Genomic DNA, 133,490 nt, shown 5'->3' with positions numbered 1-133,490 from the left:
CCTCTTGTGAGAGATCCATTCTTCTCCCCTGCAGGGGCAGTGAGGGAGGAGAAGGGGCTCCACCTGGCCACCCAGCCTGCAGCAGGGCCAGCTCCTCACTGGACAGCAGCAGCCGTGGCCGCCGGGGAACCTCCCTGTGCCACAGACCGCACACGCTGCCGACAGAGGAGCAGGAGGCAGGCATATCTGGGGTCTGTTGTGCTCCTGTCACCGAGCCCCTGGGATCAGCCACCACTTCCTAGCCTCTCCTCTGGGTCAGGCACACTGCTGGCTGCTTCACAGAAGCCCCGCCCAGTTTTATAGCAACATAGGTGGCCATATCCCTTTAACCCACTTCAGAGAGAAGCTGCTGGGCCAGTAGGAGTTGAAGCCAGGACTCAAAGCCAGGTCTGCCCTTTTCTGAAGCTCTCCTTTATCTTTATCTGATAGACCTTTCTAGGACTGTATGGTGTTGGTTTTGTGTGTGTGTGTGTGTGTGTGTGTGTGTGTGTGTGTGTTGGGGGGGATGCTGTGAGGGCTGCTTACAAGTCTGCCTGAGCCGAGACAGAAGCAGCAAAGCCAGAGGCTCCCATGTGAGCAGAAGATGGAACAGCTCCCCCTTTTTCTCGTTGGATCTTTCTCATGTGCTACTTCCCCAACCTCTTAGAGACCAGCTGAGAAGAATATGACCACCTCCTGGGGCCCCGGCAAGACGCTCCAGTCTTCTCAGGAGGAAAGGGCTGCTAGTCGGTAGTGTGGGAGCACCCAGAGCTGCCCCCGGGTCTCTGGCAGCCTCTGCCTGTGGATCTCTCAGGTGCACGTTCCTCTGGAGAGTTCAGGGGTCCTGTGATGGACTGTGCCCTGTGGTGGCAGTTCCCAGGGAACCCATAGCCATTTACCAGTATATTCCTTATTGGTGGATGGTTCCTGCGAGAAGCCACTAGCAAATATTCACATGTGGTATGATGTGATGCCCCAATCCAGAGCAGGCCTTTGATCTTCAAGCAGCTGGCTCCGGGGCTGGGCCTGGGGACTCTTCCCGCTGGGGCAGCAGCATAATCTGAGCAGCTACGGGTGCTCCTAGCCGGTTCCTCCTTTGTGGAAGGGAGATAGCATTGCACCTGGGGGAGGAATTAAGTAGAGGACCTGGAGCTATGCTGGCCCGGGGAAGGGTGGGGGCAGGATCTGCTGCTGTCATTGTGAAAGGGGCCAAGAGTGGTATCCTGTTCATTTGGGGCCCTGTGCCCACACGGAACGTGGCAGGGTGTGTGTCCACAGGCTCCTTCATACCCGTGTGGGTAATACCAGGTGCCACTTGACCTCGACCTGTTGGCAGATGGCTTCTCCCACAGAAACTGGAGTTACCCTCACCCAGGACAGTTTGCCAGGGGACACCCGGTGGTGTCAAGGACATGTGGTCGTCACAATGGGAAGAGCCTCTGGTGTACTCTATTTCATAGGTAGCCACACCCAGGCCAAGGTCATCCTCAAACACCAAGTCATGAAAGCCCTGTTGTGGGGACATTTCCTTTCTTTTGGCTTACTGAAGAGCCTTACAACTTCTAACCCAGGAGGGACCGGTTTTTCGAGATAAACAGGACCTTCGAGAACTTGAAATTTGGTGAGCGCTTCTGGAAGCAGAGTGCTCCGTCCTGGGCCCAGCACGAACTTGGGAGGAGATGTGGCCTGTGCTGCACCCAGGCCTGGAGAGGGGACTGCTACGTGTCCAGGCCAGTGCCCCTGTGATGCCCCCCGTGGCTACACCCTGCTCCGGGAGGCTGGGAGGCAGGTGGAAGTGCCACATGTTGTGTCATTGGTCCTTGCTGACGCCAGGCTCAGCCACATGTCTCATCATCTCCCTCATTTGCTGGCCTCCCTGGCCCGGTCCCAGAGCAGGTCTGCCGGGTACTGTGAACATTCCAGCCGGACCACTCTCTGAGAGGGTGTCCCCGGCCCCATCCCTCCATGCCAGGACTACCCTAGTCGTGACAACCACACATGTCCCCAGATACCACCCAGTGTCCCCTGGGGGTTGGGGAAGGAGGATGGTCCCAGCAAGAACCACTGGGTCGCGCCTAGAGTAAGCTATCCTTGCTGAGTTCCCAGTTGGTGGAAGCCACGTGAGCACCGCTCCCGGGGCTGGGCGAGGTCTGGGCGAGGTCGGGGCTAGCGGGGAGCTGCGGAGGCTGCGCTCCACTGCTGCTGGTGGGAACGGGCCTGCTCTCAGGCCCCAGATGGGTGAGGAACATGGCCAGCGCCTCGGAGGGGAGCCCGGGGGACCTGGGCAGTCCCTGACCTGTGCAGACTCTAGCTTCTGCTGTGTGGGAACCTCCTCGTCCTGTGAGGTGACTGGGGTGCTGGCCATCTCCCAGAAGAACAGGCGTGCAGGTTGGAAGCTCGTCTGAGGCAGGGGCAGAAGGTGGGCCTCCTGGCTCTTTGTTCCGGGGGCCACTGCGAGAGAAGGGGAGACCCCCTTCTTTTTTTTTTTTTTTAAAGATTTTATTTATTTATTCATAGACACAGAGAAAGAGAGGCAGAGGGAGAAGCAGGCTCCATGCAGGGAGCCCGATGCGGGACTCAATCCCGGGTCTCCAGGATCACACCCCAGGCTGCAGGCGGCGCCAAACCGCTGCGCCACCAGGGCTGCCACAGGAGACCCCCTTCTTAAAGGTTGGCTTGCTAGGTGCACTGGTACCCCAGGGACCGTACCCCGTGGAGGGGACAGTGGCAGCGAGTGGCCGAGGGCTCTGGCCCCCCTCACCTGACCTGGACACCAGATCCCCTGCTGCCTTCCAGCTCGGGCTCAGCCTTGGGGGGTGGAGCAGGGGAGCAGATGACAGCTCGTTCACAGAAGCATCACCGCAGGCTGTTGGGTATTGTATCAGGAGGACTTTCTCGTCTGAGGGGCAGAGGCCAGGGTGCCCTGCTGGCCGCACCCCAGCCCTGGGCCCCGCAGCTCCGTCTCCCCCGCCGGCCTGTTTCTTTGGTGAACATGTTCACGGGATGCAGAATCCAAGAAATACAAGCTGCCGCACCCGAGGAAACCAGGCTTCCTCTGCTCCGGGCCCCTGCCCCCTCGGTGTCTCCCACAGCTGACCTGGGCTGCCTGATGTGCCCCGAGCCCCCGGAGGGAGCTTGCGCCGCGCTGGCTGCCCTGTCCCCTGGCGGGGAACGAGCCTGCTGACGCTGTCCTTGGACGTGTGGTTTTGCACACACAGCTACTACGGGCAAATTCTTAGAAGCAGAGCTACTGCATCAGAAAGGATGTGCGTTTGAAAATTAGGAAGCAGCTGCCAAATTGCCGTCCTTCGAAGTCGGCTCTCAGCTCCTGCTGGGGAGCGTGTGACCCTGCCTTCTCCCTGCGGCTGGGCGGCCGGGGGGGCGCTGGAGGTGGGCACCTGCTGCCCTCCAGCTGCTGGCGAGGGTGGGCGTCTTTTCTCAGGAAGGCCACGCTCCCACCCTGCACCTCTCTGTGTCTCCCGCGTCTGGCACATATTTCTCCCGGTTGTGTCGTCTTTTTAAATAAAACCATTTGTGGTTTGTCTTGCCTTCTGGACACTTCGTTTCTCCTGGGCCCTGCTGTCCTCACAGGGAGTCACCTGAGGACATAAGGGTGGTGGCCTTGCTCTGTGAGCAGGGGGTCTGGATTCCACTGGAAGTGAGCCTACCTGGGCTGAGAGGTTTAGAGCCCCGTAGTGCACGGTGTGACTGTTCCCCGTGCTGAGGCTCCTCATTCCCCTAAGCCCCCTGGCCCTGAGCAGCCCTGCCTGGGGAGAGCCGGAGAGGGGCATCCCCTGAGCGTAGGGACTGCACATGGCCTTCATCTGGTCCCCCCAGGGCTCACTGCCTGGTGGGCCAGCTGGGCTTCACTCTGCACACAGTGGCCAAGGGAGATAGCTTCCTCTCTAACCCTCGTTTCCTTGTCTGCAAAGGGGAGAGGACCCCTCAATGGTAGAACTTGCCGGAATGGAGCCATGGTTGCTCCTCTTCCGGTCCCTCTTCCTCCTGCTTGGGAAGGAATTCTCAGTCCTCAAAGTGGCTGGCTGCTGGCCTCCTGGAGCTCAGCCTTGGTGTGCATGTGGCCCAGCCTCACTCTCAGGACTGTCTTCTGAATGGGCATCTCTGGCCTGGACAGAAATTCGTATGGGCATGCCGCCCCAGGAGTGGTCACGGTGGTTGGGGTTTGTTCCTGGGGCAGACCAGTAGGTCGACGTGGAGCTGGCCTGGAAGGGGAAGGTGGGAAAAGGGGTCTCACCCCCAGAGAAGTGAGGGACACAGCCATCACTCACTTCTGGACTCAGTGACAAATGGGCTGAACCAGTCTGGGGACCTCTGTGGGGCATTCAGGGTACATGCAAGGGGGGTGGTGGCCAAGAAGGGGATGGCTGTTCCCACAGGTTTACCCCAGCCAGAGGGCCTCAGCCCCACTTTGCTCACCAAGCAGGAGGCCCACTCTGTGGCCCTGTGGGGAGGACGGAGGCCGGGGGAGCTCAGAGGAACGCCAGGCCCAGTGGAGGGAGGACCCTGGGGGCCGGTGGCCACAGACAGGCCTTTGGGCAGGAGCCCCTTTTCCTGCCCCCACGTGACCCTGAGGTGTTGATGCCCCTCGTTCAGCCATCACATGTCCATGTGCACGAGGCGGTAGTGCAAGCACGCAGTTTGTGAGGCCATGCACTGGGAGCCCCAGCTAAGATGTGCGAGCCTGCTAACATGGTACAAGCCGTGGGACACACCGTGGTGGCTGGTGGCTGTGTTCTTTTGCCTCCGAGTTGAGTCCAGCTGGCTTGGCTTTGGCTGTGTCCGCTCTGGGCCTGGACCACGTCAGGCCCGGCCTCTGTGTCCCATGATTGCAGGTGAGGGTCAAAGACTGAACTGGCTCCTGCCTGCCCTTCAGCCACCGGCCCCGGAACCCATCAGAGAGGCCGTTTGGGGACTTGGATCGGCCTCAGTATATCCTGGTGTGGCCACACCTGGAGAGGGCCGAGTGGTATATACCCAGGTTTGTTCCTTTCTGGGTGAGGTGAAGCTAGTACTTTTCTCAGGAGTCTTGTGGACGGGACCCTCTGGGGACCCCCTATGAGTGGGGTCATACAGGAGGTGTCCTCCTGTGTCTGGCTTCTCTCGCTGAGAGCAGTGTCCTCAGGCATCAGAACGTCCTTTCTTTTTAAGGTTGAGTAACATCCAGTGCGTGGGTGGCCCCCACTGTTTGTCCTTCATCTGTGGACAGACACTGGGGAGTCTTTTTCTGAGTGGCTACTAGGAGTAGTGCTAGTCAGGGCGTTAGAGTACTAGTTCCGGCGTGCGTCTGCCTTCCTCCCTCCTGGGTGTGTGCCTACAAGTGGAATTCATGGGGCACGTGGCTGTGTGTGTGTGAGAGAGGCTTCTCCGGAAGCTCGTGGAGATGGGAGCGGGGAGTCCGTGCTTCCTGGGGACAGAGTCTCAGTTTGGGAAAGATGAGAAAGTTCTGGAGACAGATGCTGGGGGTGGTTACAGGACAGTGTGATCGTGCTGCTGAGCTGTGCACTTACAGTGGTTACAGTGTCTTTTGCCACAATTTTTTTAAAGGCCAGTATTGATGTCTCCAGGGTGTTACACCTTGGAATTCATAAACTAACAATTTTTGACCAGCCTTTGTTTTTTAACTTGATGTTTTCCTGTCACGGACCCAGGCTCCAGCCAGAGTAGCCCAGCGACGGTGACTGTGGGTGCACAGGGGGTCTGGGCCAGAGAGCAGGTGCACTGGGGGAAGCTGCAGTCCTCTGAGCCCCCTCTGTGCCAGGCTCTGTCCCTGCAAAGTCTTACATCAGCCTCCAGAGGCTCTGTGGTGCCTCTGGGGAGGTAGGGCTGGCAAATGTTTCATGTTGGCTTCTGGAAGCAGCTGCTGGCAGTGGGCCTGGTGTCCGGCCTCATGGCGAAGAGCATCCTCCTCTCAGAGGTGGCTACTCCCTCCCCCTTGCGCGCAGCCCTTTCTTGCCTCCATGTGTTCCTCCTTCTAGAACATTCTTCCCTCCCTCCCCTCTTCTTACTCCTCTTCAGAGAAGCCTTCCAAGCTGGGATGAATTCAGTGGGAGGTGGGTGTGAGCTCTGCAAACTGGCCAGGAGCAGAGTGGAGCTGCTGAGTCCCACCCCGCTTGTGCACACACAAGTGCCTGTAGGTTGAGGACTGTGGTCCAGTTCTTGCATTAGGACCCAGAGGCTGCCCTATTCAGGGAGGAATCCATGCTGCGATGGTAGCTCTTGTCCAGCCCCCACCTCAGGGCTGGACATGGTCTGGGGGCAGCTTGTGGCCTCCGAGGATCTGAAGCAGGAAGGCAGCACGATGGGGTGCATGGGTTGGAGGGGTGGTCCCAGCATGAGCCCCGTGGCCCAGGAATAGATGAGAGACTTGCACTAACCAGGACAAAGCCAGGAGGTCTGGCAGATGGTCCCTCAGAGGAGTCCCGGTCCTCCCCGTCCCATCCCCCTGGGGCCTCTCTGGCCTGTGGGGAGCACCCTGGGCTCCTGGGAGGAAGGCCCTACACATGGTAGAAGGACTCGGCCGTCACCACGGGGTTTCCTGTGGTCACCAGGCAGTGGAGGGAGCTGCTCCTCACTGGTGCTGACCTCTTCCGTCCTTCCTGCTCCAGGCTGACCTTGGCCTGCTGACCTTGGCCGGCGGGCTGTGCCTGCCCTGCGGCGCCATGGACCAGGAGTATGAGCGGCGCCTCCTGCGGCAGATTGTTGTTCAGAATGAGAACACGATGCCCTGCGTGAGTAACTGGCACCACAGCCCCACTGGTGCAGTCCTGGCTCCACGCGGTTGGGGGCTAGAGGGGTGCAGTGAGCCACTGGGCTTCAGCCTGCAGGGAATGGGGTGCTGGGCAGGTGAGAGGCACAGCCACACACCAGGGAGTCCCCGGGCTGCCAGTGTGCCTCCTGCTGCTGGAGCCCTCATGGACCATCGGCTTCCCCTCTGTTCCTGTGGGGCCATGCTCGGGACTGCCTAAGGGGCCAGGGGACATGAGCTGCCCTCCCAGTCTCCAGAGAAGGAGGTGAAGGGCCCAGGGGCTCAGAGCTGTGGGGCTCGCCTGACCGGGCAGAGGTGTGATGGTGGCCTGAGGTGGCCCTGTCCTTATCTGCAGGAACCCAGCAGAGTTTGGAGGTGCCTCTTTCCTGTGCCCCACACCTCTCAGCCATGCCACCTGTGTCCTGGGCTCCTGACCTGCCCCAGGCTGTACCTGCTGCTCCCCTCAGCACTCTCTAAGCTCGGCGCCTGGCAGTCAGGCTCCACCCGAGGTATCCCAGGGCCATGCTCCTTCTGGGGGCCCCGTGGGGGCATCCTTTGCCTCTCTCAGCTCCTGATGTGGCCAGCAGTCCTTGGCTTCAGAGCCATCACTCCCATCTCTGCCTTATCATCATGTCCCCTTCTCTGTGTGTTGGCGTCTCTGACTCTTAGGACACAAGGTGTGGATTTGGGGCCCATCCCACTCCAGGATGGTCTTTTTTTTTTTAAGATTTTATTTATTTGTTCATGAGAGACCCAGAGAGAGGCAGACACACAAGCAGAGGGAGAAGCAGAATCCTTGTAGGGAGCCCGATGCAGGACTGGATCCCAGGACCCCGGGGTCAAGCCCTGGGCCCAGGGCAGTCGCTCAACCATTGAGCCACCCAGACGCCCCCAGGATGGTCTTGTTTTAACTGAATTACACCTGCAATAAAGTCACTTCCCAGGTGCTGGGGGATAGAACTTCATGTCCTTCTGGGAGACACAGTTGAACCCACGGCAGATCCCTTATAGAAAAAGGACCTTCCAGGGGTGCCTGGGTGGTTCAGTCAGCTTAGCATCTGCCTTTGGCTCCGGTCAGGATCTCAGGGTCCTGGGATTGAGTCCTGTGTCAGGGCTCCCTGCTCAGTGGAGAGTTGTGCCCCCCCCCCCCCACCGCCCACCGTGCTCACTTGCTTTCAAATAAGTAAGTAAAGTATAAGAAAAGAGAGAAAGGACATTCCTGCAACAGTTGAGAGGGGTGGGCTGCTTGGCTGGGAGCTATACTCCCGTGCCCACTTCCTGGTTCTGCTGAGTCGAGGTTCTGTGGAGGGACCGTCCTTGTTTGATGGAGATGGGGCAGCAGCTCTCAGTGCCCAGGGAGTCAGGGGACTTAGGTCTGTACTTTCCCCTCTCCAGCTGTTTGTGATGGCTGGGAAATAAAAGCCCTGTCATGCCAAACCGAGCGCATGGCTCACCTACCATTTCACCTCTCCTCCTGGACCTCAAAATCAATCCCCTGGTTTGGTGGCCAGAGACTGAGTGCAAGGAGCCAGGCTAGGCCCAGCCTCCGGGTCTGAGAGGAGAGGCTGACCTTGGCACTTCATGCTGGGGGGCTCTGAGGCACCAGCCCTGTCGTCATTGCAGGTTGCGGAGATGCGGCGAACCCTGACGCCTGCCAACTCTCCCGTGTCCTCCCCCAGCAAGCATGGAGACCGCTTCATCCCCTCCAGAGCTGGTGCCAACTGGAGCGTGAATTTCCACAGGATCAATGTGAGGGGCTGCCCAGAGGGCAGGGGGTCTGGGGGGGGAGCTGGGCAGTTGCTCCAGCTGGCCCTGCCTCCTTTCCCTCCCTCCCACAGGAGAATGAGAAGTCCCCCAGCCAAAATCGGAAAGCCAAGGATGCCACGTCAGACAACGGCAAAGGTCAGGAGTCCGGTCCCCCTGCCCCAGCCACCCCCCCCAAGCCTCTCCCTGGCCTCATGGAGCCCCTGTCCGCAGACGGCCTGGCCTACTCTGCCTTGCTGAAGAACGAGCTGCTGGGAGCCGGCATCGAGAAGGTGCAGGACCCGCAGACAGAGGACCGCCGGCTGCAGCCTTCCACGCCCGAGAAGAAGGGTCTGTTTACGGTGAGCCTGCTGCCTCCTGGCTGGCAGCCTGCACTGCTCCAGGCCACCCGGCTTGGCCTCCCCACTTGTTTCTCCCGAGCTCCCCTTGGGAGCCGCTTAACCCCATGCCTCCAGCCAAGAGTTTGCTCTACTACTGCCACGAAGGCAGCCCTGGGGCAGGTCTCACGTGCATGGTCCTGAGCCTTGGGGCAGCCCCAGGGCGGTGTCAGAGCCTGTTTGGGTCTCCTGAGAGATGGCTGGGGGGCTGGTGGCTGGGGGGGTGGAGAGGTGGACACTGGCAAGTCACAGTCCAGAGGCCTCGGGCATGAGGCCTGGTTTGCTTCTCTGGATCCCCGGAGCCCAGGCCATGCCTCTGGCCAGTGCTTCCCCCGGGGTCAGTGTGCACCCCACACTCCTGCCCAGCCGCCAGCTGGGCAGGGGCACCAGGGCTCTGAGTGGGAGGTCCCTGAGCTCAGACTGAGGCTCCACTCAGCTGTTGTCTGCCCTCCCCTGCCCCCAGTATTCCCTCAGCACCAAGCGCTCCAGCCCTGACGATGGCAACGATGTGTCTCCCTACTCCTTGTCCCCAGTCAGCAACAAAAGGTGAGTCTGGGCCTGCATGGGCCAGGATGGGACGGGGCGGGCGGCCAAGTGGTGCTTGGGAGCCAAGATTGGTTCTAGAACTGGGCTCAGGGTACAGCGGTGGCCCGGGGCACCTCCCACATTGAGGATGCAGCACAGACTCCGTGGCATTGCACCCAGAAGGGAGTCAGGGAGGGCTCCCCAGAGGATGTGCCAGGCAGAAGGGCATGATGTGGCTGTCAGAGCTCCAGGTGGCCAAACATCTGATGGTGGAGAGGTTGGTGGCCACTGGGTCATACGTAGCCTGGGATCGCGTGGGCGGCCGGAGTCAGGGCCCGGTGAGTAGGAGACCCTGAGAGGGAGCCTACGGCTTCTAGGGCTGCAGAATGGGGAGGAGACCGTGGTTGCCTTAGGTTACACCAGCACAGACCCACGAGGGGGGCCTCTATCTCTCTGTAGTCAGAAGCTACTGCGGTCGCCACGGAAACCTACACGCAAGATCTCCAAGATCCCCTTCAAGGTCCTGGATGCCCCGGAGCTGCAGGACGACTTCTACCTGAACCTGGTGGACTGGTCATCCCTCAATGTGCTCAGCGTGGGGCTGGGGACCTGCGTGTACCTGTGGAGCGCTTGCACCAGCCAGGTGGCCCTGCTTAGGGAGCATGTGCTGGGGGGGCAGTGGGGGTCTCAGTCGGCCTCCGCCTGTGTCAGCGGGAGAGGTGCAGCCTGGGGACAGCCGAGGGGGCCATGTCCCTGGTGGCGGTCCACCCACCTACCCTGGCAGCGGGTCTCTCCGAGTGGCAGCTGGGGTTTAGGGCCGCTGCTCTTTGGAGTGGGCTGTTGTCAGGAGTAAAACTGAATGCAAGTGGGTTCCAAGGAGGCAAGTGAAGCCGCCCCAGAGAGAGGACCACCCTTCCTCTGCCCACAGCAGCTGGTGCCCTGCACCCATGACATGGTGCTTTGTCACCCGGGCGCCCCTCCTCTAGGTCTGTGCTGCTGTGTGTCCCCTCCCAGCGTGCAGCCTCCTGAGCACTCCGGCTGTGTTACCCTGCGTCTCAGCGCTGACACCAGGGCCCACAGGCCTGAGCAAATGTTTGGGGGATGGACGGGGGGGGGGGTTGGTTGAACAGATGGTGAGGGGGTTCCCGGAGGCCCAGTGGGCAGTATGTCCACTCACACTGACCATGTCCCCTTTGCCTAGGTGACCCGGCTCTGTGACCTCTCAGTGGAAGGGGACTCAGTGACGTCTGTGGGCTGGTCTGAACGGGTCAGTACACAGGCCCCGTCCCCCGGCTGGGCAGGGCTGGCACAGGGGAGATCTGACCTGGTCTCACTGGTAGGGGCCCTTCACAGTGCTGGGAGGGCTTCAGAGACCCACAGGAGTCAGAACCCAGGCTGGAGGTCACTCGTTTAAGCTCCAGGAGTGGCATCGGCACCCCTGCCTGTCCCCAGCCTGAGAAAGATGGTTACAGTTGTAGGGCTCCTCCGCAGAGACCCTGGGTCACACTCAATCCCCTGCAGGTGGCTCCCCCTTGCCTCCACAGCTGGTGCGGCAGCCGCACATTGAAGCGCAGATAATTAGTGTGTCTGTTAGCTGGATTTTATTTTTTTTAATTTTTATTTATTTATGATAGTCACACACAGAGAGAGAGAGACAGAGACACAGGCAGAGGGAGAAGCGGGCTCCATGCACCGGGAGCCCAACGTGGGATTCGATCCGGGGTCTCCAGGATCGCGCCCTGGGCCAAAGGCAGGCGCCAAACCGCTGCGCCACCCAGGGATCCCCTGTTAGCTGGATTTTAACAAACCTGTGTGTTGGTGTGACCATCTTCCTAGAGGTTTCCAAGGAGAGGTAGCCTTTTGGCCCAAAGAAACTTGCAAAGATATGGCCTCAAGGCCCTGCAGCAAGGAGGGTGAGGGAGAGGTCCCCATGCGGGGCCTGATGTCTGCTCCCTCCCCATGTGATTGGTCTTAGGGGAACCTGGTGGCTGTGGGCACACACAAGGGTTTTGTGCAGATCTGGGATGCAGCCGCAGGGAAGAAGCTGTCCATGCTGGAAGGCCACACGGCACGCGTTGGTGAGGAGCCGCTCAGTTCCCAGGGGACAGGTGTGATTCTGGTGGGCAAAGCCTCAGCCTCCCTTGCCCTCTGTCTGGCCTCTAGGGGCACTGGCCTGGAACGCTGACCAGCTCTCATCTGGGAGCCGGGACCGCATGATTCTGCAGAGGGACATCCGGACCCCGCCCCTGCAGTCAGAGCGGCGACTGCAGGGCCACCGCCAGGAGGTGTGCGGACTCAAGTGGTCCACGGACCACCAGCTCCTCGCCTCAGGGGGCAACGACAACAAGGTAGGCACCGCGGGCCCCCTGCCATCCTGGCCTGCGGCCTGTCCCTTCCACCACAGGTGTTTCGGGGTGCAGGGGTGCTGAGACAAGCTCAGAGGTCTCACTGCCACTGCCTCCGCAGCTGCTGGTCTGGAACCACTCCAGCCTGAGCCCCGTGCAGCAGTACACGGAGCATCTGGCGGCTGTGAAGGCCATCGCCTGGTCCCCACACCAGCATGGGCTGCTGGCATCTGGAGGCGGCACAGCTGACCGCTGCATCCGCTTCTGGAACACACTCACAGGGCAGCCGCTGCAGTGCATCGACACAGGCTCCCAGGTGTGCAACCTCGCCTGGTCAAAGCACGCCAACGAGCTGGTGAGTGTGGGGCTGGGTAGGGCCTGCGGGCAGGAGCATGCATGCGTCCCACCTCGGTAGAAAGCCGTCAGGGTCCCTCAGTGAAGAGGCAGGGGCAAAGGACCCTGGGTGTGCAGGCGTGGGGGCTGCGTGGGAGCCCTGGCCCAGTCAAGGCTTCCCCTAGGGTCCTGAGGTTTGGCCGGGCGCCTGCCCCCCATGTCTTGGAAGACTGGAATGTCTGGATGTGCCCATTCCGGACGCAGGCCCTCCCGCCCAGCGCGCACTGGAGAGGTTCACAGAGCTCTCAGGCGCTGTGTGGCTCTGGTCAAATCCAGCCTGTCAGCCAGAGTGCAGGGAGCAAGGGCTGTCCCTTGTGGCCTCTCGCTTGGTGAGCCTGACACGCAGGCTCCGGCAGCCTCGCTGCCTGGTGGGAGCGTCACACTGCTTGCATCTGAGCCCCGGGGCCACCGAAGGGGGGCCTGGGTTCTGACAGTGCCTTCTCTGCCCCCAGGTGAGCACGCACGGCTATTCGCAGAACCAGATCCTGGTCTGGAAGTACCCCTCCCTGACCCAGGTGGCAAAGCTGACCGGACACTCGTACAGGGTCCTGTACCTGGTGAGTCTGCCCTGACCGGGTTCTGGAAGAACAGCACTGCCCCATGTGCCTGAGAGGCATTGTGCAGCCCTGCCTCAGCATCCCCCGGCCTGGGCGGCCTCCAGGACTGCAGTAGGGGACATCTGTAAAGGCCAGGTTGTCCCACCACCTGGAATCTGTTTTCCACACCCCTGCCTTCCTCCACTCATCTGTGTGTGTGCACACGCACGGAAGGAGTCTCTGTGGATAACCCGGGTCCGAGTGCTCAGCTGCTCTCTGGACATTTCACCAGACCACCGTTTGATCGGGCTTGGAGAAAGGACCACTCTCTCCAGATGTGCCCCGTTGTTTTTTTCTTCTCAGAAGAAAATGTTTTGTGTTTAAACCAATATATCGTTTGTCTGATTGTACAGAACAGACTGTGTCTCCTTGCAGTGGGTGGGGGATGGCCTTGCATTTTTACCAGGATGCTCCAACCTCGCTCTGTCATGCAGCCTCGGTGGGGCCCACCCCCTTGAGCCCTGCACCCCTCTGCTCCATTCCGGTAGCTTTGTCCAAGGAGGGGTGTCTGCAGGACAAAAGGATGAGGAAGGGTCTGTCTCCTTCCACAGGCCATGTCCCCCGATGGAGAGGCCATAGTCACTGGTGCTGGGGACGAAACACTGAGGTTCTGGAACGTCTTTAGCAAAACCCGTTCGACAAAGGTAAAGTGGGTCGGTATCAGTGCCAGATGTTCCCCCACGCGCGTCCCCTCAGCCTCAGTCCTAGGGGCTCCCCCTCGCCCCGCCGCCTGACCAGCCCTGTTTACCCTGTCAGCTGCACTCTCCCTGGGGTCCCCTCTCTCTCTGCTCCCCATCGCCGAGCAGCCCCAGCCACGTGGTACCAGGTGCTCGGGAGTCCTGGGAACCTGGGGGTCCTGGGAACGGTGCCCGCAGGCCCCTGTGCCCGAAGCCCCGCATGCCCTCCAGGCAGAGGTTTTTCCCACCCCCCTGCTGCCTGGCGCCTGGCCCGGGTGGCCTGGCTGAGTGGCCCGCGATTACAGGGAGGCCACCCAAGGGCCACAGGCTCAGCGGTGCCTCCTTTGTGCCCCGCAGGAATCCGTGTCAGTGCTCAACCTCTTCACCAGGATCCGGTAAACCCTCGGGCCTCCGTCCGAGTCGGAAGAGTACCACCTCTCGTCGGCGTGCATGGACCCTCCCCTCCCCAGCTCACGGTCCCCAGAGGGGGCGGGCGGGGAGTCGGGCCTGGAGAGACCCCGAAGATTCTCATTAAAGCCTGATTGCGAACCCTGGCAGCCGGTGTTTGGGGCGGGGACGTGGCCGGGCACCAGCAGGAGGGGGCCCGGCTCCCTCCATCCTGGGTGGCCCCAGCAGGGACCATCTGTTTGGCTGCTGTGCTCGGAGCACGATGGACACTTCCTGGGACCCAGCCTGCTTCCATCTGCGTCCGCCGCTGCATCGTCGGGGCTGCATGCTCTTCCCAGAAGCACGTGCTCACTGCCACTGCCGACGCCACCACCACCACCACCACTCATGCCTACAGGACAGACCCCTGGGGCTGGGCAGACTGCCGAGGTCAGCACATGGATCGAAGGGACAGAGCCACCTGATAGGTTTCTCTGCGGCTGGTCCTGCTGTCCTTGCCCCGGCAGCCACGCCGCTGACTCTTCCAGAGGCACCACGTCAGGAGCAGGCCCTGGGCAGTCTCCGTGCCGAAGGACGTCATCTTGAGATGGACTTGTCTGAGGAAAACGAGTCAGGTCCATCGGCTATCTTGTGTTTACCCTGACCCTGCACTGTCCTTGTTACTAACGGGGGTCACAGCCCTGTTTTGTCCCCAAGCAGGACTCGGGTTCTCGCGGCTTGCTGGGCAGCCAGTCAGGGTAACCCAAGGGCAGACTCGACCCTAAGAGGGTTCCTGTGGGCATCTGGCCCTCCTCCCTAGCCCCTTGCCACACCCTAGGCCCCCTGGTTGGGTCCTGCCATTGGTGCCATTGGCCTTGGGGCAGGCAGGGGAGGAGGCACCCATAGGTCCTTCCAGATACTTCCTGAGCTTCCCCCAGCCTGCCTCATGGCCATCTGCTCTGTCCAGCTGCCCCATGGGCCCATCCACTCCTGCCTTATCTCCAGACCAGGAGAAATGGAGGAAGGGAGAGCCTGGGCGTGGCCAAGGTTGTGAGCATCCCCCCCCCCCCACGCCTCAGATCAAGGGGTGCTGATGGAGCAGACGGGGTGGAGCAGGCCTGGGCGAGGTGGGTCCTGCAGAGCCAGGGAGGCCTGCACGGAGCCCCTCCAGGTCCCCGTGGCCATGTGTGTGCACGTGTATATATGTACTTGTGATTTTTCTTTGGGTTTGTTTGTTTGTTTGTTTGTAGATCAGTCCCAGAAAATTTAAGCCTGGTGGGGTAGGAGCGGTGGCTCACCCACTACCCACTGGGGGGTCGGGAGGGACAGCGCTCACAGCTCCCGATCAGCCAAACCTGCCTGAACTTGGGGAAGGGACCCCTCCTCCCCAGCCCTGATCTGCCTGCCGCAGGGACGACAAGGGACAGTGTACATAGATGTGTGTATTTTGATTGGTCGTTCTTTGAGTGTTTTTTTTTTTTTAAGAAAACAATCCTGACTCTGCCACGCCCTCACCTCGTGCAGTTGCCAGAGCCCTGGAGCTGGCCGTGCTCATGACTGTGTGCCCCCCAGCCTGTGGACTGGGCCTGGGCCTTGGGATAGAGAGAGGGGCGCAAAGTGTGTCTGCAGCCGCAAGTGTGTGTGGGGCTAAGTGCAGGGGCTGGGGACGGAGGGGCGCCTGGTGCAGAGCTAGCCTTGTTCTTGTGAAGTGCAGCATCGTTGTCATTAAACCAGTCGTGGGTTCATGCACTGCTAGGGCTGGCTGTCCATCTGTCTTGTCTGTCTGGTCCTCGGCCGGGGTGTCTAGATGTCACAGATGGCGCAGGTGGCTTACCCTGGGTGAGCCGGCAATGGAGAAGACTCACCTGTAGTCTGTAAGAGGTGCTGGTGACCCCGAATTCAGGGTCCCCGGGGGCTGAGGACGTGGGTGTGGCCCAGCCAGGGTGCAGCCCCGCCGTGGGGAAGAGGCACTCAGCCCTGGTTACCATCTGGAAGGAGAATGGGCCAGAGTAGTGGTCTGTGTGTGCAGGGGCTGGTCACGGTGGGGTCGAGGGAGGGCTGGGGCGAAGGAGCAGATGAGGACGGGGTGAGGGGGCCGCACAGCAGCTCTCAGGTGAGACAGGTGCTCTGACCATCTCCACCCTACACAGGGAAACGGAGGCCAGTGTGGGATCTCCCTGGCCCAGCATCTCCCACAGGGGTGGAGGCTGAGAGCAACGAGCAAGGTTGGTTTCTGTTGATCTGTGAATGTAGCTTTTGCAGTGAAGGGAATGGGATTTAGTAGTAGTAGGGGGTGAGGCACAGGCCATGGGGGGGGGGCACGGAGCGGCCGGTGCGGGGGCTGACGAGAGGATCATAGAAGAGGGATTTGGATGTGGTCAAGGGGAGGGAGCAGCAGGTTTTGTGTCTCTGGAGGAAAGCCAGCCCAGGCCAGAGGGGAGGTGACTCCGGGCAGGACCTGGCAGGTCAGGGAGCCCCGGGGGGTCTTGGGAAGAGGGATGAGCCCCCTACAGTGAGCAGCTGCCCACATGTGGCACAGCACCCAGAGGCCCTTCCCTCTAGGTGAGGAGCCCTGTCCGGGCAGTGGGGACCAGGCCATGGGGAGGGTGTGGGCTTCCACCCCTCGGACAGCAGGGCCGGCGTGGGGCCGGCAGGAGGCGCTGCGCAGGCAGCCAGGAGCGGGTGGGAGGGGGCAGGCAGGTCTTGCGGTTCTCGTTCTATTTTTCATTACTGTGGTAAATATGCATAACATACAGTTTACCATCTGAAAGTGTGTAATTCCGTGGTTTTTACTACATTCATGAAGTTGTGCTGCCCCCATCTCTAGCTCCAAAACATTCCACCACCCCAGAAGCATCCCCGTCCCCGCCCCTAGCCCCCTTTCCATCCGTGGAGGAGCCCATCCTGGACGTGTCACATAAATGGACTCATACACCGTGTGGCCTCATGTCTGGTTCCCTCCCCGAGCGTCGTGGGCTCAGGGTCCGTCCCTCGGGCAGTGCGTGTGGGTGGACACATGGTCTGTGTCGTCATGCAATTGAGGACTGTGCATGGGGCTGCTGTGCGTGCCTGCCCGGGGATCTTGCTGAGTGTCGCAGAAGCAGATGAGGGACAGGGCCCGAGGAAGGGGGGCGGAAGCTGGGGTCCCAGTGGGAGCTCTGGAAGGGTGCGCCTGGGGCATAGCCCGGAGCCGAGGAGGTGGGAGCCCAAGGTCTCGCACAGGGAGCCGGGGCCTCAGGGCCAGCAGCTCGCTCCTGGACAGACCCCCCCACCCCACCAGGCACGCGCCTCCTCTCACCTGGCCCTCCCGGCCCAGCCCCCTCCACTGGGGGAGGGAGGAGCAGACTGGATGGGGGCCAGTGCTGGCCAGTAGCGTTGCCAGGACACCGAGGGTGGCCTTTATCACTGTCAACAATGGCCCTACAGGCCTTGCAGGCTTGAGCCCCTGGGGACCCAGAGGCAGACATGCAGACCCTACGGCGGGAGGCAGCCCGGCCCTACGTCCCCCGGGGGACCCTCGAAGCCGACTTCCCAGCACTGCTGTCCAGGTGAGTGCCCACACGGCCCCATGCGCCACCGCTGTGTGTCAGGCCTGATGTTCTTGAGTGTCACTGACTCCAGTCAAGGCCCGTCGGTGCTGAGCCCTTGCCCTGTCCCAGCCTGGCCGCTCCCCGGGGGTACAGGCAGGGCCGGCAGAATGGACTGGCTCTCCGGGAGCCTCCTGCAGCGGCCTGCACACACCGCCAGGCTGGGGGCTGAAGCCAGAGAGGTGTCTCTCCTGGTTCTGGAAGCCAGCAGTCCGAGACCAGCTGGTCCGCAGGCCAGTTCCTCCAGGGCCTAGTGCAGCAGCTCCACTGTGCCTCCCTGGCAGTCCTTGGTGCCCCCTGGGGATGCATCCCCCCCAGTCTCTGCCCTGGCAACACAGTCCTCAGTGTCCAAGCTCCCCTGTCCAAGGACACCAGGCCCTGCACACAGGTGGGGCCGGCCCCAGGTGCCCGCAGCTTAGCAATGGTGTCTGCTGGGACCCTGCTTCCCAGCGGGGTGGCTCTGAGACACCAGCCGGACGTGGACTTGGGGGGCCCTTCCCACCCAGGGGAGGGGGTAGTGCCCCTGGGCCGCCCCACTACTGCGCGCCTGTGCAGACGGGGGCGCCCACTCGAGAGCAGGCACAGAACTTGCCGGAAGCCCAGGCGCGGGGGCCGCGGCAAGGGGTAGGGTTAGCGAGGGCAGGCTGTTCCGTCACCTCTTTCCAGTGGCAGGAAGGCTCTGGGTTGTGGGCCAGGGTGGCATTCGCTTGAGGTTCTCCCCAGCTCCAACGTGCTCTTCATCTGTTACATCGACATTTGACAGAGACCTGCTGGCTGTCACTGCACCTCAGTTGTGAAGTGTTGAGCTCACGGGGCAGGGTTCCCAAGGCGACCCCGAAGCTGCCCTTTGAGCAGCAAACCCTGTCTCCTGTCAGGTCCCCAAACCCACCAGGCTTGTCCCACCCGCGAGCAGACGGGTGGGTTTCTAGTCCGTGATGTGACCCTGTCCCGAGGGGCGAGAACAGGATGCAGGGAGAAGCCCGGGGCCAAGGCCCGGCTCGTCCTCGCCCTGGGCCTGGGCGGCGGTGCTGCCAGACGAGATTCCCTGCAGCCTCAGCAGCTTTGAAGGGGTCTTTCGCTTTGTGGTTTTTTTTTTTTCCACTTTTTGGGTTTCGTCTGCTTTTGTTTTTAATGTTACCACATTGAAATTCGATGTTTAGTTATTTTATTTTTAAGTCATTTTTACACCCAACACAGGGCTTGACCTCACAACCCCCGAGATGAGGAGTCACAAGCTCCCCACCCCAACTGCACCAGCAGGGGGGTCCCTCAACCTTTACAGTCCAGCTCTGGCCTGTGTCCCCGTTCCTTACACCGTTCCCTGTGCCCCAGGGCCTCTGTACATCCCCCTCGTCAGGGAAGCCATCCTAATGCTCAGCCTCAGACAGGCTCTGGCAGCAGAGGCCGCCTGGCACAGGGGCTCCCCCTGCCATCCCGTGTCCCCGGGATGGGGTGGGGAGGACAGGCCAAAAACACTAAAATAGGAAAAGGTTTAGGGAGGGTCCTGGAGGGCTGGAGAGGAGAGGGGGCTGCAGGGCTCAGCACCGCCCCCCAGCCCGGTGTGCGTGCCTACAATGCAGGGCAGGGCCACAGGCTCAGCCTCTATCTCCTGCCCCCTGCCTTCACCCCCTAGTGAGGACTACCTGTCCCTGGAGGGGCCCCGCTGGGCACCGGCCATCAAGCAGGCAACACGCTGGAAGTACACACCCCTGGGACGTGACGCGGCCGGCCAGCTGTGGTACACCGGCCTAACCAACTCGGACTCCCGCGAGGCCTGGTACACGCTCCCGCGGGCCCCGGACAGCCCATACCGGGAGGCCTATGCCCGCTGGCACGGATGTCACAGCCACCGGGAGCGAAGCATGCCCTCGGGTGAGTGCTCAGCCCTGCCTGCCCCCAGCCCCAGGCCAGGCCCGGGGGAGGGGGGGACGGGGCAAGGGCCAGAGACGACCTCCCGCCCCCTCCCCCCACAGCCTATACCCAGTGCCTCCGGGAGACCGCGTGGCATGACCCCATCATCCCTGCCCAGTACAGGGCCCCCAGCACGCAGTGGGGGAGCATGCTCTGGAAAGACAGGCCCATCCGGGGCAAGGAATACGGTGAGGAGGGGGTGGAGGCAGCCGGAGGGAGCTGGGCCACCTGGGCTGGGGTTCACACGGCCCAGGGGACAGGAGGTGACCTGGGTCCTGGCCCCACAGTGCTCAACAGACACCGGTACGGGGTGGAGCCACCAGGGCCGGCCTCTGACTATGTGCCGTACCTGTCGGTGCCTCAGCGCCCGCGCTACACCACCCAGAACTACCGGCAGTGGGACCTGGAGCCTTACTGCCCCTCCACCAACCAGCGGCCCCCGCCCATCTACACACCCATCCACTGATAAAGTTCATGCTGCCTGATGCCACCCTCTACAGGGACCCCAGCGCCTCTAGCCCTCCCCAGCCCGCTCCTGTGCATCTGCCCCCTGGACTGGGGTGGTGGGGAGGACGGGGCGGGGGGGGGGGTCCAGTGGCAGCCAGATAAATGGAGCTACTAACCAAGACCCTGGTGACCAAGACTCTGGGACCCACCAGCTGCCCTCTCCCCACTCTGGGCTCCAGGCAGACAGCTGAGGCCACAGTCCTCACCCACGGGTGGCTCTTTATTCGTGGTCAGCAGCGGCCTGGGCACAGGGCAGGGGACCTGCTCCTCCCACCTCTGCCCGAGGCTCCAGTCCAGCTCTGTGACCACGCCGTTATCGAGGGACCTGGCAGCATGTGGGACACCCCACGGTGAGGGGTGAACTGGGCACAGCCCCGGGTCCCAGAGGGCCGAGCTCAGTGGGATCCTGACCACCTGCCCTGGTGCCCTTAGGCCCAGGCAAGGATGGAGGAGCAGGGATGGCAGCCGGGGTGGCACGGGGCTGCTCCTGGCCTCAGCTGGGCACCGTGCATGTGCACAGGACAGGGACACCGTGGGGTGTCAGGGCTGGGCTCCAGGGTCCCCTGCAAGAGAAAGGAGTGGGGGGGGGTCAGGGAGGGCAGGGCCCGCCCCTGGCCCAGCCCTGCAGCCCGTGGCCAGTGGGGGCACGGCGGGGAGGACTCACAGCTCCGCAGGCGGATGGGCCAGATGAGGAGACTGCACAGACAGAGGGTGGCGGCCACGCCCACACCGCCGGTGGCGGCCACCATCACCCAGCGGTAGAAGCCCATGCAGGCCCTGCAGCAAATCTCCAAGCTAGGGGGAGGGGGAGGGGAAGGCAGACGCAGGTGAGTCGCCAGCTGTCCGGCCTCCTGCCCAGTCCTCCCAGCGTGCGCCTCCTGCAGGTCTAGCCCCATCATCGCCCGCCTAGACCACCAGTCCCCTCCTCTGGGTTCTCCCCACAGTGGCCACCAGAGGGCTCCCACCCCCCTCAGCCCCCCTCCCCCAGGCCTTGCACACCTGCCCTGTCCCCTTTAGCCACGGGGGCCTCCCTGCCAATGCCAAGCCCAGTCCTGCCCCGGGACCTTTGCACTGGTGGCTGCTGCGTGTTTGCCTGGAACTCCCTGACCGGTCTCAGGTCCAATGTCACCTCCTCAAGGAAGCCCTCCCTGACCTCTTGCCCCAGGCAGGCCTCCATAAGTGATGTTTTCTACACCCCCGTGCCACCGGTCTAGATAACAGTTATATGCTTATTAAAGCGGCTGGCGTTGCCCCAGGTCTGTGAGGACTGAGGGATGAGTTTCTGTTCCCAGATCCTAGGCTCCTACGAGGCTCCAACTCAGTAGTCTAGAACCATCTGGGTCTGGAACCCTAGGTTCTGAGGGTCTGAACACAGGCTCTGGCTTTGCCCAGCCCTGCCCACCCCCACTCCCCCAGTGCGGGCGTACGCTGTGTCCCAGGCACACGACAGACACAGCGCTTGCCGAGCAGCCCGGCCAGGTGCCACAGGTAAGGAGCGAGCAGGTCTTTCGTCGGGGCCGAACCCGCAGACCTGGAGGGGGCCGGCGCCAGCGCGCGCAGCACACTCTTACTAAGTGAGCAGATGAGCGGATGGCACTCACGAGCAGGGATACAGGCTCTGGATGGCCATGACCGCCAGCCCGTTGGCCACTTTATCCGAGAAGCTCATGGCGCCGTACACGAAGGCTCCGCTGTGCTGGGGTACACGAGCAGGGAGGTCAGCCGCCCGGCCCCGGCCCCGGCCCCCAGCCCCCCGCCCACACCATCAGCCTCACCGTGTGGGGGCCGATGAGGTCGGCCGTCATGGCCAGTGAGGTGACGAGGATGGTGGCGCAGCCCGTGCCGAGCAGCACCGCCGCTGCGTACACGGCCATGCCCAGCCTGTCCGCCAGCGCCACCCAGGCCGCGAAAGCCAGGATCACCAGGAGGCCCGTAAAGTAGGTCAGCTGCGGGGGAGCGGCCGGCGTCAGAGCCCGTCACCGCGGGGCGCCAGCCCGCCCTGTCTGCGAGCACCCCTGGCTCGGAGGGCGTGAGGCCGGGGTGCCAAGCGCCACGGAGCCGGCTGCAGCCACACGCAGATCGATACAAATCTCAACACGGCGCAACGTCGAGGTCCCGAACCGCGCTGGCCGGGCTCAGGTCCCCCCGCCCCACCAGCGGCGCCCCGCGTGGCGCGGGGTGCTCGAGCTCCCTCGGGGTGCCGGCGCTCGGCTGTGGGGTCCTCCCGGCCCCCCGCCCGCAGCCCTGCCCACTCACGTTCCTCCCGATGCACTTGTTGACGGGCTTCATGAGGAAGGACGAGCAGAAGCCACTGAGGTACATCACCAGCGGGATGGTGGCGATGAACTTCTGCGGGGGCAGAGCGAGCGTGGGCTCATCAGCGAGGGCCCCGCCGCCCTGTGCGCCCAGGGCCCCCCCGCCCCGCCCCGCCCCGCCCCGCCCAGCTCACCTTGGGCAGGCTGAGCGAGTAGGTGAGGTACATGGCTATGTACGTCTGCGACAGGTTCACGATGAGCCTCGTGCTCATGTACAGCAGGCCCACCTGCGGGCGGGCGGGCGAGGGCTCGGGTCGGGCCGCCTCTGTCCCCGGCGGGCGGGGACGTGGGGCCTCCGGGAGCACCGTGGCGGTGGAGGACGGTGGAGGACGGCGGAGGGACGGTGGGCCCCCGTGCCCCCCCCCCCCAGCACACCTGATAGAAGGCCGGCTCCCGCAGCCAGTGTCTCCAGAGCAGCAGGGGCCGGGCAGTAGTGGGCGCCAGCAGCGGGCGGTTCTCGTCCGGCTCCTCCACCTGAGGCCGGCGCCCCTCCCTGGTGCCCAGGTGGAACAGCAGCGAGAAGACGGCTCCAACTCCTATCACCAACAGGGAGAGGTTCTGGAGGCCAGGCGGGACAGGGGTCAGCGGCAGCGCTCTCAGCCCGGGCCCCAGGTTCGGGGCCACCGGGGCGTCCCTCCCGGGCCCGGCTCACCTGGAACACCTGCACGTCCTGGATCCCCAGCTGGTCACTGGCATCCCGGGCCATCTCCACGTTCGGAGAGCCCTGCAGGTGGAGCAGGAACCAGGCGGCAGCGTACACGGTGATGTTGGCCACCACGGTGAAGGCATACCTGCGCAGGCGGGCGAGGCTTCAGCACGTGGCCGGGAAGGCCTTGGCCCCACACCATCTGATGACGGACATCGGACGCACGACTCTGCTGTGCGTCCCGCTGCCCAGGCCGGGACTGATGCGGCCAAGACCTGAGATGCTCAGAAGGGGACTGGGATGGGTTCCCAGATCCTGGGCCTGGACGGGGCCGGGGCTCCATGGTCTCGGAGCATGTGGGGCCCCTCCTGCCTATAGCCATAGAGCAGCATCCCTCCGAGGGCTGGGGGTGTGGGGGCAGAGCCCCCGGAGTTCACACCAGGACTCAGTTTCCCTTTCTGAAAGTAAGAACAAGAATACCCCAGGGATCAGAGTGAAGAGGCCGCAAGGCTGGTAGGAAAGCGCCTGCAGGTAGGAGGCGCCCCAGAGCCCGGTCTCAGCACCACCCGTCCTGCCGGCTGGGGCCCTCGGGGCCTGAGCATTGGGCAACCCCGAATGCGGAACTCAACGGCGGGGTTGGGAGGAAGCCAGGCTGGCAGCGCTGGGGGCCAAACGGGCCGAGGTGGCAGAGCGAGGCCCTCAAAGATGCTACCACATAGCAGGTGCCCTCGAGGCGGCCAGCCCTTCCCTGAGCTCCAGCCACACCGGCCGCCGCCCCCGGTGCCGGCCCTCTCCCTGCAACTCCATCCTTGCCAGCCTCTCCTGCTGCGGCCCTCCCCCAGGGACATGCCCTGCCCACACCCTCGCGGGGGCATGTGACCCTCTAGGAAGATTAAAGATAATGCAGGTTAATGGCCTGGATCTGTGCCTGCACACAGCAAGCGCTTCATAAATGCTCCTGTTAGCACCGTATCCAGGAGAACCTCCATTAGTGCCCCAAGCAAGTCGACAGATGAGCAGCTGTATGCACGTGTGGCAGCCAGGATGCCAAGATGGCCCTGTCCCACCCCACCTAGTCCCTCCCCTTGGGGAGGGGGCCTGTGAATATGGGACGTCGCTCCCACGATGAAGCAGTGTTTGGTGACAAAGGTAAAGGGAAGTTATCCTGGGTGAGCCAGACCTAATCAGGAGATCCTCAGAAGACCCTAAGCCTCGGCGGAGGCCCCAGCCCCAGCCAGTGCCCTGATGGAAGCCTCCGGACAGACCACCAGCCCAGCTAAGTGGGGAGGCGCCTCGGTCGAGCGTCCACCGGTGATATCGGCTCAGCTCAAGTCGCAAGGACAGGGTCGAGGCTGTGAGATTCCCTCCCTCTCCCCCTCCCCCCACACTCTCTAATAAATCAACCTTAAAGAAAGAAAACACGGCTAAGCGGCCCGGCCTGGCGCGTACCTGAGGGCCGTGAGCTCCACCTTCTCGTGGTCATTGGTGGCGAGCTCCGGGATGAGGCTGAGGTGGGCGATCTGCGTGGCGGCCCAGCCGAACTGGAAGATGACAATGAAAGGCCCGTAGTAGAGGAGGGCGGCCCACTCGGGGGTGGCTGGCCCGCAGCCCAGGCACGGGCTGAAGATGAAGGGGAAGGACAGCAGGACACAGACGGTGCCTGTGGATGAGCAGAGAGCGGGCAGGTCACCCTGCAGGGCCCGGCCTCCACCTGCTACGTGCCCCCCAGTGTCTGCCGGGGAAACCGAGGCATACAACGGTGTCCTGGTCCCTAGGTGCGCTGCCGCCAAAGGACAGGGCTGGGACGTACACTGAGTGATAGGGAAGGACAAAACGGGGCTTCCCCTGCCAGCCTCGGGCCCCCCAGCAGGAAGGAAACAGGAGGGTGACAGGTGGGGAAACGGAGCAGAGTGCCCACGGCCACGTACCAGGTAGAAAGGGCACACGGGGTCCCCGGAGGCTGCACACACCCTCTTCGCCCACAAGCCCCCCCCACCCCCGGCCCCACGGGGCCTTTCCCCAGGTCCCGCCCAGCATCCCACCGCGTTCCCAGCAGTCAGGCGGCCAGGTGCAGCCGGGCGGGGTGACGCCTAACCCTGCCCTCCCTGCGCCCCAGGGTCGCCATCAGCTCATAAGGAGGTCTCTTCCCCGGAAAACCCAGGACCTCGGAAGCCCAAGTCCACAGGCGCAGCCAACAGGCCCTGCGGGACCCGCCCACCCCGCCACCCCCCCAGCCCCCACGCCAGGCTCTGTCCTGCCCCAGGGCCTTTGCACAGCTGTGCCCTTCATTCCCCTCACATCCTAGGGAGGCTGAGTCTTCCCGTCTCGGGACTCAACTCCAATGCCACCTCCTCAAAGCTGGCCCCCACCAATGCGGTCACCAGCTGTCCCCTCCCCGCCAATCCCTCTAGACGCTGCTCGCTTCTCTCGTGGCTTAGCGCACACAGGGGCGCTTTTGTCTCTGCTTGTTTCCTGCCCGCCTCCCCCACGGGGCCGGGCTCCGGGAGTGTGGGCACTAGGTCTCCGGGTCCCTGCTGGGGCGCAGGCCACCGGCACGGAGCCTGGCGTGTATCTCCGGGATGAGTAAGTAGGTACTTAGAGCACCCAGAGGTGGCCTCCCATCCTCCCCGCTCCGGGCCCGCCCCTCCCCACCCAGCACCCTCTCCCCATCCCCTGCCCGCCCTGCCAGCTGGCTCTGACCTCACACCCCGGGCTTGGGGCCGCCTCCGCGCCCGGGAGGAGGAAATGAAAGCAAAAGCACCCTTCCTTGCTATTTCCTTGGAAGTGGGGCCCGGGAGGGGCACCCTGAGCTCACGCGGTGGGGGGCGGGCACAGACTGCGTAGACTCTGGTCAGAAGAATGTGCTGCCCTGGCTGGAATCCGCCCCAGCACTGGCCGGGCCGGGTTAACCATTGCCGGGACGAGGCTGGGGGCGGGGGGGTGTGTGTGTGTGTGTGTGCAGGAACCCCGAGTTGACTCCGGAGGTAGGAGCTCTGCGGCCTCCAGGCCACGGTGTCACAGCCGTCGCAGCCGCCCCCGCCACCCCCACTCCTATTCATCCTTCACAGCAACACCTCTCCCTTAGGAAACTGTCCACCCACATGCCCCAGCCGGGACCCCACGGGAGAAGCCACGTGTGGCTCTGAGGGTTCCCTCTGGGCTAGAGCGGGGGTGCCCAGGGAGCTGGCGGAGGGGAAGAGAACCCGCCACCCAGAGGCTCAGGGGCCAAAAGAAAGAAGCGGGCACGGTTCCGAGGTGACTTTCACTCAAGCCACCTTATCAGGCATCAGGAGGGGCTGCCCCAGCTTCCTCTCCCCACAGATCCTCCCAGGGCTCCCACATGCTCCCCCTGAGGCGGAGAAGGGGCACAAGTGGGGGCCCTGGAGCCCGCTGGGGGACCCTATCCCCCGGGCCCGTTTTACATGAACACAAAGCCTTCGCTTCTTTACTTACAAAGGTGCCTAACCTCTGCCGCTGCTGGGGGCTCCGATGCCTCCTGGGGAGTCGGGGGGTCCGTCACTGAACCCCACGCCCCCCACAAAGGAGCCCACAATCAGGCCTGGAGCACACACGACACCCGCTGCCAGGGCTGCCCTCCCACAGCGGGCTCTGCACCTTGACCGCCCCCCCCCCCCCAGCAGAGACCCCCCCCTCACCATCCGCCCGCCGCCCAAGTTCACCGACCGGGAACGAAACCTCGCTGGAGGGGCGCCCGGGGGCTCGGCGGTGGAGCGTCTGCCTTGGGCCCAGGGCGAGACCCCGGGGTCCCGGGATCGAGTCCCGCATGGGGCTCCCAGCAGGGAGCCTGCTTCTCCCATGGCCTGTGTCCCGCCTCTCTCTGTGTCTCTCATGAATAAATAAATAAAATCTTTAAAAAAAAAAAACAAACATCACTGGAGACTCTGGGCTCAGCTCCGCAGACAATCCCAACATCAGCCCAAAGGGGGGCACCTTTTTCGGTGGAGGAGATCACCCGTCTGAGTCCCCCGCCTCCCCTGCTTCCCTCCTGGTGCTACAGCCGCAAGCGCCCTGCGCAGCCTGGTGTCCTTCGTGCTGCAACCCCCGAGATCTGAGGTGCACTGCACCCCGCAGAAGTAGCGCTCACGAGGCCCCGGGGCGATCACCGCCCGGTCACCGCTCCAAGGCCAGGGAGCCACCAGCCAGCCCCTCCGGACTCTGGAAGCTGCCCCCCAGGATTCACAGGACCGGGCAGGCATCCTGTCCCTGCCCCCTGATGCCCAGCGGCCCCAAACGCCGGGACACCGGGAAAGAACAGCAGAGAACGCGGCTGGGGCTAATCTCAAGGCCCAGCATCCCGGCGGCAGAGGGGGGACGCGGGGGCCAGGCCTTATCAAGGGTGCACCCCAGGCAGGACAGCCGGCTGCTGGGGACCTGCCGCCTCCCTCGCCACCAGAGGTGGCCTGACCGCTCCCCTGGACCACCGTGCACCCCGCGGCCAGACCGACCCCCACGTCTCTGGTCTCCCCTGGCCCCCAAGTCTTGGCTCCCCAGGGCAGCACCCCTAAACCTCCCTGCGATGGGGCAGAGGACATGGGCAGCAGTGCTCTAGACAAACAGACAGACTGATGGACGGGGCTCTAGGCAGCCTGCCCCTCATGCAGACGGAGTTGCCCTGAGCAGTCACCCGACAGACAGATGGAAGAGTCAAGCTGGGCCAGGCAGACCGACGGAGGGGGCTCTAGGCAGTCAGGCCGCATCCAGAGAGGGCTCAGGGTGCCCACCGGGGTCAGACAGAAAGACAAAGGGAAGTGCCAATGGAGGGTCACATGAGCGGTCAGGTGGCAGACAGAAGGAGCACAGAGCAGTTAGGCAGACAGAGGGAGGAGGTCACGGATGGGGCAAGAGGGCTACTGAGCAGCTGGACGGAGGAGGCTCCGGCCCTGGGGCAGGCGGAGGGGGTAGCCAGAGAGGGACGCTCAGGCCCTGGGACAGGTGGAGGGAGGAGGCTCAGGCCCTGGGGCAGACAGAGGGGGGAGGCTCAGGCCCTGGGGCCCTGGGGCAGACAGAGGGGGATGCTCAGGCCCTGAGGCAGACGGAGGGGGGACGCTCAGGCCCTGGGGTAGGCTGGCAGGCAGAGGGGGCAGGCGGGGGGGGGGGGGGCGCGAGGCTCAGGCCCCGGGGCAGGCGGAGGGGGGAGGCTCAGGACCTGGGATGGGCGGAGGGGGGAGGCTCAGGCCCCGGGGCAGGCGGAAGGTGGAGGCTCAGGCCCTGGGGTAGGCAGGCGGGGGAGGCAGTCGGAGGGGGGAGGCGCAGGCCCCGGGGCGGGAGGCTCGGCCGCGACTTACCAACCAGGTGCCAGGCCTTTCGGGGCCCGCAGCGCACGCAGCGGCCGGCGGCGCGGTCGGCCTCGTAGCCCACGAGGGGCGTGCACAGCCCGTCGGCCACCTGGCCGAGCAGCAGCAGCAGGCCGGCGCCGCGCGAGCTGTAGGCGCGCACCGAGTGCAGGTAGAGCAGCAGGTAGGTGAACCACATGGACGCGCACAGGTCATTGAGGAAGTGGCCCACCGCGTAGCTCAGCCGCGCGGCCAGCGACAGTGGCCGCGGGGGCGCCGCCGCTCCGGCCGCCGGGGGCCCCGGGCCCATGGCCGCGCTCCGCACCCGGGCCCGGCGGTCTGGCGAGCGGCAGACGCGACCCCCGGGGCGCACGGTCCCCGCCCGGCTCTCCCCGCGCCGCCGCCGCCGCCGCCCAAGCCCGCCCCTCCGAGCGCGCCTGCGGCCGCGGGCCGCGAACCCCGCATTAAGGCCCGGGCGGGGCGGGACGGGGCGGGGCGGGGGGTGCTGGCGGCCGCCTCCGCCAATCGGGGCTGCGCGCCGGAGCCCAGCAGCCAATCACCGGAGAGGGGGCGTGGCCTCGGGGGCCGGCGCGGCCTCCACGCCCTGCGCCGACGGGGCGGGGCGGTCCTAGCGCCCGACGGTTCACCGTGGGGCTCGCGGGCCCCCAGGGGCGGGGGACGGCGCAGGGGGTGCCCACACCCACACTCCGGCCTTCGGGCCCGCGCCGCGCTAGCCCGCCCGCTGCTTCACGAGGCCTAATGAGTGGGGCCGGGGGCGGGGGGGACGGGATGGGCCGGGGGCGTGGAGGGTGGGCGGGGGGCTGCCCCTCCTCGGTCCAGTGACTTCCCGGAGAGGCCCAGTCGGACGCGGAGAGGGCGCATTAGTTCTAATTAATTAGTTTATTAAGGATAATAATGGGGGTAATCATCATAATAACACCAGCCGGCGTTTAATGAGCGCTGACTGTGAGCCAGATGCCCCACGTGTCTTCTCCCCAGGCCCGGAGGGAAGCGGGCGCCGGGGCGCGGGGAGGGCGCGCGGGGCTCAGTGAGTCAGGTGCACGCGGCGCCCCCCAGGCCTGCGCTCCGAGCTCCTCCCCACGCCTCCAACGGTCCTCCCGGCAAGTTCCTCCCAGCGGTGCACCCAGTCGTCACCCCACCGCACCCCCGGGCCTCCTCCAGCAGCGGTTTGACACCTGCACCCCGGAGCCAGACGCTTGGGGCCAAACCCAGGCCCGCCCCACCCGCTGTTCCAGCTCGGACACGCCCTGCAACTCTGCGGGGTCTCGTCTCCCCAGGTCTGGGCTGGGCGTCATGCACACAAGTCCTGCAGGGGCGCCTGGCTGGCTCGGCCCATACAGGGTACGACCCTTGATCTCAGCCCCACGTTGGCCTAGAGATTACTTCTTAAAAAAATAAAATCTCTCTCTCTTTTTTTTTTAAGTGACATAATTGTTAGCTCTTAATAGTCTTAGGCAGAAAGGTTTCTCACCCACCCCCCCTCTCCCCGGTCACCTCTACAGTACTCTGGGCCGCCCGTCCCCATCATAACCCTGACATCTGCTCTCTTCTGGCCACCCCAGCTGTAGCTGTGTCCCCCACTGAACTATGACCCCCGTGAAGGCAGGGGCCGGAGCCCTGTCGGTCACTGTGCTGTCTCCAGCGACGCCTGGCACATAGTAGGAGCTCAAGAAACGTCTGTCGAATGACCGTATGCTGGACACAGAGGCAGAGATTCCGAAGTTCAGAAACAGACAGGAACCTGCTGACCAACCAGGGGCCCAGGCAGCCCACGAAGGGGGGGTGTCCCAGTCCAGACCCCCACACTGACACAGACCACCCACCACAGTACCCACTGTTTTATGAAAAGGAGCACCCAAAATGGGTGTGGATGGGGTAATAGGGACTCGAGATAACCTAGTGGTGGGGGGGCAGTGGGGAGATAAGGGGTCACCAATTTGGAGGAGATAAACCGATAAGGAGAGACAAGAATCTCAATTCTTTCCTCCCCGGGGGCCATGCTCCCGCCCGGTTCTCCAGGGGAATGAGAGATGACTTAAAGACATTCTAAAAAAAAAAAAAAAAAAGACATTCTCAGCCTCAGCTTTACACTACTTTTAAAAAATACTTGCCTACACTTCTTTAAAATGTTTTTAAAAAGTTATTTGTTGGGGGCAGCCCTGGTGGCCCAGCGGTTTAGCGCTGCCTTCAGCCCAGGGCCTGATCCTAGAGACCTGGGATCGAGTCCCACGTCGGGCTCCCTGCACGGAGCCTGCTTCTCCCTCTGCCTGTGTCTCTGCCTCTCGCTCTCTCTGTCTGTCTCTCATGAATAAATAAATAAAATCTTAAATATAAATAAAAAGTTATTTGTTGATTTAAGGCCCTTCCACCCCCAACGTGGGGCTCAAACTCACGACCCTGAGATCAAGAGTCACAGGAGATCCAGAGTCACACGCTCTGCATCTGAGCCAGCCAGGCGCCCCTCACCTAAGCTTTGTATTTACAGTTTCTCATCTCCTTTCATCCCACATCCCTGGGGGATCCTACACTCCTTCTTACCCATTTTACAGAGAGAACAGGCTCTTACAGAAGTCCCTGGCCAGAGGGCACGCGGCTAACAAGAGGCAGATTCAGGACCCAAGCTCGGCTCCCCGCGTGATCCGCAGCTCAGCGTCTTTGAGTTCTTTATTTGCTGGTGGGGCCCCACCTGGAGAGAAAGGTGCCTGGAGTCCGCTCTGACCGGCCTCCCCTGCGGGTCAGGAACGCACAGGGCGCAGCCCGCACCCCCTGGGGCAGGTGCAGCACGAGAGGAGCAGAGCAGGGGGCGTTTGGCAGAAGCACCAACACATCTCTGGGTTTTCCTCCCAGGGGAGCCGCAGGCTATTCCACGGCCTGGACCTTGGCGGGGACGGGGAGGGGGTGTGGGGGCAGCAAGAACAAGGCAGACCCTAGCTGTGTCCTTCGTTCCCTCCAACCTTCCTTCCCGGATTCATTCATCTGCTGGATCTGGCCTCACCCTGAGCCCCAAAGACTGAGGCCCCCAGTGGCAGCCCGAGTCTGGGCGTTCCTCCGGGGCACTGGGGAGCCACAGCGGGGTTTTGAGAGGACCTGGGGGGGGAGGGGGGTCCCATATAGAGTCTGGGTGGCGACGAGGGCGTCTGCTCCTAAACAGGCCTTTGGCTGCTGGGGTTGAGGCAGGGGTGAGGCTTGCGGGGAAGATCAGAGAAGGTCCTGCCTCAAGGAGGATGTGAGAAAGCAGGCCCTCGGGACAGGACGGAGACAGGCTCAGGGTCCAGAGAGATCCGGACGGGCTCGGACGTGCCCAGAGCGTCCAGCGCCGCCCCCCCGCCCCTGCTGGAGATCCGATGTCCTCCTGGCCACGGTCCAGCTGCAGGTAGGGAGGGGGGTTTGCTTTGATCCTCTCCCAGACCAGCCCCCACCCCGTGACTAGGAGCGGGGGTAGGGGAGGACAGGGGGTGGGTGGGAAGGGAATGGGTGGAAGTTTCTAGAAGCTGCCTGGGACCTTGGCCAACTTCCATAAGATCCCAGGGTGGCTGTGGGGGTGGGGCCACAGCCAAAATCAAACCCAGTCTCAGGGAAGCTCCCAAGCCTCAGTTTTCCTTTCTGTAACGTGGGCACGACTGTAGCACTGCGGGATAGGGTCACGGGGTTGGCGTTCAGCCTGGAGATCGGGGCTCGTCAGCCCGGGCACAACGACACATGGCTCCAGATCATCCTGTGGGGCTGCGGGGGGCTGTCCTGTGCATCCCGGCATCGCTGGCCCCCACCCAGTAGCGGCCAGGGGCACCCCCCACCGCAGGTCGTCAGAGCCAAAGATGTTTCTAGGCATTGTGCAGGGTGCCCTGAGTCACCCTGGGTGGCAACCACCGTACTAGAAAATTCTCCGTGGGCGGGGGTGGGGGGGTCTGCAGCTGCACGGACACAGGCAGAGGGAGGAGCAGGCTCCATGCAGGGAGCCCGACGCGGGACTCGATCTCGGGGGATCAGGCCCTGGGCCCAAGGCAGGTGCCCAACCGGTGAGCCATCCGGGCGTCCCAACCTGTTACACTTAATAGAACATTTCCTACCCACACCCGTGCACACGTGTGCGCACACTGCTGGAGCCACAGAAACAAAGCACCGCAAACCCGGGCCTTACACAACAGAAAGGTACTGGGCCGGGGGCCAGGGCCTGGAGATGCACCTGCAGGGCTTGGGCAGAGCTGGTTCCCTCTGCGGCCCCAGGGACACTGTCCCCGGCTCTCCCCGCTTCCCGGGGTCTGCTCGCTGGCCGTCCAGGGTGCTCCACGGCCTGTCCAAGCGGCGCCCGGACCTCCCTGCCTTCATGGTCACTTGGCTTCTCCCCGTGTGTCGGTGTCCATCCTTCCCTTGTGACCGGGTCCACTCGGGACCCTGCAGAGTGACGTCATCTTAACTCACCACATCTGCAATTGCCCTATTTCCAAACAAGGGTGTATTTCCGGATCCTGGGGGTTGGGACTTCCAGATGGAAGTCCGGGGTGGGGGGTAGGGAGGTGGCAGGGGAGAGGACGCAACGGGAAACACAAGTCACGCACACACACACGTGTTTCTCTACAGATGAGAGGCCATCCTTTGTGTTTGTGCTCAGACTGTCCTCGTGCTGTAAACACCAGCCCTGGGTTGTGGTGTCCCCCACTGAAATGTTTAATGCTTATTTGCCAACACGGGGTAGGATCCGGGTGCGAGGACGTCTGGGGGGTTCCGTGGTGGAGCGTCTGCCTTGGGCCCAGGGCGTGATCCCCGGGTCCTGGGATTGAGTCTTGCATCGGTCTCCCCGCAGGGAGCCTGCTTCTCCCCCTGCCTGTGTCTCTCCCTCTCTCTGTGTCTCTCATGAATAAGTAAAATATTTTTTAAAAGAAAAAAATGAATCAGGGTGTAGTTAGCGCTGCGAGGGTCACCTGGGCCAGCCTCGGGATTTTTGAGGGACACCTTTAGCACGAAGGGCTGCTGTGATGGGCGATGGAGGGCTGAGGTCCCAGCCGCCAGAAAGAAGGGGTGGGAGGCGGGGGACCCTCGGAAGGTCAGGGAGGTGGCCCTGAGCCCTTAGTGTGTGACTCGAGCTGTTTACCGAAGCAGCCTGCACCTCGGTCCAGCGCTCCCAGAGCGGGACAGTGACTGTGTCAGGACGTCGAGGGGTTAAGGAGCTTAATTCATGTTCTGCCTTAGAACTGGGCCTGGTGCTCAGCCTCCAGGCCCAGTGGACTGAACGTGTTCGCTGGTTTCCCGTTGCGTCCTCTCCCCTGCCACCTCCCTACCCCCCACCCCGGACTTCCATCTGGAAGTCCCAACCCCCAGGATCCGGAAATACACCCTTGTTTGGAAATAGGGCGATTGCAGATGTGGTGAGTTAAGATGACGTCACTCTGCAGGGTCCCGAGTGGACCCGGTCACAAGGGAAGGATGGACACCGACACACGGGGAGAAGCCAAGTGACCATGAAGGCAGGGAGGTCCGGGCGCCGCTTGGACAGGCCGTGGAGCACCCTGGACGGCCAGCGAGCAGACCCCGGGAAGCGGGGAGAGCCGGGGACAGTGTCCCTGGGGCCGCAGAGGGAACCAGCTCTGCCCAAGCCCTGCAGGTGCATCTCCAGGCCCTGGCCCCCGGCCCAGTACCTTTCTGTTGTGTAAGGCCCGGGTTTGCGGTGCTTTGTTTCTGTGGCTCCAGCAGTGTGCGCACACGTGTGCACGGGTGTGGGTAGGAAATGTTCTATTAAGTGTAACAGGTTGGGACGCCCGGATGGCTCACCGGTTGGGCACCTGCCTTGGGCCCAGGGCCTGATCCCCCGAGATCGAGTCCCGCGTCGGGCTCCCTGCATGGAGCCTGCTCCTCCCTCTGCCTGTGTCTCTGCCTCTCTCTCTCTCTCTCTCTCTCTCTCTCATGAATAAATAAATCTTAAAAAAAAAAAAGAAAAGAAAGAAACTAACACGAAATTTATGACTTTAGACAGCTGTGGTTCCTGCTTTTAAGGAGAGCTAGGTGGGTTGGGTTTTTTTTTTTTTAAGACTTTATTTATTTATTTTAGAGAAAGAGCGCAAGTGGGGAGAGAGAGTATCCCAAGTGACTCAATGCTGACTGCACAGCCCTTCATGGGGCTCAATCTCGTGACCCTGAGATCATGACCTGAGATCATGGCCTGACCTAAACCAAGAGTGGGTGGCTGACCCAGCTGAACCACCCAGGCGCCCCTACCGAGGCCTAAGTACTGAGAGAACTTTCTGTAGCTAAGAAAAAACAAGGGGCGCCTCGCTGCTTCAGTTATTGGACACACGACTCTTGATCTTGGGGTCATGAGTTCGAGCGTGAAGCCTACTGAAAAAAAAGAAAGAAAAAATGATTTATAATTTCAGGGCAGAAAGGACCTGCTGTCAAATAAATCACGAAGGATGTAAAGTCAAATTATAGTACGAACACTGCTGCTTGTGTGTCGCTTGTTTGGGGGTGTGGGTGTGTATGGGCTGCATGAATTGGACGGAATCCAATGCAGTTTGGACTGGAAACCCTTATTTTTTCTAGAGAATATCCATGCAGCAAGATCTTTTTCTTGATCCCCAGGTGCTGCAAATTGCTTTCAAAATCAACCTCAGGGGCGCCTGGGTGGCTCAGTCCGTTAGGCGTGGGACTCCTGGTTTTGGCTCAGGTCATGATCCGGGGCTGCCTGGATGGAGGAGCCCCTCTTCTGGCGGCAGGCTCTGCGCGGAGTCCACTGGAAATCATCTCCCTCTCCCTCTGCTCCCTCCCTGCTTGCTCTCTCTCTAAAATAAATAAATATTCTTAAAAAAAAAGGGGGGGGGAATCCCTGGGTGACTCAGCAGTTTAGCCCCTGCCTTCCGCCCAGGGCATGATCCTGGAGTCGCAGGATCGAGTCCCGCGTGGGGGTCCCTGCATGGGGCCTGCTTCTCCCTCTGCTGTGCCTCTGCCTCTCTCTGTCTTTCATAAATAAACAAACAAACAAATAAACAAACAAATAAATAAATAAAATCTTTAAAAAAGAAAACCAACCTCAAAAGATATCATTTCTTTCTGACCTGCAGGATGACCCTGAATTCCTTGGGTGGTACCTTGGGGGGCGGGAAGGACAGTTTCTAAGGCAACCCCTTGTCAATCAAGCCAAAGAGGCGGGGTTCCCCATCTTCCTGCCTGGACTTCTCACCTAGGTTTTTGTTTAACGCAGCAGAGGGAGGCGAGGGCGTGTGTCCCAAGAAGCAGTAGAGCAGGGTCTGGAATCTGGATCCGTCAAAATTCCAGGGCACGCTCATCCCACTCAGCCCCGGGCTGCCTCTTAGGGAAGCAGGTTGTGCGGGGCTTTAATTCACATACCATACAATGCACCCATTTAAAGTGTGCCATTCTGAGGTTTTTAGTATATTTAGAGTTATGCAACCATCCCCGCGGTCTAATTTTAGAACATTTTGATCACTCAAAAAGGAACTCCATGCCCATTAGCAGCTCCTACCCCATTGCCTGTTCCCGCGAATTCCCCAGCCCCAGGCATCCACTAACTTTCTGTCTCTGCGGATTTATTTGCCTGTTCTGGACATTTTGTATGAATGGAGCCACACACTTGTGGTCTTTTGTGACTGGCGTCTTTCACTGAGCATCATGTTTTCAAAGTTCACCCCCGTTGTAGCATGAATCAGCAATTTATTCCTTTTTTTTTTTTTTTTAAGTTTATCTTCCTGATCTCTACATCTAACGTGGGGCTTGAACTCATGACCCGGAGATCAAGAGTCACAGGCTCCTCTGACTGAGCCAGCCAGGCGCCCCTATCCCCTTATTTGTTTCTTTTTATGGCCGCTGATATTCTATTAGATGAATGGACCACATTTTGTTTGTTAATCAACTGATGGGCATTGGAGTTATTTCTACTTTCCGGCCATTCTGAATCATGCTGCTGTGAACATTTGTGGACAAGTTCCTGCGTAGACATGTGTTCTCCATTCTCTTGAATTCACCTCTAGGAAGGGGGTTTCTGGATCACCTGGTAACTTCATGTTTAATGTTTTGAGGAACTGCTAGGCTGTTTTCCAAAGCACTTGCCTCTGAGAAATTCACTGTATTTCACACATTTGCTTATTCGTCAAATTCAGATTGAGCAGCTCCTAGGGGCACTGTTCTAGGTGCTGGAAGTGTTAAAAACCACTCGCCCATAAAAGAGCCACTTGGGACAAGTCACCAAATTGGTGCTTAATGCCTAAGCCAACTACAACTTCAGCCTCCCCCAGAAATGTTAGGTCTTACTGGGTCAGCCAGGAACTTTCCCTCCTCACCCCAAAGGAAAATGAGAGAATCTGCATAGTAAGACCTCCAGCTCTTGCCCTGCTAAGGGAAAGTCACCTTGCAAGGAGGAACAATTCTTTTCTCTTGCTAAGAACATCTTCTCCCCTTTTTCCTTCCTCTATAACTTCCCTTTAAAATTTTTATTTATTGGGATCCCTGGGTGGCGCAGCGGTTTGGCGCCTGCCTTTGGCCCAGGGCCCGATCCTGGAGACCCGGGATCGAATCCCACATCAGACTCCTGGTGCATGGAGCCTGCTTCTCCCTCTGCCTGTATCTCTGCCTCTCTCTCTCTCTCTCTCTCTCTGTGTGTGACTATCATAAATAAATAAAAATTAAAAAAAAAATTAAAATTTTTATTTATTTATTTATTTGTTTGTTTATTTATTCATTCATTCATTCATTCATGAAGATACAGAGAGAGAGAGAGAGAGAGACCGGGACACAGGCAGAGGGGGAAGCAGGCTCCATGCAGGGAGCCCGATTCGGGACTCGATCCCAGGACCCCAGGATCATGACCTGAGCCAACGACTAAGCAGCCCAGGCGTCCCTAACCTTCCATTTTGTTCACCTCTTTGGAGCGCCCTTGTACTTGCTAGGTGGGATACTGCTCCACCCATGAATCCCTCAACAAAGCCACTTAGATTTTCAAATTTATTCCGTTAAAATTTTGTTCTTTGGGGGGCGCCTGGCTGGCTCAGTCATAGAGCATGTGACTCTTGATTTCTGGGTGGGCCCACGTTGGGGGTAGAGCTTACTTAAATAAAACTGAAAACAAAACTGTTATGTAGCAGAGGAAACAAACACATGGGGAACAAATAAGACAAGGTGTATGGGGGAAACCTCATTGAGAAGCTGACATTTCAGCAAAAGGAGATCAAGCCATGAGCCGGGCGGATAATCTGGAGGAAAGGGCACACCAGGTGCAAAAGCCTGGAGGCGGGAGTGAGAGAAAGGGACCTATTTGTAGGTGAGGGACATCAGGAGGTGGAGAAGGCAGAGGAGGGCAGGGCGGTGATGTGGGAAAGTTGTCTGGGGACTAACGGGACATCGTGAGCATCCAGCGGCCACAGCTGTCATCCTGGGAGTCGGGGAAGTCCCAGCCCAGGCCACAGGACCACGCTGCCGCCTGGGGCTCCCCTAGATCCCAGAGCAGAGCCTCCGGCCCCTCCATCTCCACGGGGCCCCAGCCCCGGACCTCAGCTTCGGGCATCCCAGCCTCCTGGTCCTGCACATCGTGCAAGGTCCCCATTGCACGGGAGGGAAAGCGGAGCCTCCGGGGGAAGAGCAGCCCCCGCCCGCGCACTGCGGGGCTGGGCACAGCGGGACGCCGGGGGCCCTAACTCCAGGGACTAGTGGGTAACTTCCCCGCCGGGTTTGCAAGATACCAAGCCCACCTCGTCCTGGGGCTGGGGGTGGGGGAGACCGCCACGCTGCGGGGAAGGACCTTAACCCCCTTCCCTAGCAACCGGCCGCCGTCTCCATGGCAACCAGGGCGGGGCGCGATCTCGCCGGGCAGGTCCCGGGATCCCGCTGGGGCGGGGAGTCTCGCCTTCGCCCGGAGAGGAGGAGTCCGCGCCGCGCCTACTGGCCCTTTAAGGGGCTCCGCCCGGCGCGGCCCCAAGGCGCCCCGATTGGCCCCGAGAGCGGCCGAGCGCAGCCGAACTTGACGCACCCGCCCGCGGCCTTCCCCGTCCACCTCCCACGCGGCCCAGCGGCTGCCCCAGCCAATCGCCGGCCGGCGCGCCAACCCTCATCTGCATGGCCACGCCCCAGGGAAAGCCTGCACCCAATCGGACGGCTCGCGGAGGCCGTATTAGCATGCCGGGGGCGGGGCGAGCGGCAGGGGCGGGCTCGGGGCGGTTGGTTGGAGCGTCGCAGCAGCCGAGAGGTCCGGGAAAGTTTCTTTGGAGGTGAAAACAGCCGCGGAACTCGGGGCCCTGCGAGGGGGCGGGGGCGCGGGGGTCCCGGGACCGGGGAGGGGCCCCTCCCGGACCGGCGGAGAGTGGGCCCGGCCCTTCCGGGGGGCGATCGCCCAACAAAGGATCCCTGGGGCGCCCGCCCTCGAGGGCCTCCCCGCCCCTGGATCCGGCCCCCCCAAACACCCCGGGCCCGGCATTCCGGGATCCCCCGCCGGCCCGGCCCGTCGGCGGCTCGGGCGCCGCTCACCCGGCCACGCGTCTGCCTTCCAGGTGGGGCCGGGAGCGGCCATGTCCCACGGCTCCAAGCAGCCCGGCGCGGCCGCCGCGTGAGTGCGACTCCCCTCCCCCAGCCCACTCGGGTCTGCAGCCCCGCCCCCGCCCTCCCTGTCGGAGCTCGTCGCCCCTCGCCCCCGGGTCTTGACTCTCCCCACTGCCGGGCAGGACCTCCCGCACGCCCCCAGCTCCCCGCCCCGGCTCCTCCCGGGGGTCTCTCCCGCCCCCCACCCCCGTGCTTCCGTCCCGGCCCGCGGATAGTGACCCCCGCAGAGCCCTGCTCCCGGGCCCCAGGCCCCTCTGTGCCAGCTCCGCGGTCGGGATGGACGTGAGGGCGGCGGTGACCCTGGCGTCCCGTGGCTCCAGGCCGGCGGGCGGCAAGGCTCCGGGACCGCACGGGGGCTTCGTGGTGGCCGTCAAGCAGGAGCGCGGCGAGGGCCCCCGGGCCGGCGAGAAGGGGTCCCACGAGGAGGAGGTGAGTCCCTGCGCCGCGGTGGGGGCTGCCCTGGGGCTCGCCCCTCGCCTGGAAGCTCCACCCCGGGCTAGATTTGAATTAGCTGCGGCCCCGCCCGCAGTCCTGATTTTCCTCCCGAAGCTGAGGCCCCGCCCCGTGCCGCATGCCACGCCCCCGGAGGTCCGCGGCCGCGGCGCCCAGGCCCCGCCCACCGCCAAAGGTCCGGTGGGAGGCACCTTCCCGTCGTCCCGCGGGGCTTTCCTCCGGCGAGAAGCCACGCCCACGCCAGATGCCACGCCCACTCGCCGTCGCTGGGCCCAACCCGGCTCCTTATGCCCCCGCGCCCTGGACCTCCGATCCGTCCCCCACGCGGCCAGCGTTCCCCGAAACCCGCCCTCTCCCAGTTCTGGCCCTTGATCAAGCCATACCTGCAGGTTTCCAGGATAGGCCCCGCCCAGCCCTCTAGCCCCGCCCCAACCCTCCAGGCCCCTCCCAACGGCGCGGAGTGGGTACTGTTCTGCAGCCCGTGAAGAAGCGCGGCTGGCCCAAGGGCAAGAAGCGGAAGAAGATCCTGCCAAATGGGCCCAAGGCACCGGTCACCGGCTACGTGCGCTTCCTGAACGAGCGGCGCGAGCAGATTCGCACGCGCCACCCGGATCTGCCCTTTCCCGAGATCACCAAGATGCTGGGTGCCGAGTGGAGCAAGCTGCAGCCGGCGGAGAAGCAGGTGGGGGACCACTGACCTTGCCCCACCCACTCGGACACTGCCCTGCGGCCACATCCCCCAAAGGGCTTCCGCGGGGAGCACTGACCACCCTTGAGCCCTCCCCAGCAGGCGGAAGGAGGGGAGGGTCGCAATAAGCAAGAATCCACAGAAAGCTTGATGACCAATACGGATAGGACTGAAGAAGTAGGAGTGGGGGCCGGATTTTTATGTGATACCTCTTGGTTTTCAAATCCTGGTAATTAAAGTTGCAAAAATATCGAGGAAACAAAACACACCACCAGTTTGCACCCTCTAAGTGGGATTTCACCAAGCAAAATGGGTGTGGGAGCCCAGTCCAGCCTGGAGATGGGAGCCTGCCCTCAGACAACTGGGAGAGGCTTTTAAAGGCAAGAGTTTGGGGGAGGAAGGTGCCCTGCACAGCAGGCCGAGGAGCCGGGTTCACCTCCAAGGAGGGAGCTGTGGGAAGGTGCGGTGTTGGCCTTGGAGGCCGGCCGCCCCTGCCCCTGGGCTGGGACAAGCCTTCTGCTGCCCCCACCAGCGGTACCTGGATGAGGCCGAGCGGGAGAAGCAGCAGTACATGAAGGAGCTGCGCGCCTACCAGCAGTCGGAAGCCTACAAGATGTGCACGGAGAAGATCCAGGAAAAGAAGATCAAGAAAGGTGGGAAGGGCCCCAGCCCCCAGGCAGCTGGGTGCGGGCTCTGAGACAGGTGACCCAGGCAGACCGACCCGCCCTCCTCCATGGGACTCAGTCCCATGAAGACGAGACAGCTGTGGGTGAACAGGGCTGAGCAGTGCCAACGGGGGGGCACACAGACACTGGGGGTCCTCACAGGAGCCTGCCCCAGGACAAGTAGGGCTAACTTGGGGGGGGGTCCCAGGCAGGGGGGACGGGACTTGCATTGCAAAGCAATGTGTGGGCCCCTGCCAGGCTGATCCTGCCCTCCTCCCTCCCCCACCAGAGGACTCGGGCTCTGGGCTCATGAATACGCTCTTGAATGGACACAAGGTAAGTACCCCTCCTCCCAGGACCATGCCTGGGCGAGAAAGGTCTGGAGGTCTTTAGACCCCTGGGTGAGCCAGAGCCAGCTCTCATGGGAGGAAGCAGTGCCGGGCCTCCAAGTGTGCCAGCCGACGTGGGGCAGCCACATCGTGGGAATGTTGTTAAAAGGACGTCGATGCAGACGGCCAGAGGAATCCCTCTCAAGCTTGAGGGACACGTCCCAGAGGGGTTGTAGCTGTCCCACCCCCCCATCATCACCTTGTCCTGTCGTCCCAGGGTGGGGACTGTGATGGCTTCTCCACCTTCGACGTCCCCATCTTCACTGAAGAGTTCTTGGACCAAAACAAAGGTGAGCGCTGACCAGGGGTTCTTGGGGAGGGTGCGCGGGTCAAAAGGGTGCCAAGGCCGCAGGGGGCGGGGGTGGTGGTGGTGGGGAGCATTTAGCACTCCCAACAAGCTGCGGCGCCCACCTCCCCCGCCCCGCGTGGGGCTGCAGGCAGAGCAGGACGGCCGGCCTGGCAGGGAGGCCCAGCTAAGGCAAAGGCCCCTCGCAGGGCAGGGAGGGCAGGGAGGAAGCGCAGGCTCTGACCCCGCTCCCCCACGCCGCAGCGCGGGAGGCAGAGCTGCGGCGCCTGCGCAAGATGAACGTGGCCTTCGAGGAGCAGAACGCCGTGCTGCAGAGGCACACGCAGAGCATGAGCAGCGCGCGGGAGCGCCTGGAGCAGGAGCTGGCGCTGGAGGAGCGGCGGACGCTGGCGCTGCAGCAGCAGCTCCAGGCCGTGCGCCAGGCGCTCACCGCCAGCTTCGCCTCGCTGCCGGTGCCGGGTGCGGAGGCCCCGCCCCGCCCCGCCCCTCCGCGCCCGGGCCCCGCCCACGCCCCGCCCCCTCCGCGCCAGGGCCCTGCCCGCCCCGCCCCGCCGGCTCCACCTCCTGGCCCCCGCCCCCGGCCGTGCGACTCCAGCTCCGAAGGACCGTCCCCGTCGTGGGCAGAGCACGCGCCCGCCCTCGCTGACCCCTGCCCCGCCCCCCTCCTCCTTGGCCTTCCGCGCTGCGGCCGCAGCTGACACCGGCTACTTCCTCCTCCCGGGTTTGGATCCCCCGGAACCCCCCCCCCCCCGGGGGCTGCCCCTCACCACTTAGCACCCTCTGCCCCCTGCCGCACAGCTGACCTTGGTTTTTCCGGGTCTAGACGTCCTGATCTCCCACCTGACCCCACCGACGCGCCGCGCCTCTGGCCCCCGGCCCCGGGACCCTGCCCCTGCAGACCCCCACCCCCTGACCTCTGCTCCTGTGGAACCCCGGCTGCGTCGGCCCCCCTCCTCCGCTGGGCTCCGGTGACCAGTCCCTGCCCTCTCCAGGCACGGGCGAGACGCCCACTCTCGGCACCCTGGACTTCTACATGGCTCGGCTGCACGGCGCCATCGAGCGCGACCCCGCCCAGCACGAGAAGCTCATCGTCCGCATCAAGGAGATCCTGGCCCAGGTCGCCAGGTGTGTGCCGGGGGCGGTGGGGCCGCCCTGCGCGGGCGGTGGGGGGCTGCCTGGGGCCCCGCGGACTTGAGGCCGCCGCCACCTGGGACCTGCCAGGTGGGGCCTGTTTGACGCCCGCGGCCGGTGGCCGGACCACTGGGTGGCGCTGATCAGATCTGGTACTTTGCTGCCGGTGCCGTGTGCTAGTCCCCCTTGGCCAGTGGGATCCCCTGGGAGGCTAGAACGTCCCCACAGCTGCTCAGTGGGTTTGTCTGGGTGGCTTCCAGCTGCCCGAGACCCAGGGCGATAAATGACCCGGGTTCCCCATCACCCGTCTTCTCTCCTGTGACAGTGAGCATCTATGAGGGTGTCTGCAGCCCCACGGATCCAGAGAAGACCAAGCTTTGGTCATGGCCCCTTCTCTACCCCCATGGAGGAGGATTGGGGGTCCACCTTTTGGGGCCATGCCCAATCCTGCACCTTGGGGGCTCCAGCCCCCCTACAATTAAATTTCTACAGCATCCCTCTAGCTTTCAATTTCCCCAGCTTCCTGAACCCAGAAAAATCACCTGCTGTACACGATATACCTAGAACCCATAGCCCCGAGGCCCGGCAAGGCCTGCTCGCCTTGCACATGACACTACAGGAACGGGGGAGCACCACGGGGCTGCGTAACCCGGGACACAAGGGCACCTGCGGCAGCTGGCTCGCCCAGTGTGGGGAGGGTTACACCTGCTGCACCGGATCTCCAGGACCGGGCCAGGGACAGGGTAGAGAAAGCCCACCCCTGACACGCTGGGACCCCCAGCAGGTGCTCACCACAGGTGCCCCCACACAGGCAGGCACACTGCAGGGACATGCTCTCGTACCTGGGGCGGGGCCCTCTGCTTGTGACCTCAGATTCCTGCACCCCAGAATTGAGGGGGCTGGTACTGACCACCCCTCCCTCATTCAGCCGAGGGACCTTTGTGGAGGCAGCCTCTGCCTTTGCTCAATCTGGACTTTTTAAATAAAAAAAGTGGAATTTGAATTCCAAGCTTGTGAATGTTTTTTTCTGGGGGGGTGGGGGTGGGCCAGAAGATGTGCCAAGGGCTCCCAAGACACCCCTGCTGGGTGTCCCAGGCTTGCCCACCCCTAGAGCCTGGCAGCCACTAACCCCCTTTCTGTCTGGATGAACCTGTCCTGGATGTTTCACGGAAATGGACTCACACACGTGTGGCCTCCACTACGGGCTCAGGGTCCATCCCCAGGGCGGCACCTGTCGGTACCTCGCTCTTTTTCGTGGCTGAATAATATTCCAGCGTGTGGATGGACCACATTCTGTTGATCCCTTCACCCGCTGATGAGTGCCGCGAGTCGGGCTGTGTGAACACGCGTGGCCAGGCGTTTGAACACCTGCTTCCAATTCGGCAGGCTCCCTCCCAGGCGTGGGATTCTGTGCTTGACTTACTGAGGAAGCCTCGCTGCGACTTTTTGTTTAATGCGCTATTGAAGACATCCCAAAATTTTTGGAGAACAACTTGACAAACGCCCGTATCATGGGTTGAATCTTGTCCCCTCAAAAGACGCTGAAGCCCTAAACCCCAGCTCTCAGAATGTGACCTTATTTGGAAATAGGGTCGTTGCAGATATAATTAGTCAGGATGAGGTCATCTTGCAGTAGGGTGGGCCCCTGATCCAATATGACTGGTGTCCTTATAAGAAGATGAAGATGTGGACAGCCACGTGACCAGAGAGCAGAAATGGGAATAACGCAAGCTGCCAGAGAGCGCCGAGGAGCGCCAGGCTGGGCAGGGCTCTACCGAGGGCTCGAGGGCTCGGCGGGAGCGGGGCCTTGCTGAGGCTGACGTCACACTTCGGGCCCCTGGAACCGAGAGACAGCAAATCCCTGTGGTTTTAAGCCCCCCCCCCAGCCCAGAGAGACTCACAGCCAGACGTCACCACCTCCCCGACCCGAGGTCCCTTGTCTGCCCCACACACCGCCCCCGCCAACGGCACAGGTACCCCCATCCCGAATTTGGAGTATAGAGCAGGCGGGTCTTTATATACTTTGAGCACACAAGTATGTCTTCCTCGAAGAGTACCGCTTTGATGGGGTTTGGTTTTTTTCGTTCAGTTTTCAAAGGTTTGAAAGTGTACAAGTCTGTGGTTTCTAGCGTATTTACAAAGTTGTGCAATCATCGGCACAGTCGAATTCCAGAACATTTCTGTCGCCCCAAGGAGAAACCTCGTACCCCTCTCAGCCACCGCCCCCGCCACCTCCATCAGCCCCTCGGGGACACGAGCCCCCCTGCCTGTCCCGGGACGAGCCCGGCCTGGACGTGTCACACGCGTCGGCTCACACGCGGGGGGGGGGGGGGCCTCCTGTGTCTGGTCCCCCACCCCCACCCCTCGGCCCCGCCAAGCGTCATGTTTTCAAGGCTCGTCCATGGTAACACACGGCGTGTTTTAAACTTGACATTACATTTTCTTACATTGTCCAAAGCCTTCTGGGACTTGCCTTTTTCCATCAACGCTTGGTTTCTGAGATTCCCCCAGGGCGGGAGGCCCCTCTTCGGGCCACTCGGTGGCATTCCAGGGCCGCTGACTGTAAAAGCCAAGATTCTCATTGTTGGACACCTCGGTGTTGCGTCCCAGGGGATTCCGACAGGTGCCTCCCGGGGGCCAGAGCCTCCTTCCCTCCTGTGACCTGGGAGTCCATGCCTTTCCTCACCGCAGATCGCCGGGGTGCCTGCTGTCTCCGGGCACCAGGCCCCAGGATGTGGCAGCGGGGAGAAGAGTCCAGAGCCCCTGCCCTCCTGGGGCTGACACTGCGGTTGTGGGGACAGCCGGGATACAGGACGATTAAGTAGAACAGTTGATATCTATCAGGTAGGGCTCAATACCAGGGAGAAAACCCTAGGAAAAGGGATTGAGAGGTGGAAGGAGCGGACAACATTTGAGCAAGTAGCTGAGGTGAGGCAGGGACCCGAGCGCATGACTGGGAGATGGCCTTCCAGGCAGAAGGAACAGCACGTGCAAAGGCCCTGGGGCAGGACCCAACCTGGCATTAGAGGAAAGGCAATGAGGCCGGTATGGCCGGAGCAGCGTGTGCCAGGGGAAGATGGGGAGGAAGGGAGGGCAGGGAGGGCGCGGGGCTGGTCGTGCAGAGCCTGGCGGGCCTCAGGGGGAACGGAGCCCCCGAGGGCTGCGGAGGGCAGGGACAGGGTGTAGCTGAGGTGATCCCTGGTCCCTGTCCTGCCCCTTCTAGGGTCCTTCCAAGGAGTACATGGGCGCGCCTCGCACACGGGGCGCGCTGGGCACGCTCACTGCCCTGGTCCTCACTGGGGACCCCCATTTCCGCCCCGTGTGCTGCTCAGGCCCCGCGTCCTGCCCGGCGTCCCCCGGGAGCGCGCAGCTGGCCTAGCAGGGCCCGCGCACCTGGGCCAGACCCCCCTCCGCCGCCCGCGGTGTCGCCTTCCCGGGAGGCTCGGGTTCCCGGATCCCCTTACCCAGCGGCTCGGCTGTCGCGCCCTGGGCCGGGGGAGGGGAGGCTGCAGGAAGCGGCGGATCCGGCGGCGGCGGCGGTGGCGGTGGCCGCGGTGGCCCAGCTCCTCCCGCCATGGAGAGCGCAGCGGCCCACGAGCCCCGGGGCGCCGAGGCCCCGCGCCCGTCCGCGCCCCCGCCCTCGCCCGCGCCCTCGCCCGCGCCCCCGCCCGCGCCCGCGGAGCCCCCCGCCGCGCCCCGCGCGCGTCCGCGCCTGGTCTTCCGCACGCAGCTGGCGCACGGCAGCCCCACGGGCAAGATCGAGGGCTTCACCAACGTCCGCGAGCTCTACGCCAAGATCGCCGAGGCCTTCGGGATCGCGCCCACAGAGGTGAGGACCCCCGAGCCCCCCCCCGCGCTCCCCGCGCCAGAGCCCCCCCCCCACGCCGTCTGAGCGGGGAGAGGGGTGGAGCCCGGGGCGCGGGGCTGGGGGCGCGGACCTCCCCTCCCGGGTGGACGGGCTCCCATCAGCGGGTCTCAGAGACACGCCGCTCACATCCTGGGGGCCCCTACCCCAGACACCCTCTTGGCTCGCCCTGCGCAGAGGGCCTGCGTCGGGGTCAGCGGGTCCCTAGCCTCCCCGGAGCCCCTGCGCTGGGCCAGCTAAGAGCGGACCCCGCCGGCGGGGAGGCGCCTCTGCGGTTCCGGGGCGCGGCGGGGGCCGGGGTTCCAGGTGCCAAGTCGCCGGGGTGGGTAGGGGCCCGGCTGCAGGGCGGTGCGGCTCGTGGCCCCCAGGGGGCGCCAGCAGATCCAGAATCCACCCAAAAAGTCGGTCTGGGGGGTCAGGGCGCCAATGTATCAAAACTGAAAATCTACGGGTGACGGGGTGGGGGGGGGCTCTCTTCCTGCCCACAGCCCCCTTATCACCCTGCTCCCCATGCTCAGGGTCTCAGACTCCTTCTTGCCCCTCCACCCCATTCGGAGAGCCCCACACCCCGCCTTGGACTGGGATCCCCGCGGGCTGGGTGACCAGGCCAGTTTCATGCCCCTTTCTGCCTCAGTTTCCCTCCCAGGCTCCTGAGCCCATCACCCTGGTTGTTCTGCACAGACAGAGGGCGATGAGCGCTGTCATTAACTCTGGGCTCCCCCTCCCCTTGGGACAGATCTTATTCTGTACCCTAAACAGCCACAAAGTGGACATGCAGAAACTCCTGGGCGGCCAGATCGGGTTGGAGGACTTCATCTTTGCGCACGTGCGCGGAGAGACCAAGGAGGTAGAGGTCACCAAGACCGAGGACGCCCTGGGACTGACCATCACGGACAACGGGGCCGGTTACGCCTTCATCAAGGTGCCCACGGAGGGCGGGCGGCCTCCTGGGGGCTCAGGGCCCTGGGATGAGCCGCTACCTGGGCTCTGGGAAGCTGGGGGCGGGGGTGGCTGGGGTGGCCCCCTGAGTGACTCTGGGTCCCTGCAGAGGATCAAGGAGGGCAGCATTATCAACCGGATCCAGGCTGTGTGCGTGGGCGACAGCATTGAGGCCATCAACGATCACTCCATCGTCGGCTGCCGCCACTACGAGGTGGCCAAGATGCTCCGGGAGCTGCCCAAGTCCCAGCCCTTCACCCTGCGCCTGGTGCAGCCCAAGAGAGCCTTCGGTGAGGGCGCCTGGGGCCCAGGGGGCAGGTGGGGTGCTGGCGAGGAGCCCTTCCAGAAGTGGGTTCTCTGGATACCCAGCACAGTGGACGATGGGGGGACGGGACGGGATGGAAGGTTCTAGATGTCTCTGGTGGCATGACAGAGAGCCTTCTGGCACCGTGTCAGGAAGAGGTCGGTAGTCTCTAGATTGTTATGGTCAGTCCAGCATGGGGGTGGCGGGTGAGGAGGTGTCTGGACCTGTTTGGTAACCTGGCTAGGAGGTTTTAAAGTACTGTGTGGTCAGGCTACGGTCCTGAGAATGTTTTCCCAAGTGAGTTCTAGAATGGTGCCTTTTTTTTTAATATTTTAATTATTTATTTGAGAGAGAGAGAGAGAGAGAGAGAAAGCGAGCACAAGGAGGGGGAGCAGTGGGCAGAGGGAGAAGCAGGCTCCCTTTGGCCCAGGGAGCCCTATGTGAGGCTCACTCCTGGGACCCCGAGATCATGACCTGAGCTGAAGGCAGATGCTTAACTGACTGGGTCCCCCCACAGGCGCCCCAGCAGGTAATTTTTTTTTAATTTTTTTTAAATTATTATTTTTTTTAATAGCAAGACTTTGTCAAGGAAGGAACCAGCGTGTTGCTTCCCATTCCAGCCCCACTTTCCTATTTCTTTACGGACTGGCCTTTGAGTAGCACCATTCTCCAGCAAGAGGTTCTAGAAGCGCCCTCTGATGCATCTGGAGGGTGGTCCCAGGGAGAATGGGACAGGATGGGGTTCCAGATCTGCCCTGTAGCACAGCAGGGGACCCTGAGAGCCAGGCCCCAACGTTAGGAGGACTGAGTTCTACACAAAGTCTTCTCTAGGTTGACCCTCTGGCTACGGGAGGGTCTCAAGCATTCCTTCTAGAGAGAGTTGTTTTATTTTATTTTTTAATTTATTTTATTATTTTATTTATTTATTTATTTATTTATTTATTTATTTATTTATTTTGAGAGAGTTGTTTTAAAAAGAGAAGGGATGGGGCGCCTGTCTGGCTCAGTGAGTGGAGCATGTGATGCTTTTTTTCTTTTTAGATTTTTAAAAAAGATTTTATTTATTTATTCATGAGACACACACACAGAGGCAGAGGGAGAAGCAGGCTCCCTGCTGGGAGCCTGATGCGGGACTCGATCCCAGGACCCCAGGACCCCAGGGTCACGCCCTGAGCCGAAGGCAGACACTCAACCCATGAGCCACTGCGCGGGCCAGAGCATGTGCCTCTTGATCTCACCGTTGTGAATTCGAGCCCCATGCTGGGCGTAGAGATTACTTAAAAAACGTAAAAAAATAAGAAGAGGAGGGAGATTCAGGGGAAGAAAGGATTCTCAAGGGAGGTCTCTGGAGATTCACCCGTGGACCTAAGGAGGGCTTTGAAGGCTTAGAACGTTCTAGAAAGGCTCGAGGGCTTACACAGATGCGGGTCTGCCCAGAACGCACGCCCCTCCCCACTCTGTCCCCTGCAGATATGATCGGCCAGAGGAGCAGGAGCAGCAAATGCCCCGTGGAAGCAAAAGTGACCAGTGGGAGGGAGACCCTGCGTCTTCGTTCTGGGGGGGCTGCCACCGTGGAGGAAGTGGTGAGTGAAGGGGAAGGGAGTCTCCTGGGGCTCTTGCACCGAGCACTCGGCTGAGGCCCTGGGACCTCGGGTAAGACCTTCTCCTTCTTCCCGCCTGTTCCCCTCCCTGCCAAGCGGGTCCTCCTTGCGAGGCGGGGGCCCTGAGCTCCGCCTCTGCTCACACCCAAAGGGCGGGGCCTCGGAGGGGGCGGGGCCTGCGGGGCGGGGCCTCGGAGGGGCGGGGCCGCGTGGCGGAGCGGGAGGGAGCCAGTTTCTGACCCATGGGGTGCTCCTCCCCCAGCCCAGCGAATTTGAGGAGGAGGCGTCCCGGAGGGTGGACGACCTGCTGGAGAGTTACATGGGCATTCGGGACCCAGAGCTGGGTAAGGGGCCAGGGTAAGCCGGGCGGACCCTGGGGGGAGGACAGCCCACGGGGAGGGCGCCGAGGCCCACGGGGAGGCCGGGCCCGGGGAGCACCCTCACCCGCCTTCCTCCTGCTCGGCCTGCAGCGTCCACCATGGTGGACACCTCCAAGAAGACAGTGAGCGTCCAGGAGTTTGCGCACCGTTTAGACTCCGTCTTGGGCGAGTTCGCCTTCCCGGACGAGTTTGTGGTGGAGGTGTGGGCCGCCATCGGCGAGGCCAGGGAGGCCTGCGGCTAGTCTGCCCCGGCGCTGAGCGCGGCCCCAGCCCGGAGCCCAGCCCCCTGCCCCAAACCTCCCGGCCGGGTCCCGAAGCCCGGCTCTGCACCACAGCCCGGGCCCCATCTGAGACCCAGCCCCGCTGCAGAGCCCAGGCCAGCCCTGGGGCTGAGTTTGCCTCTAGAACCCACAGCAGTGTCGACACCAGTCCCAGCTCTGAGGCCAAGCCCTGCTCTAGACTCCAGGCCAGCCCTGAGGCCGAGTTCATCTCTAGAACCCAAACCACTCCTGAGACCCAACCCAGCTCAGAGACTCAGCCCCCTTCCAGGGCCCAGGCTAGCTCCGAGACCAAGTTCGTCTCTAGAACCCCTTCCAATTCTCAGACCAAGCCCAGCTCTGAGGTCAAGTCTTGCTCTAGAACCACGCTCAGTTCTGAGACCAAGCCCTGTTCTAGACCCCAGGCCAACCCCGAGACTAAGGTCATTGCTAGAATGCAGTTCAGTTCTGAGAACCAACCCAGCTCCAAAACCCAGCCCTTTCCTAGAACCCAAGACAGCTCTGAAGCTAAACCAAGCTCTGAAATCAAGTTAAGGTCTGGATCCCAGATAAGTGTTAAGACACAGCCCAGCTCTAAGACCAATCCCAGTTCTGGAACCCAGCCCAGATCTATGACCAAGACCCGCCGCCCAACTCAGTCTGACACTGGAACTCAAGACAATCCCGTGACTCAGCTGTACGAAGACACCCGGTCTAGCTCAGGAACTCCCATTAGTTCTAGAGCCCAAGTCAGACTCAAGAAACAGCCCAGCAACAGTAGCCACACCAGCTCAGGATTGGAAGATGGCTCCCAAACCCAACGCTGCTCACGAGCCCAGATGCATGCTACAGCTCAGTCCAGACCCAGACCCCAGCCCTGCTCTAAAACCCAACTGCACTCAACTACCCACCCCCATCCTGGGGCCTGGTCCAGTTCCAGCGATGAGTCCAGCTCAGAGAATGAGTCTGGTTTTAGACCCCACCCTAGTGCTACAACCGGGCCCATCTCCAGAAGTCAGACAAGCTCTGAAGCCCCATCCACCTCTGAGGCCAGCCCGGCCTCCGGAGCTCAGCTTGATGCCGAGCCTGGTTCTCACTGTAGAACACAGACCCGCTCTAGAATACCAGCTAACTCTGGGACCCAGACCAACGTTAAGGCCTGGGCACTTTCCAGAGCTCAGTCCAGCTCAGGGACGCCACGCAGCTCCAGAACGCAGTTCAATTCTGAAGCACAGACTGGGTCTGAAATCCCTTCCAGCTCCCAAACACAGTCGGTTGTTGGGACCTCACTGAGTTCCGGAATCCAGTTAAACTCTGGAATCCACTCTAGCCCCGAGACCCAGATCAATGCAGCAGCAGATTTATGCTCCACAAATCTGCCTCACTCTGAAGGCAGGCCCAGCTCCAGGACCCAGACTGGCCCAGGAACTCAGTCAACTCCTGGAAGTCAGATCATCTTGGAAACCCTGTCAACTTCTAGATACCAGCTCCAGGCCGCAACCCAGGGCAGCTCTGGAGTCGAGCCAGACTTTGGGAAGCAGACCAGCTCTGGAACTCAGCTCATCTCTAGAGCCCAGCCGAGCTCTGGGGCCCAGATAAGTTCAAGAATTCAGCCCAGCTCCAGTACCCAGCCCAGCCTCAGGATTCACTTTGGCCCTGAGACCTGGCCCAACTTGGAAACCCAGAGCAATTCCAGAACCCAGACTATTTCAGAAGCCCAACCCAGCTCTAGAACCCTGATCAGTTCTGGAACCCAGCTCAGCTCTGAGACCCAGCCCAGTGCAAGAATTCAGCCCAGCCCTGGAGCTCAACTTAGCTCCGGAACCCAGCCCAGTTCCAGGATTCAGCTCAGCCCTGAGACTCAGCCCAACTCTGGAACCCAGAGCAGTTCAAGAACTCAGGCCAGCTCCGGAAGTTACCCTAGTTCTAGAACCCAGACTGTTTCTGGAACCCAGTCCAGCTCTGGGACCCAGACCAGTTCCAGGATTCAGCTCAGCCCTGAGACTCAGCCCAACTCTGGAACCCAGAGCAGTTCAAGAACTCAGGCCAGCTCCGGAACTTACCTTAGTTCTAGAACCCAGACTGTTTCTGGAACCCAGTCCAGCTCCGGGACCCAGACCAGTTCCAGGATTCAGCTCAGCCCTGAGACTCAGCCCAACTCTGGAACCCAGAGCAGTTCAAGAACTCAGGCCAGCTCCGGAACTTACCTTAGTTCTAGAACCCAGACTGTTTCTGGAACCCAGTCCAGCTCTGGGACCCAGACCAGTTCTGGAACCCAGCTCAGCTCCAAGGCCCAGCCCAGCTCTGGGACCAAGAACAGTGCAAGAATTCAATTCAGCTCTGGAAGTCATGTTAGTTCCAGGATCCAGCCTCTTTCTGGAACCCAACCAAGCTCTGGGGCCCAGAGCAGTATAAATATTCCACCTAGCTCTGGAGCCCAGCTTAGCTCTAGAGCCCAGTTTACCTCTGAGACCTGGCTCAGCTCTGAAACCCAGCCCAGCTCTAGAACCCTGATCAGTTCTGGAACCCAGCTCAGCTCTGAAATCCAGCCTACCTCAGAGACCCAGCCCAGCTCCAGGATTCAGCTCAGTCCTGAGAACCATCCCACCTCTGAAACCCAGAGCAGTTCAAGAACTCAGCCCAGCTCTGGAACTTACCTTACTTCCAGGTCCCAGCCTGTTTCTGGAACCCAATTCAGCTCTAGAACCCAGACCAACTCAAAGATCCAGCTCAGCTCTACCAATAGACGCCACCTACAGACCCCTGGCCTTGACCCTAGAACCCAGGCTGATCTCACTCCCCCCATCCAAAATCAGCCCTCAGGCCCACAACCCAGAGCCCTGACTCTGGCCCCGAGCACAGTCTCTCAGCCTCAGCCGCAGCCCCATGATCTGGTACATGGAACACAGGCCAATACCGGCCTGGGCAGAAGCCCACCAACTTCCCACCTGGCCCCACAGCCACAGAGCCCCTCAGCACCCCAGAAACCAGCGCTCTTCCCCAAGCCCAAGCTAGGACCCCAGAAGCCCACCCCACCCACCATATCTGTCATCTCTAGTTCTGCCCCCAGGGCAGCCGTCCTGCATTCCCAGCCCCCTGAATCTCTAGCCCAGAGACTTGTCCCCTCCCCTACACTCAAGGAGTCGAGGTCTGCTCCTTGGGGGTCCGAGCCCCTGCCCCACCAAGGGGAGCTGTAGCTTGAGGGTAACATAATGTTGGCTTCCGTGGTTCCCCCATCCTGTCTCCTGCCCCTCCCTCCCAGCCTGGGTCCCCTGGAGGCAGCAGGTGACCTCATTACCCAGCAGGTGGGAAGGGGGGGAGTGGGGAGAGTGGAAACAGGGGCTTTAGTTTCACTCGGCCTGGCTCTTGAGAGGTGTAAGCAGATCCCAGGTCTGTGGAGTGGAAAGCCAGGCGTATGGCAGAGGGGGGCATGTGGGCCGGAGGTGGAGATGTGGGGGGCAGGAGACAATTTTGTCCTCATGTACCTCGAGGGCTGGCGGGGAATAAAGGCATCTCCCACCCCTGCAGCTGGGCACGTCGTTTTTGGGGGACGTTCATGGGAAGGTGGGGGAAGGGGCAGGTGTGAGGGTCCAGGGGGCTCACGTGACCACACGCGGCTCTGTGCCCAGCGCTTTACTGAGCGCGCGTGTGCCCGTGTGCCTGCGCGCACCTGATGCTGTGTAAGGCTCGTCGTCCGGCCGGTCGGGCCGTGTTCACAGCTGCTGTGGGCCAGGAGCTGTGTGTTCCAGGCCCCGCGGGTCTGAAGTGTTGAGCGAACAAGCAGGTAAAGACACGAGCCCCGTATGGAGGGGGAGGCAGGTGCTCCCTCCAGGATCCCGTGTCTTCTCTCTTTCCTCACCTCCCGGGGGTTATCCCAGAACCCCAGGGGCCAAGGGGAGGCTCCCAGGAGATGCGACCATGGAAGGCCCGCCCAGGGCGAGGGCGCGGAGGAGAGCGGCGGGCACCCAGCGCACCCCCTCCGCCCTGCCCGGCCCCGGCGCGGCTCCGGCTGCGGCCAACACGGGGGAACAGCAATCTGACGCCCGAACTTTAAAGATTGATGATTTCCGGACCCAAAGGAAAGTAAAGCTGGGGGAGCCAGTATATATTTTGGCAAGAGAGCGGGTGTCTTGCCTCTGCACACTCAATGTTTTCTAAATAGAGCCTTCTCGGGGCTGGGGAGTCAAAGGGAATCAACTGTACCCCAGGAAGCAGGTCATATCCAGGGGTCAGAGTCCCCCCATTCTCAGGGGATTCCTGAAAGGGGAGGCTTCCAAGTCCGATTTCCTCAGACGCCCTCCCCCCAACATGCCTGCCCACCCTTCCTGGGTGGGGAGGGGGAGGGGATCAGAGAGGAGTTGGGGGGTCCCCAGGGCCGCTGGGGGGGCCCCCCCATCCTGGCATGCACAGTCTTGGCCCTTCTGACACTCCGGGCTCCCGGGGCTCCGGGCCGGCTGGGGGGCCCCCCGTGTGCGGCCGTCCCGCTGGGGCCCTACGCCACCGGGCGCCTCTGGGTGAGCTGGGGCTGCAGGGACAGCGACCTGGGCCGCGCGCTGAGGCGAGGGTGCAGGCGACGGATCACCGCCCGGCGGAACAGGATGTACACCCAGGGGTCCAGGATCTGGTTCCAGGTGGCCACGCGCAGGTAAATGAGCAGCTGCTGCTCGGTGGCCCGGGACAGCTGTCCGGTCGGGCTCATGGCGGGCGGGCTGCGCAGCACCGTCTGGGCGATGAAGACCTGCGGGGGGTCAGAGCCGTTAGCGGGGCACCAGCGGCCGCCTGCACCCCGCCCCGCGATCCAGTGCCGCTTCTGTCGCCGCCTTGCTGGGTGACCTGGGCGGGGGGTGCCCAGCCTCTCTGAGCTGCCCCGACGCAATCTTCCCGCCTGTCTCCACAATAAAATACGGTGGAAAACAAGGCGGGTGTGAGCACGCGGAGCCCCCGCACCGCCAGCATTATTATCCTCCTAAACACCTGAAAATTTGTAAAAGTTTCATAATGTAAAACTATACTATTCAATTGCACCTTAAGTGTTTAATTTTTAAAAAGCTTTTATTTATGTATTCCTGAGAGACACACAGAGGGAGGCGGAGACACAGGCAGAGGGAGAACCAGGCTCACTTGGGGGACCCCGATGTGGGACTCGATCCTGGGATCCCGGGGTCACGCCCTGAGCTGAAGGCAGACGGTCCACCACGGAGCCACCCAGGCGTCCAAAAATAAAAGCTTAAAAAAAATTTATTAATGTTGTTTCCTGAGCACCTGCTGGGCAGTGCTGGGGACACTGCGCTGGCCACGAGGGACCAGTCCCCGCTGCACAGGCTTGCAGCCCCAACAGGAGGCGGCCAGGCAGTCACAGCGTGGGGGCGGGGGTGACAGAACTGTGACCAGGGACGCGTGGGGCCTGTGGGAGGCCAGCGTGGGTGCCTGAGCTGACCCGGGGCTGGGAGCCGGTTGGCAAACTGGGTTCCCCAGATGAGCTTGAGGGCCGCGTGGGGGGCTTATCCTCTGGGCCCATGGGGATCCGGGGCGGGATTAGAGCACTGAGCTGGCCCTTGGGCCAAATCGGGCCTTTCCCCTCTTCTTGTTTGGTTTGCTTGGGCTTTTGTGGTTTCATTTTATTGTTTTGTTAAGGACGTTTTTACATGTGCAAATAGTGGGAGAAAAAAAATAGGAAGGAGTTTGTGACATGTGAGAACGACATGAAATTCTCGGTGTCCTCCGGGCCCACAGAAAGGCCCATTCGCTGCCTGTGGCTGCATTCCCGCCCGGGAGGGGACAGCACAGCTGAGCCTGTGACAAACCGCGTTGAAAATACCACACGGAAAAAAAAAAAAATTAAAAAAAAAAAAGAAAATACCACAACGGCCCTTTAAGAAATAGTTTGCCCACAAAGGGGACTCAGGGGGTGTCTCATGATTCAGTGATCCTACTAGGACGGCTTCCCTCTTATGTGTAGCAAGGAAACTCCTATTCATGCTTCAAAGCCCCGGTTCCAATGGTTCAGAGCAGCACGGAGCCCATTCTGGGTGTCCCTGGGAGAGACCGGGGGGCAGGGAGGAGACCGAGGCGGGTTCTCCCTGGTCCTCCCCCGCCCTCCCTCTCCGTCTCGCCCACTCTGCTCCTCCGACATGCCAGGCAGCGTCCTGCCCCAGAGCCTTTGCACGTGCTGTGCCCCCTTCCTGGAATGCCTTCGCCCCCAGATCTCCACACAGCCCGCTTCCTCCCCTGGACCGCGTCTTTGCTTAAATGTCACCTTCACGGAGAAGTCCCTGACCAGGATCTGCCACAGTCTCCCGGGATCCCCAGAACGGGCCCCGCTCTGCTCGGGACCACGGGCTCTGGGGCTCTGGAGCATGGGTGCGAGGTTCACAGCTGGATCAAAACCAGGTAGGTGTCCTAGATCGAATCTCACTGAGTCGTGAAACGGTTCCCGGGGCCCCTTTGGTGGCAACCTTCCTTCTTACAGGGCCGTGGAATAAATATTCTAAACGCAGTCCCTGTCGCAGCTGGGCCACCGCAGCCTCGGAGCTACAGGGAGGCACAGGGGCGTGGCTGCGCTCTAGCGGTATTTCTGGATGCGGAAATTTGAATTCCATGTCATTGTCACATGTCACAAAACATCAAAATATGATGCTCCTTTGTACTTTTTCCCCGACTACTTACGTATGTGAAAAATTCTTAGCAAAACAAAACACAAAGCAAAAAAAAAAAAATTAGGATCTTTACATTTGCAGTGCTTTCTTTTTTTAAGATTTTATTTTTAGGGGGCGCCCCGGTGGCCCATTGGTTGAGCATCTGCCTTTGGCTCAGGTCGCGATCCCAGGGTCCTGGGATCGAGCCCGCATGGGGCTCCTGCTTCTTCCTCTGCCTCTGCCTGCCGCTCCCCCTGCTTGTGCGCACGCAGTTTCTCTGTCAAATAAATACATAAAATATTTTTTTAAATGCATTTAAGGGGATCCCTGGGTGGCACAGCAGTTTGGCGCCTGCCTTTGGCCCGGGGCGCGATCCTGGAGACCCGGGATCGAATCCCACGTTGGGCTCCCTGCATGGAGCCTGCTTCTCTCTCTGCCTGTATCTCTGCCTCTCTGTCTCTCTCTGTGTGACTATCATGACTAAATAAATAAAATCTTTTAAAAAAAATGCATTTAAGGTTTTAAGTCCTCTCTACACCCAATGGGAGGCTCGAACTCAGAACCCCGAGATGAGGAGTTGCAGGCTCGACCGACTGAGCCCGCCGGGCGCCCATGCGGGTTGGTTTGCACTCTAGCTCTTTTCACTCCCATCTGCCGCCTCCCGCATCGTCGCACACGTGCACGACCGGCCCTCCCCGCTGGCAAGAGCTCCCAGGGGACTCTGTTGCTTTCATCCTCCGCTGTGTCCTCGGTGTCTACACCGCAGCCTGGGACGTAGCAGCCACTCATGAAACGTTTGTGGAAGCAGCAGATGGATACACGAGTTCATTTCAACCTCACCACCACTCGGAAGGGCAGGCGACTTTTGAATCCCCGTAATCAGGCCTGGAGGAGGGGAGCCCAGAGCCAGAGTCACGCAGCAAGTCCTTGAAGGACACGGGTTGGAAGCCGACTGTCTGACTTCAGACTTTAGACTTGTTCTGATCAAGTCAGAAATGGAAAAATAACCACCCCAAATGGCCAAGGACATCGGCCAAGCTCCCCTGACTGGGAAAATCCGGGCAGAGCTGGGTCTCGGACCAGAACCCAACACAAAGTGGCCTCAGGAAATGTCTGATGAGTCGGTGATACTACGTAGAACGCTTTCCTTGGTTTTGTTTGGCAGATAAACTCTTATGCATCCTTCAAAACCCCAGCTCCAGTGCCCCTCCTCTGGAGAGCCCTCTGATGACCCAGATGGAAGCTTGGAGCCCCTCCGCCGGCATCCCGGCCTGGCCCCCCTGGTTGGGGGGTTGTCTGTGTCTTTCCCATGAGCTCCTCTGGAAAGGATGCTCAAACATCGGGGGTCCGTGCCCACATTTTCCTGGGTGGGTGGGAACCTGGGAACCTAAATCCACTGTGGAGGGGCGCCTGGGGGGCTCAGTGGGTTAAGTGAGCCTCTGCCTTCGGCTCAGGTCGTGATCCCCGGGGTTCCAGGGTCGAGCCCCACGTGGGGCTCCCTGCCCAGCGCTTCTCCCTCCGCCCCCTGCCCTGCTCGTGCCCGCACACGGGCTCGCTCTCTCTGAAATAAATAAAACCTTGAACAAAAAAGCAACAGATCCACGGCGGATGGAGCCCCCCCGCCCCGGGGAAGGCGCACTCACCAGCAGCGGCATCCAGCAGATGCTGGCCACCACCATGATGCCCGTGAGCTGGGCCATCATCTCCACCTCGCAGTCCCGCGGGCGCTGCTGGGCCGCCTCCTGCCCGTGGTACACGTGGCACAGGGTGGCCACGCTGATGGTGTTGAGCAGGAAGGACAGCCCCACCGAGAGGCTGCCGAGGAGCGTGAAGAGGAGGCCGAAGGCCACGTCCCCGGGCTGGGCGCCGAGCGTCAGGAAGCACCAGGAGCCGGGGTACTGCACGGTGTAGCGGCCCACGCCCAGCAGCGGCAGCAGGCCCAGCGCCAGCGCCGCGGCCCACACCAGCGCCACGGTGGCCCAGGCCCGGCGGCGCGAGGAGGCCGCGGGCCGCGAGAAGGGCCGCGTGATGCCCAGGTGGCGCTCCGAGGCCATGGCGGCGCCCAGCAGCAGCGGGCAGAGGCCGAAGAAGACCATGACGACGCCCATGAACTGGCACAGGCGGCAGCCGGGGTCGGCGGCGCGCCAGTCGAGCAGCGCGGCGTGCTGGGCCACCACGATGGCGCCGGTCACCAGCAGCCCCATGAAGTCGGTGAGGACCAGGCCGCAGAGGAGCGTGAGGAAGGAGGAGCGCGCGTGCGAGCCGCCCTGCCTGGCGCCCGCCAGCACGCCCAGCGCCAGCAGGTTGGACGCCAGGCCCGCCAGGCAGAAGGAGGCCGCGAACCAGGGCGACGCGATGAGGCGCCGCTCCTCCGCCGTCAGGTTGCTCGGCCGGAAACACGGCCCCGCGGCGCTGCCGTTGGGCCACATGGCGCCGAGCCGGGCGCGGGGTCAGCACCCCATGGGGCGCGGCGCACCTGGGGGCACAGAGAGGGTGTGCTGGCCGCGGCCCGGCGAACTCGTCCGCGGCCTGCGACGCCCCGGCCCTAACGCCCCTGGCAGCGCCTCCTCGCACTCCCCGCGCCGCGTTACTCTGACTGCCACTAGCAGCGCCGCTGTCGTTGATGGTCTGGGTTAGAAGCGCAGCCCCGGCCCCCCCGACGTGACCCCAGGACCCGATCCGCCGTGCCCCCGCCGAGCCCTTGGCCGCCGCGGAATCCAGGACGGTCGGGCCCGAGCGCGGCCGCGGCCGAGGTGAGGAGGTCGCCGGCTCTCACGCGCTCCAGGCGGCCCTGGGCCCGGTCCCGGCTCGCAGCTCGCGGCCACCCCTCCGGCTTTTCGGAAGCCGCTGCCTCACACATGTTGGGGTCATGTGGATTCTTCCCCCGTCTGCCCCCGTTTTTATAATAAGAAATAAACCCAGAAATCCAGTTCCATTCTGGGAACAACAGCAAAAAACCCCGGCTCACTCGGAGCAACAGACTCCCCAGGGATGAGCTATAAATGGCAGCAAGAGGGACCTGTCACCCTCCGGGGCTGCGAGACAAGGCGGAGACGCCTGGGCCCCGCCGCGAGTGTGGACGGGTGTGGACGGCTGGACCGGACGGGGTGGCAGGGGCAGGGGGGATGTCCAGGAGAAAGAAAACGAGGGACCATCCTGGAAACCGCTCCCGGTGCCCGAGAAGGACAGGCCGGGGGGCCTTCCGGGGGCTCCTGGCGGCAGCTGGCGGGTCCCCAGCCTCCTGCCCTGGTCCGTGAGGGGCTCAGGTGGGCAGGCGTGGGCGGTACGCACGCAGGCGCCGGTGGGGGGGGGCAGAGCCAGGCAGCGCCTGGAGGATCCCCACTTTGCAGAGCCGGAGGGGGAGACACAGGGGTCAAGCCTGTGTTTGTCCCACTGGCTTGAGTTGACCTGAGATGTAAATTCAGGCCTTGTTATGCGTAAGCCCGGGCCTGGGGTTTCCGGGGGCGTGGGTGTGGGCCCCCCCCATTGTCGGATTCTTCTTTAAGGGGTAGAATTTTCTACAGCGGGATCCAGCCAGATCTGCACCTAGGCTTGGCCCCGAGCCCCCTCACGGCCCTGCTGAGCTTCAGCTCCCCTTCCTGTAAGCCGGGATGGTGGGAACGAGCCAGGCGAGCACAGCGCCTGCGGGCGCCCGTGGGTGCTGCCGTGGCGCAGGCCCTGGGGTGGGGGGGCCCCTGCGGCCGCCAGCCCTCGCCCCCCAGCTCCCCTGCTCATCGCTGCGTTGGTCGGGCCCCTCTGGGCGGCTCCTTATCGCTCCTCATAAATCACCCAGGCCCTGAGCTTCCCTCCCAGGGCCCTGAGCCAAGGCCGGGGCGCTGGTGGGGCGGGGCCTCCCGGGCAGGGGTGGGGGGGTGAGGGGGGTGGGGTGGGAAACCACCGAGGCTTGAGACCCACAGGGTCTTAGCCTCCCGCAGGGCAGGGCTTTGCCCTCTGCTCCCGCAGCGAGGCCTCCTCTGGGCCCTCTCGGGCCCGGGCACCCTCTGCCTTGGGAGCTGCTCTGCACCGTTTCTGAACATTCCCGGGGGCTCGGGCTGCGCCTCCGCATCCTGGGTCTCGCGGCCCCAACCGGGTGTGGGGGCTTGTGCACCAGCCATTCACGGGGGGCCGCACACCCCGAGACAGCCAACGGCCTCCCTTGTCTGAGAACAAACCTGTGACCCAGAGCCCTTGGCCTGGCCTCCGGGGGGAGGCTGGAAACTGGCATGACTCCCCCTGGCCACTGCCGGTGGTTTCTAGTCCCCCCGCAGGTTCAGGCTGATAGCGGCCTCTCAGGTTCCCCAGGCACCCGGGCCAGGCCAGTAGGGGCACCGGGCACGGCCTCCTGCCCCTCCCAAGTTGTCTGGGAGGGATGGCGGGGCCCTCACCCTGCAGGGGACTGTCCTCGTCCGTGCGAGGTCCTGAATCAGCACCGTGTGGCCCTTGGGGGAGTCCAGCTCCAGCTCCCTCCCGGGCCTCACGGGAGGCATGGACCCCAAGTTCCCAGGCCGGATTTGCTGGACAAACCCAGGCTTCCAGGACCCAGGCGCGGGGAGGTGTGGGCTCCGAAGGACCAGGGACCTGGAATCCCCCTGAGCTGGTTCTGGAACCCCCAGAGGCCTCAAATTCCAGTGGCTGAGGTGCTAGCACTTCGCCGGGCATGTGGCAGGGTCCTGGGTTCCAGAGTGCGGGCCTCAGCTCCCGGTCCATCCTGGGGGACGACCCTGCGTGGTGGTCAGTCCACCTGGGGAGGCCGCCCGTCCTGCTCCGTCCTGCCCCGTCCTGCCCCTCCGGTGCCCAGGCCCCTGTGGAATGTGATCTGGGCTCCCAAGTGCCAGGCCCCTCCTCTGTCCGAGGTCACCAACAGCCCAGCGCCCCTCCTCCCGCCCCAGGGAGCAGGCCAGCCCCCCATGCGTCCCTCTCCTGCGCTGCAGCCCACACACTGGGGCCCCTGACTGCCCCTGCCAGGCTGGGGGTGCTGCTGCTGAGTCTCAGCATCCCCCCCTCCCTGGAATGCAGAGAAGGGGGACACCGAGTGGCCCACTGGCATCCTGGCTGGTCTCCCCAGGCCTGACCCGCTCCCGCCCCCGCCCGGTGAGCCTCTCCTGCTCCTGGGGTGCTCCCAGCTTATCCTGTTGGCCGTGTGCACGCCTGGGGCGGTGGGGGGGCAGCCCTGCGGCGGCCCCAGCACATTTGCTGAGTCCTGAGTGCTGTGCAATGACCGTCGCTGCCCTTTGGTGTGACACCACAGGGGCCCGGCCAGCCCAGGCCTGATGCAGACCCGTGGCTCCCGGGCGCGGCGCCCCCACAGACACCCACCCAGACACACCTGCCGGTTCCCAGGCCGCCCCTGCCCACCCTCCCACATCACAAGGCTCAGTTTCCGGGAACTTTTTCCTGTTTGTGACACCGACCTAGCCCTCACCTCAGAGGGTGCAAAGTGGGGCCTTCACAGTCAGCCCACTAGGTCTCAGCCCAGCCTGGGTCTGACTCAGGGGCCCCCTGGGAGCCTCAGTTTCCTCATCTGTACAATGGGAGTGGCCTCGAGAGTTCACCACCCACGGCCAGGGCGTCTGTGGGGGGGGGCAGGTGCAGGATGAAGGCCCCGGGGCCTGTGGCCGAGGTTAGGGCTGCACAGTTAGTGATGGTGCAGATGGGCGCTGAGACCTCGCTGCCTCCTGCACACACACACACGCACACACACACACTTGCTCACAGCCACACCCAGACCCTTGCACCCTTCCTGCAGCACCAGAGGCCCCGAGTGGCCCCACGCTCGTGGACCCCGGGACACGCACACGAGCACATCCTCAGCCACCCCGGGGCGGTGGCACACCTGGTCTCAATACCGCCCCCAACACGCACACCTGGGCCGGCTGGTGGGGGGACACACCCACCCAGGCCCCTCCCCTGACCGGAGCGGCGCGGGTCTCACCTGGAGGTGGTGATCCGTGGGCCGCGCTGGGGTCGCCGCGGCGGGAGCAGGCCCAGGCCGGGAGGGCGGAGCGGGGAGCGGGCCGGCCGGGCCTCCGGGGCCCCTGGGGAAACAGAGTCACAGCCGGGGGCGGGCAGCTCAGAGGAGCCTCGCAGGGCACAGAGGGAGGGCGCGGCGGCGCAGCAGGCGGGGGTGCGCGTCCCCCGGGGCTGGGGGGCCACGAGCCCTCCGGCCGGGGCGTGTCCGCGGGGGCTGGGAACAGCCAGGCCCGGGGCTCCCGCTCCGCCGCCGGCGCCCTCTCTGCCGGGTGTCCGTCCGTCCCTCCATCCGTCTCTCCGCGGCCCCGCCCCTGAGCTGGCCCCGCCCCTCCGGCCGGCCCGGCTGCTGGGGGTCGGTGGGGGTCGCTGGGGGTCGCTGGGCGCCCGGCGGCCTGGGCAGGGGCGGGGATGCGGGATGCGGGGCCGCCGCTCGGGAGCCTCGCCCGGGCCCCCCTGGAGCTGCCCCGCGGCCCCGCGTTGTTCACCAGCCCCGCAGCCCTGGATCGCAGGTCGGGAGGGGCGGCATCGGCCTCCCCCACCGCAGGCGCCCAGACCCGCGCCCAGGCCTGGGGCTCTCAGCTGGTGACCCCGAGGGCTGGGGCCTGGCACCCAGAGGTACCTAAGAGGCTTTGTGGGCACCGGGCGGAGCCCTCGGGGTGTGCTGGGGGTCCCCGCCTCCCTGCGGGAGTGTCCTGCAGGGCAGAGGCTTGGAGAGGCTGTGGGGCTGGAGAGAGCACAGCCCTAGAGCCCGGCGGGGGGTTGGGGGGTGGGAGGAGGTCCGGCCCCCTTGCCCCTCCACCCCTCACCCCTGCGTGGGGTGGGCAAGGGTGCCCGGCCGCTCAGCTCAGGCGAGAGTGCGGGTGAGGCCCGGGGCTTGGGTGCGGGCCGCAGGCAGGGTGGGCTTCCTCGGAGACCCCAGAACCCGTCCCCCCAGCCCCAAGAGCAGAGGGTGGCCAGGCTGGACGCAGCCGAGCAAAGGCCCCAGAGGTGCCCTGCGGTGCAGGTAAGTGAGGCGAGGCGAGGGGGGCAGGAGGCCTGACCCGGGCCTCACTGGCCCCAAGTGAACCGCCTGGACTGGGCGACTGGCCGCTTTGGCCTCAACCCTGCCCCGCCCATCCCCCCGGGGCCTGGGAAGGACCTGGAGGTCGGCTCTGCCCTCCTCTGCCCTGAGTCCCGACACCCGCCCCCCGCGGCCCGTCCTTCCGGCCTCCAGGCCTTAGCTCACACCCAGCGTCCTCCCAGAGGGCCCCTCCCTGAGGCCGTTAACTCTAACTTCTCCTCCTTGGGAAGGGGTCCCCCCAACTCCTAGGCGTCTGGCACAGCCCTGGCTCCAAGGGCCCCTCCTTGGTACAGCCCGGCTCTCCCAGGAGGTCTCGCTACCCCCAGCCTCCCTCAGGGGCAACTCTGTGTCCCATCCCTGCGCCCGCACAGTTTTGCGCTGGATCTGCCCTCAAGGATGCCGTCCTGCGGGAGAGACCCAGCGAGAGGGACAGTCCGGCCAGAGGAGGTGACGGGGCGTAGGGGGTGCCCAGAAGTGAGCCAGGAAGGCATCCTGACAGAACTGGGGCTTTGTAGGACGAACAGGAGTCCCCCGGGTCTGAGCGACGGTCGTGGCAGAAATGACATGATCAAGACGTTGAGGAGACGGGAGCACTGAGGCTTCGGGAAATTGTAAGGAAGGCAGATGTGGTGGCGAGAGGATGCTACAGATGTGGGGACTACAGATGTGGGGACTTGAAGGACCCTGCTCCCCACTTCCCCTGCCGCGAGATAACAAGGACAGCATCCCTTCTGGGAACAGCCGCGGCGTCAGAAGGGGCCTGACCTGCGCGCCGCGCCCGAGGCAGTGCGGGCGGGGGAGGGGACTGAGGGGCGCCGGCCAGCTCCTTGGCAGAGGGTACGACGTCCGGGTTGTGAGCTCAGCCCTGTGTCACGTGTGGAGATTACTCAAAAAGTCGTAAAAAAGAGGGGGGGAAACTGAGGCCCACAGGAGGAAACGAGGCAGCAGAGGCCTCGTGGGGGCACGCAGCTCGCGGCCACGTCCGCCTCCTCCGGGCCTCCCTCCCGGCCCCGCCCGCGGCTCAGGCTCAGCTCATCTGCGGGGAGGACCAGATGGTGGGAACAGAGGCCAGGCTCAGGATGCGCCCCCCGTGGCGGGCTTCCGGTGGGGGCCAGGCAGGCAGTGTCTATTCTTAGCCTCCAAGGCCAAGGGCAGGAAGACGGGGTGGGGGCTGGGGCAGCTTAAGGCACCGGGCGGACCCCGGGGGAGGGCCGGGGGGCCGGGACAGCTGCGCTGTCTCCACTGACACCCAGCTCCAGGCCGCCAGACATTCGCCCTCTATGGCTCCCAGGGCCACCCCCGGCCTGCAGTCACTGCTCCCCACCCCACCCCACCCCACCCCCAGCACCTGCTGCCTCAACCTCTCCCCGCAGCCCCGAGCCCTGAGCCACAGCCCTGCCCAGCGCCCCTTCTCCAGGGAGCCTTCCACGTTCCTTCTGGGGGCCCCAGACCCCAAGCCCCCCTTGCCGCAGCCTGACCCCTAGGTCGCCCTTGGGGTCCGCACCCCGTGGGGGAGCAGGCGGACACAGGCTGGGGCGCGGTTGGGAGGTGGAATCCTCCCAGCCGGAGACTCCAACCTCTCTCCGTGAGCCCGCGCTGGGACCACAGGCAGCAGCGGACCCAGCCTGCGACCCACGGGCGAGCCCCAGACTCAGGCCTGCACCCAGGGGCCTGCGTGCACCCGGACAGGGGAGCAGGTCCGGGATGCACTGGTGGCAACTGCTGGGATGCACTGGTGGCAACTGCTGGGACGTGCGGGACAGTGGAAGATCGCTCCAGCAGGCGCCACTGATTAGCGAGGTCTGTCGGGGGTTGTGAGGGGGCCCCTTCCTGCTGCCCCCGGCTGCGGTGGGCACATGTGAGCTGTGCCAGGCGCTCCTGGGAGCGTACGGTGGGCTTGGGGGCCACCCGTGGCCCGGGGACAGTGGGCTGGACCCTTCTGTCGTGAGGCGGCCTGGGCACCCTCCCCACCCAGGCTCCAGCCGGTCAGACGCACTGGGAGGTGAGGCCGGGCCGGCAGAGACGGGAAACCTGGAGCGGGAGGTTCCCGAGGGGCCGCCGCCCCTGAAGTGCTCTGCAGCTTTGTAAAAGGTCGTCTTGCCCGAGTCCCAGCCAGCCCCGGCTGGGACGTGCAAGCCCTGGCTGGGACGTGTGTGCCAGGCTCACGGGAGATGGTAAGGACGCGGCTGCGGCGGCAGGGCGGGGCACTCTGCAGCATTTCTGACAGTCTGGAAGTATTCTAAAATAAAGTGTTTATTAAAAAAACATGCAACTTCATGAATGGACCAATTAAATGAAAATAAGATCTTTCCCCCACCTAAAAAAAGTCTTCGTAGAGAAACAACCTAAAACATTTCCAGACGGAACAGGGCGTGTGGGTGGGGCCGTTGGAGGAGCCCGCAGGTGGCCCTTGGTGGGGCGGGGGTCATCCCCCTTAAGGCCAGAAGGAACCGTCTCTGGAGCCAAATGTCAGAAGAAACGTTTCTGGGGCAGCGTGTGATCGGGTGGTGACTGCACCTGTCAGCTCCGCCGCTGGGCTCAGGCCACACACAGGGACGCCGAGGCCAGTTTTGAGCCGGCTGGGAGGTGCTCTCCAGGGACACAGCTGTCCCAACATGGGGGGCCCCCAGGCCAGATGGCGTGCCACAGCCGCACACGGAGACCAGGCTCCTGCAGCCACAGAACATCTCAGGCTCCCCTCACCACCCCCGGCTCCTGGACCCGATGGCAGATGGTGATGGGTCTTCCTCGCCCACCCGGGGGGCACTGGCCCACACCAGCACTGGGGCGACCTGGGGAGCCAGAGCTCAGGCGCCCCTCAGCGGGTTCTCCTGGACCGTGCCCGGCAGGGGCCCACGTCCCTGTGCTGCAGGCCCAGCCAGGCCAGCCAGGGAAGGGGCCAGGGGTGTGAGTCCTGCAGCTGCCCTGGACTTGGTTTCCTGCCCCTCGAGAGCGCCGCTCCCTGTTCCACACCCTGTTCCACTGACTGTCCCCAGCAGGCTCTGTGGTGAGCCCCCCTGCACCCCCTTCCCACTGGGGAAATTGAGTCTGGTGGAGCGGCAGGCCCAGCCTGAGCTCCCGGGGCCCCGCCCCTCGCCCGGCCCGGGGAGGCTGCTGGCTCCACCAGACACCGAGAGGGGCGGCAGGTGGTGTGGAGGAAGGCCCCTGCCGTCACCGCCGGTAGCGGTAGCGCTTGAAGTGGAACCAGAGCTGGAAGATGCCGTTGGCGAACTGGCAGCGGAAGCCGTGCCGGTGGGAGTACTCCCACTCGCGGTTGACGATCTTGAAGGCGATGTCCTCGTAGGGCGGCCCGGCGTGGAAGCGCAGCGTGGCGAAGTCCTTGTTGTCAGGGCACGCCTCCAGGAAGTACTCGGGCGTGGAGCGCTTGTCGATGAGGTCGGGGTAGAAGATGTTGAACTTGTAGCCCTGCACGATCTTGGGCGGCGGGTTATCGAAGTCGTAGTGCGTCTGGTTGTACTTGTTCCACTCGAAGCCCGTGTGCACGCGGTTGAAGAAGCGCGGCTTGCGGGGTCGGTACTTGTCGGCCCACAGGTAGGCCTTGCCTGTCAGCGGCATCTCCACGCTGAACTGCGCCTCGTCCTGGCCCATGCCCTCCTTGGCCCGCCGGAAGAAGATGTCCTCCGCGCTCTCGCTGGCGTCGCCTGCAGGCGGGGGTGTGCGTTGGCGGGGATGCGGCAGCCCTGGGCCCTGGCTCCACCCAGAGGTGCACAGAAAGTCCCCCTGTTGCCCCCTGCCCCCGACGCCTGGTCTGGGTCATCTCTGCGCGTCCTCCTGGGTGGGCACCGAAGAGCCTGTGGCCAGGCGCGCGGCCAGAGAGCCTGCTGGTGAAAGCCCTGCACGTGACCCCGGGCAGGTCCCCACGCCCCCGTACCTGTGACCTGGAGCTGCTGGCGGGACAGCTGCAGGCGCTGCAGGTCCTCGTCGGGCTCCAGCACGTGGGCGTCCAGCGGCAGCTCGTGCGCTGTGAGCAGCCGGGGGCTGTACTTGCCGGCGTCGTAGTCATCCAGGCTCTGCTGGATCAGGTCCTCCTCCATGAGCACGGCCTCCCCGTCCGCCTCACCCTCCACGGGCGCCGCCCCTTCCGCCTCAGGCTCCGCAGAGCCGCCCTCCGAGGAGGGCCCCGGTGGGGTCGGTGCTGGGTCCTCAGGCTCCAGGCTGCACAAGGGAGGAGGCTGGGCTGGGCCAGGCAGCAAGGAGCAAGGTGCTGCCCGGGGGCCCACAAGAGGTCCTTGGCTGAGGGGTGAGGTGGGGGCCACAGGGTGGCCTACCTGTGGCCAGGGGACGGGGGCTCCTGCTTGAGGATGGGAAACAGAGGCTCGCTCTCCACGCCCTGCTCCTGCTTCAGCTTGTAGAGCTTCTGACGCAGCACGTCCTGGTGGCGCTCTCGGAGCCTGGAACGCAGGCTGCCCGTCACCCCAACACTGGCCACACAGGGGCCCCTCTCCCCGCCCACGGCCTTTCTTCCGACCCCCTTTGATGGCAAGGGCCTGGAGCCTGGGAGGGCACCATGGGGTCCCTGCCCAGGCATGGCCCTGAGGCTCCAGGCTGTGGAGGGGAGAGGGTCAGGGGGGGCGGGGGGAGCCTGCCAGGGTGGGGGTGCTGCGGGGGGGGGGGGAACCTCTGGGTCAGGGGCCAGGACTCAGGGTGACAGACCCTGCCGGGAGCAGCATTCTGCGGTTGGCAAGGGCGGGTCCCCATTCAAGGAATTCATGCGCCATGTCAGCCACCGAGCCGGGCGGGACAGGGCGCAAGACGCCAGCAGGGGACGAGTGAACTCAGAGGCAGCTCGGCAGTTAGCGACAGCCAGGCGCTGTGTTTATGTGGCGCGGCCAAACATGCTGAGAATTTGTACACAGAGGGTGTGGGGTGGGCGGGAGATGGGGGACAGGCGGCCTCCGGGCCCGCCGAGATGCCCGCTGACCCGGGCGAGACGAAGGCCAGGTGCGGCTGGAGGCCAGGCCCGCAGAGGCCCTGCCTGCTGCCCCGGACCCTGACCCCCGACCCCAGGGGCACAGCCTTCCAACTGGGACAGTGAGCGGACGCTCCCCGGGGCCGGCTCCTGGGCCCCACAGAGGCCGGGGGCAGCACTGACCTGGCACGTGCCATGTGGGCGCGGAGCTGCTGCAGGAGGCTCTCCCAGTAGCCCATGTCCAGGTTGGGGCCCCCGGCCCGGATTTTGCCCTCGATGCCCTGGAAGATGACCTGCAGCTGGCTGTACGTCTTCCCCTTGAAGACCGACTGCACGTCAGAGCTGACCGAGGCATTGACCCCCTCTCGCCGCTCTCCTGCAGGGGACGGGACGCTCAGCACGGGCCGGGGTCTGAGCTTTCCCTCTGCCCGCCCCACGCCTCCCCTGCTCCTGGGGTCCTCCCCGCCTCTGGCTGGATCCTGCTAACACATGAAGTGGACGCCAGGCCACAGACCCTGGCTGGGATGGTTCGGACTCTGTGGGCCTGGGGAGCCGGGCAGGTCCTTCAGCGGGTCTGACCCCCGGGGCCGCATCCGAGCACCTCAGCCTGGCATGTCTGGCCTGTCACCCCGAAAAACATCTGAAGAACAAGGAGGGATCGCCTGACAGCCCAACTCTCGGGAGCTCAGATCCTGCTCCCGCTCTTGGCTGTGTGATCCTGGGGGTCTCCCCGTTCCCCAGGAAGGAGAGCTGCTCATCTCCCAGGCTTTGCAAGAAGTCCTGGCGCTGCCCCGAGGGGAGCATGCTCACCACCCGCCACCACGGTCCTGAATCCATGTTAGCTGGCGGCCCCGGAGGGCGGTGTTGGGTGCTGCGGGCCCCACCCGCTCTGGCACACCCGCCTCCTTGTTGCTCAGCACAGACACCACACCCTGTCACAGGGCCTTTCCTCCAGCAACGTGACCTTCCCTGTCCATTTGCCTCCCAGATCGCTCCCCTTGGCCCGGATGCCCGATTTGTGGCTTCCCCGGGGCAGGGGCCTTGTGGGGCTTGCGGCGCTGTGCTGGCCCTCAGGAGTTAGGGTGCAGCTGCTGCTGGGTGCAGAGGGACATGAGCAGAACGTGGTCCCTGCTCAAGACCTGGCTTCTGCTACCCTCCCGCTGGACGGAGTCGTAGCCGGTCAGAGAGGGGCACGAAGGAAGCACGCTCCTCTAGCCAACCAGCGCAGGACCCGGGAAGCAGCACTGAGACTCGGCCCCTCTGCACACAGCTGGGTGCCCCAGGTACCCTAGTCTGACCAGCTGAGTCTGCGACGGGCACAGAAACGTTACAGGATCAGAAGTGAATTCAGAGACAGTTCCCAGCTGCCCCTGGGGCCACATCCCGCGCTCGTTCACACAGAACTCACACCACACACAGACTGTGTCCGCCGGCACAGCCCCACACGAGCCAAGCTCCACCTTGTCACGGGTTAAAGTCGGGTCCCAGGTCCAGATGCCCCCTAACACCCAGCTACAGGGCCCGGCTGGCTGGAGGCGGGCGCCTGAGCGGCTGTGCCCTGCTGACTGGAGCACTCTGCGGGCAGCACACGGGGAGAACCCACAGGGAACGGTAGTGGGGGACCCGTCGCAGTCACCCACTTTCTACCACACAGCTACCAACGTGAGAACAACAAGAGAAGAAGCCCAACTGAACTTGTAAAGACAATGTGTGGCGCTTGACTCAAGGAACGATGGAGCTGAGACTGCTTGGAAATGAGGCCGAAGGGAGAAACAGAAAAGCAAAGCTCACCTCAGAGGATGGCTCAGGTGAGGGGGAGAGTGGGCAGGGACTGGGCGCAGGGCAGCTGTGCGCAGGGGCACAGGGTGGGCCGGCCCCCACTCTTCCCCAGCCGGACGTGCATGACATCCCAGAACTTCCTGATTCTCGCCAGAAATTACTGGAGGACGCATCCCACTAAGATGAGGGAGCAAAGTGCCAAAAATGGTGATGTGGGGGGTCACAGTGGGGCTCCAACACGGGCAAGTGAAGGGAACCCCAGGAGGTGAGGGGCGAGGGAGGCAAAGGCCATTGGTGAGCCTGAATGCCACGACCCTCGGTGACACTGGCCAGTGCAGCTTCTAGTACGTGACAACCACCTACTCATTTCTCCTCCCGTGATGCTCCCAAACATGTCTTATCATCCCTGGGGGACAAAAGGGACAACCAGGCTCCTAGGAGCAGCCGACTGGCCCAGGTCACTGAGCGGCCTGGTGGCCTGGATCGGCACTCAGGGCCACACCTGCCCAGTCAGTGCCCTTCGGGCCAGGGTTCTATACCCAGCCCCGCTGCCACCGAAGGAAATGCCTCCTCAAGCATCTCCAACAGCAAAGCATTTCCTTTTCCTTCTCCTGAAGTTACTACAGGACGTGCGGAGAGAACGCAGGAAAACAAAGCATCAGTACAAAGACAAGGAAAGACGTGCCTCCTTCTCTAAGCAGAGGAAACCAGCCCCAGCCCTGTCTGAGCAACACAGGCGTGGGGGAGGGGAGGCCACCACGCCTGAGAAACAGCAGCAGAGGACGTGCCCAGGACAGGCGCAGAGGAGCCAGGCGTGGTTTGAGGGGCGGCTCGAGGGGTGGAATGCAGTTGGTTATAACCTAGAACAGTGGTTCTCACCCTGGACAATCCTGCCCCCGGGGGACACCAGGTTATGTTTAGGGAGCTCTGTGGCAGTCAGGACGGAGTGTTTCTGACACCGAGTGGGTCGGGGTCCAGCGTCTGTGGTGCTGAGCTCCAGAGTCATTCCCCAGAGGTCATGAGTGTGTGGCCACCTCCAGGGCAAGAACGCACACGGAGAAAGATCACCAGGTTGAACAGACTAGGGCTCCAGGGGGTTCCCAGACAAGCGGAGCCGAGTCCCACTCTGGTTCAAACACACCAAGCCTCTGGCAAAAACTTGAAACCCAAACAAACAAGCCCCTGCTGGCGCCACTCCCAGGGAAGCTGAGCGGCTGAGTGTTTCAAGGAGGCCGGTGGGTGCGCTGGGGGCTCTGAGCCCCCACCCAGTCAGCGTCAGGAGCACCTGCTGCTGCCCCCTGGTGGCTCCCGGAGAGGCCTCGAGAGGGACATGGAGACCCCATGTGGGGAAAGTGAAGCAGCAGCGAGGCCAAGGTTCCCTGGGGAGCCACCCAGACGAAGGTGGATCCAGCTATGTATCCCTCAGAGCACACCGGGCGCTTTCTGGTGACTCTGGCACCCGTGCTGGGTTACCTGGGCCCTTGCCCGACGCCTCCAGCTTGCGCAGCTTGGCGATCTCATCCTCTGTGATGGTGGTCATGTCTCGCCAGAAGTCTGCGTTCTTGCCCTGCTCCAGCTCCATGTACACCTGGAGGTGGACGTGCAGAAGGGTGAGTTGGCGGAGGGCTATCCCAAGGGCCCGGGTGCGAGGGGCAGGGCCGGGCAGTACCTGGATGTCCTCCAGCAGGTCCTCCATATCTGCTACGGTGAGGCCATTGAGGAAGGTATACGGCTCGTGCATCTCCACGGCCAGGTCATCGTCCTCGGCGCTGATGTACTTGGCCAGCAGGTCAATGGGCTTGGCCCGCCCGTCCCGGATGCGGATCTTGGAGCTGCCAAGGAGCAGGGAAGTGGTGTCAGAGCCCAGGACATCGTGACCCCCACTGCCCCTCCTGAAGACCCTACTCTGGAGGGGTGCCTTGTGTGGGAGCCAGGGGGAGAGCCTGGCCGGGAAGGCGGGGTGCCAGGCACAGGAGCAAGGGAGTTGGAAGACGTAGTGTAAGCGTGGCATCTGAGGAGCAGCAGGTAGGAGGGGAGCAGGGCAGGGAGGACCACCTGGGGTGGGCTGCTGGGGTGGAAGATCCGAAGCCTCACTGCTGCACCCATGGGGACAGGAATCAGAACCAGGTAGGTCTGAGCCCCTGGGGCTGGCACGGCCAGCAGGCCTCAGGACAGAGGGGCCAGGAATGGGTTCCTGGCGCACACACACCGGGCCTGGGGTGCTCGTGAGCCCTAGAGCCTCACAGTCCTTGTCTGTGGACCGAGCTGTGGGCTGGAGTAGAGAGGGGTGACCACTCTGGCTCAGGGTCTAGCACCCTGCTCAGCTCCCGTGGCACCACTACATGGAGCGAAGATCACGCAGATGTCTCCTTGGCATGCGACTCAATGGGGGAGACAAGGGGACTCGTCAGTGACAGGCTCAGGGAAGGAAGTGAACAGGAAGTGGCACACACAGCAGGGGTTGGCAACCAGAAAGGGGGTGAGGGAGGGACCCCCTGAGGCGGCGATGGGTGGAAACCTGAAGGGCAAGGGGGACCAGCCAGGGCAGAAGGCTCCAGGCAGTGCAAACAGCATATACAAAGGCCCTGGGGCAGACAGGGCTCTGTGCGTTTGGCCCAGAAAGAGGCTGTGGGCAGAGGGAGGTGGAGGCAGCACCGTGCAGGCCTGCCCACGTACCGCAGCTTGGCCTGCTGGAGGTGGAAGTTGTCCTCCTGCTCCTCCCACGTCTTGAAGTGCTCTGCCTCCTTCTCCCGCTGCAGCATCTCCAGCTCCTGCTCCCGCATGGCCTTCTCCCGCTCCCGCTCCAGTCGCAGCTGCTTCACCTGGGGGTGCACGGGGAGGACGTACTCTCTAAGGCCATGGGGGACCCTGAGGTCAGGGGTGGGACTCTAACCCAGGCCTGGCCCCAGCCCACCAGCCCGGGTGGGGACTAGTCAGAAAAGCCTGCTTCAGACAGACACTAGGGCAGACGCACATTCTTTCTGCTGGAAACACAGCAGCCTGCAGCAGCCAGGACCATTTCAGACCTTTCACTGAAGGAAGTTTCTGAGAGTAAAGCCCAGAGCCCATCAAAACCGAGAGATGGAGGGAGACAGTGTGCTGAGACACGGCCTGAACCCCTTGATCCAGCTGTGCCTGAAGCCAACATCCCCTGGACTTACTGCATAAGCCAGTCAGGTCTCCCTTGACTTAAGCCAGGGTTAGCCAGCGTTTAGGCCCTCACAAGGGAAGGCCTCCTGACCCGCGTAGGCAGGCCCAGGGCACCCCACCTTCTGCAGCTCTAGGCGATTATCCTCCTGGATTCTCTTGTTGCGCTCCTTCAGCTCCTTCTCTTCCAGGTGGCTGATCCCCTTCTTTTCCAGGGCCTGGAAGGGCCAAGCACACGCCCACTGAGCAGAGATGCCTCCCTCCCAGGCACCACCCGCCAAGGATCTTCCATGCCCTCCTCTGTGAGACCCAGATCGAGATCCACCTGGCTGAGTAGCGTCTCTGCAGGTGAGGCCCAGAGAAGTGACCTGTCCACGGCCACACCTCAGCCTCCTGCACGGGTGGGACATACACTAACGTGCAGAGGGGAGGCAGCCGCCTGCCCCAGGGACTCCCGGAGGTCGCTCTCAGAAGCACCTCAGCATGAGCCCCACTGCCCTGGTTTACACAGGAGCCTGGCTGTGCCAAGTCCGTTTAAGCCCCCAGCAGGTCAGAGGCCCACTGCATGTGGGCAGAGGCAGGACAGCGATGGAAGGTCTCAGAGAGCACACTTGCTGGGCTCGCTATGAGAGGAACAGCAGTCCCCGGGCTCACAGACCCCTGGGGTGCCATGCAACATGGTCAATGCTTCTTTCCTATCTGCCCCTCACCCAATGGAGGGTGCTTGGGGCACAGGGGCTGGAGACCCCTCGACCCTGACATCCCCCCATGATTAATGCCTGAGCCGGGCGCTGAGCCCACACTTACTGACATGCACTCCCCTGGCTCCGAGGGCTGTCAAGGAGGCCCCCAGTGCCCAGGAAAATATGCCCGCAGCAGGACACGGAGCTCAGTGAGGGACCATCCGCGACGCCCATGCTGCTCCTTGGCCTCCCCAGCCGCCACACCTATTAGCAGTGACCATACTTGTCACCTCTGTGGCCACAGAGAACAGCAACTGAGGAGCTGGGCAGCCCTGGTTCCAATCACAGCTCTGCCGTTCAGGAGCATAGAGACCATGGGCCACCAACTCAGTGACCTGGAGCCGACAAGGCCAAGTCAGGGAGAGCCAACACGCGGAGAGCACTGCGAACAACACCCAGCATGGAGTGTGTGTCAACGATCAACATGGTGACTGCCCATGCTGCCAGCCAGCGGTCCTGGGACAAGGGGACAAAACGCATGATGCTGCCCAAACTGTTGGCCTGTCTAGAGTGGCCTCAGAGGCTGAGCTGGGGTCGACCCCCAATGTGCTTATCACCAGAGGGGCCAATGAAGGCCTCTTGTGGGGCAAATCCCCCTAAGCCAGCATGGGGCCCAAGAAAGACCACTGGGGAAATGCCTGAGCACATGCGTGTGCACACCACCCCAAACTCATTCATTCCACACCTACCCAGGGCCGAGCGTGCGCCAGGCTCTGGGGACAGAGCTTGCCCAGTGGGGCTCACAGTCTGGCAGGAATCACACGCACGTTATCAATCAGAACCCGCGTTTAGATGTCTGCTTTGCAACGAGACCTTTCTGGACCTGCTTATTCTAACCACAACCAGAGCACCCCAACACCTGCCTGCCTTCTCTCCTCTGTGCTTTGCTAATCTACTTATTTACAGTCTCCCCCAGATGGCCGGCTCCACAGGCATCTGTCTCTGCAGCTCACGGATGCATGTTGGGCCTGCACAGTCCCCAGTGCCAGCAGCTGAGTGGCACAGGTTCATGAGTGAAGTGCTAGGAGGAGGGGAGAGGCAGCACTAGGACCTGTGGGACCAAGGGGCTGACAAGCGGGCCCCAGAACAGGGACCAGGTCAGCTGCAATCTGAAGGAACAAGAAAGCAGCAGCCACAGAAAGAGGTGGGAAGTGCTCCAGGCAGAGGCGCGGCGAGGAGCAGGGCCCACGGTGGCGGTGGCATGGGCTCAGTGTGTTCTAGACAAAGGCCTGGAGTGCACGTGGTGAGTGGCAGACATCATGGCATCCGACTGTGCCCGCCTGCTCTTGCCACCCCAGGGGCCCCCCCACCCCCCATCCCGCCATAGATGGGTGCCTTGTGAGGGTTAACTGCACCCTCCAGAAAGACACATCCACTTCCCAAGCCCAGAACCTGTGAAGGGGACCTTACATGGAAACAGGGTAGTGTTCAGAGCAGCCTCCTGCACGGGTGGGACATACACTAATGTGCAGAGAGGAGGGACCACAGATGTAGTGAAATAAGACCAAGTCACGTGGTGTTAGGCTGGGCTCTGAACCAATGACCAGTGTCCTTACACGAAGACACAAGATGGCCACGTGACCGTGATGACAGAGGTTGGGGAAAGCAGCCATGAGCCGACTTCTGACCTCCAGAACTAGGAGAGAAAACCTGTGGCTTTAAGTCCTGTGCGCAAGGCCGGGACTGACGGGTGAGTGATCCGCATGTGACTTTCATCTTGACAATGAGATGTCAACAACAAGACTGAGCACCTGTAACTGGAATCCCATCTTGGGCACACGACGCAGGGAACCTGCTCCCGGTCATGTCTGAGATTAGCCTGGTGTCTTGGAGAAAGTGTCTGGAATTTTACACGGCAAAGAAATTGACACAGTAAAAGGTGGCAGAAACCAGGGCGCGTGCGCACGGATAAAATAAACTCTTAACAGCAAAGTACCACCTGGGAACACGTGCTGCGTGTGCTAAACCACGTCTTTCAAAACAGAAACTAGGGATCCCTGGGTGGCGCAGCAGTTTGGCGCCTGCCTTTGGCCCAGGGTGCGATCCTGGAGACCCGGGATCGAATCCCACGTCAGGCTCCCGGTGCATGGAGCCTGCTTCACCCTCTGACTGTGTCTCTATGTCTCTGCCTCTCTCTCTCTCTCTATCATAAATAAATAAAAAATTTTAAAAAAAAAGAGTTATCATCAAAACAGAAACTGTAAAAGGCACGTGAAGCAAACCCACGAGAAAGGCAGGAAGAACCTGCAAAGGATGCGCCACGAGCTGAGGGCAGGAAGAGGCTCACCTTGTTCCAGATGAAGGTGCCCAGGAGATTGTTGTCGCCGAAGGGGTTGTCGGTGTTGGTGTAGCCCATGTACTCCTCCCCCCAGCCCATCTTCTCCCGCTTCTTCCTCTCCTTGGCCTCCTTCTTGGCCAGCCGCCGGGCCCGCTTCTCCTCGGGAGTCTCGAAGGCCTTCATGAGCTCCTCCTGCTGCTTCCGCTCCTCCCGCAGCCGCAGCCGCTCCTGCAAGCTCTGCTGCTGGCTCAGGGCTGCCGCCGCCTCCCGAGGGCTCTGGGAGCGGTCTGGGGAGGCCGAGCTGGATGCCGAGGAGCCCGGGGACCAAGAGCGTGTCCGTCGCCGGCGGGCCCATCGGCGCCGCTGCTGCTCCTGCCGTTCCTCATCCGAGTCGGACTGAGAGGACCGGTCCTGTGAGCGCCATCGCGGTGGCAGTGGGCTCGGGCTCGGCCTCCTTCGCCGCTGCCACCTTTCTTCCTCCGAATCTGACCTGTGGAGGGAATCCACAGAGGTGTGCTCACTGCCTGCTGATCAGTCTCGTTTGACAATGTTTACCGAGCACCTACTATGCCAGGTGCTGTTCTAGGTCCTGGGGACACGGCCGTGACCAGCAGTGATACCGACCAAAGGTCGCAACCTTTGGAAGGCTCCCATCAACAAACACGCCACATGACACTGGACAGTGCTAGAAGTCCCAAAGAAGAGTGACTAGGCATTAGGAGATAGAGATCAGAGGAGGCAACTCTGGAGAAAGCAGGGGAAGATGCCACAGGGAGAGAGTCATCCATGAAGAGGGCACAGCAGGAGCAAAGGCCCTGCGGCAGAAGTTTACTTGGCATGTTCAAAAAGCAGCAGGAAGCCTGTGTGGCTGGAGCAACGTGAACAAAGGGGAGTGAAGGAGGGAGTGAGGACAGGGAGGCGGGCTGGGGCCTGATGGTACAGGAGCTGTAAGTATAGGAAGCAGAGGATCCGATCTGTCCAGGTAACAAGAGGGAGCTTACAGGAGAAGTGGTGGCTAAACAGGTCTCACAGGATGGGCTGGAGTGAACTAGAGTAAGACTGGCAGGACCCAAGTGCCAGGCAAAAATACTGTGGACACGAAATGGAATGCACGAGCCCTACTGCAGGGATAGGCTCCTTAATGGTCAGGGGCCTTTGAGTGTGCAGAGGAACAACCATGTCTCTTCATTTTGTTAAACGCTCCACTTGTTAAGCTCACAAAATAAATCTATGCCACGGGAACCAATTATTTTAGAGTCCCTGTAGGCAAACTACACAGTTGATCAGATTTTTTTTTTAGGATTTTACTTATTTATCAATGAAAGACACAGAAAGGGGTGGGAGGGGGCAGAAGGAGAAGCAGGCTCCACGCAGGGAGCCCGATGTGGGACTCGATCCCAGGACCCCGGGGTCACGCCCTGGGCCGAAGGCAGGTGGTAAACTGCTGAGCCACCCAGGAATTCCCCCTTGATCAGATTTTCATAAACAACCCAACTTGAACTCGGTATCCAGGATGGCTGATTCTCCTGACTAACTCGAATACCAGGAAACAGCAAATATGAGAGATGCACAGAAGACTGACTGCTGTACGTGAACCAGTGCAGAAAACAACAACCCCAGGGGCTCACACCAGAGCCAGCAAACTCTCTGTAAGCGGCCAGATGGTCGAGGACACAGTCTGCTGCTCTGCTGTTGTAGGGAAATAGTAGCTCGGACAGACAGGAACTAATGGGCATGGGTGGGTCCCAGTAAGTTTTAACTTCTGCACCCCAAAACCTGAACGCATTCAAGTACCCCATAAAATTTTCACGTCTCATGAAATACTTTTCTCCTTTTCTCCCCCCCCTCCCCCCGCTATTTAAAAATGTAAAAACCAAGGGCACCTGGGTGGCTCCGTCGGTTAAACGTCTGCCTTCGCTTCAGGTCATGATCCTGGGGTCCTGGGACCAAGCTCCGTGTCGGGCTCCCTGCTCAGCGGGGAGTCTGCTTCTCCCTCCTCCACTCCCCCCTGCTCATGCACGTACCTACGCGCTCTCTGATAAATGAAGGAAATCTTCAAAAAGACACGTGTAAACCATTCTCGCTTCACCAGGGGCAGGCTGCACACCCCGCTTTAAACCCTGTCTGCGCTACTTCCGTTCTGCTTCTTCTAACTTCTCGGCAGCCTGCGGTTGCAATGATCTTAGGAGCCTCAGACAAGAAAAGCTTTCTCGAAGCTAGAGGGCCATCAGCCACTTCTGACTACAGCCACTGTGGCTACTAGGGTGTGAACAGGCCGGAGGGACGGGAGACAAGGCGTGCTGGGAGAGGCCCCGCGGACGTCTTCAGTACGGAGAGGAGCACACGCGGGCCACACTGGCCACACTGGCGCAGGGACTGGCCCGACGGTCACAGCCAGGCAGGCGGTCAGTCAGCACTGGGACCGAGATCGGGAAGTCAGTCCCCGGCACCGTCGGGGTCCCTCTGTGCGGGAGCAGGCTGAAGCCAAGCCTGGAGAGTGGAGAGGTGTCCCATTCCCCCCCGAACCCGCTTTTTAAAGCTCGTGTTTGTTCATTTGGCAGAGAAAGTGAGCACGGGCGGAGGGAGGGGGTGTGAGGCTCCATCCCAGGACCCGGCGATCACGACCTGGGCCGGAGGCAGAGCACTTGACCAAGGGAGCCACCCAGACGCCCCAGGTGTCCCCTTTCCAAACAGACGGGGCTGTGGGCCTCGGAGAAGCCGAGACCCAGGTCCGAGAAGTCGGCCCGGGCCGGCCCCCTGTCGCCAGCCGTTCTGTCTGACGCCCACTCCGGCGGCAAGAGCTGTCACCTCCACCTGGGGAATCCCTCTCGATCCCTCTCGGTCGTGCCCACTTCCCCACCGCGCCTCCCACCGCCTCCCTCCCTGAAAGCCACCCCCATCCGTTGCCTAGACGACCGAACCACCTTCCCCCTCCCCGCAGTCGCTCCTGCCAGCCTCCTCCTCCGTCCCTTTCCCACGCGGAAACCGGAGGAGAGTTCCGCAAAGTCAGTCAGGCCACGTCGCCCTCTTGCTCGGAATCCGTCCCTGGCTTCGTGCTCCCCTCCCAAGAGCGACCGAACCTCTCCCCGCGCCGCCCAGCCCGCCGCCGCCCGCTCGCGGCGCTCCCACCGTCCCCTCCGACGCCCGGGACGCCCGGGACGCCCGGGGCGCCTCTCGCCCTGCTGTCGCCGCCTAAGCGACACCCGCAGCCGGACGCCTCCTCCTCCAGGAAGCCCTCACGGACTAACTCCGGGATCCCCGGCTCCCCAGCGCCGTCCGCGCAGCGAGCCCACCTGCGCTCCCGGCTCTGCCGCCTCCGCCTGCGCCGTACTTCGTCGTCCCGGCGCCGGCGGCTTCGCCGCCCATGGCTCCCGCTTCGACTTCGGCTCCGACTCCCGCTCCGTTGCCTGCGGCGCCTGCGACCAGCCGACCGCGAGCGCGAGCGCGTGTCCCGACCCATCAGCTGAGGCGGTGGCGGCAGCGCTGACACAAATATCCGGGGCCTGCGCCGGGGGCCTTCCTCCCCTGCGGCGCGCGCCAGGCTGCCCCGCCCGCGCCTGAGCCGAGGGAAGGAAACCTGTGTCGCTGTCCCGTCCCGCCGGGCTCCGGCGCCCCGTCACCTCTCCACCTCTCCACTGCCCTCAAAGGTGGCCCGTGTGACGGCCTCCGGCCAGGCCTCCGTCTCCAGGGTGGAGGACTCGCCCTTTAGGCAGTATTAGGGGCAGCTCCATGTGGGTCCTCGCGCCTTGGTGGGGGGGCCTGGGGGCCGTGGGCGGAGCCAGAGCGAACCCGGAACAGCGAGCGGGGCGGGGCCTGGGGAGGCGGGACCCGGGAGGGGGCGGGGCCTCGGGGCGGGGCCAAGCGGAGGCGCGCCGCGCCCGCGAGATCTCGGGGCCCCGTGCAGGCGGGCCGGCTGCGACGTCGTGGGTTCGAGGCCAGCCTGCTCACCGGGGAGACTGACGGACTCCAGGTCGGAGACTGAAAAGCCTCGAGGCTGGGCTGACCTTTGAGAGTTACCATCATGCTCCATCGCCCGCAAAGATGGGGAAACTGAGGCTCAGAGACGGAAAGTCAGTTTAAAAAACAGTAGCCCCCCCCCCCCCCCCGCCCCAGCCCCGATGAGGCAATATGGTGCTGGGATCTGAACTAGGTGGTGCGCTTTTGTTCTGTGGGTGCTGGGGAGTCACGGGAGGGCTTTGAGCAGGGAGAGGGGCGTGTGTGTGGGTGCTGGTTGTTAGGTGGGGTCCCTGAGGGACTGGTGGCCCAGGAAGGGCCGCGGCAGGTAGGGCTGGAAGACCCCGAAGTCCCTGCTCCAAGCTCCCGCAGCCCACCCCAGAGGATGGTACTTTGCGTTCTAGTTTAAGCTCTTCAAATGTTTATCTTTACAACTTCATGACGTCACCCTAAATGCTAGTTCGCACTCTGCTTCGTGCCAAGGCGCTGGGTGGGGTGGGTGGCGCAGACGACTTCCCGAAGACCGTCTCCCGCCACCCTCCGTAACAAGCCAGCTTATCAGGATGTGGATAAAACCCCAAGGGCCCAGTGATTCTCAAAATGCAGATGCATCTTGAGAGTACGCGAATCCTCTCTGGACGTGACGGTAAACAGGCTGCAGCTCATCGGCATGTCCAGGTTCTAAGTGAGCTGTGCTGTTCTGCATCAGGATGAAACTGGGCTCACAGATGGGATCTTACTTTCAAAGCAGCGTTTCTCCAGTTGGGAATCCTGGAGAAATATTTTCCCCTTAAAAGGGGTCCATGCATTCATTACTCAATCTGAGCAACGCTGGCGGATCAAATACAAACTTTGGCAAGTGTTTGTTCTTTTGAGCTGGGCTGATGTCAGAAATTTTTCAGTTTCCTGAGCTGAACTGGAACCCGAAGCAGGCCACAGCTATTAAGGCATTAGGTCCTGTTATTTTTTTTATTTTTAATTGCTTCTTTTTTTTAAAGATTTATTTATTTATTCATGATAGACATATTTATATATATATATATATATTTATATATATATATATTAGAGAGAGAGAGAGAGAGAGAGAGGCAGAGACACAGGAGGAGGGCAAAGCAGGCTCCGCCAGGAGCCCGACGTGGGACTTGATCCCAGGACCCCAGGATCGCACCCTGGGCCAGAGGCAGGCGCCAAACCGCTGAGCCACCCAGGGATCCCCGGTCCTGTTATTTTAAATCTGACCAAAGTTTCTTTCTGTTCTCCTTCAAAGTCAGTCCTTAAATTCCCCAGCCAACCACCAGAACGTACGGAGGCAGAGAGAGGGTGATGCTTATTACCCGATTTTATTAGAGAGAACTCTTCAACGTAAAAAGGAGGAGGGGCGGTAGGGAGGATAGGGGCCGGGGGCTGCATATGTTATTTGGGGCCAGCAGGACTGCACAGTTACAGAGGTGCCCATGGCTCTGGGTTTGAAAGAGACGGCGTTCTGTGCCTGATGAGGCCGCGCTCCGGATTGTCACACCCCAGACCACGGGGGCTGAGCACACAGAACCCCCAGAGAGAATTAAGACACACGAGGTTTGCAGTTTCATTGTGTTGAAATCAGTTCGACCATAAAAACGACATTGGGGGCGGGGACAGGCAATGCAACTGAGCCACCAGAGAAAAGGCGGTGGAGGGCGCTGGCCCAGGGAGCAGACCGAGGGGCTGCAGCGACAGTACCATGGCAAGGGACCCCACCGGGAGTATTGCACTGAGCCAAGTGGTGGAGGGAGGGGCGAGGGGAGGCGGGAGGCGGGAGGCCGGAGGCTGGAGGCTGGCAGGGGCTCTCAGGAAGTTGCACCTTGTCAGTCTCAGGAAATGCCTTTTGTTTTCACAGCACAGCAATCCAGACAGTGCCCAGGCTCTCCTCTCTCAGGGACAGCAGCCATCTCAGGGACAGCAGTCATTGGGGACGAGCCACAAAGGAACTCAGATTTCTATGCTGGGGGTGGGCACAGCTGGGTGGGTCCAGGGCCTTCCTGGGATGGGGAAGGGGGGTGGGGGGCGGAGCCTGGGAAAGGCCCTGAATTTGCTACACATTATAAATAAGGTCTTGCCTTCCTGCCCCCCACCCCCCACCCCCGGAACATAATAAGCAAACACTCCCACCGGCACAGTGTGCAGACCACGTTTAGCATCCACGTGACAGTTCTCTGAAAAGGGACAAAGAAAGCAACCAACACAAAACAGGTCTCCAAAGGGGTCTCTGGGACCTAACACAAAAATAGAAACATCATGATATCCAGGACGCTTGCAAATTTCTCTCAAGTGTCAGCATCTAAGTGATGCCTTTGTTTCGTGATTCAATTAGGAAAGCCCGCGGGGACAAGCAGGGCTCCCCTCCTGTCTCCTAAAGCTCCAGGTGGCTGTCAGCGTCCTGTGTCCAGGGCACACCGCTCCACGAGGACTGTGCCTGCTGCTCTGGTCATCCCCACAGAACTCACAATGTGCCTGAACATCCGACCTTTGGGGGCTGGGAGGGGACTCCCAATGCCGGCTTTTGGGTGACATAGTTGTCCCTGTCAGTCACCAAGGCCTGAGATACCCCTTCAGACCTCCGTCTGCTCAGTCGCCACCTTCCTTGGCGAGAAAGGGTAGGGATGGGCTGACAACTCCCAGCATGCAGCCAGGGCACCTGCAGAGATGCTGATCTGAAATCCAGGTGAGGACGCTTTCTGCCTCTGGACAAAGGCTCCTTGGGCAAGAGGGGGAGGACATCACTTTGCTTCTAATCGGGGACACCCACGGGCTTGTTCTGACGGATCCTCTCAGGATTGCCTTCTCTCAGGGCCGCACGCTGGCACATTCCCTGGCAGCTCTGGACCGATGGCAGCCAGGCCAACAGGCTCCCTCCAGGCGCAAGAAGAGAGCCAGGCGAGGGGAGATGAGGGACACGGAAAATCTATCTCCTGGATCAGTAGGTTTTCCACCAGGAAGGCAAGGGCCGGGAGAAATTCTTCCAGAAGGCACAGCTTCTGCTCCAAGCCAGCTCCCAGCTCCTCCCAAGCAAGCCAGTGGGGGGCAGAGCGGTTAGGGGGAGACCATCCCCACCATGCCACCTCTCAGGAGGCGGGAGTGCATTTCTGTGGGGACAGGATGGACACTGCCATGCTGTTGGCGCCCACAGTGACACGGTGAGCTCTCTGAGCCCAAAGTGGGGGGGGGGCTGCCCCTGCTGAGGACAACAAACCGGAAAAAAAATTTATTTTTCGTGAGGAATTTTGTCTCCTATCCTTTAACTTGCGTTCATGTCAGCATCTTAAAGAGAAAGCCCAAAGCCCATCCCAGGCCTGGAGGAGCATCTCTTACTGGACAGCCGAGCAGCGTGAGCACGGGAGGGCCCCTGCTCCAGGACCGGCTCTCGGCAAGTCCCACGGCCTGAGGGCCCAGCGCGCCTCCCCGGCTCAGGCCCTCTGCCAGACACTGAGCGGGCCACGCCGGGAGCACAGACAGGCCCACAGTCCTGAGCTCCGGCGAGAGGGGTGGCCCCCGGCCATACTGCTCATGAGTCACCTGGCAGGTGAGGTGGTCGGAAACAGACTCGTAGAGGTTACAGGCTTCGGCAGGGTGGAGAGTCGCCCCCGGACCACTGGTCAGCCACCTCCCACGGTCGGATGTCCAGTGCCTGGCCCGGAAACCTGAGCCCATGGGCTGCAGGTGGGGCCCTTCCTTCCTCCGCATCCCGTCCAAGTGGAGAGAGACAGAGCCTCGGAGTGTGGATTTCAGCCGGGGGGGCCCGGCCCCGGGGGCACGGCACCCCGAGCCCACAGGCCTTGTTCCCTCCGGGAGACACATGCAAGCACAGCAAAGAACCACAAAGTGCAGTGGACTTTCTTCTTTTCCCGCGACACGTCCTTTTTTTTTTTTTTTTTTTTATCTTTTTCTAAAAAAGCACATGTGTGCTGCCGTCTTTGTGCAAAGAGTAAGGACCCAAAATAAATACATGATCGGACACTCAGGGAGGTTCACAGTCTCACAGGCATAGGTAGTTGACGGGAGCGGCGGCGGCGGCCGGCGTGCAGCCAGGTCCTGCGGGCGGGCCTCCGGGGAGCAGCCGGGGCGGCGGTGGGCGCTCGGCTCCGGGTCGGTGACTGCATAGAAATTACTGCGGAAGGCAAGGGGGTGGCTGAGGGGCGGAGGGGCGGGGCGGGACCCCCAGCTGCTGCCCCGCCCCCTGCCCGCTGTCTCCCCCTTGGTCCTGGGCAGGTGGCCAGGTGGGCAGGCGGGTTCAGGCGGGGCCAGGTGGGACCAGGTGGGGCCAGGTGGGGTTAGGTAGGGCCAGGCGGCCAGGCGGGGTCAGGCGGGTTCAGGCGGGGCCAGGTGGGGCCAGGTGGGGCCAGGCGGGGCCAGGCGGGGCCAGGCGGGCTCAGGTGGCCAGGCGGGCCGGGCAGGCCGTGCGCTGGCCCGAGGCCGAGCGGGGCGCACTTACGGTGTCGCTCTCGCCGTCGGAGGCTGGGTGGGCGTGCGCGCTATAGTGAAGCGGGGAGTACACCCAGCTCCTCTCATCGGTGGGCTGGGCGGGCGGGCGCACGTGCAGGAAGGGCGCAGAAGAGCAGGGGTGCGAGGAGGCGCGACAGAGGCGACAGGGAGGAAGGAAGAAACAGAAATAAAGGAGGCGGACCCCAACGCGGACGACGAGGCGGCGGCTCAGCCCCTGGCCCCGGCAGGCCCTCCCCCCACCCGGACGGCTCCGGGCCGGTGGAGCGGCGGCAGCGCGGGGCGGGCGGCAGGAAGCAGAGCACGGGGTGCAGCGGAGCTGTGGGGGGGGCCTTTGCCTTTGCTTGCTGTCCCTGTCCCCTCCCCCTGCTCAGCCCCCGCCCCGGGGGGGGGCACCCCAGCCTCGGGTCCTGCCTGCTGTGTGGCCACCGGGGCTGCCTGCTGGAGCAGGGCCCCGAGACCCCTCCACCGAGGGTCCTGGGTGATGAGGGCAGTCGGGTTGCAGGTGGAGCCCATTTCCTCATGTTGGGGGCGGGAGAGGGGGAGACCGAGGCGCGGGCCACCCAGAGAGCCAGCCACAGGGGGTGGGCTGCTCTTCTCCCGGCTGTCAGGGGAGGGGTCCGTCCCCGTTCTGGGTCAGGCGGGGGGGAGGGGGGGGCGCACCTTCCTCCGGCACCCACACCTGTCCCTCCTGGGTCTGTTCTCAGCACCAGAACCCCTGCAGATCCCTTCTCCCTCTTCCTCCTCTTTCCTGGGGATCCCCACCCCCCAGTCTGCAGCGCCCTTGCTCCACCTCTGCCCTGGCTAAACCCGCGGAGGCCACAACCCGAAGAGCCCCCAGACCTGCCCCTCCTCGGTCGGGTCACAAGCACGAGCCTCAGCTCTGCAGGGGCGGCTTCTTCAGAGCCTCCTGAAGGACAAGTACGAGCACGCGACCTCCAGGCTCTCTGGGTGAACCCAGGACCCCCCTGACCTTGCTGCCCCTCAGGGCCCCCGCTGCCTCTCCCCACCTCTGTGCCCCCTCCATCCTGCCCCCCTACAGCTCTGGCTGCAGAACCTGCCCTCACAGGCCAGACCACCGGCACTGGCACCAGGCACCTGGCCCAGGGCCACATGCCCCCTGAAGGCCGTCCATCAGCGGGCAGCCTGGCACAGAGGCGCATAGGCCCTGCTCACCGCTTGGTGGTCACAGCACACCCCGCCTGGCCCCCACCCCAGCCGGCCGGAACCGGTAGTCTGGGAGCATGGGGCGAGGCCTCTTTTGGGGCTGCTCATGCCGTGTCCAACACAGGGCAGCTGCAGCACACATTTGATGCCAGGGCAGCTGCCCCTCTAGGACAAGAATGTGGGACAAAAGAATCTCCATCTGAACTCTGCAAAGAGCTGGCCTCAGGGGAACGAGGGATCGTGGGCAGCAGGATCCAGAACTCTGCGATGACCCCACTGAAGTGGGGCCAAAGACACATCCTCCTCAGGCCCTAGGGTCTGTGCCCACTCACCTAGCCCTCACACTTGGTTCTGTTGTGCCCTCTATGGAGCCCCCCTCCTCTTCCCGCCTCCCCACATCCTGAGTGTTTCCTGGTCCGGGTCAATCCCTCTCCAGGCAGCCTCTGCAAATCACTTCCCCAGGGGGCCTCAGGGCCTGCTCTGTGTCCCCAGCTCTTGGATCATCTTTGGGGTGTGGAATCCCTGTCTCAGCAGGACACAGCATGGCAGGAAGGTCTGGGGAAGTGGTTTCCACTTCTTGGGTTTGCTCGGCAGTGCTGGACACCCACTGACGCTCAGAGGCATTTAGGGTAGGAGATGGGAGCCTCTGAGGGGCCTCATCTTGAGAACAGAAATTCCTACTTCAGGTATTCAACTTGTTTTGCCTGCTTGAGTGCTGTGTGGCTCAGGGCAGATTCCTAGGCCTCTCTGGGCCCCTCATTTATTGCTCATGACGACAGTAACAGGTCCTGATAATACCATGGCTACACGATACCCACAGTGTCCCAAGCACAATAGGTGTCTACTAGACACAGGGGCTGCTTGGGAATTTGGACCCAGATGTTATCTGAACTGTGCCCTCTTGTGGGCTTCCTGGGGAGCTGAGCCCATGGTTTCTCTACTATCAAGTAGGTATGGAGATACCACCTCCTCTCTCCTGCAGCAAAGAGCTTGGCTTTGAAGTCCCTTTGCTGACCCACATGACCGCCCGCTTCTGCAGGGCAGATGCCCCTTGGGGAGCCACTGGCAGCCAGGTCTGAATATTAGACAAGTGTCTACCGACTTGTCCCTGACTTAGGCAGCCTGGGGAGGGGGCAGAGACAGCCAGGGCCTGGGGTCAGATGCAGACCCCACCACTACAGACAAGTCCCCTTAGCCCTGGCTGTGTGCCTACAGGCCTAGCAATGCCCACCTCAGAGGGACCTAGGTGACATCACTGGGGACACATGACCGGCTTCAGTCGTGGTGATTATTTCCCCAAGTCCCTTCTCAGAGGACGAGGGACAGCCAGGACTTGCTGCTCCCTGCTGCCCAGGGTGGTGGGACAGGGGCTGGGCTCCCTGGAGGCCTGCTGTGGTCACTTACAGTCCCTGAGGAGCTCAGCGTCACGGCCCGCAGTCGGCGATGCCGGGGAGAGTAAATCCAGTACCTCCCATCGGTGAACTGGGTGGGCCGGGCGGGCGGGGGAAGAAGCAAACAGAGGACAGGATGAGGCAACAGGAATCCAGGGGACGGTTAGGTGGGGAGGGTGCTGGGCAGGGCAGGTAAGCCGATGGCCAAGCAGGAGGTGAGTTTCAGGGTGGCGGGGGTCCCACAGCAGCCCGATACCTTCTCTGCTGCCCACAGGGCCTGGCCGCCCACTTGGGTGTCAGGACCCAGACACACACATAGGACATGGCCCCCTGGGGCCACCTCACACACCGGTCCACAGGATGGGACACAAACCAAGCCTCCAGGGATGGGGATATGACGGCGGGTATGTGGACGCACAGACAGTGCACCTGTTCCTTCTCCAGGCCCGACGGAGGCCCCAAGACAGAGCAGGGTGGTGTTAGCTACACAGCAGCAGCAGCAGCAGCAGCAGGCCCCCAGCTCACTGGCCAACAAGATCGAAGGTCTGGGAGGAGGAGAGGCAGTCCCCCTCATTGCATAAGGCCTTCTGACCTGACCCCTCAGTAGGGCTGCCTGAGGAAGGCAGCCCCAGGACCCACTGGGGCGGGGGCGGGGGTGTCATTGGACTGGACTTTGCAGGCTACCTGGCTGCCCAGCACCCACCTCACCCAGGCTCCTGGCCCAGCTGTTTGCCTGTGGGAGATGCAGAGGGGGGGAGGCGACCCCCTGCTCTGGAAGAGAGGTCCCAGGTCCCTGGGGGAGGGCCTCTTCTTGCTCCCACAGACCCCGCCCCATCCAGGAGCAGCCATGAGTCCTCAGCCAGTGAGGTTGGCAGCGTGAAGCACACCTACCCCTCGCCACAATTCCCTTGCATCCTTGAGAACAGAACCCACCTAGCTGTGCCCACCACCCAGCGGGAGAAGATCCACATGGTTTGCAGCCCTCAGAGGCTGGCCCGGTGGGGCACACAGCTTGAGGACTCCAGATGTTTCCTAGGGAGACGCAGTGGCATGGCTAGGGCTTTGCCTGGCGGTGGTCACGAGGCCTGGGGAGGAGGGACAGGGCTGTTCTCTGGTCTTGGAGTGGCCTGGCCTGGATGGCGAAGGCAGGGTGCTCCCATGCCATGTGAGCATGTGATGTGAATGTGTGTGAGGGCACACTGGGCGTGCAAGAGTGTATGCATGTGACTGCTGACCAGTCAGTGCACTGTGTCCACGTGGGTGCTCTGTGAGTGTGACTGCAGGAGTGTATGTCTGGTCAGGGGTCTGGTGACGGAAGGAGCTGCGGGGGACTTACAAAGTAGATGTCTGTGGCGGGTGCATCCTCCTCATCCGAGGCCTGGCTGGCGGGCTCCGAGGCCTGGCTGGTGGTTTCTGCTTCGGCAGCCGCACAGGCATGAGCTGGAGAAGCCTCCACCCTGGGGACACAAGGACAGGGGAGTCCTGAGGCGGGGCTCCGGACAGCACCCACACCAGCCCCAGCCTGCACCTGCCTCTTCCCCTCTCATCAGGAGGTCATCATGGGGACAAAAGACTCAGGAAGCCAAATAACTGCCCCCCCACCCCCCACCTCCAAATACCTCTGTGGCGAGGTGGGGAGGATGTGCCCACCCACTAACAGGTGAGCCTCTACTGACCGCTGCTCAAGCACACACGGGTGGGCAGGTCCTGGCCTCACCACTCACCCCTGGCGACCCTGAAGGTCCTTTCCCAACCCTAAGCCTCAAGTAGCCTCACCTATAAAGGAGGGACACCTAGCACCCACCCCACATTGAGGTCAGAACCCCTTTGTAATCTTTACTGAGCATTTGCGATCTTGAAAGAGCCAGGTATCCCGAGTTGCGGAAACAGGCTCCAGATGGGAGGGGAGGTGACTCCTAGGTCTCACCTGGTGGCCAGGTGGTTGGGGGCACAAGTTCATCTCATGAGCAAAATGCACAGCTCTGAGATGGGAGGGGCACCTATAACCAGGGGGAGCTGGCTCTCCAGCCACGTGGGATGGTAGGCTGTTTTGGGGGCAAAGACAGAGAGATGTGTCACACGGCAGGAATTCAGTTAATGGGAAAAAGTGGCTGGTGGCAGAAACCGCTGTGTGTGCACGCGGGCGTCTGTCTGGGTGTCTGCAAAGTAATTCTTGATGGCAACGCACAGGCGGGGAGTGTGTGTGAACGCTAAGTAAGGGGTCTTGAAAAGAAGAGAAATTTTAGAAGCAGGTGAAGCAGAAATCAACAATGGAAGCAAGAAGAATTTGATAACAAAGCAAACACAGAACCAAACCGAACAAGGACATAAGGCAACTAGATGCCTCAATCAATACACGGGACACAGAACGTTCCTTCCCTCCACAGAAAACACGTTTCTCCCACATGCCCACTGATTTGGGGGCACCTGGGAGGCTCAGTCGGTGAAGCAGGTCAGGATCCTGCGGTCCTGGTGTTGAGTCCCACATCCTTCCCTCCAGCTCCCTGCTCGGCGGGAAGTCTGATTCTCCCCTCTGCCCGCCCCCCCCCCCCGCTTGTCTCTCTTGAATAAAAAAATAATATCTTTAAAATGATAAACTTTGGGGATCCCTGGGTGGCTCAGCAGTTTAGAGCCTGCCTTCGGCCAAGGACATGATCCTGGAGTCCTGGGATCGAGTCCCACCTCTGGCTTCCTCCAGGGAGCCTGCTTCTTCCTCTCTCTCTGTCTCTCATGAATAAATAAATAAAATCTTTTAAAAAAATAAAATAAAATAGAAAGATAAATTTTGGGGACGCCCGGGTGGCTCAGCGGTTGAGCATCTGTCTTTGGCTCAGGGCATGATCCTGGGGTCCTGGGATCCAATCCCATGTCGGGGTCCCTGGAGGGAGCCTGCTTTTCCCACTGCCTGTGTCTCTGCCTCTTTCTCTTTTTCTGTCTCTCACGGATAAATAAATAAAATCCTTTAATAAAAAAAGATAAGTTTTGTATTCAATTATGAAGGTTTTAATCTGTTTTCAAAATATATGTGATTTCTTTAAAGCCGCTTTCTTCAACTTATAACTAAAGACGTATAGGGGGATCCCTGGGTGGCTCAGGGGTTTGGCGCCTGCCTTTGGCCCAGGGCGCGATCTTGGAGTCCCGGGATCGAGTCCCGCGTCGGGCTCCTGGCATGGAGCCTGCTTCTCCCTCCTCCTGTGTCTCTGCCTCTCTCTCTCTCTATGTCTATCATAAATAAATAAATAAATAAATCTTTAAAAAAAAATAAATAAAGACGTATAGAAATCAGCCCTGAAAATATAAACAGGTCTTCAAATCCTGGGAAGTTGAGAGACACTTCTAAAACCCTACAGCAGGGTGTCCCCCCCGGCACACGGGGGGTGGGGCTGACCGCCACAGGTGTCCCTGGGGTTGGGGGGCAGGGTCACTCCCGGTGGCTGAGAGCCACTGCCCCGGATCAAGGAGCCGGTAGAGAACTGCCCCACGTGAATCCATGAGAAGGGGCGGCCGCAGGCGCCTCCCCGTTGAGGGAAAGGCCCGATCGGAGAGGAACCAGGAGCGGGAAGGCAGGTGCTCCGCAGGAGCAGAAGCAGCGGACATAGGAACATACACCCGGGGCAGGGGGCTGCATCCAGGGGCTTCCTGGGGAACCGGAAAGCCCCCTCCCGCAACCTGGGGCTCAGGGCAGAAAGGGTGAGGAACCCCGGGAGATCCGAGGCCCCCCAGGGCCCCTGCACAGACTGCCTGGTTCCCACGCCCTGTACCGCCCCTTTCCAGTGGGAGGCCCCATTCCCAGGCTCTCCCCGCTTCGGCTCCCCCACCCCGTCCACAAGCTGGACTACATCCCCCAGCCTGCCTTGCTGCCAGCTGGCCACGTGACTGCGCTTAGCCAGTCGGATTGGACCGAGCGCATGGTGCAGGGGTCGGGCGATGCGACACTCACCCCGCGTCCTCTTCTGTGGGGACCACGATCTCCACGCTGCACGCGGGCTCCACCTGCACCGTGATCTGCTGCAGGTCCTCCTCTGCATGTGTCTCCTCCTGGGGCCTGGAGGCAGTGGGAAACTGCACCTCACTCTCTCTCCTCACCCTAACTCTGCCCCCAGGGGCAAGCTCCAGGCCAGCTCAGATCTCCAGCCCTGGTGGGAAGCCGGGGGGCCTCCATGGGGTGCTCTCTCTGGGTGCCATCTGACCAGTGCCCTGGGCTGGTCCAGCTCACCCCTGGTCCTGTGGGTGTCATGCCCACCTAGGGTCTGCAATGGGGGCAGGGACTGGTTGTCCACCTGAGACCATCTTGTGACTCTGGTACCAGCAGGGGCATAATGCATAGGGTGGGATCCTGCTCAACCTCCCAGGGGGAAGCTGCACATGGGCCTGGGGCCTGGACTGGGGGTGGGGTGGCTCCAGGGCTTTCAAGGTCCAGGCCCCTGATGCAGGTGGGTCAGAACATTCCGGCAGCCAGGCATGCAGAAGCTCTCTGGATGGATGGCAGCATCAGAGAGCAGAAAGGTCGCTGAGGTGGGAGCAAGCAGCAGGAGAGAGAAGTGCATTCTGCCAAATGTGCCTTGTGCTGTAACTTTTTTTTTAATGGCCGGAATAATTGCCCCAAAACTAAGGAAAGCAAGCCCTATTCACTGTGGTCGCGATGGCAAGATCAGGCAAGTGCAATCACCGAAGTGCCCCCGAGGGCAGGCTACATTCCGTCAGACGGAACCCGCAGGCGCTCCCCCCAGCTCACAGATGACCTTTATCTGCTAAGTGCACAAAGCAAGAGGCCTGCAGGGGCAGAGAGCTGTGCTGGTGTCAAGACCAGAGGCAGAAACAGGCCTGTAGGTTTGTTTTCTTGTACAGTCATAAAATATTTCTAGAAAAATAAAAAACCCATCCAGGGACTGCTCCCAGGGAGGGGAAGGGGCACGGGGCAGGGGGAGGAGTTTCAATATATTGTCTTTTGTACCACTTAGAATAAAAATATGTAATAATGATTAAAAAAAGGATCAACAAGCAGGTTCAGGGGAGGGGTCCTCTGGCCCCTCTGGGAGTCTGTGTGGAGAGGACCACAAAGTAACTCAAGATTCTGTGACATTCTAGAGTCTAACTTAAAGCTGTGCCCAGGGGAGTGGCCAGAGAGGCGGGACTCTGGGTGGGAAAGTGCAGGGGTGCCTCAGGGGAGGCCGGACTGGGGGGGGGTCAGGGTCTGGGGGGGAAGCTGGGGTCTCAGCTCACCGGCCATCGGGTCCTGAAGACTGTGTGCGCCTCCTGCAGAAAGACGCAAGCAGGTGGATCAGGTGGGGGAGGCCGCCCGCCCCGCCCCTCCCGCGGAGGATGCGCACTCCCCACCCCTGCCTCACGGAGGGAGAGGCCCCAGGCTCCTCACCGGTACCGAGGCTGCTCTGATGACTCCGAGGGAGACCGCTCCGGGATGGAGAGAGACGTGGAGGACAGGGTTGTAGCGATGGAGGCGGTGGTGGCCTCCTCAAAAGACGGCGGCGTGCAGGGCAGGAGGTCGGGCCGACCTGTGGGGAGGAGGTTGTGGGCGCTGCGGCAGCCAGGCCCCCTCAGCAGCCCTCCCAGGCCTCTGGCTCCACCTGCAGCTTGGCTCACCTTCAGCAGCCCGTGCCCCGCCCCACCTGCCACCCAACACTCCATTCTGCTTGGCAGCTTTAAGAGGACAAATACGCTTGAATTTACTGTCGGCACCAAGGTTTCGGTAGCCCACTACTCTCAAACTGCAATCGAAACCCTCCTCAGGCCCACAGGTCCTGCTGGAGGCCCACTTCCTCCCTCTCTCCTTCCCTGACTTTGCTCCAACCACACAGGTGTCCTGCTGTCCCTCCAACACAGCAGCCCCAGGGCCTCTGCATGTGCGGTTTCTCCCTTCCTTTATGCTATTCCACCCAGCCCCTTCGTGCCTGGAATCTTTGACTCTTTAACCCTGGGAACTGGGGGGACCTTCCAAAACATCACGCCCAATTCCATCAAATGCTTCATGCCTCTAGGTCTCCGGGTGTCTGGTGATGGGGTGGGTCACCTCCCCAGTGGCACCTTCTCTGTTTAGCTTTCCCTGTGGCAGTCTCAGCTGCTCCCCCTCCCCACGAGGCCGCAGATCTTTGGCTGGGCTGGGGGTGACTGTGACCCAGGCCCCTCCCGTCCAGGTAGCCAGCCTCAGTAAACCCTTCCTCACACTGTCCCTTAGCCCCAGGGACAGCACCTGTCCCCAGCAGCCCCCTTATCTCTCCCATCACCAAAGCACCCAGTCACCTTCGTCCTCCAGCGTGGGGTAGCTGCGGGCCCCCCGGAGGTCGTACTGTGCGTCCTCCCGCTCGCTGGGGATCTGGCTGGCCGAGAAGGCAGCTGTGGGTCCCAGGGGCTTGACAGCCAGCAAGGCTCCACGGCCCTTCTTGGACGGTGAAGATTTCAGGGCTGTGGACGGTGGAGAGGTGGAGTGGCGCTTGGGGCAGCCTGAGAGCCGAGGCAGCACCGAGGCAGGCCCCCCCCCCCCAGCCCCGGCCCTCCTCCGCACGGAAGCCTGGTTGGTGCCCCCCGAGGCCCGCTGCCTGCACACAGGGCCCCCTGCTGCCTGGCCTCCAGCGTGGGCAAGAAGCAACATTCTCTGTGCAGAAAACCCTGCCCTGCTCTCTACCCAGCTCTGCCTGGAGGTCCCAGGTGGCCCTGTCCCGCGGCCCGCCCTGCCCGTGGCCTCCACTTTCACACAAGGACACGGAAAGCCTTGGGGCATGCGGGGTCAGCACCAAGGGCCAGGCTCCAACCCAGGACAGAGCCTGGGGAACGGGGCTCGCCCTAGCGTCACCGTCTGCAGCAACAGGGTGGGACAAGGCGGGTGAGCCCCGTGGCACCCCCCGCACCAGGCCTCGCCCATCCACTCCTGCTGTGAGCTCTGCTCCCAGGATGGCCACAGCTCCCAGCACACAGGTGCTGGATTCCCTGTACGCGGCCCTCCCGTCCCTGGAGGCTGGCAAGCGCCCCTGGACCACAGTGAGAGTGACGCCCCAGGCAAGGTTCTCATCTGCTCACATGGATGGTGCGCTCACGTGGATGAACCACCTGCTCTCAGGAGACAAACACCAGAACTGTGGCGTTTGCACACTTCCCCAATGTGAACAATATAAATAATCCCCCTGCCATCGAGTTCAAGCTACTGGCTAGATGTCAGAGAACATGGGGTCGCGTTGGCACCATGACTGGCTCCAGGTGACCGGAGCTGGGCCACCGCCCACACACACCTTGCAGAGAGGTGGGGTTCCATCGCTCCTGCAGGTCGAAGCCTGGATGGTAAAGTGCACGCCCACGAACACTGACTGAACACCTGCTGCGTGCCAGGGACATACAGTGACCAAGGCTGACAAGCACGCTGCCTTCTGGCGGCCCAGGGGGCAGATGCCAGGCAGGTACATGGGGACAGAGACAGGCCCTATCAGGCAGCACATGGGATCCTGGCCTGGGGTGTGCACCAGGGTCTGGGACTCGAGGCCCAGTGCAGACAGGGGACCTCCCGAGGCCACCCCTGGAGCACGGGCACCTCTGTCTGTCCTGTGCCCTCCTTAACAATGCCCGGTCTGGCTGATGACGGGCTGCCTCCATGCCCACTAAGGCCACGTGTGATGCACGAGGCTGCAGGTGATGCCCTTAAGGACTGGTATAGGGCCAAATGCACCCGTTTCGTGTGTAAACACATCTTGCCCTCACAGCTCTGTACAGACAGGCAAACCGAGGCATGGGGTAGGGCATCACCCGCTGGAGGTCACACAGGCAGGATGCGGTGGGGCCAGGACTCAAGCTCAAACAGTGGGCACCGGGCCCTGTGCTGGGGCCCATGAGGGTGGCACCCTGACCACCCTGCTCTCTGGACCTCGTCCCTGAGCCAGGCCCAAGGATGGCCAGGCAGCGGGAGGAGGTGCTCCGGGTTTACCGCACTCTTGGCCACCCCGCCTCCCCGCTCCGCACCCTGGGGCCCTCCTGCCAAAGGGCCCGGGAAGCTCACAGGAATTCTTCCGGAAGACTGTGTTGCTCATGAACTTGAAGAAGCGCTCTGCATAGAAGCTGGGCCGGTGGACAGAGACAGTGTCCTGGGAAGAGAAGTGGGGCCCGAGGGCAAGAAGGGCTGAGTGCCACCAGGCCGCCAGGAGCTTCCCGTGTCCCGCAGGACGGCCCAGGCCACGGTGGTGGGACAGGGAGATGGGTTCACAGCGCGGGGCTGCCTGGGAGACCCAAGGACCAGGTAACAGTGGCAGGGAGGGGGCCTTTCAGGAAGGGGGGCCTGGCACACAGCCTGTGCTCCAGTGTAATGCTAGACCCCAAAAGGCGGGGACTCCTTGCTCCTCCCCAGGGGCCAGTGTCCCCGGCCTCCATGGCACAGTCTCCCCTCGGCACTGCGCACGCCAGCCCCGGCGCTGTGGGAGCCTAGCACAATCCCTGCCCCCACCCCTTGATGCCGGGAAGCTCCCCCAGGCGTGAGGACCACAGATGTGGGCCGGTCCTCCCCCCACTATAATGTAACAGGACCCGCAGGGACACGCGGGCTCCAGAACGCTCGCTATGGTGAGCATCCTTGCTGCTGCGAGGCGTGACCGCATGCTCTGGCAGACGGCGTGGGAGCTGAGGCAGGGACAGGCAGCCTGCGGGGCTGGGGGCAAGGGCCACGCCCGGGGGTGTGCAGTGACAGCAGGAAGGACCCGGGCCTCCACTCCACCGGCCACCCCTCCTGCCCAAGACCGCTCACGCCTGTGTGGTCACTGTGATCAACATCTGGACCCCGGGAGCTGACGCAAACCCCACTTGAGAGATTACTAGTGGCCTCGCCAGGACTTAGCAGCTCTCTCATCTGTCACAGCCTCATAACCTACGGAACGGCTTCCTGCTCACCGGCTGCCACCTGGACCTTCCCGGTGCACTCTCCAGAAGCTCCCGCCTAGACCCTCCAAACACTCTGAGGGGTGTCGGGCTTTACAGACTATGCAAACACACACAGCCCTTAGCACTTTACTAAGAACTGGTCTGCAGGGGGGCACGGGAGGGGAGGCGTGCATCCGAGGCACCAGCCAGCTTGTCAGCACCACTGGACCAGGGCTGCCTGGGGCCCCCAGGTGGGCTCCGCTTGCTCCCCAACCGTTGGTCCTCAGTCTTTTATATCTGGGAATCGCCCACTGCCAGCATCCAGACGTTGGCAGCGCTGACAGGAAACCGCGCATTCCAAGCTACTCTCACGCAGTGGAGCCATCCTGGAGCAGGCCACACGCCCCCAGGGAAAAGGGTCAGCACTGCACAGCCCCTGGGTGTGGCCAGTGCCCAAGACGCCCTCCATATCGCATGTGTCTACAATGGCCCGACTTTCCTGCCAGGCTGTCCTTGGGAATCCTTCCCACTCCACCTCCGAGGAGCCTTCCTGTACCTCTCACCAGTGGAGGTCAGACCCCTCACCGGAGAGCCTGTGGCTGCCACCTGTGCTTTCCCGTCCTGACCCCGACCCCCTGGCCTGTGACTGCCAGGTCACAGGGCTGCCCCCACTGGACGGAGACTCCAGGGAGGAGGGAACATGTCTCTTGTCGTGGCCCCAGGAGGTCATGTTTGTGGATTGATGGACGAACACTCACCCCATCGTGGACAAGAGCCTTCCAAGTATGTTCCAGCTTCTTGATGAACCTGCAGAGAGAAGAAATACCTGAACACCTGCCAAACTTTCAGGCCCAGTGGTTCCCAGTGGGGCACTGGGCCGTGTCTGGGGACGTGTGTGGTCACCACGACTGGGGGTGCTCCTGGCACTGAGTGGGTGGGGGAGCCCTGGTCCAGAGGAGCTGAGGCTGCCTGCTGCACCCGCCAGAAGCCGCCTCCCTCCTGTCCACTTGTCCCCCTCCAGGCCTGCTGGCAGCTCCTACCACTGCTGCTCTTGGAGCGGAAGTGAAAAGACCATGGTGCTTGGCCCCCTGTGGGGGACGGAGGGCCAGCGCCTCCCAGAGCACGTCCTTCCCCTCTCCTCATGGCCTGGCCTGAGCCCTGGGCCCCCTGCTGGAACTACTGTCCTGCACTGTGGCTCTAACTAGGCCCCTGCACACGTGGGCTGCGGAGAGTGTTGCCTCCTCCAGACAGCCCTCCCGGACACCCCCCAGCCCGCAGCGGTGGAGGGTCCTCTCCTCAGCACACCCCCCATGACACCCCTGCCCCAGGATGAGTTTGTGGCTGCCTGACATACACAGGCCCCCCTCCTTGCCTCCACTCGGAGCGTCTGCAGAAACCCTGCTCTGCTACCTCAGAAGCTTCCTAATCCTGGGATCCCTGGGTGGCGCAGCGGTTTAGCGCCTGCTTTTGGCCCAGGGCGCGGTCCTGGAGACCCCGGATCGAATCCCATGTCAGGCTCCTGGTGCATGAAGCCTGCATCTCCCTCTGCCTATGTCTCTGCCTCTCTCTCTCTGTGTGACTCTCATAAATAAATAAAAATTAAAAAAAAAAAAAAAAAAAAAGAAGAAGCTTCCTAATCCTGCCCTAAATTGAGAGGAACATTCTGCAGCAGACATCGGCCTCAGGCAGCAAATCAACAGGCTGTGAGTCTGAGCGTCTGACGGGCAGGAGTCGCGTTTTGATTTAGGAAGCAGAGACCCCCGAGGAAGAAAAGACCCAAGGCCCAGCGGGCTCCCGAGGCGGAGGGCAGGGAGCAGGGGCCACCCGCCCACAACGTCCCTTGGGTCCTGTCGGCCCGAGCACGAGGACATACACTACCATCAGGACAACAAGTTCATTGGCAAAGCCTCGTGAAGGGCAAGCACAGGGCAGCTCGGGTGGCTCAGCGGTTTAGCGCCGCCTTCAGCCCAGGGCCTGACCCTGGAGACCCGGGATCGAGTCAAACGTCGGGCTCCCTGCATGGAGCCTGCTTCTCCCTCTGCCTGTGTCTCTGCACCTTTCTAAGTCTCTCATGCATAAATAAAAAAATCTTAAAAAAAAAAAAAAGGATGAGCACAGACGACAGGGCTGCTGACCCCCCAGCTGTCACGAGGCTGGAGTATCCCTCAGGCCACGAGCATGTACTGCCCCCACGTGAGCGGTCCAGGGATGCCGGGGTTTGTGGCCACGAACGAGCTTCCATCCTGCTCAGTGTAGCCCAGCACTTGGCACACAGCAGGTGCTCAATAGACAGGGGAGCTGATGACAGCCCGTCCCCCACGCCAGCCTCAGCCTCTACCTGACGTGGGCTCTCACCGCACTCCTAGCACAGATCCTCACGCGGAGTCACCACCTGGTCAGGGACCAGATGCCTCCCCTCAGGGCTGGGGAGGAGGGCGTGCTAAGGAAGGCTGGACAGCAGAGGGCACGCTGCTCCTGTGAGCAGGCAGGTGTATCTGGGGGAAAGGAGAGGCAGGGCAGGGAGAAGGCGGGAGGGGGGGAGGCAGGGGCGGAAGGGGGGAAGACAGAGCGGGTGGGGAGCAGGGGCAGGGGGAGGCGGGCGGGGGGGCAGGGAGGAGGCAGGGCAGGGGGAGGCAGGGCGGGCGCCCACCTGTAGGACTGCAGAATGTCGATGATGCCGATATGCAGCAGCAGGCGCTCCCCTCGGCCATTCACGGCGGGAATCCCACCCATCCTGGTGGGAGAGGGGGAGAGTCTTCAGCACCCCACAGAGCCGGACCACATGGGAGGGCACCAGGCACTCGCCCTGCCCCGAGCCCCCCTGCTAGAGTCCAGCCTGCACCCCCGTGCTCCCTGCAGGCGGCAGCGCAGCTGGGACTGAGCTGCTCCCCTCCTCTGGGGCACTCGAGGCTGGAGGCCGCCGAAGGGTCCGGCACCCACACGCCCATGTGCACGCACACGCACCCCCATGCACGTGCATGCACACGCTCACCGCGGGCAGGGCCACCAGGGCTTCTGAGTGCCAACCGGGGAGTTAGTTGCTTCACTCAGCCCCCGGCCCACATGTGCCAGGCCCAGCAGGGTTAGTGAGGTCACACAACACAGCGACTGTCCTCAGGTCACCAATGACCCCAGACCCGCTGGCCCAGGGCCCCCACAGGCTCAGCTCACTGCACTCCACGCACTGCTGAGCTCACCTGCGCACCCCGCCAGCCCCTGCCAGGCCCGGCACAGATCCTACAAACACCAAGATGGTTGGAGGTGGGCTAGCCGCGCCAGGCCCTGCTGCTCCCCAGCCTGCCCTGCGGGGGCTGGGCTCAGCCCCTCCTCTGGCCCCCCTGCAGCTGCTGGCCAAGTGTGGTGACCAGGCCATGGGCAAGCCTCGGCCCCGTCACCAGCCAGCTGTGCACCCAGGACAGCTGCTTCTGCCTCTGAGCCCCCGTGTCCCCAGCTATGGTGGGGGTGACGCCCCCTCCTTCACCAGCCACTCCCCCCATGATGGTCCTCAGCATGGTCAGCGTGTGGTGACGAGAAGTCACCCTTGACACCTGCCTACAGCAGCGGTCCCCACCCAGGAAGTGCCTTCCACAAGCTCTGGACAATGTATGAAGACATCTGTGGTCCTCACGACGGGGGTCGCTCCTGGCACCGAGTGGGTGGGGGTCGGGGAGGCTGCTCAGCCCCCCAGGGCCCAGACAATGACCCGGCTCAGCATCCACAGTGCTGGGAAGGTGGGAGGGGGCACCGTGCAAGGCTATCTCCCCCCAGAGCCGAGCCCCATGGCAGGACTGGGTCAGCCCGCCGATCCAAGCCATGAGCTCATCCTCCATCACGGCCGCCCATCCCTGGGGCTGTGGGCCTGACGGCCCGTGGCAGGAGCCCACCCCCGTGCCCAGCACCGCACCCTCCTCAACGCCTTTCCAGCTTTGCTTCGGACAGTGGTGCTTTACCCTGTTCTGGGGCCCGCCAGGAGGAGGGGGCAGCTGTGCTTCCCGCAGGGCCAGCCAATGGCCTCAGCCCGCTGGCCTGCTCATCCACACGTGGGGGTCTGTGTGTCCACGCGTGTGACCCCCATGGGGCCTGCCAGGCGGGTGCCGCTGCTCTGGTTCCCACACCCTGAACTGGCTGCAGATGGGCTTCTGGACTCATCAGCTCTGTGGTCTCTTGCCCCCCGGCCACCCTCCCCCTACCCCCGCCCGCCTCACACCTGCCAAAGGGGTGTGGGCAGAGGAGCTGGACGCCCCGCCGGCCCCGGGCCACCTACGTGTCGTCCGACTCGATGGCCTCCCCGCGCGCGGCCCCGCCCTGGATGGACTCCATGGCCGTGGAGTACAGGGCCTTCTGGCCCAGAGGCCGCTTCTCGTCCGCGGTGCTCTGGGCGCCCTCGGCCTGCCGCTCGCGCTCCTGCTGGTCGATGTTGTGCACGCCCAGGAGCAGGCTGTAGTCCATGATCTTGAAGCTCTCCAGCACCTACCAGAGGTGGGGGTCAAGAGATCAAGCTCTCCGTCCCCATCCCCAAACCCGGCCTGGCGCGACCCCAAGCCACGTCTGGGTCTGGGCCCACTCAGCCACGTGAGGGCCGATCCCCACTGCACAGACGGTGAAGAGAAGACCAAGGGGCCAGGCCTCCAATTGGGGCCGGGACAGGGTGTGTCCTTCCTCCCGACAGAGCTCCCACCTGCCTGGTGACAGCTGAGGAGCCCGGGTGCTCCCAGCCCCAGCGTCTCTGACATCAGGGCTTAGGGGAGCACAAGGTCCTCAGAGGTCTGGGGGGGTCCTCTGGGGAGATAATGCAGTTTTCAGAGGCCTGGGAGCCGGGGGTGGTGGGCTGGGGGGCTGTGGATGGGCCAGAGGGCCCTGGAAGACCCAGCCCCGGCAGGCTGGGCACGTCAGGCAGGGCTGCAGGGGTGGAGGAGACCGCACAGACACACGATGGAGGCTCAGAGAGGCGAGGGCCCGCGGGCCCCCCTGTGCTCGGGGGAGGCTGGGCGCGGCGGCCTCACCAGGCAGTCCCGCTGCAGCGTCTTGACGAGCGCGGAGAAGGTGTCTGCGTCGAGCAGGAGCCCCTCGGGCATGTCCTGGATGAAGTCCAGGTCCTTGTAGGTGGGGATGCTCTTCTCCTTCTCCTTCTTGCTCGCCCGCCGCTTGTACGTGGAGCCCTTGAGGTCGAACTTGAGGTGCATCTTGACCACGCGCGGCAGGATGTTGTTCATGACCACCACGCGGATGTTCTTGCCGCCCGACTGCACGCAGTACAGCCCGTAGAACTTGGGCAGCAGCGTCCTCGGGTTCTGGTTGAGGTTCTGGGAGGTGGGGGAGGGGAGAGGGGTCAGAGGAGTGGCCGTCCTCAGGAAGCGCTCTCTGGCCACCTCCCGGGGGGCGGGCGCCCCCCCCCCAGCATCCTGACGGGAACTGGGCACCATCTCCCCAGCAGACACGAGGCTCCAAGGGGCCAACTGCAGGTGTCAGGGCCAGACCAGGGGTCCCACGTGCCCAGCCCACCCCGGGGTGACATGGGGGCACGGCCGCTGGGCACTGTCCGGGGCAAGGGTTGGCAAGCTCCGGCTGGAGGGCCAAATCCGAGCACCCGCTTGTTCTCACGCGGCCGGCCGAAGGTAGGGTTTTGTGACACATGAAGATTACGTGAAGTTCACGTTTCCGTGTCAGTCGGTGAAGTGTCACCAGCGCTACGACATGCCTGCTGCTCCCTCCAGGCCCGCGGGGCCCTCCCTGGGACATCGGCAGGGCTGAGCAGGGCAGGGAGAGGCCGTCTGGCTCCTTCCAGAAAGCATGCTGAGCCCCGACCGAGGGGAGCCGGGAGCCAGGGGCACACCCAAGCCCACGCGCTAGGATGAGACGCCCCAAGCAGAGAGGGGTCCGAGCACAGCTGCCGAGAAAGGGCGGGCCCACCGCTGCCAGGTGCCAGGTCGGGCTCAGCAGGGCAGGTGGGCGCTCGGGCCGAGCCAGCTCCACCCCGGGGCGGCTGGATACGGAAGCGGAGGCTCCTGCTTCCACCTCCACCAGGGGGTCTGTTGTGCCCTTTCAGGTTGTGAGTCACCCGGGAAACGGGAAGCGCCCCAGCAGCTGGTCCTTGGTGACAGGCCAGCTGGTGGCCCGCCCCCCTCCCCCACGCCTGAGTCACCAGTACTGACAGACACACAAGCCCCATGAGACATGATTTCTGGGATCCGTGACGGGGGTGTCAGTGGGGGCAGGGGACAGGGAGCGGGGGCTGCTCGGGTGCCCACCTCCCCCCTGGATGGCAATCCCTGCCTGCCGTGTGTGGGGTACCGCGTGAGGGGGATCCTGTGGGTGAGGCTCAGTGACCCAGCAAGGCCCCTGCAGCCCCCAAGAGGCGGGGTGGTGCCCGGGGCCCCTGCTCCGGCGCCTGCCCTGTGAGGGAAAGGAGCTGGGGGAGGAGGCTGCAGGGCAGGCTCACCATGTAGTAGCCGGGCAGCAGCTTCTGCAGGAACTCGGCCTCCTTGTGCATCACCGTCTTGATGATGAACTCGTCGTCGCTCGTGACGTAGAAGAGGGAGCCGCTGGCGCCAGGGTTGGACAGCTCGATCAGGGGCTCGTTGCACAGCGAGTACTGGGGGGGCAGAGAGTGTGCAGGTGGGTTGCTGACACCTCGCAGCCCAGTGGCTAGAAGACTCTGGAACAGGTCACTGTTCCTTTTACAGACGAAGAAAGGCTCAGAGAGGGAGACCGACGTGCCTGAGGCCACACAGCACAGAGTCGAACCCTGGCCGAGCCAGCAGCCGGGGTGCTCACCTCCTAGGGCCCAGTCCGTCTCCTGTTGCTGACAGACCCAGTCGGGGTGGGGTGCTGACACATCGGGCCACACTCACTTCCCAACCACTACCCCCCCCCCCCCCCAGCTAGGTGAGGCCTCAAGAGTCAGCTCTGGCCAATATCTGTCTGTAGAAGCTTCTGAGCGGAGCTTTAGGGAAGGCTCCCTAAGCGAGTGACAGAGGCGGGCACACTTGGAGTTTGGGACCTTCCCTCCATCCCATCTATTTCCCACCCGGAGTGCTGACGTGAGAGCTGGAGCCCCAGCAGCCACGTTGGACCACAGGGTGACCTTTGGTACGGAGACCACCCTCCAGAACAGCACAGAAGGGGACCTGTGCCTCTGGCGAGCAGCCCTTAGCCCACCTTCTCTTCCACTGACATCTGCTTCACCTCTGCTCTTGCAGTCCAGCAGCCCCACACGCCCTCCCACCAGCAGTCAGTACGTTCTGTGGACGCAGGGATTTTTAAGCGTGTTGTTGGTGGAGGGTCCCCAGCGCCTAGGACGGTGGCCGGCAAGCAAAGGAGTGGACGGGAAAGCCCTGCAGGCTGCTCTCCCTGGGCCCGTTCAGCTAGGGAGCCAGGGAAGCACTCTCCAGGGTGACGGCTGTTTGGGGGGCTTTCTGTCCCTCAGTCCTGACTGAGCACCGTGGGTATACAACACGGATGAGACCCCAGCACATTCCCCACTGGGCTGAGAGTGTAAGACTGGGGCCGACAGGTGTGGGGGGGACACAGGGAGGAGCAGGACGCCCCCCGCCCCCACCGGGTGCCGCATGCTGCCCCTGGCCCGGGGAACACCAGCACGCTGGGGGTGTCCTGCAGTGTGGCGGGGAGGCTCACAGGGCCGCAGCAGCAGGGGGAAACAAGGTGTCACCAGCTCCAGTGTGGCCGTGCCCCCAGGGAGAAGCGAGCTACAGTGAAGCCTGGACCCCAAGACCAGGCGTTTGCCATCACAGCACACCCTGCCAGCCCTGGGCTGACTCTGTCGAGGGCCCAAGGCCAGAGGGCACCCATAACCCTACGCCCCAGCAGTCAGCGTTCCCCAGCTGGATGAAGACCCAGGGGATCGGGAGCCCCCAGCTGCTCCTGGGTGGCACCGTGGGAACCCCGGGGTGGGGCCCGGTGTGCCAAGCACTGATCGCAGTGGGGCTGGCTGAAAGTGCGATGGGCACCCCGCGAGGCGCGACCTCCCAGGGACCAGGTGGGGGCTGTCGGCGGAGGGGAGCGGAGTCAACGGGCCTCCCACCTGCACTGGCACAGGCAGCCAGCAACCAGCTCAGGGAGGCAGTGGGTGTGGAGGGAGACCCACGGCCCTCCGTCCATCCGTGGCAGCCACGAGGCTCAGGACAGCCGGGCAGCATGAGGGAGATGGTGCAGGGGGTGCCCAGCCCACCCTGGGCTCTGAGGGAGAAGGGACACACCTGGGGTCACCTGCCCGTGACCCCGCCCTGCTAGCTGGTCACCCGGCCAGGAGGTCCCCGTGTCACTTCTTCTCCCTCGGCAGCCAGGACCCTGAGAGGCCTGACCCCATATCCCCACCAGGCCACTCCCTGAGGGCAACTATTAGCCATGTGGTTCCAGAATATTCTCTGCTCATAGACTTTTGGACAAAGCCATTCCCTTCCCACCACTTGTTTCTCTCAGCACTATCCCCCGTCTCCTGCCAGCTAGGGTCGGCCGTACCGCCTTTGGGGTTTGCCTGTGAGGGACAGTGGCTGTGGGCTCCAGAGGCCCAGGACACCAGCCCCCGCAAGGTCCCTGCTTGGCCCTCGCTTCTGCCTTATAAGAGAAGTCTCTGACCCAAGGCAGTGCCCGTGGCCCACGGGGACCCCTCCAGGAGACAAGACCCCCAAAGGGGCAGTGCTGACAAGCAGGGACAATGATGCCATCTGGGTGCCCGCTCCAGCTGCACCCGAGCTCCCGCCCCTGCCGTGGGAGCGTCTCTCAGTCCCAGGGGCCTCGTCCCCCTGTCGCTGCAGCAGGATGGGTCTTGAAGGGGACAGAGAGGCCGAGAGAGGACCTCACCGGGTCTGAGTCCCTGCCCTGCAGCCAGGTCGCGCCAGCTGGTGCCCGCTCCCCGCTAAGGGCACGGAGGCCACATCACCACGACCGTTCGTGCAGCAGGTCTCCGCTCTACTCACGAGACCTCAAACCTAGGTGGCCCTGGGTCGCTTCCACTCCAGGACCACCAGGCCGTCTTCGCTCTAATGAGGCTGCAGGACCACGGGGAAGGTGTTCACGGGGCTGCAGGGGACAGTAGGGGCGGCCATGGAGCACGACACAGAGCCCGTGGTTGGGGGACCAGGCCTTGGCCTTGACAAGGGGCCCCGTGCCTTCTGGGCACCCCCGGGCAGCTGGAGAACTTCGGGACCAATGCGGCCCTGGCCGGAGCAGTGCTGGTTCCCTCAGGAAGTTGCACCCACGTTCCTGACCCGCGGGAAGCACCTGCCGTGGAACCTGCTACGCGGCGGTCGTGCCCTAAGGTGCTCACCAAGTAATCGTCCGGCCGGATCCCGAAGAGCTCCCGGAAGTAGCGGAAGGCGACGGGTGCGTAGGTCTTGAACCTGAAGTCCTGGAAGTGGTGGGCGGGGGTGAGGTTGCTGCCTTCACTGTGGAGCAAGGAGGGAGGGAAGCCCGTGAGGGACGCTGGCTTCGGGGGTGCACGTGCCCAGCACGCCGGCGGGCGCACAGCCTCCCCTGGTGGCCAGCCCAGAGAGCAGCACGGGGCCCCCGGGGGCCAAGGGCCATGGCCCGTCTCCAGCTGTGTCCCAGTATCCACTCCCGCCCAGAATAAGTCCACTGCCGGCCCCTCCTGTCAGTGGGGGTGGTCATGAGCCTGTGCGTGGCCAAAGAGCTATGGGCGGAACAGAAACCTGTGCCATTTCCAGGTCCTGCCCTTAGAGGGAAGGGGCCTGTGCTCCCCTTCTCCTTTTCCTCCCACGGGTGGAATGCAGGTGTGATGGCAGGATCCCAGGCAGCCACCGGACAGCACTGGCTGGCAAAGCTGCACATGAGGATGGTGGAGCTGCTGGAAGGAACAGGGGCCCCACCCGGGGAGCCGCCTGAGCCCTGGACTGACTGCCTATCAGTTCTTTTCACATGAGAGAAAAAGAAACTTCACATTTTCTCTTCCTGTTTTCTCCCAACCGGTCACACCGCGTCTCTCTGGTTCAGTAGAGAACTAACATCGTGGCAGATACGGGGTCAGACTTCCAAGCCGAGCACATGCCAGGAGAGACCTGGGCGATTTGCAGCAGGGCAAGGCGCTCCGAGAGCAAGGCTGCAGGCACCGCAGCAGCAGCTCCACGGCGCAGGGCCGGGCCTACCTGGGGAAGAAGATGCTCTCCACGACGTAGAAGTCTTGCATGAGCACGTCGCGTTCCGGCTTGGAGCTCAGATTGCCCACCGTGTAGCCGATGCCCAGCTGGATGGCCCCCTTCAGGGTGGAGGATGTGGTCTGCAGGGATACCCAGCTGCATCAAGGCCCTTGGCCCCCAGGGTGACCGGCAAAAGCAGCAGCCCCCCCGGGGCAGGAGGTCGGGGCGCGTGCCCAACCCGCTGCTGCACTCAGGCACCCGCCACCGCCACCAGGCCCCAGGGCACCTGCCAAGTACTTGTCACAGACCCGCTGGCCTCTGTGTCACTTAGTACACACGGGCGCACAGCAAGGAGGTGGCCTGGCTGAGACTCCAGTATCACCTCACGTGGCCCCAAGGCCTGTTTTCCATCTAGGTTCTAGAAGGTTCCAACTTCTCAAAACTGTCCTGACTCAGGAAGGGTCAGTCTACTGCCAGGATCTTTTTTCAGGGGTGGCATAAATTTACAGAGTGACACCCCAACTCTACTTCTGTTCCTTCCACCCATCCTCCCAGGGATGTGCATCATCACGCTGGGAGTGACTCTGCTGCTGTGTCTCAGTTTCTCCACCCATAGTTGGGCATGGAGATGGCAGTACTGGCCATCCTGGGGCTGCCAGGCGTTATGTGGTCTGAGCCGCCGGGGCTGAAACCTGCCCACACCTGAAGGGGGGGGGAGATGGGAGTGACAGCTAACGGGGACGTCATTTTGGGTGACAGAAACAGCGCTACGACTGACTGTGGTGATGGCTGGACACAACTGGGAAGATGCTAGAAACCATCTAACTTGGAAAGGGTGAGTCACGTGGTCACCCTTCCTGTGCACCCTGTGGCCTGGCCTCGCTCAGGCTTCCATCAGCTCAGCCCCACGTTCAAGGGAAGGAAGGAGAACGGCATGTCCCCTCCCCAGAGGAGCCAGCAGGGCCGGAGGTGGCAGGTGACCCCTGCAGCCACCCGAGCACAGCGCCCGACGCCTGTGACATCAGCGACAGGAGGCAAGGACGTCGCTGGGACAAGGGGCCGGCATGAGAGCATGTGCCTCCAGCCAGACCCGGGCACAGGGGTCGCCCGACCCTGTGGGGGCCCAGGACGGCCGGGGGCCCCACCCCACCAGCTAAGGGCAGGAGAGAACCTTCTTGTAGGTGGTTTCGCCAGATGCGTCCACGCCCCGATGACCCAACTTCTTCCCGTGGCCAGGACCCGGCTGTCCAGTCATCAGCGGGGCCTGAAGAAGAGGAAGTAGGAAGCATCAAAAATCAGCACAGAGGTGCCGCTGGGGCCAGAACACTCTGGAAACCCTGAGCAGGGAGGCTGAGTCGCTGGGTCCTGACAAAACACATGGGGTAAAGGCTGGTGCGGGCGGGCGCCAGGACAGAGCAGGTGGCCTGTCACCCCAGGGCCCGCACGGCCCAACTCTGCACACCCAGGAGGGCCCACCCCCAGGCTGCTTCCGGCTCCCAGACAAAGGCAGGAAATCGGCCAGCACAGCCTCCTTGCAGGGTCTGGCACACTGACACGGGGGCCGGGTCATTCCCTGCGGCCCCCACCCCTCGGGGCAGCCCTGCCCTGGCACGACGACCACAGATGTCCCCAGACACCACGCGGTGGCCCCCAGGGCAGAGTCACCCAGCTGGGACCCTGGGCTGGAATGGCCAGGGGCTGAGGGGCACGGTGCCCCCGGCCTGGGCCCTCTCTGGGGACAGCCGTGGCAGGCCTGGCAGACCGGTGCACGAGCACCAGCACTGACGTGTGACTCCACGAGGGCAGTGGTGGAAGGTGAGGGGGGGCAGCTGGGAGCCCAAGGCCAAGGCGGCCCTCAAGCGTCATCTGTGCACCTGCCGCCATCCACAGGGCCTGCACAGCCCTGCGGCCCCCAGCTGAGACGGCTCGGAGCAGCCCCACCCCACTGCCCCACGTCGGGGCCCAGCAGCCCCTCCGATGCCCCACCTGCCCCAGCTCCTGAGCCCGGCTGCCGTGTGTTCTGCACACCGGCCACCAGGGGGCGGGCTCTCCCGGCAATGGGAAGGCAGGGCCCCTGCCCTGCAGCCCTCGAGGACTCCCCAGCGCCCCGCGGCTTGGCACCGCCTGGGAAGCCCCCCTCGCAAGATGCCACGTGGCGGGTGGCATCCAGGGGACATGGATGCCTGGGGCCCAGCAGCTGGCACAGGCACAGGAACGCCACCTCTGGGCCGCTCCTGAAACGCGGGGCTCCTTTCAGGACCAGGGACCAGGGACCAGGGAAGGGCTGACGCCACCCCCACCCCCAGCAGGGCTGAGTGGGAGGGCGGCCCAGGCCCCACAGGCGGCACCCCCAGGGAAAGCTCTCTGGAGCACGAGCGTGCGGGGACCCAGGGACGCTACAGTAAGGGTGCTGGTGATGGGCACTGGGCCCGGTCCTGTCCTCCTGGGAACTCCGCAGGGACCCGCACGTGCCGGCTGCCTTCCCACTCTCTGCCCCTCGGTCTCCGGTCCCTCTGTCCCTCACTGTCCGGGCCGGGTCCTCGCACTCCCCGCCCCAGCGGCTCCCCTCCCTGAAACTCGAGGCGCTGGCCAGACTGCAGGACTTTCACCGCCTGCCACTGGGGCCCCCGGAGGTGCGGTCAGCTGCCCCGGACCCCGGGCCGGTCTCTCTGGAGAGGAGGCGGGTCAGGCGGGCACAGGACACTCACCTCCGTCGGGACCATCTTCTTCTGTGCCAAGCCTGCAGGAGAGAAGGGAGAGGCTTCAGCCTGGAGCCGGGGCGGCCCTCCACCTGCTGTCACCACCCTGCTGCCGCCGCACACAGGTGCCTCTGACCCCACTCAGCCCTGCACCCCATGGAGGGATGGGAGGACCGGGGGTGTGAAACGGGCAAGGATGCCAACCCACCACGGACGCCTCAAGACGTCAGGTCCCCCATGGCAAACAACTGGCTGAACTGACAAAGCCGTCTACACCCGCTGGTGGGAGCAGGGGTTAACAAGGAGAGGCTCGGGCCCCCGTTGGGTCGGTGGGAAGGGCCAGGTGCCCAGGGCTGCGGACACGGCCCCCTGGCTCCTGTCCACACAGTTCCCGGGGAGAGCTGCTTGCCACGGAGAGAAGTCAGAGGCAGCAGAGGGCTTTTGGGGGCCCTCCCCCCAATCCCGGCTCCCGTGAGGCCACCAGCGACCTCTCTGAGCCTTGGCACCCTCCCCCGGAAGGCAGGCTTCTGCTGAGGACTGTGTGTTCAATGAGTGTGGATGGCAGATACGCCCACCCCCTGCGGATGACGGGCTCTGCAGGGGGGCAAGGTGGGGACAACCCTGGGTTCCCGGGGGGCCTCATGAGAGGGAGCCAGAGGGTGGGAGCCCCAGAGACCGGCAGACCCCCACGGTGGTGAGGACAGAGGAGGGGCCGCAGGCTGGGGAGGGGGCGCCTCTGGAAGCTGGGGGGCAGGAGTGGGTCTCCCTGGGGCGGGGGACCAGCCCTGTCCACAACTGGGTTTTAGCCCCGGGAGACCCCTTTTAGGCCTGTGACCTCCAGAGAGTGACACAGGTGTGTGGTTTAGACCAAGCCGTGGTGACTTGTCACGGCAGCAACAGGGTGTCCACCACGTGTCCTGCTGGCAGGAAGGCAAGTGGGACCAGGACAGATACCGCCCCACCTGCAAGGGCTCACAGTCGGGGGGTGGGGGGCAGAGAAGGCCTGGCCAGTGTGGGGAGAGCCAGGAGGAGGGCCTGGGGTGACGGGTGAGGGGTCGAGTCAGGTCAGCAAGGGAGGACAGGGGCTTTTCCCCCAGGGAGGTGGGAGCTCTGGAGGGCTGGGGGGGGGGGGTCTGGCTTGGGTGCTCACGGGCGCCCTCTGGGGGCCACCGCGGGGAGGGCAGGGGGTGGGGAGGGTGGGGGCCCAGCTGGGGTGGACCGGCGGTGGGTGCTGGGTGGAAAGGGAGGCGATGGGGTGCACCAGGTGGAGGCCCAGGAGGGAGAGGGGTGCGCAGGTTCTGACAGGTGTTAGGTTAGGCTACGCTCATTGGAAGCAAAGTGAAGAAAACAAGAAGTCGAGAATGACTTCTCGGATTCAGAGAAGGATTCTGACTGCAGCAGTGACAGGGCAGGACACATGGCCTCAGCGGAGATGAGCGACAGGGCAGGACGGTCGGGGACAGCGTGGCCGAGCTGAATGAGGGACGCCCCGGACCCACCGGCAAGGAGACCTCCAGGGTCAGCAAACCTTGGGGGCGGCCAGGCTGGAGACAGGACTGTGGGCGTCGTCCCGCCATTGACAGGGGAGAGCGGTCGAAGCTACTAATGGGAATAGGGCTTCCTCCAGGGGACAAGAATGTTCTAGAATCAGTGTGTGCAGTTGCACCACATTGCGAACACACAAAAACTAAATCGTAAGCTTAAAAGTGTGAGTGACGGCACATGGGTCACACTTAGAGGAAAAGCGACCCCAAAGGACCCTGAGTCTGGCCTGCAGTGGGGAGGGGGGTCCTCGTTCAGCCGTAACCACCTGCGCCTCAGCCATATGCTGGACATGGTCTAGCCAAGGAAACGGGCTTGGTGGGCGACTGGCCGATACCAGGGGGACACCGGCTGCCGGGTACCCCCAGCTTGTCGGGGGCGGCGTGGCAGCTCCAGGCCACACCAACACCAGCATCTGAGACGCCGTCCTGCCCAGGCCTGACCTGCCTGGGGACACCCGATGACACGACCAGGCCGCCGCCATGTCACCTGCTTCATGCCTGGGGTCCCCGCGACAGCCACACTCTCCTGCCCGACTCACATGCGGGCTAATAAAAGGGAGACTCGACCTCCCACCTGGAATATTCTGGACTCCGTGCCAGAAGGGGCCGCAGGAAGGCCACACGCTGGCTCGGGTGAGAGGGTGGGGGCCCGACTGCCCCCCCGCAGCAGGATGCCGGGAGCGGCGGCTTCGGGGGCGGTGGCTGCTCGGGCCGCCGGGCTGCTGGAGGCCACGCCATGTCGAGCTCCTCCCAGCCCGAGACGTGACCATCCTCTTCTGAGCGAGCCACCCCATTTTTGAGGAAATTTAAAAAAACCAGCCTGGGGAGGGAGAGAGTGGGCCAGGCTGGACCAACACCTGCCGGGGCCCAGCTGGGCCGGCCGCCGGGCGGAAGGGGGGGCGCCTCGGCGCCAGGGCCCCGACTGCTCAGGGCGAGGCAGTGACCCTGCTGCGCCGCTGCGTGACTCGGGCACGTCCTCCGCCTCCCTGAGCAGCTTCCTCTGGTCTCCCCGCGCCTCTGTGGATGGCCGCAGCCAGCTCTCCAGAGCTGGGCCCCTCGCCCTAGCCCACCAGCCGGCGCCACCATCGGGTCCTGCCGCGGGCCGCCGGGTCACTCCTGTGCAGGTGACCTCACAGCCCCCCACGCTCCTCTGGGGCCAGAGCCAGGCCGAGCACCCACCCTGGGAGGTAGCTGCTCCCGCCCTGGCCTGCGGGCACCTTCACCAGGCAGCTCCCTGTCCGGGGCCCTGGCTGACCCCCTGCCCGGCTCCCTGGCCCAGGCCCTGCCCCCCACCCCCTGCTCCCTGCCCGGCTCCCTGTCCTGGGCCCTGGCCACCCCCCTACCTGGGCCCCAGCCAGTCCCCCTGTCCAGCTCCCTGGCTCCCCGCCCCCTGCCTGGCTCCCTGTCCCAGGCCCCAGCCACCCCCCTGTCCCCCTGCCCAGTGCCCTGGCCCCGGCCCCCCGCCCCCACCCGGCTCCCTGTCCTGGGCCCCCCCCCGCCCTCCTGCTCAGCACACGCTGCTCCCACGCCTGCCGCCTTCTCCACTCAGGAACCGCTGCGCCACCCTGGAGACCCTGTCCTGACCCTCCGGGGGACAATGACGTCAACATCCGTCCTCCCCGCAGGAGCTGGGGTCCTCCTCCCTCAGGGCTGGCCCTGCCCTTAGCAGGCACCTACTAACGTTTGCTGACTGACAACCGTTCCTCTCCCCTCCGCACGCACATGGGCTTCAGCAAGAGCCGCTTCTCCACGTTTGCTTCACGTGGAAACTGAGGACTGCAGGGCCCCAGCACCAGACATGAGCCTTCCCATCAGCCACCTGTACCCTTACAATCTGTCCAAAACCTGCCCCCGTCCCTGACCCTCTCAGCTCATCACCTGGACCAGCACGGTCCCCTCCACCCCATCCCAGGCTCCTGCCCTCACCCACGTCCGTCCTCCCCGCGACGGTCTCCAGAGGGCACCTGTGAGCACCTGGGTCAGGTCCCACCCTCCTCTGCCCGCAGCCCTCCAGGGCTCCTGCCTCCCTGAGTGGTGGTGGTGGTGGTGGGGGCAAGTCCAAGGCCTCCCTGGGTCCCCAAGGCCCCGCACGACCTGCTCCGTCCCCTCCCTGTCCTCCCCTCCTCTCATGGGTCCTGCCCCAGGGCCTTTGCACAGGTTGGGCCCCCTCCCCACCTGAGACACCACTCCCAAGACACTTGAGGGGTTTGTTCCCTTGCATCATCCAAGACCTGGTGCAAACGTCCCCTGCTGTGAGGTGTCCCCCAACCACCTCACCCCAAACAGCCCCTCTGAGGTCACTCCTCACCTCCGGCTTGCTCAGTCTCCCAGGCACTCAGCAGCACCCGGCGCCTCTGTGCGATGTCTCCCCCACTACGGGGAGACCGGGTCTCCCCTGACAGACACCTCCAGCGCTCTCCGAGGGTGGGTCCCCACTGGACAGGGGCCGCAGAGGGGCACGAGGCCCAGCAGCTCTGCGCAGAGGCCACGCGCCAGGGCGAGGCCGCTTCCCAGAGTGCCCAGGACGGGTGCCGGGTCCCCGTGACTCAGAGCAAACAAGAAAGCACGGGGACAAGGCAGGCAGGGCCAGCAGCCCCGAGGAGCCAGGAAGTGGCACGGAGGCCCGGCCGCACACACTTCCCTCATTAGCTAGAATGATCTGGCCGCCTCGGGCCTCCCGCGGCCCTGCCTCCGGAGCAGAGCCCTGCGGGCCACCTGCGAGGAGCCTGGGGGAGCCCGGCAGCCTCTGGGGGCAGTGCCCACCCTCAGCCCCGGTCAGGCTCGGCCGCCCGGACGCTCACAAGCCCCACTTGAGAATCCTGTCGCCGAAGTGGAAGAAAGTCTCCCGTGGCGGAGCGAACAGGGCCAGGTCTTTGCATCCACGTGATGCTCTGAGCAGCAGAGGGCGACCCCAGAAGCCGGAGGGCGTGGCAGTGCTGGCGGCTTCTGACGCCGCCCCCGGGAACCCTGCGCCCCGAGGTCCATGGTGGGGTCTCTGCCAGAGACTGGAGAGCCCGTGGGGACAGGCAGGCGGCCCCCAGCTGAGGGCTGGATTTCATGCCACCTGCTGACCGTGGCTGCGTGGCTGACCCCAGGTGAGGCCGCAGAGGAACCGCCCCGCTGAAGCTGGGGACAGAATCGCGAGCAAACACGCAGGTGTTCTTGGCACTAAGCTCTGGGGTGGTTTGTTACGCAGCATCAGCGGACTGAGGCTGGTATTATATGCGCACGTGGAGAGTGTTTCTAAAAGGAATATAATGACCTATTACCAGGGACTTCTTCGGGGAGACAGAAGGGAAATAGAATCTTAAGTCTTGTGTCCAACTAAAATTCCTTACATTCAAGACAGCGTTAAAAATATTCAAATGGTAGATGATTAAGTCATACGAAGGATGAAGTGCTGACACGCGCTGCCCTGCAGACGGACCCCCGAGCCCACAACCCTTGGGGGTGGGGGAGGAACCAGACATAGGAGGCCTTGCAGCGTGTGAGTCCATGTGTGACACGTCCAGGATGGGCTCCTCCACGGACAGGGAGGGGGCTCCTGGGGGTCGGGGGATGGGAAATGGTCACTAATGGGGACAGGGTTTCCTTCGGGGTGATGGAATGTTCTCGAACTCGACAGGGGTAACAGTGGCACAACAGGCGAATGTAGTAAAACCCACTGAATTGTGCACTTTAGAAGGTTTTTTAAAGACTTTTAATTTTTTTTAAAGTTTTTATTTATTTATTCATGAGAGACGCAGAGACACAGGCAGAGGGAGAAGCAGGCTCCCTGTGGGGAGCCCAATGGGGACTCGATACCAGATCCTGGGATCAGGACCTGAGCCACCCAGGCATCCCAAGACTATTTATTTTAGACAGAGAAAAAAAGACAGCGAGAATGACCATGAGCAGGGGAGGAGCAGAGGGGGAGTCAGAACTGCAAGCTGACTCCCCGCTGAGCATGGAGCCCCATACAGAGCTTGATCCCACGACCCTGAGATCACAACCTGAACCAAAACCAAGAGTTGGATGTTCAACAGACTGAGCCACCGAGGTGCCCCAATGGGGCGAATTTTATGGCATACGAACGCATCTCAAAAATGAATCCCTTAGTTGCATAACCACTGCCCAACGATACCCACCATCCAGAATGTTCTCTGGACTCTAATCTTTCTGGCAGGTGGTGCTGCAAAGTGAGAGAAGGAGCGGCCCAGGTCACGCTGCCCCAGGCAGGGAGGCCAGAGGGTGCCTATGAGCTCCTGGGACAGACGCCACCTGACTTAATGGTCTCGTTCTGGTACCAACATTTTACAGGGAAGGCAGGGAAAGGGTTTGAAGAAATTCACCCAGGTCGAAAGTGAAAAACCCGAGGATTACATCTCAGAATCCAGATAGGCATTGAACAAAATTCAACAGATTTCACATCCAAAACTATTAGAAACCAGAGAAACCAATAGAAAATGGGGGCCGGACAGGGGTAAGAACTGCCTTTACTTGAAAAAACACCATAAAGTGAAAGCCCACGGCAAACAAGCAGCGTCCACCGCCAGAGGAGTGCAGCCGAGAGCCGACCACTGCAGTATGACAAGAAAAAAAAAAAAAAAAAAAGGAACAGAGACCAGAAGGAAAGGCAAAATTTTAGGAATCCCAGAGAACCCAGCAGCCTACTGTTAGAACTAAACAGAGCAGAGCAGGTGGCCGGCAACTCACCCAAGGCCTGTGCCGCACGTGTGCTGAGGAGGCGGTTCTGGGAGGTTCTGCCCCTTGCACCCACCACCTGCTCTTTATCCGGCCGCCTCTCCCGGTTTCACGCTTCGGTTAACTTTTACCTGTCAGATGTACAATAAGCGGACCCTGGGAAGGTTCCCCGTCCCCCAGGAGCACCAAGGCCCCAGAGTGGGGAGGGGATGCGGGTGGGACAGGTGGACGGAGGGGGGGATGGAGGGAGGTAAGTGGGGAGAGGCGCAAAGCAAGCACAGCAAAATGCCAATGGTAGGACCCAAGTGGTACGCAGTGCGTGTCCTTTTCAACTTTCATCCTTTCAACTTTTCTGCCCGGCTGAAAATTTTCCTGATGTGATCTTTTCCCTCTGGGTTAAAGGTGGAGTTTGACTTTCACCGCCAGGTGTTTTCAAGCTTAGGAGAAGCACGTTTTTTTTAGTGGATTCTGCCCAAGGAAATGTGAGCAATCACAAGGGAAGCAGCAGTCGTTACGGAGCACCGTGTGTGAGGCTCCGTGCCTCTGCACGTTCACCCAGCAGACCTTCAAGAAGGCACATTCCCACCTCAGGGCCTTTGCACTCACCGCGCCCTCTGCCAGAACGCACTATCCATCTCCACGTGCCTGGCTGGGGTCTGTCCTCCACCATCCAGGTCTCGCTTGAATATCGCCTGCTGGAGGGACTGTCCTTCCCACCCCTATCCTCCTCCCACCCTCGACCATGCCTGCTTTATTAATTCATGACACACCTCGCTGTCTGGAGCTAACTGCTCGGCTGCCTTGCTCCTTACCAATGGAACAGGGACCAGGACTGTCTTGCTGACACTACTTCCCCACGGCCTAGCCCAATCCTGGCACACGGTCAGAGCGTGGCAGCCACAGGTCCCGTGGGGCTGGGCGGGGGACGCTGGGACGGACAGATGGGCCTGGATCTGGGAAGCACCCCGGAGGGAGGACAGCCCGGCTGCGAGAGGGGAGCACCAGGGAGGACACGACGCCAGGGACCGGGTCGGGTGGACAGCAGGGGAGGGACACCTGGATGTGGCCAGATGCTCAGGGCGGGGCACACTCGCAGGACGGTGCCTGAAGGGCGTCACAGGTGCTCGATCAACGTCCCCGTCAGGACTGGATACACAGACACTGTGGTTAGCACCCCCTTCACCCCACAACTGTCCAAAACCAGGTTGGGCTGGCCCCCAGGGCACGTGGGAAACGCATCCCACTCGGTCCCCTCATGCCAAGGAGAACATACCGCGTGGGCGCTGGGCAACCACATGGGGCCTCAGCAGCAGCAGGACAGCCTAGAACAGCCTAGAACTTCAGAAGACAGGGCAAGTCTCCAACCAGGGCCTGGGGATTAATCCAGCCGTCCTCCCCCTCTTGGATGCGCCTCCCCCCCAGGTGTGCCTGCATCACTCGGAGCCCCTGCAACACTGAATGGGGTCAGGTCAGGAATTAGGTATCTTCCTTAACAATCAACTACCCAGAGAACAGTCTGTTCCTTTCCTTTACTTCCTCACTTGCTCGTTCCAGACTGGGGAGCATTTCCTGCTCGCTGGGCCCTGCCGTGGGGAAGAAGGGCTATGGAGGGACGAGCACGGCCTAAACATGATGCTGAGTGACAAACGGATTTGAAACAAGGTGTAATATGAGGGACACCCCCAGGTTAAACAGATATTGTCTTGTTTTTATTTTTTTTAATTTTTATTTATTTATGATAGTCACAGAGAGAGAGAGAGAGAGAGAGGCAGAGACACAGGCAGAGGGAGAAGCAGGCTCCATGCACCGGGAGCCCGACGTGGGATTCGATCCCGGGTCTCCAGGATCGCGCCCTGGGCCAAAGGCAGGCGCCAAACCGCTGCGCCACTCAGGGATCCCAGATATTGTCTTGTTTATCCCTTAAGTCAGGGGTCGGCAAATATGTCCTGTGAAAGACCAGAGCGACCCCGGGGAGGCAGGGATGGTGACCAAGGCGGAGGGGAGTGACATATAGGTGGCTCTCACCCAGGCCGGTCCAGCCCCACCTGGGGGGGCTCCTGGCGCAGAGGCTGCTCAGCCTCCCCGTGCCCAGGACGTCCCCCCCAAAACAACCTGGCTCTGTGTCCACAGTGCTGGAGACAGACTCTGGGGCTGCCATGGGGGTGGGAGTGGGAAGGACGCGGTGTCAGTATTTTCCAGGTATTTAAAACACTTTAAGGGGGTGCCTGGGAGGCTCAGGTCATGACCCCGGGGTCCTGGGATCGAGCCCCGCGTCGGGCCCTCTGCTCAGGGGGCGCCTGCTTCTCCCTCTCCCTCTGTGCGCTCTGGCTCTACCTCTCTGCCAAGTAAGTAAATACATCTTTAAAAAAGATGTTACGGTAGGGCAGGCCGGATGACTCAGCGGTTTGGCGCCGCCTTCAGTCCAGGGCGTGATCCCAGAGACCCGCGTCGGGCTCCCTGCACGCAGCCGCTTCTCCCTCTGCCTCTGCCTCTGCCTCTCTCTCTCCCGGTCTCTATGAATAAATAAATAAAATCTCAAAAAAAAATGTTACGATAAAAACATATTTGTACCATCCTGCGTGCTTCTGTCTGGCTTGCAGTTCCCCGTAGTAAAAAGCTTCGGCGCACACACCTTCCCCTGCGCTGGGCTGGGCCCCGGAAGCAGCTTCTCCAACCTCCTAACAAACACTCCCGCAGGCAACTGTCACCGGACCCACCTTACAGTCGGGAAGACTGAGGCTCAGACGTCCAGGCCAGTTCAAGGCAGCAGAGCTGGACTCACTGGTGACCTCCCACAAGGGCTGGCTCTCAGCTTTGCTCAAGGCAGCCCCAGCTGGCCTATCCTCACGCGTGACTGGAAGCTTCCTCCCAAAGCCCTCCGGTGGCTTTCCCTGACCCCCTGGGCTGACCTGCTGCCCCTAAATGTGCTCACACGCGCGAGCCCGCGTCCTGCAGCCATCTGGTCACTGTGTGACCCCCACCACCCCGTCTACGGGGCTCGAGCACAGAGCCTCTGCTGGGCCTAGCACTGGACCTGGTGCCACGCTCTGAGCCCGTGCGACCTCCTGCCAAGCTCTCGGCACGCGGTGTCACCCACACCGTCACCATCACAGGGACAGAGGGCGACTGCGTGTCTCTCACGAACCTGGACACCCCAGGCTCACCCTCCAGACCCAGCACCCAGCAGTCACCTGCCTGCGCCCACGCACCCGCCAGCCTGTGGTCTGCTGTCTGCTCAGGTTCCTTCGCGCTGTGGGCCCTGGGCCATGCAGCGGCCGCATCTCCTCCCCACATCCCCTCTGCTTGGTGAATGCCTCCCCGGTGCCCATCCTGGGGCCTGGGGGTTCAGGGTTCTAGCCTCTCCTGGCAGCTTTCCTCTGGAACCCACAGCACGACACCACCTTCAGGGCTCTCCTGGCTCCAAGGACAGCTCCACAGGACAGGTCGCTTCTCCCTGCCTCCCTCACTGACCCCCCTACCAGCTCTCAGGCACAGAGCTAGCCTCAGTGCACATGGCAGAGAAACCCTGGAGGGCTGCGTGGAGGCGGCTGAGGGCAAGCACCGCTGGGACCCTCAGGGGAAGGGCAGGGGGAATGCAGCTCTCACGTGTTCCCCGAGCTGGACATCTGATGAAGGGCTTCCCGCCGGGCCTGTCCCGGGCATGCCTCTCACCCCTCTTCTTCAGAGGGCGAAACGGGCTCAAAGAAGGGGGATTAGGTATCTTTGGTTCAGCCAGACGCCTACCTCACACTGCTGGGAGAACAGAGGGACATTCTTTTAAACAACTTTATTTATTGAGACAGAAAGATACAGAGAGATGCAGAGAGAGAGAGAAAGAAAGAGAGAGAGACCACGAGCAGGGGAAAGGCACAGGGGGAGGGAGAAGCAGACTCCCCCGCTGAGCCGGGAGCCCGACGCAGGACTCGATCCCAGGACCCAGGGATCATGACCTGAGCTGAGGGCAGACGCTTAACTACCTGAGCCACCCGGGCGCACCAAGGGATATATAGGTTTCAAAGATTCCATTTCTTTGTTTTAGAGAAGAGAGCGAGCATGAGGGGAGGGACAGAGAATCTCACACAGACCCCTCCTGAGCACAGAACCCGACACGGGCTCGATCCCACAACCCTGAGATCATGACCTGAGCAGAAGCTAAGAGCTGGACGTTCCACTGACTGAGCCACCCAGGGCCCCTGCGGCTTCGTAAGATTTAATTTGAAAGAGAAAGAGAAAGAGAGAAAGAGAGAGAGAGAGAGAGAGAGAGACACGGAGAGGGACTGTTGTAATATAACCCGGACCAGCAAACTGCGCCCTGCGGAACAATCCCACGCGTTGTCTGTTTTATAAATGAAGTTTAATCGACACAGAGCCACGTGCACCCATTTCGGAATCCCTACAGCGGCTTTTGCGCTTCGATGGGAGAACGGGACGCTCGCCCCGGGCCCACCGGCCCTGCCCAGAAGCTCGCCAAGCCCCGACCGACGGAAGAGGGCAGGTGCGATGAGCCTCCCCCCTGGCTCCTGGGGGCCCCAGGACCGGCTCCCCGGCGGTCAGCGCCGCGGCCCTCCCGGCAGGGCCCCCAGGCAGGCGCTGACTGTCGGCTCTGAAGTCCCAGGGTAGGGTCCCCACGCGGCCCTGCAGCCAGCGGCGCCCTGCTCGGGTGGGGGTCGGGCTCCTCGGGGGACGCCAGGTGGCCAACGCTGGACCCCCACCCGGGACGGTCCGGGGACGAGGCTGACCTGGAGACGGGAGGGCAGGACGGGCGGGGAAGGAGGGAGCCCCGCCCTGGCAGGTGCCCCGCAGAACATCACGCGCTGTCTCAGGACCAACGTGTGAGGTTCCTTGGCCCAGTTTTCCTCCCAGATATATTTTTACTCCCCGGAAGCCAGGCCTGGGCTGCAACACCGCGCCTGAATTCTGAAATGCCAAGAGCGCTGAGGACGCAAGCGGGGCTGCCGGCAGAGGCCCCCGGCCCGGGGCTCGTCACGCCCGCAGGTGCGCGCCGGTCAGGCTCCAGGGGGACATTGCCTCGGCACGGCAGTAAGCCCCAGGTGGGCCGGGCTCCCCATCAGGGCAGCTCCAGGCTTCCAGAATCCTGGGCGCCAGCATGGGCGGCAAGCCGGGCCAGAACCAGTCCCCCGACGCCCGCCGGGCCCCAGGATCACCACGGGAGCCTTGCACCTTGAGGGTCCCTCTGCAACAGGCACGCGCTGGCTGCTCCACCCCGCGAGCCAAGGGCCAGCACGGCCCCACCCTCCGAAGCCCGCGGGGGTGGCCAGCCTCCAGGACAGCCTCCGGTGGGCCGGGCCCCCGCGTCCTCCTGCAGTGGCTGGTGGGTGTGGTCGACAGGGTAGGGCTCAAGCCAGACACCGTCATGTTCCCGGGTGGACAAGTGGCTGCCATGCCGGGAACCGAGGCCACCTGCCACCAGGCATGCAATGGAGTAGGTCGGGAGTGGCTCCTCCAGCCCTGGTCAAGCCTTCAGGTGAGGCAGGAGGCTTGACTGCAAGCTGCTCTGAGACCCTGTGGGAACCACGCAGCTCGGCTGCCCTCGGGTTCCAGACACACAGACATCATGAGATAATAAACACTTGCCACTGTCTAAAGCCACTACATTTGGGGTAATTTGTTTCACAGCAACAGCTACCTGATACACGTGGGGTTTCCACATGGCCCCTGAGTACAGATGGGGATGGCGGGCTAGGGGATGCCCACAAGGCTGGCTCCCTGCCCCCTGTGCTCTTGCCACACAGCTTCCTCACTGTCCTCACATGTGCCAGGCAGTCCTGCCCCAGGGCCTTTGCACACACTTCTCTGGGATGCTCTTCCCCATCTCACCATTCCGGCCTGGATCAAAGTCTCCTCCCCAGAGAGAGGCCCTCCCTGCACACCTGGCTGAAGGCTGCTCCTCACCCCACTTGCCCCATCATAACCCCTACCCCTGATTAGTTCAAAGCTCCTCCTTGCTCCTGCAGTCCCACTGGCTGCTCTCTTAAGAGGCCAGAAGCCTCCTGAGGGCAGCAAGCACATTGTGCTTCACAGCCACAGCTCAGGGAGCCGCTCGGCAGGGCCGCCCGCACAGTATCTGCTCCTCCTGCCTGGTGGTGATGCAGGGAGGCACATGGGGAGTCACAACAAGGCCTGGGGGCCGGGGCACGAAAGGCCTGGCTCAGGAGGCAGACAGGGAGCAGGAGGCTTGGGGCACAGCCTGCTTTGTGTCTCTAACCACTGGGCCTCTCCTGCCTGACGCTTCAGCACCGGCTAGAGCACAGCAGGGCCGTGGACACAGCACCAAGGAGCTGACGTTTGCCGAGCCTGAACGTGGGGCCGGCAGCGTGGGACACCCTTGCGTGTGAATTCACCACATCCTCCAGCAGCCCTAGGCGGTGGGTCTGCTGCTACCTACACTTAACAACGTGGAAGCCAAGGCTCCAAGAGGCCAGCCAGGCCACTGGCCTGAGGTGCCCCAGGAAAAAGTGGGAACAGAGGAGTGTGATTCTGGGCAGTCGGGCTCCACCCTGAGCCACGAGCACACGGAAGAAAGGAGACGCCGAAGCACTAGCCACACTAGAGCCAGCAGAGCCTCCCCGGCAGAAGGAAGAGCCAGTGCAAAGGCCCTGGGGCACGACTGTGTCTGAGAGTGTCCAGTGGTCGAGTGACCATCCCTGCCGCCCGTGCTGCTCAGGAGCGCGGGACAGGGTGGGAATCCGGTCACAGGGGCAAAGGCTGGTGCAGGCCTCTTCCTGTGTTCCTTCCTTCTGGGCTTCCCTCCGGGCCCAGCATACAGTAAGCGCTCAGTAACGAGCTGATGAGCAAGCAGGAGTGCCCGGCCTGTGCACAATGGGATATCACATGGGCTTCGGAAGCCCCCGGGGGCCCTGAGCTGCACCCACGAGGACAAAGCCAAACCTAATGTGTTAAAGTGTAAACTGCAGAACACAGTGGAAGATTCCAAGTTCCCCATTTTTTTTCTTTTTTACAGATTTATTTGTTTTAGAGAGAAAGAGAGCGAGCGAGAGGAGGGGCAGAGGGAGGAGGATCTCAAGCCGCCTCCCCACTGAGCACGGAGCCCAATGTGGGGCTCGATGCCGGGACCCCGAGATCACGACCGGAGCTGAAACTGTGAGTCAGACGCGTCGCCAACTGAGCCGCCCAGGCGCCTCTCCCATTTCCTCATTTCCTAACTGATGACAAAGCCACAGTAATCCAGGCCGGGTGGTCCCCACAGAGGCAGGGACATTGTGGAATGGTCCAGAATGCATCAGTGAGGATCCAGGCTTCCATGTGCACACTTGCAGCCTGCTGAGATCCACCGGGCACCACGACCCCTCGGGGGGGGGGCAATCCCCACGCCGGGACGACAGGACCTCCCTGTGTGGAGGACAGAGCGGGGCCCCATCCCACACCACACACAGGACAGACCCCCAGCACAGCGGGACTCGAAACCGATGTAACGAACAGAGGAAAACACGGCCGAGCCTTTACCACGTCGGGTCTGGCCGTGGCTTCTTGCACGTGACAACGAAGCACAAGCAACCGAGGCAAAATAGACTGGACTTCCTCAAAATGAGAAACATTTGCGCTTCGGGGTGGCGCCCGGCGGGCTCGGTCGGTGGAGTGTAGGACTCTTGACTCTTGGTGGCGGGGTCGTGAGCGTGGAGCACACTTGAAAAGTAAATAAATAAATAAAATATTTGTTACAAAATGTTTGCCTACACAATAGGAGAGAATATTTGCAGATCACAGGCCTGGGAAGCGACCGGTCTCTACGACACACAAAGGACGCTTAGGATTCAACAATAGAAAGAAAAACCACCCAAAGGAAGAACGAGCAAAGGCTCTGAACAGACACGTCCCCATGGAAGATGTACGAACAGCCAGCGAGCCCGTGAAGAGGACTCCACGTCGTCAGCGGGATGCAGGCCCCCGGGGGGGCACCTCGCCCCCAGGACACCCAGAGCTGAGCTGACACCCGGGAGCAAGTACCATCCAGGACGAGGGATCCGAGGCCTCATGCACGGCGGGCAGGATGGGAAGGGGGGCAGCTGTGGTGGGGGAGTCTGGAGGTTGTTCACAAGGTTAAACCCAGACTTTCCACGCGACCCAGCAACTCCGCAGCCAGGTGTCCGCCCACACGACAACCTGCCCATGCAGGTGCATGGCACACCACCCGTTATTGGCAAAACAGCAGAAACGACCCAGTTGCACCAACAGATGAACGGATACACAGGAACCGCTCCATCCCTGGTATGGAATGAAGAGGAGCAAGGTGTCCACACGTGGTACCCGTGGATGAAGCCCAAGCACACGACGCCTAGTGACGGCGGGGAGGGTGAAGGCATCCTAAGGGGGAGAGAGCACGTGCAAAGGTCCTGGGGGAACAGGATGGGATGCTTTTTTTTTTTTAATTTTATTTTTATTTTATGATAGTCACAGAGAGAGAGAGGCAGAGACACAGGCAGAGGGAGAAGCAGGCTCCATGCACCGGGAGCCCGATATGGGATTCGATCCCGGGTCTGCAGGATCGCGCCCTGGGCCAAAGGCAGGCGCCAAACCGCTGCGCCACCCAGGGATCCCTGGATGCTTTTGAGCAAAGAACAGGATGGGTTTGCTGTGGCTGGAGGGGAGGGAGCAACGGAAGGAGCCGAGAATGGGGGCAGGGAGCAGCCTGGGGGGGCAGAGCCCCGAGCAGCAGCCGAGCCTCTCCCCCCACTCCACCCCACCCCCCAGATCTGTCCATCCCCTTCTGCTCCCCCACCTGAATCTCACTGCACAAAGCGAATGCGTTTCCAGAGCAATAAACAGGAAGCCTTGCAAAGGATGGGGGAGGGTGGCCATGGGTCCAGAACTCCGCAGGCCTCAGGCCAGTGGTCACTTTTCCAGAACCCCCCAGCATTCAAGAAAGAGGATTCCAGAACTTTCACCAGTCTTGCCACCAACACGGCCACACACAGGTCCGGGCCAGCGCGGGCCTCCCCGCAGAGTCCAGGGCCTGAGGCTTGAGAGAATCCGGTGGCTTCCTGAAGAAGCAGCTAGGGGACCGGTGCTGAGCGAGCAGTGGGCGGAAGGCCAGGGGGTCGGGTCCACAGAGTGTGATCCTGGACCACATCCCGGCGAGGAGACAGTCGCAGCCCTGAGGGACAGTTTTGGACTAACTGATAACCTGGGAATCCCGACCGTGCACTGGATCGGCGGCGACCTCTCCGACTTGACCCCACACTTAGGGACGAGAACGTCTCTGTTTACCGGATCCGCAGCTGCTCGTTATTCACGGGCCTGTACCTGCCGATCCACCCACTGGCCAAATCAACACCCGCGAGCCTTTCACCGTCACCTGCAGACACGCAGGGTAGTGAGAAATCTGTCACCTCCCACCCGTGTCCAGCTGAGGTCACTCTGCCTTCATGGTTCACCTCATGGACCACAGACACTTTCCACGGCCTAACGAGTGACGTGTCTTGAATTTTTGTGCTTTTTGTTGGTGATTTTCATGGGTTAAAACAGCCCCCAAGCGTCTGCCTTCAGCTGAGGTCATGATCGAAGGGTCCAGAGGTGGAGCCCCGTGTGGTGTCGGGCTCCCTGCTTCCCCCCAGTCCCCCCGGCCCCTGCAGCTCCCCCTGCTTGTTCTCTCCCTCTGAAAGAAATAACGTGGCCCCCAAGCGTAGAGCCGCAGTGCTCTGGGGCCTGCGGGCGCAGAAGACCGTGTGTGACAGGCCCTCAGAAGGAAAACCCTCGTGGGCAGCCCGGGTGGCTCAGAGGTTTAGCGCCGCCTTCAGCCCAGGGCCTGATCCGGGACACCCAGGATCGAATCCCATGTCGGGCTCCCTTCTCCCTCTGCCTGTGTCTCTGTCTCTCTCTCTCTCTCATTCTGTGTGTGTGTGTCTTTCATGAATGAATAAATAAAAATCTTAAAAAAAAAAAAAAGGGAAAACACCCGTGTGGACAAGCCTCCCCCACGCATGAGCTCCAGCACCATGGGCCAGGCCCTCAGCCTTAGCGAATTGACCACACATACCTTACAGAGAGGCTCTGAACAGAAACACACGTGACACAAGCTTCCACGATGAAACTGTGAGCAGAGGCTCGCAGGGACCTCACCCTGTGCGCCCGCAGGAGCCCTGCTTCCGTATCCACGGACTCGGTGTTCGCGCCGACCTTACAGGACAGAACCGATGTGAATGAGGAGAACCGGCCACCTGGGTGTATCAGGGCCAAAGGGGCATCACGTCTGCAGCTGACTCTCAAGTGGCCCGCAGCATCTCTCTGTCTCCCTCACACACACACACACACACACACACACACACACACACACACACACACACACGTGCATGATAATACCCATTTGGTAAAAAGATATCGTAACGTGGTGAAGTGTGAGCAGCTGGCGAATCTCAGCTAAAGGCCTATGGGTGTTTGCTGCAGTATTCCTGCAACTTTTTCTGCAGGCTTGAGAATTTTCAAAACAGGAAGTTAAAAAAGAAAATGTACGGACACAGAAAACCACCTGGGATGACGGTTATCTCCTCCTGGAAGCAGAGGGCGAGACAGGAATCTTCCCTCTCCCCTGACCACAGGTCTGATTGTTGCTTTTTTAAAGGAAACATGTTATTACTCGTCGTTACAGACTCGCCTGCTGCAAGAACCAGGCGGATGAGTGGGACAGAATAGAAAGTCCAGAAATAGAGCAGCCACGTGCACGAATCTGGTATGTGATAAAGGTGGCATCTCAAATCAGGGAGGAAAAGCAGCTTATCCAGAAAGTAGAGTTGGGACAACCCCGAACCACCTGGAAAAACACGGAACAGTAGACTCTCTTACACCTTGTGTAGGGATGAGTTCCAAATATAGCAAGATTTTAAATGTTTTTTTTTTTAAGTGAAACTACAGAGGCTCTAGAAAAATTATAACCTCAGAACAGGGAACACTTCCGTCCATGACACCAAACCGAGAAACCATAAGAGTAGAGATTGATAAGTTTGGCCACGTAAATACAAAGATATCTGCCTGACATTATTTACCATCATAAGAGATGAGAAAAGACCACTCATACCTGTGCATAAATTAAAAAGAACAAAAATGAACACTGTTCACGATATATAAAGAGCTTCCACCAATCAATAAGAAAAAGACCTCGAATGAATATGGGAAAGTTACAACCACCCAGTTCCCAGAAGATACAGAGAGTTGTGAGACGTGAGTTATTAAATGTGGGAACAGGGATGAGCAATGAGGAGGGGACTGGCCCAAGCGCACCTCGGGGCGTCCTTCACACACGAATACCTGAGGCTCACCCCACTTCCTTAAAGCTTCCAGGGGAATAAAGGCCAAGAAACGTGTGTACGGTGTAAACGAGAGACGGAAAGCAACTGTGACAAAACTGTCACCGTTTTGGGGGTTGCTTCTTCCAACCAAAAGCCAGGCTAAGTCCCCAAGACGTCTTTACACGGACTCAAGCTCGCGGGGCCCCTCGGGCTGGACCCCAAGCCTGCCAGTGTGGCCGGCTGGTAAAGCAGGTGCAGGGCCCCGTGGCTAATCCCCCGGGCCCATAATCCCCACACAGGGCAGCCCACAGCTCCAGGCCCCCCTGTCCAGCTGGCAGCGGCAGGCAATCCCCAGTGGGGTCTCAACCTGCCTTGTCACGAGTGGCGACACGTGGCTCAGCTACAGCAGCAGGCGGTGCAGACAGGAAGGCCCGGGAGCCCGAGACCCCCCTGGAGCCCGGGCCTCCCCAGCTCTGAATGCTGACATCACGAATCTGTCATTTGGTGAGCGCCACCCAGGGGCTGCAGGCCTCGTTCCTGCCTGCCGAATCCCCAGGACCCCACTGCCCTCATCTTGAAAGGAGCTGACATGGGGAGCAGCAACTGCACTGGCTCAGAGGCACAGCGTCCAGGGGGCAAGGGGGGCTGGACCCAGGCCAAGACCCTGGGTGCCCCTCCCACATCAGCACCAGCCTGCAACAATTTGCTCCTCCCCGGGCTCTCCCCAAGGACCCCCACCAGCTCCAAGGCAGGGGCCAATCCCTCCCGGGGTTCTTCGGCTCCCTCAGCCTCCATCCAGGCCCCCAGCACTGCTCAGCACAGCTCACCTGGTACCTGCCCTGGGAAGCTGGGCCAGGCCCCCCACCCCCACCCCACAACCCCACATGACTGGCCCTGCCCATTTCAGAGGCGCCCACAACACCGATTTTGTTTCTGTGGATCAAAGGACTCAAGCTCATGCCTACATCAGGGCCTTTGCACAGGCTAATCCCTCTGCCCAGAACACTAGACCCGTGGCTGCACTTCTCACTTAGGCCACCCCTCCCCGACCACCCCACTGCAGCTGGCCCTGCACTGGCAGTCGCCCCGACACTGGTTTCTTTTTCCTCTGCACGCTCACTACTGACCAGCCTGCTCTCACCCATGGGACAGCAAACACTTTCCGTAAAGCACAAGACCGTGAGTATGCCTGACGTTGCAGGCCATGAAGTCTACGAGCAAAAAGTCTTCTCAGGCCACACGTGAGTGGGTGGGTGCAGCTGTGTGTGAATAAAACTTTACTGATGAAAACTGGTGCTGGAGGGGCTTGACCCCATGGCCCGGCGGCTGAGCCCCGACCCTGCCTGCCTGTGTGTCACCGCACCGGCCCAGCTGGCCCTCTGTGGGTGCCTGATGTTTAAGGGGCCTTGTTCAAAGACGAAGAAGCAACTGGGTGTCCCCAGGAACCCCGAGCCTGATGGCAGACCCCACCCCGCGCCAGGCTCTGCAGGCAGCAGGTCTAGCACGCAGCCCTTGACCGGAGGAGGGAGGAGCCCAGCACCCACCCGGGGCCGGCTAAGGGCCCAGGGCACTAAGGCCATAGGGGCCACCGGCCTGCCCCAGCCCCATGAGAAACGTGCAGTCGTCGCACCCATTTCCCAGGTGGACACCCTGAGGTGGGGGCCCCTGGCTGGTGGAGGACGCACGTGGGATGTGGACCAAGCAGTCTAGCTGCCAAGGCCTCTCCATGGAGGGGACGAAACTGGCAGAGGCAAAAGCGTCACGTTGCCAAGAAGCACCCAGGGCACAATTCCATCTGGGAGATTTCTGCCTCCGAAGCACACAGATGACTGGCAGCAGGGGGGTGAGGGACCATGCGCCCACAACTACAGAGGAGGCCTCCAGTGACAATGCCCCACCCCAGCCCCGTGGGCCCCTGCTGGTTTTCAAGCACACAGGCCTTTGCCGGGGCTGTGCCATCTTCTTTTCTCTCCTTCAGGCCTCCTTCCAATGCTGGGGGAGGCCTCACTGAGAAGGAGCTATTTGAGCAAAAACTTGAAAGAGCTAAGGAAGCAAACAACACAGAAACAACGAACATTCTAGACAGAGGGCATATGTGCAAAGGCCCTGAGGCAGGACCACACCTAGTGTGATGGAGGAACAGCAAAGGGGCCCATGTGGCTGGACCAGAGTGGGTGAGAGGGTGAGGGGGAGAGAGGGAGGAGGGGAGGCAGGTAGGTGGTGAAGGCCCTCATGGGCCTTGGGGAGGACTTGGGTTTTTGTCCCAGGTAGGTGGGTGCCCTGGAGGGCAGTGGGCAGAGGAGGGTGGAACCTAAGTCATGTTTTTTTCTTTTTTTAAAGATTTTATTTATTTATTAGAGACACACAGAGAGACACAGAGACGCAGGCAGAAGGAAAGTCAGGCTCCCTGCGGAGAGCCTGATGTGGGACTCGATCCCAGGACCCCCGGGGTCACAGCCTGAGCCCGAGGCAGATGGTCAACCACTGAGCCACCCAGGCGCCCCCTAAGTCAGTTTTTAATGGGAGCCTTCTGGAATGAGCTGTAGGGAGCACAGCAGAGACGGGGGACCAGGCCAGTGATGCGTGACAGGGCTAGACCAGGTGGGGCAGAGACGGGGGAAGAAGGAGGCAGACTCTGGGTCCATTGCGAAGACAAAACCAGCATAATCTGCCACCAGATTAGATGTGGGAGGGGGCTGGGGGGTGCCGAGAACGAAGCCAACTGTTCTGTGACATCATGCAACCAGGAAGGACAGGAGGGAAATGGCTCTGAAAACCAGATCGCAGCTCAGGCCAAAAACCCACAGGTCCTAACAGTCGGCCCCATGAACATATCCGACCCCGTCCGGCCCTTCCTGGGCCAGGCTCGGGAGCAAGGAGCAGGGCATTTAAAGTAACCGGATTCTAAACACCACGACACCATTTCACCTCCACCACACTGGCCAAAATCAAGGAGCGGGTAACATTCAGAGCTGGCACCACTACGGCGGGAATCTGGCCCCTGCCAGACCTTTCTAGAAAGCCAGTGGACATCAGATACCGATGTTCAATCTGCTCGCCACCACCCAGCCAGTCCCAAGCAGGGGCTTCAACTGCTAGAAGGTGAAGGGCAGCAGTCAAGGGCCACGATCAGAGATGTTTACCGCAGCATCTCTCGAAACATTAAAAGGTGGACTCCGGAAGCAGCCAGAATGGTCCTCAGTAGGAGGCTGGTTGAACCAGTAATGGCTGGTGCCTAGAACGGCCTGTGTCGAATGTTCATGAAGCACTGTCAACAGGCTGACGCATGCTAACTCAGTAAGGCTCGTGGCCAGCCCCAGGCAGGACACACATCACCCCACTTAACAGACGGGACTACTGAGGCCCAGCGAAGTCAAGGCATTTGCCCTTCAAGGTCACACAGCACTCGACTAGGGTTTGCACCCTCTTAACCACGGCACCATATTCTCTCTCTCTGAAGAAAGTAACTGATACCAACGTGGGAGAAAAATTCAGATAAAATGCAAGATAAATGCAGATAAAAAGCAAGCCAAGTTATGGAATAAAAGATACAGTACGATGGTTCTCACCCGGGCTGACGGTGTCTCCAGGGGACACCGGAGGTGTCTGGGGGCATTTTTGGTCATCACGACTCAGGGGAGATGTTTCTGGCACTGAAAGGGCGGGGCCGGGATGCTGCCCAACACCCTATGGTGCCCAGGACGGCACTTCCAAAACAAAGAATTTTCCAGCCCAAAATGTCAATAGTGCCGAGGCGGAGAACCCCTGGTGCGGCATGGAACCATTTTGGCAAAAAATAAGCAGACATGTTTATGGATTTCTACATTTCGAGGAGCAGTAGGAAAAGTGTGGACAGTTGTTACCCAAATGAGGACTTACACCAGGAGGAATGAGTTTGGAAAGGGAGCGGTAGCTCTGCGTTTTAAAGTTAGTGAAGTAAATGATTTGCTGGGGGAGTCAGATTTCTGCGGATCCTGGTGACGGGCGGTCAGGGCCGGTCCCTCATCTCCCACGTCCCCTTGCTTAAACCCGCCACCGCTGGGGCCTGGGGCTCTATCTGCCCCCCGTGTGACACACTGAGCCCCCGATAAAATAAATGTTAGCTCTGTGGCTTCCTTGTGATCTCTCGGTCGTGGGCTGATTTGTCTCTGAGCAGCCCGGGTCGGAGGGCTGATCGTGGGGGCCAGGGGTCTGATAAAGGAGCACGGCTGGGTGCCCGAACCACGTCTAGGGCCAGCCAGGCCAGGGCACCGGGCCCCGGCCAAGAACAAGGGCGAGGCAACCGGCAACCGGATGGTGGAAGGGAAGCGGGTCATCTACCAAGCACTTCCAGATGGCAGTAGGGACAGAAGCGGCGGGCCTCAGCCTTCCAGAGCCTGGGGGAAGCTCGCTCGCTGGCCCTGGCGCTCTCTCCCCAGACATTTCGCCCAGCCCCCCTCCCCCCGCCCCAGCCACACAGCACATCCCGCCCGCCTGCCAAGGAAGCTTCAGGAGGCCTGGGGGAGAAGGAGGACGGATGCCCATGTGGGTGTCTGCAGGGCCTCTGCTGGCGAGGGCTGCCCGAGGAGAGCGGAGGATCCTGCAGATCCGGAAACTTCTGTTTGGAAGCTTGAGAATGTGACCCAGAAGGAACCTTGGGGGACAAGGGGCCATCCCTCCGGGCAGCAGCTGGGCTCTGCGAGTGCCCCGGACACAGCTGGCCGGGAGCCTCCGGGGCTGGGCCGGGCCACCTCGCTCTGCACACCTGCTTTCTGGAGGAGGCAGCCCCCTCCAGCGTCCAGGGAGAAGGCTGTGGGGTGAGGGGGGGCCGCCTGTTTCTCCTCCTCCTGCCTGCAGAGCCGTCCAGATGTCATGTCCTCAGCCCCCTCCTGTTGCAAGCAGGGAAACCGAGGCCCAGAACGGCAATGAGTGGCCAGTGCACTAGAAACCGGGGTTTGGGGGACTCCCACGAGGAGGAATGAGGCAGCCAGGAGGCTGACCCAGGGGGCCTCAAGGACCCCCCGCCTCCCCCGTGGCAGCTCCTGGCCTTCGGCGCACCTCACAGCAGAGGATGTGCCCACGGTGGTGCTGCGGGCGGCCCCCGGGCTGACCCCAGACGCGGACGGGCAGCAGGCGGCGGCCCAGGGAGGGGGCTGCCAGCGCCGGTCTCCGCTCACCTGGCAGGCGCGGCCCCCGCCAACCAGACTGGGTGGGATGCGACCCCGGGCGCCCTCGGCGGGAGGCAGCGCGCCCACCCTCCGTGCACCCCCGCCCGCCCCGAGGTGCGGACCCCGGGTCCCTGCACGCCTCGGACGGGGGCTGCTCCCCGAACCGGCCCCGCACGCGCCCCGGGAGCCCCCGGGCAGGGCGGCGGCCCCGCGAGCCCCGGCGAGGGGCGCCCCATCCCCCCCCCGGAGCGCCCCCGAGTGGAACGTTCCGGCCTCCCCGCGGCGGTCCCCGCGCCCCTCCGGCGCTCGGGCGGGTCCACTGGGCCGCGGCGGGGGGAGGCGGGGGAGGCGGGCGGGCCCATCGGGGAGCGCGGAGGGAGGAGGTCCGGCCCCGCTACCTGCCGCCGCGCCGCTCTCCGTGGTCCAGGACGCCTCCGAGGTCACGGCCTCCGCCTCGGCGCTCTCCGCCTCGTCCGGCACCTCCAGCTCCATGGCCGCGCGCGGACCGGCCGGCGGGCGGGCGGGCGGCCGAGGCTGCACCCGAGCTGCGGCCGCCGCCGCCGAACAACAACCGCCGCCGGCTGGAGGGCGGAGGGAGGGGGCCGGGGGCGGGGCCGGGGGCGGGGCCGGGGCGGGGCCTGCGTGCGCCTGCGCACAGCGCGCGCGCCGCCGGCCGGGGCTCGGGGCGGGCCTGCGTGCGTCCCCGCGCCTCGAGCGCCCCCAAGCGCCCGGGGGGTGGAAGGGCGGCGCCGCGCGCGTCCCTAAGGTTAGAGCTGGGATAACTCGCGCGGGTCACAGACCCAAGCGCTGCCTACGAGGAGCGAAGCGCTGTCAGCATCGCGCGGATGACACTTCTGCGCTTTGTCGTCAGGAGCAGCTATGATGACGCAACAAATGACGCAATAAGTAAAAATAAACAGGATCTGGGTTAACGTGCACGGCATATAAATGACGCGGTAGGAAGGTACCGGCAAATTAATACCTCCAGACAAAAGTATATAATTATGACAACAGAGATAATGTTAAAGCGTCGCAGACGTATATATAACACTATGGATGATGTAATGCGAAGTTACAAATAACGATGCAATTAAATATCAGGCTAGATGCTAAAGCCTCTGAGTACAATCCCGTTGTAAGTTAGGGACCTATTTCTTGTTTGCCTTTTTTTAAAAAAAAAAACAAAAAACTACTAATACGTTCCCGGTACCTAATATGGAGTATAGCACCTAGAAGAAAATAAATATTTGAAAGTATTGATCAACCAGATTGGGACTCTTATCATTCCCATTTTACACACACAAAGAAAACAGGAAAAAAGGAAGGAAGGAAGGAAGGGAGGGAGGGAGGGAGGGAGGGAGGGAGGGAGGAAGGAAGGGAGGAAGGGAGGGAGGAAGGGAGGGAGGGAGGAAGGAAGGAAGGAAGGAAGAAAACAGGAGCTCAGAGAGCTGAAGCCACCTGCTGGAAATCATAAATAAGGATGCTGTGAATCTGTGTTTACATACTGTATTAGGACTCACTGTGTTCATGTCATTAAAGTTTAATGGTGAATTTTTAAAAAGATTTATTTATGATAGACAGAGAGAGAGAGAGAGAGAGAGAGGCAGAGGGAGAAGCAGGCTCCATGCCCGGAGCCCGACGTGGGACTCGATGCCGGGACTCCAGGATCACACCCCAGGCCAAACGCAGTCACCAAACTGCTGAGCCACCCATGGATCCCCTTAATGGTGAATTTATTGATGACATGTCTAGGTTACTAATTCTGAGGTCATGATTCAGGGAGTAATAAATGTTGGTATTATTAGTTTTGTTCGAGACTAATGATTTCTGTTGGGGGGTGAGTGGGGGAGTCTGAGTGCCCAGCCGGTGAGAGACAACCTAGGATATTTTCACCCAGGCCTGTCTGACTCTGGAGACGTGGCCCTTCAGCACAGTCTGGGGTCCTGGCAAGGAAGCGGGAGACTGGACTCTGGGGTGCTTGGCAATGGGACGATGGGGATTGGGAAGATGGAGCAGGTCACAGTCAAACCCAGAGGTTAGAAAGATGTTTCTGAAATGT

General features: G+C 62.3%; 8 protein-coding genes and 1 long non-coding RNA gene across 21 annotated transcripts in view; 4 read left to right on the top strand and 5 right to left on the bottom strand.

Annotated features, from left to right (window-relative positions):
• FZR1 (fizzy and cell division cycle 20 related 1) overlaps positions 1–16,746 on the top strand; it is a 21,948-nt gene extending 5,202 nt beyond the window's left edge. For 2 of the 4 annotated variants that reach the window (XM_055342881.1, XM_055342879.1), the window contains exons 2-14: positions 6,606–6,728; positions 8,369–8,494; positions 8,584–8,647; positions 8,723–8,850; positions 9,350–9,432; positions 9,871–10,054; positions 10,613–10,678; positions 11,387–11,489; positions 11,575–11,759; positions 11,878–12,111; positions 12,602–12,706; positions 13,297–13,398; positions 13,780–16,746. In XM_055342881.1, coding sequence (XP_055198856.1) covers positions 6,660–6,728; positions 8,369–8,494; positions 8,584–8,647; positions 8,723–8,850; positions 9,350–9,432; positions 9,871–10,054; positions 10,613–10,678; positions 11,387–11,489; positions 11,575–11,759; positions 11,878–12,111; positions 12,602–12,706; positions 13,297–13,398; positions 13,780–13,821 — 1,491 coding nt within the window. In that variant the 5' untranslated portion in view covers positions 6,606–6,659 and the 3' untranslated portion in view covers positions 13,822–16,746. Of the gene's footprint in view, positions 388–6,605; positions 6,729–8,368; positions 8,495–8,583; positions 8,648–8,722; positions 8,851–9,349; positions 9,433–9,870; positions 10,055–10,612; positions 10,679–11,386; positions 11,490–11,574; positions 11,760–11,877; positions 12,112–12,601; positions 12,707–13,296; positions 13,399–13,779 lie in introns of those variants that run through there. The other 2 variants (XM_055342882.1, XM_055342880.1) reach the window with 2 other exon arrangements.
• TEKTIP1 (tektin bundle interacting protein 1) lies at positions 15,945–19,887 on the top strand. 2 transcript variants are annotated; one of them, XM_055342885.1, is made up of 5 exons: positions 15,945–16,034; positions 17,236–17,357; positions 19,030–19,268; positions 19,370–19,495; positions 19,595–19,887. In XM_055342885.1, the coding sequence occupies exons 2-5, from the start codon at positions 17,275–17,277 to the stop codon at positions 19,771–19,773; spliced, it is 627 nt and encodes a 208-aa protein (XP_055198860.1). In that variant the 5' UTR covers positions 15,945–16,034; positions 17,236–17,274; the 3' UTR covers positions 19,774–19,887. The 2 variants fall into 2 exon arrangements, with proteins under 2 accessions (XP_055198860.1, XP_055198859.1); XM_055342884.1 differs by having other exon boundaries at positions 17,236–19,268; positions 19,370–19,887.
• A 132-nt stretch (positions 19,888–20,019) lies between these two features.
• Positions 20,020–28,482, bottom strand: MFSD12 (major facilitator superfamily domain containing 12). Its single transcript, XM_055342883.1, has 10 exons — positions 28,082–28,482; positions 24,225–24,435; positions 22,782–22,920; positions 22,505–22,687; positions 22,264–22,356; positions 22,071–22,163; positions 21,590–21,760; positions 21,416–21,510; positions 20,479–20,609; positions 20,020–20,377 (listed from the first exon to the last, which is right to left on the bottom strand). The coding sequence occupies exons 1-10, from the start codon at positions 28,377–28,379 to the stop codon at positions 20,355–20,357; spliced, it is 1,437 nt and encodes a 478-aa protein (XP_055198858.1). The 5' UTR covers positions 28,380–28,482; the 3' UTR covers positions 20,020–20,354.
• Positions 28,483–38,237: 9,755 nt separating this feature from the next.
• HMG20B (high mobility group 20B) lies at positions 38,238–43,262 on the top strand. 2 transcript variants are annotated; one of them, XM_055342597.1, is made up of 10 exons: positions 38,238–38,298; positions 38,578–38,633; positions 38,947–39,055; positions 39,558–39,761; positions 40,300–40,420; positions 40,722–40,768; positions 41,039–41,111; positions 41,372–41,587; positions 42,121–42,253; positions 42,585–43,262. In XM_055342597.1, the coding sequence occupies exons 2-10, from the start codon at positions 38,596–38,598 to the stop codon at positions 42,595–42,597; spliced, it is 954 nt and encodes a 317-aa protein (XP_055198572.1). In that variant the 5' UTR covers positions 38,238–38,298; positions 38,578–38,595; the 3' UTR covers positions 42,598–43,262. The 2 variants fall into 2 exon arrangements, with proteins under 2 accessions (XP_055198572.1, XP_055198574.1); XM_055342599.1 differs by lacking the exon at positions 38,238–38,298 and having other exon boundaries at positions 38,315–38,633.
• A 438-nt stretch (positions 43,263–43,700) lies between these two features.
• Positions 43,701–45,797, bottom strand: LOC129522535 (uncharacterized). The gene is made up of 4 exons (XR_008666909.1): positions 45,724–45,797; positions 44,946–45,130; positions 44,697–44,819; positions 43,701–44,096 (listed from the first exon to the last, which is right to left on the bottom strand). It is a non-coding gene; the product is annotated as an uncharacterized LOC129522535 (long non-coding RNA).
• GIPC3 (GIPC PDZ domain containing family member 3) lies at positions 45,753–53,101 on the top strand. Of its 2 annotated transcripts, XM_055344859.1 has the most exons (6): positions 45,753–46,088; positions 46,861–47,046; positions 47,173–47,353; positions 48,838–48,950; positions 49,231–49,312; positions 49,439–49,699. In XM_055344859.1, the coding sequence occupies exons 1-6, from the start codon at positions 45,834–45,836 to the stop codon at positions 49,588–49,590; spliced, it is 969 nt and encodes a 322-aa protein (XP_055200834.1). In that variant the 5' UTR covers positions 45,753–45,833; the 3' UTR covers positions 49,591–49,699. The 2 variants fall into 2 exon arrangements, with proteins under 2 accessions (XP_055200834.1, XP_055200833.1); XM_055344858.1 differs by lacking the exons at positions 45,753–46,088; positions 46,861–47,046; positions 47,173–47,353 and having other exon boundaries at positions 48,463–48,950; positions 49,231–49,325; positions 49,439–53,101.
• Positions 53,102–53,955: 854 nt separating this feature from the next.
• TBXA2R (thromboxane A2 receptor) lies at positions 53,956–62,297 on the bottom strand. Of its 2 annotated transcripts, XM_055342646.1 has the most exons (3): positions 62,173–62,297; positions 57,884–58,716; positions 53,956–54,343 (listed from the first exon to the last, which is right to left on the bottom strand). In XM_055342646.1, exons 2-3 carry the CDS (start codon positions 58,667–58,669, stop codon positions 54,098–54,100), a joined length of 1,032 nt encoding a protein of 343 aa, XP_055198621.1. In that variant the 5' UTR covers positions 58,670–58,716; positions 62,173–62,297; the 3' UTR covers positions 53,956–54,097. The 2 variants fall into 2 exon arrangements, with proteins under 2 accessions (XP_055198621.1, XP_055198622.1); XM_055342647.1 differs by lacking the exons at positions 53,956–54,343; positions 62,173–62,297 and adding an exon at positions 55,888–56,517.
• Positions 62,298–65,502: 3,205 nt separating this feature from the next.
• CACTIN (cactin, spliceosome C complex subunit) lies at positions 65,503–79,646 on the bottom strand. The gene is made up of 10 exons (XM_055344514.1): positions 79,441–79,646; positions 76,157–76,637; positions 73,249–73,344; positions 72,656–72,801; positions 71,649–71,811; positions 71,453–71,567; positions 68,384–68,576; positions 67,560–67,682; positions 67,163–67,446; positions 65,503–66,932 (listed from the first exon to the last, which is right to left on the bottom strand). The coding sequence occupies exons 1-10, from the start codon at positions 79,605–79,607 to the stop codon at positions 66,442–66,444; spliced, it is 2,259 nt and encodes a 752-aa protein (XP_055200489.1). The 5' UTR covers positions 79,608–79,646; the 3' UTR covers positions 65,503–66,441.
• A 1,776-nt stretch (positions 79,647–81,422) lies between these two features.
• On the bottom strand, positions 81,423–132,017 carry PIP5K1C (phosphatidylinositol-4-phosphate 5-kinase type 1 gamma). Of its 6 annotated transcripts, XM_055342998.1 has the most exons (19): positions 131,830–132,017; positions 108,806–108,837; positions 107,269–107,361; positions 106,107–106,237; positions 105,272–105,389; positions 102,425–102,577; positions 100,989–101,288; positions 100,250–100,455; positions 98,636–98,719; positions 96,744–96,792; positions 95,135–95,219; positions 93,394–93,555; positions 92,510–92,648; positions 92,359–92,391; positions 91,076–91,180; positions 88,472–88,592; positions 87,149–87,226; positions 84,570–84,653; positions 81,423–84,245 (listed from the first exon to the last, which is right to left on the bottom strand). In XM_055342998.1, exons 1-19 carry the CDS (start codon positions 131,921–131,923, stop codon positions 84,243–84,245), a joined length of 2,070 nt encoding a protein of 689 aa, XP_055198973.1. In that variant the 5' UTR covers positions 131,924–132,017; the 3' UTR covers positions 81,423–84,242. The 6 variants fall into 6 exon arrangements, with proteins under 6 accessions (XP_055198973.1, XP_055198974.1, XP_055198978.1 ...); XM_055342999.1 differs by lacking the exon at positions 87,149–87,226; XM_055343003.1 differs by lacking the exons at positions 84,570–84,653; positions 87,149–87,226.
• Between the last annotated feature and the right edge of the window lie 1,473 nt (positions 132,018–133,490).

Source organism: Nyctereutes procyonoides, unplaced genomic scaffold (assembly GCF_905146905.1).
Source record: "Nyctereutes procyonoides isolate TBG_1078 unplaced genomic scaffold, NYPRO_anot_genome, whole genome shotgun sequence".
Classification (NCBI taxonomy): Eukaryota; Metazoa; Chordata; class Mammalia; order Carnivora; family Canidae; genus Nyctereutes; species Nyctereutes procyonoides.
The sequence above is the reverse complement of the archived record's forward strand: the minus strand, read 5'-3'. Positions and strand labels throughout refer to the sequence as shown.

Coding starts and splice junctions, on each gene's coding strand:
- TEKTIP1 (XM_055342884.1), top strand. CDS start 18,971: ATGCAGGGCAGGGCCACAGGCTCAGCCTCTATCTCCTGCCCCCTGCCT. Junction 19,269..19,369: donor GGAGCGAAGCATGCCCTCGG/GTGAGTGCTCAG, acceptor CTCCCCCCACAG/CCTATACCCAGTGCCTCCGG.
- MFSD12 (XM_055342883.1), bottom strand. CDS start 28,379: ATGGGCCCGGGGCCCCCGGCGGCCGGAGCGGCGGCGCCCCCGCGGCCA. Junction 24,436..28,081: donor AAAGGCCTGGCACCTGGTTG/GTAAGTCGCGGC, acceptor GCTCATCCACAG/GCACCGTCTGTGTCCTGCTG. Junction 22,164..22,263: donor ACTCGCTCAGCCTGCCCAAG/GTGAGCTGGGCG, acceptor CTGCCCCCGCAG/AAGTTCATCGCCACCATCCC.
- HMG20B (XM_055342597.1), top strand. CDS start 38,596: ATGTCCCACGGCTCCAAGCAGCCCGGCGCGGCCGCCGC. Junction 38,634..38,946: donor CAGCCCGGCGCGGCCGCCGC/GTGAGTGCGACT, acceptor CCGTGGCTCCAG/GCCGGCGGGCGGCAAGGCTC. Junction 41,112..41,371: donor GTTCTTGGACCAAAACAAAG/GTGAGCGCTGAC, acceptor CCCACGCCGCAG/CGCGGGAGGCAGAGCTGCGG.
- GIPC3 (XM_055344858.1), top strand. CDS start 48,789: ATGCGGGTCTGCCCAGAACGCACGCCCCTCCCCACTCTGTCCCCTGCA. Junction 48,951..49,230: donor CTGCCACCGTGGAGGAAGTG/GTGAGTGAAGGG, acceptor CTCCTCCCCCAG/CCCAGCGAATTTGAGGAGGA. Junction 49,326..49,438: donor GAGCTGGGTAAGGGGCCAGG/GTAAGCCGGGCG, acceptor CTCGGCCTGCAG/CGTCCACCATGGTGGACACC.
- TBXA2R (XM_055342646.1), bottom strand. CDS start 58,669: ATGTGGCCCAACGGCAGCGCCGCGGGGCCGTGTTTCCGGCCGAGCAAC. Junction 54,344..57,883: donor TCTGCTGGATGCCGCTGCTG/GTGAGTGCGCCT, acceptor GACCCCCCGCAG/GTCTTCATCGCCCAGACGGT.
- CACTIN (XM_055344514.1), bottom strand. CDS start 79,607: ATGGGTCGGGACACGCGCTCGCGCTCGCGGTCGGCTGGTCGCAGGCGC. Junction 73,345..76,156: donor GCACCTTCATCTGGAACAAG/GTGAGCCTCTTC, acceptor TGGCCCTTCCAG/GCCCTGGAAAAGAAGGGGAT. Junction 66,933..67,162: donor CCAGCAGCTCCAGGTCACAG/GTACGGGGGCGT, acceptor CCCCGCCTGCAG/GCGACGCCAGCGAGAGCGCG.
- PIP5K1C (XM_055342997.1), bottom strand. CDS start 131,923: ATGGAGCTGGAGGTGCCGGACGAGGCGGAGAGCGCCGAGGCGGAGGCC. Junction 107,362..108,805: donor AGAAGATGGTCCCGACGGAG/GTGAGTGTCCTG, acceptor CCTCTTCTTCAG/GCCCCGCTGATGACTGGACA. Junction 96,793..98,635: donor GACATTCTGCAGTCCTACAG/GTGGGCGCCCGC, acceptor TTCTCTCTGCAG/GTTCATCAAGAAGCTGGAAC.